Raw genomic sequence first — 143,447 nt, 5'->3', positions numbered from 1 at the left:
CAGGAGGGATTCCTGCAGCTTGCCCTTTAACCTCAGTTCCCTGCGCTTCAGAAACTGAGAACTGGGAGAAAATATGGATTGGAAAATGGGTTCTGTAATGATGGTTTAGGAATATCCCCATGTCGGGCTATCAAGAAGAGACTTTTTGACAGAGAGTTTCAACAGATGCTAGAGGAAGCTAATAAAACCTGTTCCCCGGTCTCTCTGGGAATACCTGTGGATAGATTAATTGTAGCCCGGTACCTTTATCTCCTGGTTGAGGCCCGGTGGCGTACAGCAATCACCTTAGCTAGGTGTAATGCCCTGCCTTCTTCCTTTAGCCTTGGACGCCACCTTGGAATCCCACATAAAGAAAGGAAATGCCCGTGTGGCATGGGTTCTGTGGAAACAGTATCTCATATGCTGTTGAATTGTCCTTTTTATGAGATAGATAGGAAGAAGCACATAATCCCCTTCCTGCATGGAAGTGAAGGCATTACAGATAAACAGAAGGTTATATATCTTTTAAACAGCCACAACTACGAGCTGTTGGAAGCGGTGGCTAAATTTTTTAATGGTGTTATTTTAACTCATCAGAAGTTGTAAAGGCTGTTATTATCTTGCAATGTTAATGTTAAACTATTTATATGCCATTAAAGGTATTCGAAATCGAATATCCCCATGTCTCTATGGTCTTTATCACAGAGCTTAAGGGAAATTTCCTGTAGCAACCCCCAAATGTGACATCACATCCTCCCCAAAGCCCACTCTTCCCAGGCACTGCCCTTAAAATCTTCTGGCATTTGCCAAGGCAGGGCTGGCAACCATATATGTCAATCAATCAATCAATCAATCAATCAACCAATCAATCAATCAATCAATCAATCGGCCTTTACTGGCATAACAAAATAGGGTGTAATGGGATTCAAATAGAGGGTACAGGATTTAAATAAAATTATGTTTACCATCTATAAATAGTTGTACAATCCAACATTCCTGATCGTTTACAAACGCAGTTTGATAACACAATAATGTTACCATCCGGCAGACGATACAGGTCTATGAAAACTAGGACAAAGAGGCTTAGAGACAGCTTCTACTCTAGAGCTGTGGCTATGATGGACTCCGTGGCTTCGTGTTGATGTGTTTGGGGCTGTGTAGGGATGGGTGGAGGAAGGGGAAAGTGAGGATGGGGTATGAGTCTGAAATTGTGTGCATCAAGGAATGCTGCTGTAAATTTCGTTGTGCGTGCACAATGACAATAAATGCTTATGCTTATGCTTATAATATAGAAATTTGGCAACCAATTCAGTTATGGCACAAGAAGTATAATTCAATAAAAAGAAAATTTTCTGTTGACCAGAATGACCCTCCCGATTAGCCATTAAGGAGAACAACATATTTATCCTAATTGCATTGAAGAAGGGGCAATAAAACAATATATGGCAAACAGAGTCAACACATTTCATGTTGCATAGTCTCTCCTGGTAGGGAATTTTGAAATATCTCCCAGATGTTATTGCCAGGGGGAGCACATTGCATGGTGCAAGTGTTGGCTAGGAGAAATTAATTGGTGAAGATGTTTAGCTCCACTACCTATATTAAGGAGGGCTCCAAGGAAAAGAGGGGAACGGGACACATTAGTTTTCCTGATTAAATACTGGTATCCATGATCAACCTTACATGTGATGCAGAGAGCACCTTCCCTGATGCAGGTCGAATCCCCACTTGAAATTTGCACACAGATCCAAACCTGTTTGTTGTGAAACCATGTCCTCTTCATCGGAGTTTCTCCCTCCCCACCGCAGTGAGCACACAGCAGACACACCCGGTTGCAGAACTCTTAGCAATTCCCACTACCAGGCGAGCTCGCTTTGCCGGTCTCCCCTGATTGGCTGGCGTGCCTTGATGGGGTGGGACCTTTTCCCACTGCAGAAACATACATTGTAGGGGCATGATCAATAAAACCAGTGTGTAAAAGTTTAACGTTTAACTGTGTAAACAGTTAATCGTTACCTGTGTGAACCAATAACGATTCAAAGTTACACGTTGGACTGTTTAACGTTTGCATCCCCTTCTGCTGGCCGATCGCAAAAGCGGAAACGAAACCAAGGAAAGGCTGCGTGTGCATTGCAGTGCTGATTGGTTGCCCGAATTCCACGTCACACTCCAGGGCGGGAAACGAGTCAGGGTTTCAACCCTCATCCCTCCCCTCAGATCAGCTCTGAACCGTGTTAATGGGGTCTATGCCACTTGCAACCAGGTCCTGCTGGAACGCGGATTAACGGGGAGAACAAGCGCCAGAAACGGAATCTGCCACCCAAGCAGTGGGGAGGTCGTCCCTCAAACCTGGTTAGTTCGTGTTCTGAAACCTGGCTAAGACGGTAGTGGGGATTCGACCGCAGAGAGCACTTACTTCATGAAGGTGCTGGGAAGGATCCTTCATCTATGGGCACTTACAGAAAATCCAGGGGAGGGGTGGCTGTGTCTCTGCTAGAGTTCCTGGCCATACTCTTTGAATTTCTGACTGTTTGCTTAGTTCATTTACAGTTCAGATTTCTGTTTCTGTTTCCAGCAGTGCCTGTGGGTGGCATCCGAGGGACTGAAGGAATAAAAACCGTAAGTATTGTAATAAGCAAAAGGTGGCTTATTATTTTGGATTTAGGAACTGTTTTTCAAGGATTAAGGATTAACAACATGTTTGGATACTGAGGGAAAACATACCCAGAAAACGCTTAACTCTGCATGAGCAAAGATGGCAGCCTCCATACATTGCAGTCTGAGCTGTGAGGGTCATCTGTCTCTGCACCTCATAAGCATTCGCTTGGAATAGAAATCATAATAATTCCACTATGTCTGATTCCTGTACTTTCAGGTAAGAAATAATGACTAACATAAATAACAGCAATTCAAGATTATCAGCGGTAATGCTCAGGTTTTTAATTTGAGTCGCTGGAAAAGTTTTTTCTCTCTCCAGAGTATGTAAATAGTTTCTTTCAAAGGAGGTTGTGTTGAATAATGCTTTCCCTTGCATGCCATCCCTCCCTCCCCTCCCTCTTCCTCTGCTAGGGTGGGTGGGCCATGTCCAGATGCCGGGCCCCCTCCCCCTCCCTTGCATGCCACCCCTCCCCCCCTCCCTCTTCCTCTGCTAGGGTGGGTGGGCCATGTCCAGATGCCGGGCCCCCTCCGTCCCCTCCCTTGCATGCCACCCCTCACTCCCTCCCATGCACAAATCATGTAGAATGATTCTAGAATGTTTCAATGCCGCCCTTTACCATGATGTTTGTCCACATGCACATCCTCCAAACGTTTAATGGGGAGGGGGGCGGGGAGGGGGGTTGAATTGCATATGTAAATACCTCCATTTGAAAAGATTATTTAACTTTTGCCTCAGTGTCCTCTACCAATACCAGTATTACAGAAAACGGCTTTTAAAATGTTACATTGTTGACCCATGACATTTCCGTCCCATCACTGACTCACAGTACAATCCTGAGGGGGGTACCAACACCACTGAGGCCGTGGTATGACCCCAGCACCAGCGTAAATTAGGCTTGCACCAGTGTAAGGGGCATTTACCCCAGAGTAAATGCCCCGCAGCAGCATGATGCCCATGTTGTATTATTGTTATATTATGTTATGATGTCATAATGTGTTGTTATATGACAGTGGTGGCGAACCTATGGCACGGGTGCCAGAGGTGGCACTCAGAGCCCTCTCTGTGGGCACACGCAAATAGAATGCCTCCCTCCCCCAAATCTAGGCTGGCCTGGGCCGCTGAACTCGATTATTAGCATTAAGACCTAGTTTTGGGGAAGCAGTGTAGGTAACCCTGTTAAGCGCTGTTAAACCCCACTGATTTTCATGCAAAGAACAAAAGCGCGATTCTTTACCTGGGTGTAAGCTCGGTTGCTGGCAATGGGGCTTGCTTCTGAGTAAACCCTCTTAGGGTCATGATTCACCCGTTGGAAGAGTTGCACGGTTGCTTCAGAGAAAAGCCACCAACTACCACCAAGCTTACTCCTGAGTAATGCACACCTTGGAGCCAACCGTTTTTTCTAAACTAAAACCTCAGTATTCAGGTTAAATTGCCGCATTGGCACTTTGCGATAAATAAGTGGGTTTTGGGTTGCCATTTGGGCACTCGGTCTCGAAAAGGTTCACCATCACTGTTACATGACGTCTGTTGACACTTCCTGTTGTTAAGATGCCATTGATGTTTTGCTATTATGTCATGAAATATTGTTTACTGTTGATACGTTATGATCTATGATGTTTGACTTGTTTGTTGTTAAGCTGCCCTGAGCCCTTCGGGGGAGGGCAAGATATAAACCGAATGAATGAATGAATGAATGAATGAATGAATGAATGAATGAATGAATGAATGAATGAATGAATGAATGGGTGGGTGGGTGGATGGGTGGGTGGGTGGGTGGGTGGGTGGGTGGGTGGGTGGGTGGGTGGGTGGGTGGGTGGGTGGATGGGTGGATGGATGGATGGATGGATGGATGGATGGATGGATGGATGGATGGATGGATGGATGGATGGATGGATGGATGGATGGATGGATGGATGGATGGATGGATGGATGGATGGATGGATGGATGGATGGATGGATGGATGGATGGATGGATGGATGGATGGATGGATGGATGGATGGATGGATGGATGGATGGATGGATGGATGGATGGATGGATGGATGGATGTGCCAGCCCAGCCTCAGCAGCAGTGCTCCTCCAATGGAGAAGCCCACACCAGGACCAAAGGGAGTGTTCCTGCAGGCAGGGTCAGCTTTAGTCTGATTCCGTAGCCCATTCAGCCTAGGAATGCCCCCACTTGCTGGTGCAAACTTACACTGGCAAAATCAGTGCATACCTGGCTGTGGTGCAACTTCCCCCCTCAGGCTTGTGCTGCCCACAATATTTACCATAGATAGATAGTGCTGGTAGAAACTGCTGTCAAATCATAGCCAACTTTACTGCCACCCCACCGGGTTTTCAAGCTAAGACACTTTCAGAGGTGGTTTGCCATTGCCTGACTCTGTTCAGCAGCACAGGAAATCCACCAGTGCAATAAATCCACCAGTGCAACCACAGCAAGCTCCCAGATTAGATTTGGCCCTCCCCTTTTGGATTGGGCTGTTAGACTCCTCCCATTTCACCCCCTCATTGTAACTGTTTGAAATTGTGCCTTCCATATCTCACTTCTAAGAAACTTCCATCCATCATGCACTCCTTTCTGTTTTAGTATCTTAACCACTGGATCACACCCTGTAGTTTCCTAAGTTTACTGAAATCAGCTTCTTAAAGTCCAGAATGCTTGTCTGACTATGCTTGGCATCCCCTTCCCACTGTGTAACAAACTCCGGAAGAACATGGCCACTCCCACCTAAGGATCTTGCTACTTCAACCCCATTAAGAAGGTTAAGAAGGCCCAGCAAAGACTGTACTATCTGAGACTTTTAGGGAAACAACAACTGAATGGAAAACTCCTGGTCTTAACCTACTGCATCTGTGTATGGTTCTCCAGTTGCACAGTGGCAGATAGGAAGGCACTCCAAAGGGTGATCACTACTGCACAGAGGATTATCGGCTGCCCTCTCCCCTCCTTGGAAGAACTCTATAATTCCCGAAGCCTAAAGAAAGCCCAAAATATTCTGAGAGACCCGTCTCATCCAGCACACTCTCTTTTTGAACTGTGACCATCTGGCAGACAATACAGGTCTATAAAAACTAGGACAAAGAGGCTTAGAGACAGCTTCTACTCTAGAGCTGTGGCTATGCTGAACTCCGTGGCTTCGTGTTGATGTGTTTGGGGCTGTGTAGGGATGGGTGGAGGAAGGGGAAAGTGAGGATGGGGTATGAGTCTGAAATTGTGTGCATCGAGGAATAATACTGTAAATTTCGTTGTGCGTGCACAATGACAATAAAAAATGCTTATGCTTATGCTTATTTACCAGGTCATCATCTAAAATAGCCAATCCCCTTGTTGCCTCTTTCATGAAATTGTCTGCAAGGCAAGTGAGAAATTTGTTGGACCTTATAGTCTTGACAGAGTTTGACTTCCAACAAACATCTCCCAATACTACTACTTCTCGCTTTTCTGAAAGTTTGGCCCTTTGTTCCAGGAAGGCATCATCCAACTCTTCAGTCTGGCTTGGGGGGTCTGTAATAGACTTTCACAATGAGATCATTGTTGTTTCCTTCCCCTTTAATCTTTACCCAGATGCTCTCAATCTGGCTTCCAGAATTTAAATCATGGACCTATTAATCATCTCTGACATATAATGCTACTATTCCTTTCCAAGTTGGTCTGTTTCTCTGAAGTAGGTTATACCCAGTGGTGGAATTCAAACAGTTTAACAACCAGTTCCGGTGGTGGGATTCAAATAATTTGACAACTGGTTGTTTACAAGCGCCATTTTAACAACTGGTTCTGCCAAAGTGGTGCGAACCTGCTGAATCCCACCACTGGTTATACCCCTCAAATATTACATTGCGATCATGAGATTCATCCCACCAGGTTTCAGTGATGCCTATTGTATCATATTTGCTTTGCCATGTTAAGAGTTCAAGTTTGTCTTGTTTATTTCCCATGTTCTGCACATTAGTGTAGAGGCATCTAAAACTATGGTTCATTCCCCTGGCTGCTTATTTAAGGTATTTTCCCTCCCTCTGTTGGGTTCTTGAACTATTTGCTCAGTTCTTTCTATAACCTTTGGACTACTATCTCTTGCACTTGATGAACTCCTGCCCTCTTGAATACTGTCCCCCACCCCCACAGTTTAAAGTCTTCCTGATCAGGTGTTTCTACGGCCATGAGGTGGAATCCATCCCTTGCTCATTGTCCATCTTCATGAAACCACAGACTATGGTCCAAGAAGCCAAAACATTCCGGGTGGTACCACCTGCAGTTGTTCACCTCCACTATTTTTCTCTCATAGAATCATAGGGCGATTCCGCACATGAGTAAAATAGGTTCGGCCCAGTTCCCTGAGAAGGGTACTGACCTAGGTCGAAGCCATTGTTGTTCCCCACTGCAACCAGCTTGATCCCAGCTCGGAGGGCGGAATCATCCTTTGCCTCTTCGCCGCTCCATTCCGATCGGCTACTGTTCTACGGCCATGTTCCGTCTATCCCCACAGTTATTAAAAAAACTGCCACAGGAATGGAGGGACGAAGGTGGCGTTTTTTTATTGGCCAGCTGTACGCATGCCCGAAACACTCAGCTGTGATTGGCTGAATGGGGGACTCCTGGCACTCAGAGATTCCGCACTTTACTGGAATCGAGCTGAGTTTGAGCGTGGGTCCCTGAAAAAGTAGCAGTTCCCAACTGGAGTCGTGCGAAGCTAGTACAAAACCACATCGATCCCAGTGGTTGTGCAGAGCACTTAGGTCGAACGCAGCTCGAACTTAGGTCGATAACGCAAGTGCGGAATCAACCATAGAATAGAATCATAGAGTTGGACAAGACCACAAGGGCCATCAAGTCCAACCCCCTGCCATGCAGGAACACCCAATCGAAGCACTTTCCCTCCCTGGCCTGTGCCCTTTAACCGGAAGTAGAGATGAAATGACAACCTGTGCATCCACATCTTCCAACTTTATTCCCAGAGCCTAAACATCCCTTGTGATGTCCCAAAAGTTACATCTTGCCATGTCATTTGTTTCCGTGTGGATCAAAAGGAAGTGTTAACGGTCAGTTGGTTTGACAAGTCTTGTCAGCTTCTCTGTGACATCATGGATTTTTGTCCCAAGGAGACAGCACGCCTCTTGAGACATCCTGTCAGGCCTGCAAATCACTGCTTCTGTTCCCCTCAGCAGGGAGTCCTCTGCCACCACTGCATGTCTCCTCTGGGATTTGACAGAGGCCATTCTCCAAGGACTGACTCTGTTGATCCTGTGCCTGCACCTTATCATCACCGACAAGGGAGAGAACTTCAAATCGATGATGTGGCTTCAAAATGCTCCCTGGTCCCTCTACTTCTATGAGTTATATTCCTCCAAATGTCCACCTCCTGGGTTGGAGAACAGCCCCTCCTCCTCTGAGAAATCTCCAGTGGTTGATTCCGCACGGTCCAAATATCCCAGGTTGAGCATGGGAAATAACCCAGTTTGGTCAAGAAGTTTGCAAGGTTCCCGGTCCCGAAGCGGGTTTATCCCGCAATATTTCCCTCATCCCGGCTTTTTCAAAAACTGCTAAAATTGCAATCTTATTCCGAAATCCTTTGTCGAATGAGGCTTTCGTGAGAATGCCATGGGAGCAAAAAAGATTTATTTCTCCAGCCCCCCGCCTGGTCACGCTGCCTTACATCGTGTCAGTTTCATTTCTGCTGAGTTGCAGCCCATCTTTTCCAAAACATTTCCCAAGCAAGTTTTCTGCTCTTTTACAGGTCTCCCAGGAGCCAACACAAGTGAGTCCGTGCAGGAAAGCATGAGCGTTCACCCCATTCCCACTCAATCTTGCCAAGCACAGCTTGCTAGCTGAGCTGGAGCCCGACCGGCCCAGTCCTGAAGCTCTAGGCTCACGTTCCCAACAGGATCCTGGGAGGGGCCGGGAAGCTCATCTAGGAGTCAGGCAAGCGAACTCACGTTGGAAAGCACAAGCCCTCGCCCTGTTCCTACTTGCTCTCGCCAAGCGCCACTCGCTAGCCAAGCCACAACCCAGACAGCCCAGCCCCACAAAAACACATATACCTTTATGCACCCTACATCAACAGTTACATTAATATGAAATAGAAATAAAGATAACAAAAACTACAGAAAAGGAGGGGATGCATTTCTTCTTAGTTTTTTAAAAAGAATCTTCTATGTTCTTAATTTTTTTTCATAAAGAATATGTTTGGAATATCCCATCATCTCTGTAACATAAGGACTACCCCTAACCCTATGCCTATAATATAGATGGCTACTAAAAAAGGGGAGGACATGGTGGTGTAGGAGGTTAAGAGCTCGTGTATCTAATCTGGAGGAACCGAGTTTGATTCCCAGCTCTGCCGCCTGAGCTGTGGAAGCTTATCTGGGGAATTCAGATTAGCCTGTGCACTCCCACACATGCCAGCTGGGTGACCTTGGGCTAGTCACAGCTTCTCAGAGCTCTCTCAGCCCCACCCACCTCACAGGGTGTTTGTTGTGAGGGGGGAAGGGCAAGGAGATTGTAAGCCCCTTTGAGTCTCCTGCAGGAGAGAAAGGGGGGATATAAATCCAGACTCTTCTTCTTCTTCTTCTTCTTCTTCTTCTTCTTCTTCTTCTTCTTCTTCTTCTTCTTCTTCTTCTTCTTCTTCTTCTTCTTCTTCTTCTTCTTCTTCTTCTTTGCATTCCTGCATTTGACAGAGGTGAAGCAGGCTGCTGTGTGGGATGGACCTATAATTCTGTTTTGGTCCTGTGCCTATGGAACTGTCTGCCACTGGAGATTCACAAGGTCCCCTCATTGCTAGTGATCTGGAAACTTTGGAAAATCACTCAGTTCCAGAAAAGCTTTGGTGTTTTTACCCCCTGATTCATTTTTATCTGTTTCGCGGTCTGTTGTTTTACCAGTTCTAATTTCACTGCTGTTTCACTATTTTTGAAATTTGTTTGTTTTATGTGATTTGTTCCCTTGCGGTTTTTATGCTACTGGCTGTTTCTTTTCTGTGATGACCATTTTACCAGTTAAATTTCAACTACTGCTGTAAGCTTCCAAGAGTGACTTTAGTATAGAAAGGCATAGTGGTTCTGAAAAAGTAAATCTCTTTCCTAATGATGGAAGAGGCAGCAAATGGACTAGGGGACCAAAAGCCACCGGCAATCTCTCTCATCCTCTTTCCATTACTCACATTTTCATTCAATGTGTCAGAGTAATATTGCTAAACGCATTCCTTAAGAAGGCAGACATGGTATTGATAAAGCAAGCTATAGAGATGGAAAAAAGAGAGGCAGAGGTGTGTGACTGCAAGAGTGTCTAAGAAATAGCATCAGAACTAAAAGGGAACAAAACAAATTCCACCTGACATGTGATAATACCCATCAGCAGAGGTTAATAATGTCATAATCCCACCCTGAGTCTGTGTGTTCTCAAGTTTGTTGCATGTTTGCCTGTATGTAAAAGCACTTTTCCTCTTTGTCGCCATGCCCCTCCCCAAAGAAGAGTGTGGATTTATAACCGGCTTTTCTCTCCATAAGGAACCTCAGAGCAGCTTACAAACAACATCCTTTCCTTTCCCCACCGCAGACAACTTGTAAGGTAGGGGAGACTGATGCCCCTTCCACACATGCAGAATAATGCACTTTCAATCCACTTTCAATGCACTTTGCGGCTGGATTTTATACAGTGCGGAATAGCAAAATCCACTTGCAAACAACTGTGAAAGTGGATTGAAAGTGGGAGAGCAGAACTTCTTTGCATGAACCATCAACTCCTGATGTTCTCATTCAAAAAGTCTAGATTTTATAGTGGAGAACATCTCATCGGGAGGGAGCATGGCTATAACATCAGGAGTTAGGCCCAAGGCATTGAGCTTTGCTTCTATGTGGGCCCACCATTCAGTAGCAGAAAGGCCTGGGTAGTGAGGCTCATGTCCTCATGCCTGAAGTAAACCTGAACCCAGTGCTTGAACGTTATTCACCAATAGAGTTGGTCAATACCAACCAGATTCGGGCTGATTCGGATTCGGACCAGATTCGGGGCAATGGGCTCAGAATGGCCAAATTCCGAACCTTGCAGATTCGGACCGCCCCAAATCTGTGGGAACATCCGAGAATTCTAGATGCTTTTTCATTTTTTAGGTGTTTTTTCACGTTTTGGCCTGCAGGGAACGCATTTTAAGAGGAGCGGCACCAAAATTTCAGGGTATCATCAGGAGACTGTCTTGATAATACCCCCCAAGTTTGGTGCAGTTTGGTTCAGGGGGCAAGTTATGGACCCTCGAAGGAGTTGCCCCCATCACCTTAGCTGTCATTGGAAACAATGGGGGATGTTTGTTTCTCTAAGCAGTCTGCTGGTAGACATCTGGCATGTGAGCTCACAAAGGGACTTGGTGGGCCACTGTGAGTAGCAGAGTGCTGGACTAGATGGACTCTGGTCTGATCCAGCTGGCTCTTTCTTATGTTCTTATGTTCTTGTGCTTTTTGGTTGAAAGACCTCAAGGAGGTTTGTGAAATTTATCACCAAATACAATAAAATCATATTTGGGGAAAATATTAATAAGTCCATATGAAAATGCATGCATCCATTTATTGATTCAACTGTCTATCTATAGGCCACCTTCTCAGACTCAGTTCTTGAATGCTAAAGTGAAATACATGTGTTGAGGCATCTGTTTCAAGGGACTTTGCTACTGAGAGCCAGCATGGTGTAGTGGTCAAGAGCAGGTGGACACTAATCTGGAGAACTGGGTTTGAGTCCCCGTTCCTTCACATGAAGCCTGCTGGGTGACCTTCGGCCAGTCACAGTTCTTTGAACTCTTCTTTTCTTTTCCTGCACATGAAGCCTGCTGAGTAACTTTTGGCTAGTCACAGGAGTTTGTAAACCTCTTTGAATCTCCTTATAGGAGAGAAAGGGGAGATATAAATCCAAACTCCTCTTCCTCCTCCTCCTCCTCGTCTTCTTTTTCTTAGTACCTTAGCTGTTCCCTTTCTGAGCCTATTTAAAATGGTGACACAGCCAGGCATTTTTAATTAAGCCATTGAACTTAAACTTGGTCTCATTATTGGTTTCTAATGATTGAATCTATTTTTCACGGGGCTCAAACACTGTCTCTTTGATTGTTCCTTTAATGAGTTTTAACAGATACATCCCTTGTTGTAATGGAAGTGTTACTTGCCTATATAAGTTGCAAGGCAGCCGCAAAGCTCCCGGTCAAAAGCCAAGCTGCTCCCGTGGGAGTGTGCATGCACGAGAGAGGAAACAGAGAAACTGGTAATGGAGATGAATTGCGAAAGGCAGTTCTGAGGTGCAGTTTTGCAAATCAGAGGCCCCTTCCGCACGTGCAGAATAATACATTTTCAATCCACTTTCGCAATTGTTTGCAAGTGGATTTTGCTATGTTGCACGGTAAGTGCATTATTCTGCATGTGAGGAAGAGGTCAAAGCCACACAGCTCCAGTGACTGCAGAGTTCTGCTGGAAAGAAGGAAAGAACGATAACCGTACAACTCTCATTCTCTTAGCCATTGCATATGTGCTTTGCACCAGAACACGTAGTTGCAGGTACCTTAATTCCACAGCTGCTACACAGAATGCGAGGACAAAGCACTTCACGCAGGTAACCTTTCTTCGTTCTGTCACAAATACAGGTATATGGGGGGCATGCCTCATACATATATCCTTTCTGAACTCTGTATGATGTTCTATATTGTTTACTAATACTATCTTATTATTTAATATAATCACTTAAATAAAGTATTTTAAAAAATAGCCGTCCACATCTAAAATGTGAAGTACGAAGGGTATTCTAAACAAAAACAGAGCCCACCAAAGATGAAGATCATTTATCCCTTCACATTGAGCATATAGTCCCTTGGGGTCAGATTCCTGGTTACACACACATTTCCTCCTCTTCAAAACACTGTGCATTCAGATCAGGTTCTCCTCATGGTTTCCGAAACCAGTTAAAGTGCAACTTTTTGACTCCCTTCACAGGGACAGTGAAGGAGATCAGCGTGCATTGAGCTTTCTTCAGGTTTTCTTGCTCCTCTCCACCTTCCCCCACCCACTCTTCCCCCACCCACTTTTTGGGCCAGCAATTCCACCCACTCTTTGGCCCAGCTTTTCAGAAGGATTAGAGGGGCTTCTTTTTATTATTTTAGCACTGTAAGTCTATCACAGGAGCAACAGACTACATAAAACTCTGTTGAGGCAGCAGGCAATCCCCCTAAATGAACATTGCAGAAACAAGAAGGAGGAGGGTTGGGAGCAAAATGGCGGCTTGGCTCAGCCGCCCATGACACTTCGCAGAGTAAACTGAAAAACTGGCAAAAGCCTCACTGCAAAGCAAACAGCTTTACGGCTCTGGCCCCTGCCTGGTGGAATGCTCTACGTCCAGCTGTCCGGGCCCTCCGGGACCTTGGTGAGTTCCGCAGGGCCTGTAAGACGCAGCTATTCCACTGGGCTGTTGGAGGGGCCGGCCGCAGTTCTACCGCCCCCCACTGAAACTGAAACTAAGGCTGCCTGTTTTTTCCATCTTGGTTGGGCCCTGACTCCATCTTGGGCCCCGGCTATTCCCTCCCCTTTCTTTTGGCCTTTAGATCGGGCGCCTGTGTGTGTACACATGTACACATTTTTACACAACTTTTGTTGTTTTAATCTATATTTATTGTTACTAATTGCTGCTTGAGTTTTAATGGGTTTAGGTTTTATGTTGTATTGATTTGCTGTTCTGGAAAACAGCCGTGTTGTGAGCCGCCTCGAGCCCTTCGAGGATGAGGTGGCCTATAAATTTAACAAATAAAATAAATAAATAAATAAATGACCAAAGCTTACCTCTTTCCCATGTTTAACCTCTCTGCACCATGGTGCAAGGCACGCTTTTCTCCTAACCACACTTAGCAGAAAAATGCTCCATGCCCCAGAGAAAGGTGTAGGTGGCAGCAAAGGTTGGATCCTCTTGCCCATGTGTTCTATGTTTGCTTTTTTTAAAAAAAAATCCTCCCCCCCCCCAACTCCTTCCTTCTTTACCCAGCAGCATGAAGTTGTCTGTCTCTCCCCCACCCCTCTTACAAAGATTAGTAACAACTGTGGGAGGGGAGGTATTTAAGTATTTTGCAGGGTTGCCAAATACCAAGCGGGAGCTGGAGTTTCCCCAGAATTACAATTGCAGACTCCAGTTCCTCTGGAAAAAATGGCAGCTCGGGAGGGCAGACTTCATGGCATTGTTTCCCTGCCCTCAACTCTGCCCTCACCAGGCTCCGCCCTAAGATCTCCAGAAATCTCTCAAGCCAGAGGCGGCCATCTTGTTTTCGTCTCACTTGCTTCTCCCAGACCCAATTGGCCGTAATTGCTGCATTCCCACCTAATTCATGGCTGTTTGTGGTGGCAGAATAAAATGCGACGGGGGAGTGTTTACGCGACATATTAGGGAAAGTTGATGGTTCCACTTTTTTGGGGTGTGACATGAACTTTAATACCCATTAGTTATACATGCCAAAAATGTAATTAAATGGTGCTCCGAGGTAATGCAACTGAGGAGTACTAGAGAAGGCAGAAGTGAGAATAAATCAAACCTATGACAATTCAATTCATCAAACATTTAGCGGGGAGTTAAAGAAAGACAATTATCACGTTGCAGTATGACACTTACCCTTCGCCCTAACTTTGGAATATCAGGGGGTTTAAATTTCTGTTCCATTTAGTTTCTCATTATCAACCTGTCGAGAAACAAGAAACTGTCATCTTTGAAGCGTTCACATTTTAGGGATAACTAATGAATGGTTTTGCCTCACAAAGATATTTTCACCCTCTCTCTCTCTGTCTCTCTCTCTCTCTCTCTCTCTCGCTTTTCTTTCCACAGGTATCTGAATAAATATTTTCCCTCACTTGCTCAACCCTACTGGGTCACCTACCTGAAATGATAAAACTTTTTTTTAATAGGTAACGCTCTTCCTGTTTCCAGAGCAACCGACTGGAAACCCACATACTAAAATTATCGCTGCATGAAGGGAATCACTGGTGAGTGCGGACCAGCCGTTCATATGCAGATGTTCCTATTCATTAAAGATGAACCGTGGTAAAATGCAGAAAATTCCGTTTTTCATCATCGCTCCTTCTCAGACTGAAGAGGTTGGCGCCTGCTATGACTTTTCAAATTAACCAAACGAAATAGACTCCCCCCCAAAAAGCCCTCGTGTGAATTTAGAATTGCCATTGACTGAGTTGGGAAATACCTGGAGATGTTGGGGGGGGGGGGAGTTTGAGAATGGGGGACATGGAAAGGGAAGAATTTTCTCCAGGGAAAGCTAGCATGGTGTGTTGCAGTGTAGTGTACTGGTTAAGAGAGGCGGACTCTAATCTGGAGATCTAGGTTTGATTCCCTACTCCTCCACATGAACAGTAGACTCTTATCTGGTGAATTGGATGTGTTTCCCTTCTCCTCCACATGAAGCCTGCTGGGCTAGTCACAGTGCTCTCAGAACTCTCTCAGGCTCACTTATCTCACAAGGTATCTGTTGTGGGGAGAGCAAGGGAAAGGAGTTCATAAGCCACTTTGAGACTCCTTAGGGTTGAGAGACATGAGGTATAAATCTTCTCTGTTGTCTAGAGATCAACACTGGGCGTTTCCCCACTTACCTTTGCTGCCCTTTGCTGTGCGCTACTCTCAGCGTGCGGCATCTCTGGCGCCCGCCCGGGCGTCCCCAGGCCCCCGCGCTCTTCGCAGGGTCATCAAAAGGCGCTGTTTTCTCCAGCGCCAGGGATGCCGCGGGCTGAGGGAGCGCGAGAGCGGCAGCGTCCGGGCAGCTTTCGGTGTTAAAGGTTGCCGACCCCTGCTCTAAAGGCAGAGGATGGTGTTAGGGCTGTTGTGAGCCTATTGGAAGAAGGAGATCTGCACACACACACACACACACACACACACACACACACTGTGGATATTTCCCTCTAGAATTCCTGAAGCTGGTGAGAGATAAAATATTAAAAACTTCGTTGGCAAAAGCATAATGTCACTTCTGGGGAAACGACGGATATGACCAGTCCAGGTTTTCCCAGAAATGAGGACACATCACTGTCAACAGCTGCCCCTATGACCCCCGTGCTCCTGGTTTCCCCCTGGTTATCAGGCCTATAAGAGGTTCTACATATAATTTGAGAAATCCATGGACATTTGGTGGTGGAAGACAAAGTCAGGGGAAGGAAAGATATTCAGCAACGTATAAAGCCATAGAATTCACCCTCCAATGCAGCCACCTCTGTCATTCGGAACAACCATAATTCTGAGAGATCTTCAGACTCTCTGGCCGAATTCCCACTGAAAATTTAATCTAGATACAACCAAGTTTCAAAAGAATCGGCCCCTTTTCATCCAGGTTCCAACATCCTCACTGCAGCATGTTTCTAGTGAAGACGTCTAGGCCTGCCCCTTGTGGGGGTGCCTGCTGTCAGGGGTGCAATCATTAAGCTAGCAGCACCAAAATTTCAGAGTATCTTTAGGAGACCCTCCTGATGATACCACCCAGGTTTGGTGAAGTTTGGTTCATGGGGGCCAAAGTTATGGACCCTCAAATGTGTAGCCCCCATCTCCTATTAGCTCCCATTGGAAACAATGGGGGATGGGGCACCCCCTTTGGGAGCCCATAGCTTGGGACCCCCTGGACAAAACTTCACAAAACCTGGGTGGTATCAGTAGGAGACTCGGCTGATGAGACCACCAAGTATGGTGAAGTTTGGTTCATGGGGGCCAAAGTTAATGACCCTCAAATGTGTAGCCTCCATCTCCTATTAGCTCCCATTGAAAACAATGGGGGACAGGGGCACCCCATTTGGGAGTCCACAGCTTTGGACCCCCTAGACCAAACTTCACAAAACCTGGGTGGCATCAGTATTAGACTCTCCAGAGGATACCACCCAGGTTTGTTATGGACTCTCAAATGTGTAGCCCCCATCTCCTATTAGCTCCCATTGAAGTGTTTTTTTTCTCTCAAAAAGGTGCATATACAAGCAGGTCTAGGAAAATCCCGTGATAAGGGGAGGGGGGGCGCCAGAAATGGGACTGATCTGTGTTCCGCGGTTCAGCAGTGGGGAGATCGCGAGGAAACCTGGATATTTCGGGTGACTATCCCAGGATTAATCGCCAGTGGGAAATCGCCCTCTGCCAGGCCTACGCCTGACCGTTGGAGGGTGGCGGGCATTTCCAAGGGAGCTGTGAGACTTTCTTCTCTGCGGGTGTCTGGTTATCAGGCTCCCACTGTCTGTATCCTTGGAGCCAGGAAGAGCAGCCGCTTATCAAGTGAGAAACGTTCCCAGCTCTCTTATGGTTTGTCCTAGGGGTAGAGTGAACCGCTTGGGCTACAGGGGGGCGGGGTGCTGTGGGGGATATCGGTGAGGGATTTGCATGGGATTGTTCAGAGTTGTCTATGCTGATGTTTACCTTTTCACTCAAAATAAAGACTTTAGAGCAAATCTACAATTTCTATTACTTTTGGACCCGGGGTCGGACACTCTCGCTGGTGGGTGGCAATCCCAAAGTAATCTAATGGAATCTAATTTTCATGGTCTGGCTGTATATACTATGCCTTTAGTAGACACAGTTTACTTCAGTTCTCTTACGACTAAAATATCAAGTGAGACTTTACCACTTTATATTGGGCAATCCCAGTTACCTTCTCAGTGAAAACTTGTCCCCTCAAGTCAGTGGTGGGATCCAAAAATTTTAGTAACGGGTTCCCTCGCCAGCCCCCCCGCCCCTCAGCAAAGGGGGCAGAGGCATACCTAGGCAAACCTGAGCCCTGGGCAAAACCTGAGTTGGATGCCCCCCTCCATGGGCAGCCACCCCACCCAGATCCCCCCCCAAAAAAAGTTTTTTTGCACCAGGTCATTTCTAAATCATCATCACATTATAGAAAATGTCCCAACTCAAAATCTGAACACAGCAATGGTGAAACACACAGGTTCTCTGATAGAGACTGGTGAGATAAAAGGTACGAAAGGCTGAGAATCCATGAATTGCAGTACCTGAAAGGGATTAACCCAGTTCAGGGAGTTACATTATTAGCCGCAATTGCTATATGGAACCTTCACGTTCAAAGGCAGGATGCCTCTCGGGGAGGCGAGGGCGTGGAGATGGAAAAGCGGACCCAATTAGTAACCCCCTCTCAGGACACACAAATAATTAGTAACCCACTCTCGGGAACTGGTGAGAACCTGCTGGATCCCACCTCTGCCTCAAGTCCTGTGGACACCATGCATTACAGTATCTTGAAAATGAAGGGTCAGGAGGCCAAACGAATCATTAACCCATCAAGTTAGATGCATCTTCATTTTCTTTTATTCACTCCCAACCTCCTGCCCCTCATCTCTGCATTACAGGACAATTTGATTTTCAAATGATATTTAGGCATCATTAAACCCAATTACATCCTAAGAAGATCAGCCTATTAAAATGCATTCTTCTTGCTCATCTGTATTTCTGTTCTAGCCTTCTGTTGTTTGTACCATACCTCCTAAATATGTATTTTACCAACTGAACCTTCTGTACATAGAGAACTAAGTATTTTGGCTTTCCAGAATACATGGTCACATCAATATCATTAATACTTAAAACAGCGTTTACATTTGTAAACATGCTGAATAATTAAAAATGCAAATCTAGCTAACTTTGCAGCAATAACTTGACATGTAACTTTTATGAGAAACACTTCCATTATTTATTTTGAGCATAGCGACAATTATACAGAAAAAAAAATTAGTAACCAACAAGTAAAGAGCCTGCCCAAAGTCATTTATGGTAAGAGAAATTAAATTTGGGGACATTATGTGTTGCAGAAGGGGGGGGTACAAAGTGCACCTGAAAACTGTGGGGGGCGGAAGCTAACCTGAGCTTGCTTCACCGTTGAACATAAGGGGTTAATTTTCCAGCCATCCCCCCGTGGAGGAAGAGGCAGCTTCAAAGGGTGGTCTGCTGAATCCCCTCCCCTCCCCCCATTCTGCCCTCCCCAAGCTCCACCCCCAAATGTCAATAATTTCATTCATCACACAGACATGCTGGGAGAACCCTCTGATGATCACCCCAATAAAGTAGGTCACCTTGGCCCATAGGGACTTGACTACCCTTCTGGAACAAATGAAACGTGAGTCTGGCTTCTATTCATAAGCTCTTTATTTCCCTTAGGCAGTTAAAACAGCCCTTCTAAACTTGAGCTCCTGCAACACACCAACCTCCTCCCTCCTGCCCTGCCTCCCTTTTGTCCCTCTCAGGACGTTGCCTCCCTTCTGGGAGCTCCCTGCTTCAACCTCCTAGTGGCTGGCAAGCTGTCTGCCTTGCCCTGCCAGCCTGAGACTGGCTCTTCAGCCTTCCTGGCCCTCCTCCTTAATTGCAGCCCAGCTGGGGCTGTGCCAGCCTCACTCTGCAAGGCTGCTGAGGGCTGCTGATTGCAGCTCGGTTAGAGCTGTGCTGCCTCCACCCTGTTCCCTGGAACTGCTGAGGCTTGCTCTTGCTGCTCAGGTTCTCCTGCCATTTCACTGCTGTTCCTTCTTGCTGCTGACTTCCTAGAGGTCCCTGTTCCTTGTGGTAAGTCCAGGAACAGGGATCTGGGTTGTGGGGTGCTCCAGGGTCCCTGGGTGGGCATTTGGGGGCAAGGAGGGAGTCAAACAGACTGCAAGGTGCTGGGAGGCAGCCCCATCTTTGGACACATACTTTATTAGCATGGTATCTTGGGATACACACTTGAATACACATGAAGCTGATTTAAACTGTACTAGACCATTAGTCCATCAAAGTCAGTGCTGTCTGGTTTTAAACAGTCTTTCATTTTTCCTGTTACCTAATTCTTTTAAGGGGAGATGGCAAGACTTGAACCTGGGACCTTCTGCTTTCAAAATAGATGCTCTGCCACTACGCCATGGACAGTCCCTATCACTGAGCCACAGATAACATGTTATTGTAATACCAACCCTCTTACTGAGCGATTGTGCCTTTCCGTGTTCTTGGACATATGATAGAGAGGCAGAAGCAGCCAACTCATGTGAAGTGATATCCTTGGCATAGCAATACTTTCTTTCCCCTGCCTTCCATGCATTCTGCTATGCCCCAGGATGCAATGGAATCTGCCATCCTATAGACTTCCTCCGTGGCACACAATGCCTTTTATGCACACCAGCCAGTGGTGGGATCCAAAAATTTTAGTAACAGGTTCCCATGGTGGTGGGATTCAAACAGTGGCGTAGCGCCAGTGAGGCTGGGCGGGGCACGATGGAGGCGTGGCCGGGCATTCCGGGGGCAGGGCATTAATAATTTCTCTGTTACTGAAAAAAACTCTTACTGTAAAAAAAAAGTTCTTAATTTCCAGCTGGTATCTTTCTGTCCATACATCGATTTTAAAACTCATTTATAGCAAGAATTGATCCCTATGTCGTCTACTGCCAACAAGCGAAACAAGCTACTGCTTCCTCCTCTCATTGACTGCCTGTCAAATACTTAATACTTTCAAATACTTAATTTTGTTTCTAGATATCAAAAGAAGGATACTTTCCTTAAACAAGGAACATCACCATATATCTAAAACATGTTTTTAAAACAGCCCAACAGGGAGAATTATCCCGTTTTCTACCTTCGCTAACCAGCCACATAGGAAACAACAGAACTTTATGATTTTTGGACCGAATGGAATTTCTAACGGAAAAGCGGATCCAATGAGTAACCCCCTCTCGGCACACACAAATAATTAGTAACCCACTCTTGGGAACTGGTGAGAACCTGCTGGATCCCACCTCTAGCTACAGCCAGTGCTTGACAAGAGTGATCTGGCCATTCTCCGATCACATCCAAATTGGATTACTGTAATGCTGCCTTTGAAAATGGTTCAGAAACTTCCACGGTCCCAAATGTGATGGCCAGGTATTGCCACAGATTGGTTACAAGGATCAGTATCACTGCTCAAAGATCCATGTTGGTTGTCTGTTTCTGGGCACAATTCAAATTGCTGGTTGTTACCTTTAAGACTCTAAGTTGCTTGGAGCTAGCAGGGGTGGCCAACTTATGGGGCTCCAGATGTTCATGGGCTACAATTCCCATCTGCTAATTGGCCATGCTGGCAGAGGCTGATAGGAACTGTAGTCCATGAACATCTGGAGCACCATAAGTTGGCCACCCCTAGGCTATGGCATCTGAAGGACCATTTCCTCCCATTCTCTCCAGCTTGCCAGGTAAGCTGTGCCTCTGAAGCCTTGTTCCCAATGGCTCTTCTGTGTTGTGGACATTGACTATTGGGAGGTTGGGAGTTTCCCGGAGTTTTTGGGCCTCAGTGAGGTATAAAGTCATAGAGTCCACCCTCCAAAACAGCCATTTTCTCCAGTGGGACTGATCTCTGTAGTATAGGGGGTTTGTTGTAATTCCAGGAGACCAGGAGGTGAGCAACCCTAGTGGCAATTAGAGATGGGACATTTGCTGTTGTGACACCTCACCTGTGGAACACCCTTCCACTTGAGGGTTGCCTGGAACCTCCTTTGCAGTCCTTTGAGCACCAAGACAAAAAAAATTCTTTTTCACTAGACTTTTAATTAAGAGTTTTGACTTCTCAGCTGTCTTATGAGCTGTTTCTAGACTGGGGTGTGTTTTATGGATGGTTCTATGCTGTTTCATGTTCCTGGTCTTGTTTTTAACGGCTTGCTTGGGTTTCATATTGAAACTTTGTTTGAATTTGTTTGAATAGCAGAACGCTTGATAAACCAGCCTGGACACAGAATATTATTTGAAAACACAGAAATTCTGGACCACTCTGACAACCATTATGTCAGACTACACAGAGAAGCCATTGAAATTCACAAGCACATGGACAACTTCAACAGGAAGGAAGAAACCATGAAAATGAACAGAATTTGGCTGCCAGTGTTGAAAAACTCTAGAATCAAGACAGTGACTGATCAGCTCCACACAAACACAGGACAACTATAGACTATAGCACTCAAAGGGAACAAAGACCAGGATACTTCTATTCAGATCCATTCAACTATTGACCTTGCTAGTTTCATTGTTACTCCCATGCTACAGACTTCTCTGTGACTCACATGCCAGGCTACTCTATCCAGATGGCCTCACAGTATATATACTCCACTTGCTTTCCATTCCTATCATCAGATCCTCTGAAGATGCCAGCCACAGATGCAGGCGAAACGTCAGGAGAGAATGCTGCTAGAACATGGCCATACACCCCGGAAACCACACAGCACCCCTGTGATTCCAGCTGTGAAAGCCTTCGACAATACTTTGTTTGAATTGCTAGCTGCCTTGAGAAGAACCCCAAAGAGGTCCAATAAAGAGGGCTTGGATCAATAAAGAGGGCTCTGACTGGCTTCTCTCCTTCCCCTACCACAAAATGCTCCTGTTTTACACTCTCTGTAGGTACTAGTTGCACGGCACAAATGCCCTCACCCTTCCTGCTGTTCCTCAAGATATCTGTCTGGCTTTTCTGAAACATAACGAAAGAGATGAACCTGCATCCGATCCAATCAGGCGTGCTTTTATAGACAGGCAGCTGGTATGAATGTCACAGCCAGACTGATTTAATGGAGACGGAACTATTATTAATGTCAAGTGAGGATGAAAGAAGTCAAAAGCCCATCAGCTAATTGTAGGGAAGATGAAGTCAAGTAGGCAATATCTTAAGAGATTTAAGGCCAATGTCCTATTTTTTTAATTCTTTTGAGCTCTTCTCTATTGATTCTTAAACAATGCCCTCCCAATTTTTAACGTCCTCGTCAGCATAACGTTTTCAATCTTAGATGTAAGGGACATAAAGATTATAAAGACAGGGTTAGTGCCATTTCGGAGACAGAAATCCGTGATTTATCAAAGTGTGGCGCGGGTGGGGAGAATGTCCACTTGTAGATAGTAACCTAAAAGCTCTTTCTTTGAACAGGAAACAAAAAAGGGTGCTCGCTTTTAAAGAAATTTCTAAATGGACTAAGTGTTACTTTCGACAAAAGGGACACATTTATGCGAAGATTAAAGCACATCTTGACTTGAAAATTGTTCAGCCTTTGTGCATAGAAATTCCTGTGAAAATGGATGTGCTAATTCAAGCAAAGTGTCGCCCTGGGGGATATTGAAAGGGTTGATATAAGAAATGTCCTCAGCTGTGCCTCTTCTGATCTAGCGACCCCGTCTAAAATCGCTTATGCCAGTTTTCCGGAGGTCTACAAATCTTGGTTGATGGAGATAGCAAGCCAAGATAGTTACTCACCACCAAACATGTCTGGCCTGCAAAATCACACTAAGCTTTGGAGGTTTTGGAGGACCTCCAAAAGATAGGGTCACCAGATCTCGATTGGGAAATACCTGGATAATTTGAGAGTGGATCTTGAGGAAGGCAGGTTTGGTGATGACAGAGAGTTTAGCAGCATACAATCTGATAGCACTTTTATGCACTTGTGGTCTCCTTCGCATTGAGCATACATTCCTTTCAGGTTGGATTCTCAGTTATGCACATAAGAACATAAGAACATAAGAACAAGCCAGCTGGATCAGACCAGAGTCCATCTAGTCCAGCTCTCTGCTATTCGCAGTGGCCCACCAGGTGCCTTTGGGAGCTCACATGCAGGATGTGAAAGCAATGGCCTTCTGTGGCTGTTGCTCCTGAGCACCTGGACTGTTAAGGCATTTGCAATCTGAGATCAAGGAGGATCAAGATTGGTAGCCATAAATTGACTTCTCCTCCATAAATCTGTCCAAGCCCCTTTTAAAGCTATCCAGGTTAGTGGCCATCACCACCTCCTGTGGCAGCATATTCCAAACACCAATCACACGTTGCGTGAAGAAGTGTTTCCTTTTATTAGTCCTAATTCTTCCCCCCAGCATTTTCAATGTATGCCCCCTGGTTCTAGTATTGTGAGAACAATGTATGCCCCCTGGTTCTATTATTGTCAACATTTTCTACCCCATGCATAATTTTATAGACTTCAATCATATCACATGTTTCCCCTTCTCCGGAACTCACCACTCTCTCAGATCTGAGAATGTCCACACTTTCCAAAAGCTCTCAAGTGTGATTTTTCAGGGAAAGTGAAGGGAATCAACATGTGTTTCCCTTCAGGTTTTGGGGGTTTTTTGCTCCTCCCAACTTCCCTGCCCACACAAGAGCAATTCCTTCTCCACGAATTGAACAAGGAAGTGGGAGGGGGTGGGCTAAATGGCAGCTCAGCTCAGCTGTGGATGCTTCACGGTGGGTTTCCCCCATTTAAACAAAAAAACCCACTACAAAGAACACAGCTGCAAAGTAAGCACTGCATGCATAAAGGGCCACAGGGACCCCCCCCCCCCCTCTAAAGCAGCAGTTTTCTCCAAGGGAACTGATCTCTGTAGTTTGGAGATCAATTGTAATATCAGGATAATATCTCCAGACTCCACCTGCAGGTTAGCAACCTTGTGGACCAAAACCATGATGATAATGGAGGAGGAGGAGGAGGAGGAGGAGGAGGAGGAGGAAGAGCTGTATTCGAAGATAAATAGACACGCATGGATGAATCTTAGCTGCTCAGAGGACTCCCAATGAAAATAATGGAAATGCCTACCCCCCGTTGAGAAGCACAATGCAGTTGTAGTTTGAACTTTGCACTTGTTCCCCTTCTATTGTAACTATGCCCCCTTCCTGTTTGGTTCCATCATGGGGCAGAGGGGGCACGATGGGATGCTACAGTTCTATTCAGGAACGATTTGGTGAGATTAGAAAAACATGGAGGAGCACTTCACTGAGCATTTCCTTCCCAACCCCTCCGAAGGCTCTACCCTCACATTTCCAGGAATTTCACATTTCCAGGAATTTCGCAACCTGGATTGGTATGCTCAGGCCATGAGTACTGTAGATCTACAGTGACTGATGGATTTGCCTCCTGCTTCAAAATTACTAGGAAGCACACACACACACAAAAACCACCTGGAAATGTTTTGGGGTTTTTTAAGCCTCTGAAAATTAACATATACAATTAACAGGGCAAGCGACAGCGAAAGGTGGTGGCTACTCTAACTGGCAGCTGATGCAAGAGTTTTGGAACAGGTGAAAATGTGTTAAAATCATCTTTGATTGAACAAAGAATCTGGCAACCGCTCTGCGTAGCGGTCGCACAATCCTTTATCAGACCAGGCAGCAGAAGGGAATTGGACTAATCTAATCTTGAAGGAGCAGAAGCATGAAAAAGCACTTTAAGGCTTGACAGAGACACAAAACTGGTCGCAACCCAGCAGTCACCTGTACCTTGCAAAAAAAAAAAGGGAACGGCGAGCCACAGAACCGAGATGTTTCTCCAAAGATAAGGCGGTGCTAAATCCCTCCCTTTCCTTCATCTGCGCACAGCACAGCGGAGGCCATTTAATTGACATTCGACAGGGTTGGTGGGGAGTTAACATAACCCAACTTGCATTTGGGGCTACTGGGGGGGGGGAGAAATATTTTATCAAGAGCACTTCCTGGTATCAAATGGGCTTTTTGGAAGCAGCGTTCAGGGGGGTGGCATACATTCGTTTCACAGACAGCATTGGTTTCTCACAGTGTGTTTCAGCTATCTCAGGTTTCGTTGCTTTGCCTTCGACTGATATCAAGGCAATTCAAGGACGCTTTTATTACACCATGCAGGCCTACTCCTTCTGTTCATATCTCTCCTCGTTGAAAGCATTCCTGCTGTGTTTCTTCCTACTATGTGCCTTCTGCTGACGTCTAGCTGATCTTACATTTGGTCTTCTGATGGCTGGAAAGTAGCACCGTCATAATTTGTTTCGTATCTGAAGAAGAGATGGATTTATACCCCACTTTTCTCTACCACAAGGAAGCTCAAAGCAGCTGATACATTCTTTTCCCTTTTCTCCCCACAACAGATACCTTGAGGCTGAGAGAGTTTGGAAAATACTGTGACAACCCCTATGTCACCCAGCAGGCTTCATATGGACAAGTGGGAAACCAACCTGGTTCACCAGAAAAGCTGGCTGCTCATGTGGAGGAGTGGGGAATCTTACCTGGTTCTCCAGATTAGATCACCGCTCTTAACTACACCACCATGCAGCAGTGGCGTACCTAGGCAAACTGGAGCCCTGGGCAAAACCTGAGTTTGATGCCCCCCCCGGGTAGCCACCCTCTCCCACCCTGACCAAACAATGATTTTTTCCATCAGGTTCTTTCAAAGTCACCATCACATTATAGAACATGCCCCAACTCACAAATCTGAACACAGCAATGGGCCATGCCACACAGCAGAATTTTTTTTGGAATTTTTTTTCAAAATGATTCAAAATGTTTTATTACTGCTATGAAAACATTTTATGGTGTTGTATCCAGTCCCCCCAATTGGGGGAAACAGCATCACTTTCAATGTTATTTAAACTTGGGACCGCAGATTCTCCGTTTAAGGTGGATTTAAAAGGAGAATCTGGGTTCCCTAGTTTAAACAAGTATGCTGGAATCCACCCCCTAACAGCATCATTTTCAATGGTGTTTTAAACTAGGAAGCCCAGATTCTCCTTTTAAATCCACCTGAAAGGGAGAATCTGGGGCCCCCAGTTTAAACAACATTGGAAGTGATGCTATTTTGGGGGGTGGTTTCTCCCCCACCCTGAAACAGCATCACTTTCAATGTTTAAACTGGAGACCTCAGATTCTCCCTTTAAATCCATGGCAAAGGGGGGGGATTTAATAATAGTACTATCTCTCGACTCGCTTTTCCCGCTATCTAGTTCAGAATCCTACAACTTGTTAAAACAAAAATTGTTGGAAAGCGAATGGATTAATTTATTTAGGGCTGCTATGAAAACTTGTTCACCCTTACATCTTTCAATACCCCTATATCAAAACAGGATGGCTCCCTATTTGTATTTTTTGACTAATCCAATGCAGAGAAGAGCCCTCCCACTTGCTCGCTTCAATGTTTTCCCCTCCGCTTTATTGCGTGGTAGATTTAACAACTTGGAAATGAGCGAAAGGGTATGCTCTTGTGGTGAACAACAAATTGAAACATTGGCACATCAACTGCTTTGCTGCCCTAAATCTGCTAATATCAGGTCAAAATATTCCAACATTCTTTCTAGGATACCTAGTGAAATGGAAGAATCAAGTAGACTTCCTTTTCTTCTGGACAATTCTGACAATGAAACTTGTGAATTGGTTGCACAATTTTTACTGGAGGTGATGCACAATCAATAATTTATATTTTATCTTAAACCTTTGTATTTGTATACCTTTTATCTTAAACCTTTGTATTTGTATACCTTTTATCTCAGGTTTTTTATTGTGTTATGATTATTGTTATGCCAAATAAAGGCTTATTAAAAAAAATAATAGTACTAGTAATAGTAATAGTAATAGTAATAAATTAACATCTGTCAAATTCAGAAGGCAGCCCTGCTGGGATCTGCACGAATACTACGCTGATACATTACAGCTTCCTAGGCCTCTGGGTGAGGCTCGAATTGTAAGGAAGGCCAACAACCAGCTAAAGATCTTGCAGCTGTAAAATCTACAATAATAATGATCATCATCATCATCATCATCATCATCAACCTTTATTAGGCATTGAGAGAATAAAAGAAAGAAAGAAAACAAGCATTGGCAGGTAGGGGGTGGATTTAAAGGGACAATCTGGGGAAATTTAGGGGGTGCCTGCTGTCAGGGGTGCAATTATTAAGATAGCACCAAAATTTCAGAGTATCCCCGTGAGCCCGTACTGATGATACCACCCAGGTTTGGTGAAGTTTGGTTCAGGGAGTCCAAAGTTATGGACCCTCAAAGGTGTAGCCCCCATCTCCTATTAGCTCCCATTGGAAACAATGGGGATGGGGGCACTCCCTTTGGGAGTCCATAACTTTGAACTCCAAACCAAACTTCTCCTGAAAAATTCCTGAAATTTTGGTGCTTCAAGCCCAAAAACTGCACCCCTGCAGGCCAAAAATGGAAAAAACACTGAAAATACAAAAAAATCCCACAAACAAACCTGCATTTTTGTGCCCCCGACAAGGGGGCGCCCTGGGCAACTGCCCACTTTGCCCAGTGGGAGGAACGCCTCTGCCATGCAGGCACCCTGCTGACTCATGTATGGCTAATTAAAAACAACTATAATCCAGAATGGAAAGTTTATTATTTATTTATTAGTTATTTATTTACAAAACCTATACCCCACTTTTCTCACCTCATCAGGTCACCAAGGCAATTAACTGTCAGAGCTGAGAACCCTTGTAGAATTGTGGTTAGGTTCAAATTCTCACTCAGCCTGTGAAGGTCTGCTTGATCGTCTATTTTAGGCTGTTTGTCCATTTGTCCAGGTGAGAATAGAGGAGCCTCAGTAAGGAAAGATACAGGAGATTTATTGTCTGCACAGAGAACAATCCAACAGAGACCAAAGCTCGTGCCCTCAAGGTATTCCAAGAATCAAAAGACTGTTTAGGCAATTGCGGAAAGTCTGACATCACAGTAGAGAACAGTGTACTTGCATATGACCAATATCGATCAGTCAAGATAAGCAGAACCTATAGGCTCTGCCTTCTCCCATCAGAATGTGGCATGCCCTACAGTCGCTCAGCTGACTGGAAAGTAAAGAAGGAGTCGGCTAAGCCACTGTACCCAAAACAAGGGAAACCAGGGAGATAAAACAAAACAAAAGATGAAGACCAATGCCCCCAGAAACTACGTGAAACATTCATTAGAGCAGGTTGTAGGAATTTCCGGGCTGGTCATAGTATTCTAGCATTGACCTCCTGGGTAAGCCTGCATCTGTGGCTGGCATCTTCAGACGATCTGATGTTGGGAAAGCAAGTGGAGTATATATATCTGTTGGAGTGTCCAGGGTGGGTGGAGAAACCTATCTTTGAGTAACAAAGAAGGCAGCCAGGTCAATAGTTGAGGGCCTATCTGTGTTACTCACAGATAGGTTTCTCCACCCACCCTGGACACTCCAACAGATATATATACTCCACTTGCTTTCCCAACATCAGATCCTCTGAAGATGCCAGCCACAGATGCAGGCGAAACGTCAGGAGAGAATGCTGCTAGAACACGGCCATACAGCCCGGAAACCACACAGCACCCAAGTGATTCCGGCCGTGAAAGCCTTCGACAATACATCTCACAGGGCTGTCGCATTCCATGCTTTCCCAATAAAAAGACTCAGACAGAATTGAAATCGATGTATTGACAGGAGGTCAAACAGGTTACGCTTGAGGAATTCATTGCCAAGACAAAAGCTGTCCTACCGAACTATCCCAAGATTACTGGGTGACAACTAATGGTGTATCGGGGGGGGGGGGGGGACAGAGACAACCCAGCCACCATTTGCCTGAGTCTCATGGGGGGATGCATTTTGGCCACTCATCCCTGCCTCCTCCCTTTACCCCCCACCCCCACCACATTGAGACTCTAACCAAACTCCTTCACCATGCCCCCACACCCCTCCGCTTTCCTCTGTCCCTCTGAGCTGTGCTGCATCAGAAGGAAGCCCGGGGGAGTTTGGAAGCGGGGCTTGGTACCAGAGGTGGGATCCAGCAGGTTCTCACAGGTTCCCGAGAGTAGGTTACTAATTATTTGTGTGTGCCAAGAGGGGGTCACTAATTGGTGATTTTGCCACGTGACTTTTGCCTTAGTTACGCCCCTCCTCTCAGCAGTAGCCCCCAGAACTTGAAGCAGTCTAGCAGGAGGTGCACCGGCGTGCGTGGCAGCCTGCGCCTGCGTGCACTCCTTTCCTGCCCAAGGACTGGTGCAGTGGCTGCATCCTTGCCACAGCCCCGCCCAGGAATGCCCCACCCCGGAATGCCTGGCCACACCCCCGTCATGCCCTGCCCAGCCCCATTGGCACTACACCACAGTTTGAATCCCACCACCATGGGAACCTGTTACTAAAATTTTTGGATCCCACCACTGCTTAGTGCTCCAAGCAAGTCCAGGGCACCATTTTCTAACAGTATACCACTGGCAACAGCTTCCCTTCTGCTTTCACAAGCTTGCTACATCTCCCAAGGCCACGCTCCTAGATAACAGTCCTAGATAACACGCTCCTAGATAACAGATGTGCCCAGTCTGGAAAAGGCATTGCTGAAAGCCCCACACATTCCTACATAGCAAAGCTCCAACACAAACTACAAGCAAGAACAGTCATAGTGCTACATCCTCCCACTTTCCACTGGAGACATGGCAAGAGCGATTGATGTACAAAAACATCTTGACGTGGGCCACAGGGATGCCGACATTCGGTTGAGGGTTAACTCAAATGGTGAACGACAAATCCAAGTATTACCTGCTGAGGTCAATAATTTCTGTGGCTTTTAATTTGGTTTCATTTACCACATTCCATCAGAGGGGAGATTTCCAGGTGGCAGTGAATTCTTCCTCTGCAGTGAAGAACTTTTTTTTTCCAATCTGGAATTCCAGTGGGGGGATTCTAGTCTGGAATCTCAGACGTTGGGAAATTCCTAAAGATTTGGGGGGGGGTGGAGCCTGGAGAGGGTCAGGTTTGGAGCGGGGTGGGATCTCCCCCCACAACCCCCCACTTACCTTTTCCAGCCAGCAGTAAAAACAGCTTTCTGCTGGCTGAAAATGGGCCAGGCTGGTGTGGCGGGACAGGACACGGGGGCAGGGTGGCGTGGCGTAGGAAGCTAAGAGCTCGTGTATCTAATCTGGAGGAACTGGGTTTGATTCCCCGCTCTGCCACCTGAGCTGTGGAGGCTTATCTGGGGAATTCAGATTAGCCTGTACGCTCCCACACACGCCAGCTGGGTGACCTTGGGCTAGTCACAGCTTCTCGGAGCTCTCTCAGCCCCACCTGCCTCACAGGGTGTTTGTTGTGAGGGGGGAAGGGCAAGGAGATTGTCAGCCCCTTTGAGTCTCCTGCAGGAGAGAAAGGGGGGATATAAATCCAAACTCTTCTTCTTCAGGGTGATTTTTGCGTACCCCCCACGTACGCGCCCGGTGCAACGTACACACACCGTCTCCTTGTAGCTACACCACTGGCAGGGTATAATGCCATCAGTTCTCCAAAGCAGCCATTTTCTCAAGTGCAACCGAGGAGGGGCCATGGTAGAGTAGTAGAGCTTGAGATGCAGACGGTTCATCTGCTGCTAGTTCAATCCCCATCATCTCCAATTAAAAGGATCAGGCAGCAGGTGGTCATGGGAAAGACCTACCTAAGACCCTGGAGTGCCACTGCCAGTCTGAGTAGACAATTCTGACCTTGATAGACCAATGATTGGATTCAGTGTAAGGCAGCTTCATGTTCTCATCTATGTCCATCTGGAGGTTAGTTATAATCTCATGAGAGCTTCAGCCCCCACGTGGACATTGGCAACCACGGCTGCACTCCCAAGATCCATTTTCTTCCCGCAAGTGGGAATCGTCTGCATGCAGATTTCCCTTGTTAGGTGGACCTGGTGGTCTAAAAACGCAGTGGTTAAAAGCTGTGGACTCTAATCTGGAGTACCAGGTTTGATTCCCCACTCCTCCACATGAACAGTGGACTCTTATCTGGTGAACCGGATTTGTTTCCTCACTCCTCCACAAGAACCCTGCTGGGCGATCTTGGGCTAGTCCACAGGTCTGCAACCTGTGACTCTCCAGATGTTCATGGACTACAACTCCCATCGGCCCCTGCCAGCATGGCCAATTGTTAGTAGGTTAGTAGGGGCTGATGGGAATTGTAGTCCATGAACATCTGGAGAGCCGCAGGTTGCAGACCCCTGGGCTAGTCACAGTTCTCTCAGAACTCTCTCAGCCCTACCTTCCTCACAAAGAACCTGTTGTGGGGGAGAGGAAGGAAAAGGAGTTTGTAAGCCGCCTCGAGTCTCCCTACAGGTGAGAAAGGTGGGGGATACATTCAAACTCTTCTGTCACAAATATCACCTTTCTTCAGCTCATCAAACCATTGTTTTACACCTTTGGGCTCCAGTGCCGCAGGAGAAAAATGAAACTAAATCCAAACCTGCTCAGTCACGTATACAAGCAGAGATACCTCCTGTGGAGCTCATATATTATAGCGAGCATTTGAAAAACAGCACCAGAGGCTATTTTCCTCCACTCGTAGATTTTTTTTTAAATCCATCCTTCTCTTTAGTCCCTCCATAAACGTTCAATTTATTGTAGCAATATTTCGTACTTCAGTTTGTCTCTTCCCTAGGCCGTTCCTTTTTTATTATTAATATTAGTAATTTCGAGGAAAGATAAACAATCATTATAACACTGAAAAAGCAAGCAATGACGGACGTTATCTCGGAATTTATCATTCCGCTGCGTTACAGACAATATCCACTTGCATAAACATGTTTGTCTGTGAACCCTAAACGCAAAATAAATAAATTCACTTTGACATGACATGGATGCAAGAGTCCACATCCATCTAAAACATTTTGCTGTTGATGGTGCCTCAGCGGGTGTGTGCTTTTCCCCAATAAGGAGCCGCACACATTTTTGCTGCTGTAAGTAGATTCTCCCCAAGTTCTACATCATTATTGTCAATAACTGCCTTCAACCAGGGTAATAAAACTGTCTTTGTGTCAAATGGAATTGTGTGGCCAGTTACTTCGCTGATTTGTCTAAGGATTTCTCTTCGGTTTTTCTGTTTAAGCAGACATCCAAAATGCATTTTTTTAAAAATCAGCGAGGACAGTCTGACATGGCCAACAATCATCTCGTGTTAGATGCAGCTAAAACCGAATTTCGGGGGGGGGGGAATGATTCCTTCAGATTTGCCACTTTTATGAGAAACCACCTGCTTAGGTTTAACGATGACGACTGGGAAACTTTCACACCTCAGGTGTTTGCTACTTAGTGGAAAGCTAGTTCAAAAACTGCTCACTACATGTAAGGAGGTGAAGGATTGTATATGAACATTTGATGTACGGTTTTAAGCATTCTTTTAATGGCTTTTTTACTCAACATTCGACATCCAGCTGGAATTGATCAATGGTTCATTTAGGGGAGAGAAAGAATTCATTTTTTGTTCCTAAGGAAAGAGCAATGTTTCCCAAGTACTTTAAGCTGCAGCCTGTTCTAATCCAGGGGTGGGCAATTATTTTTTTCCATGGGGCTGCATAAGAAACAGAAAATATTGTGGAGGGCCAGGTCAAAAGGTAGGGGGGCGAGGTGCTTTTGAAAGCCCCGCAGAAGCCGGCAGCCAAAGCAACCGGCTTCTGCGGGGCTTTCAAAGACGCCTCGCTCCCCAGCATGGCAGGGGGGCCAGTCAGGGTCATCCGGCGGGCCGGATGTGGCCCGCGGGCCGTATAATGCCCAGGTCTGTTCTAATCTATGCAGGGAGACTTATTATTTTTTTATTTATTTATTTATTATATTTGTATACCGCCCTCCCCGAAGGCTCAGGGCGGTTTCCAACAACATAAAAATTTAAAACATCATAAATATAAATATAAATTAGTTAAAATACATAAAATTTTAAACTAGAGATGGCTTCAGCTATTCTATTCCCCCTTTTATGAACCCACGGGAGGCCAGATGTTTACTTATTATTGCGGTTGATATCATCCTGGCTGGCCAAACGCCTGGCGGAACAGGTCCGTTTTACAGGCCCTGCGGAAACTTTGTAAATCCCGCAGGGCCCTGATCTCACCTGGAAGCCTGTTCCACCAGGTAGGGGCCAGAGCCGTAAAAGCCCTGGCCCTTGTAGAGAGTACAGCCGGATGCGCTTCTTTGGGGCCAGGGATCACCAGCAGGTCCGCCTCCGATGAACGGAGGGGCCTAGAAGGGCGATATAGGGAGAAACGGTCCCTTAGATATGCAGGGCCAAGGCCGCGAATGGCTTTAAAGGTCAAAACCAGAACTTTAAACATGACCCGGTACTCGATCGGCAGCCAGTGCAGTTGGTATAGGACCGGAGTAATCCGGTCCCTTGCTGTTGCTCCGGAAAGGAGTCTGGCTGCCGCATTCTGTACGAGTTTCAGTTTCCGGATCATGGCCAAAGGTAAGCCCGCGTAGAGCGAGTTACAGTAGTCTAATCTAGAGGTGACCGTGGCATGGATCACAGTGGCCAGATCAGAACGGGAGAGATACGGGGCCAGTTGCCGTGCCTGCCGCAGATGGTAAAAAGCTGCCTGGGCTGTCTGGGTGACCTGGACCACCAATGATAGAGATGGATCCAGAGTCACCCCCAGGCTCTTGGCGGACGAAGTTAATTTTAACGTCTCGCCAAGAAGGGTAGGCAGGCCAAAGGCCACCAGACACTCCCCCCGGCCCAGCCACAGGACCTCCGTCTTAGTGGGATTCAACTTCAGCCGACTTGCACTCAACCAACCAGCCACAGCATCAAGACAACGCTGGAGAGCATCAGGGGCCGAGGTCGGGCTGCCCTCCATTGTGAACAAGAGCTTCCAAATACAACAATGTTTTTATCACTGCATTTTCTTCTACTTCGTTTATTCCCCGCCTTTCTCCCCAGTGAGGCCCCGAAGTGGCTCAGATCATTCTCTTCCCCTCCATTTTGTTTTTGAAACAACCCTGTGAGGTTGGGTAGGCTGAGAGTGGCCCTTTCCAAACAAACCCCCGAAAACGTTTGCAAAATGTTTTTAATCCTCCCCCTGTCCGCACTCACACCCTTGAAACGATTTCTGGCTGCCATTTTGTGACCATTCTGGGTTTTAAAAAAATCTCCATGGATTCAATGCTACGTTGCTTCAAAACCTCTTGCTACAATTCTCCTAGGGCAGTGGTGGCGAACCTTTTTGAGACCGAGTGCCCAAACTGCAACCCAAAACCCACTTATTTATTGCAAAGTGCCAACCCGGCAATTTAACCTGAATGCTGAGGTTTTAGTTAAGAAAAAATGGTTGGCTCTGAGGCGTGCGTTACTCGGGAATAAGCTTGGTGGTAGTTGGTGGCTTTGCTTTGAAGCAACCGTGCAACTCTTCCCACGGGTAAATCACGACCCTAGGAGGGTTTACTCAGAAGCAAGCCACATTGCCAGCAACCAAGCGTATTCCCAGGTAAAGGATCACACTTTAGTTCTTTGCATGAAAATCAGTGGGGTTTAACAGTGCTTAACAGGGTTACCTATACTGCTTCCCCAAAACTAGGTCTTAGGTTTAATGCTAATAATTGAGCCCAGCCTATATGTAAGGATTTCCACATGATGAACTCTGTTTGTGTGTGCCCACAGATAGGGCTCTGAGTGCCACCTCTGGCACCCGTGCCATAGGTTCGCCATCACTGTCCTAGGGCAGTGGTGGCGAACCTATGGCACGGGTGCCAGAGGTGGCACTCAGAGCCCTCTCTGTGGGCACGCACAGAGTCACGCCCCGCCCCCCACACACACATCTAGGCTGGTCTGGACTGCTGGGCTCAATTATTAGCATTAAACCTAAGACCTAGTTTTAGGGAAGCAGTGTAGGTAACCCTGTTAAGCGCTGTTAAACCCCACTGATTTTCATGCGAAGAACTAAAGTGTGATCCTTTACTTGGGAGTAAGCTTGGTTGCTGGCAATGGGGTTTGTTCTGAGTAACCGCTCCTAGGGTTGTGATTCACCCCATTGGAAGAGTTGCACGGTTGCTTCAAAGCAAAGCCACCAACTACCACCAAGCTTACTCCCGAGTAACACACGCCTCGGAGCCAACCATTTTTTCTAAACAAAAACCTAAAAAAAAATGCAGGTTAAATTGCCGTGTTGGCACTTGGCAATAAATAAGTGGGTTTGGGGTTGCAATTTGGGCACTCGGTCTCAAAAAGGTTCGCCATCACTGTCCTAGGGTGTTCACACAAGACTTTGAAGATTCGACCCCCTAAAAGATTTTTTTAATGATGAAAATAAACAGATGATCCAATGGAGGGAGTTCAGAAAACCATGTCAAGAAGGAATTTTGGCCTTGATCTTCTTCTATTTCTTTTCCTATGTGTGTTGTCTAAATGTGTAAAATGAACAAAACTTTTCAGAAAAAAAAATGAGGAATTCTGGAGAGTGCAGAGAGGTGTGGGGAACGTTTTAAATAGATACACACAGCAAGTCAAAAAAATTTGAAAACCTTTCAACAAAAGAATTACTAAAATAGAGGATGCAAATAAAATATTTTGAGACTGGAAATAAAACATTTTGAGGGGGAAGCTGTATGGAACTCCTTACAGGAAACATTTTATTTCCTGTCTCAAAATGTTTTATTTTGATTGTGCGGAAAGGGCCAGTGTGTGGCTGGCATCTGGCAAAGCAGGGATTCCAACTTCCAGATCCTCGTCTGATACTATACCTACTACACCACTGGCTGGAAGAATCCCTTTTGATGGTAGTTCAGATTTTAATTTTAACTGCCGTCCCCTAACAATTAGCATCATGCTTGATTTTTCTCAAATTTGCACTCTTTGCTCTGCCTGACAACTTTCAGATCTCACATTTTATTTTCAAACAAACAAACAAACAACCTAGTTGTGGTGGGTTTTCCGGGCTGTGTGGCCGTGGTCTGGTAGATCTTATTCCTAACGTTTTGCCTGCATCTGTGGCTGGCATCTTCAGAGCTGTATCACAGAGGGAAGTCTGTAGTGTGTAACAGACTTCCCACTGTGATACACCTCTATGGTCGAAGTCATTTTACCATTGAATTTTTGCCCAAATACCAAAGCAACCCTCACATCGCCAGTGACGTGATGACATCACTTCCAGGACACAATAAAAGGGACATCACTATTTTGCCAGCAATGCCAACCTAGGTCTCTGTTTTCTACCACTATGCCCCTCACTGGCCAGCTAATTAGTGGCAGGGTGAGGGACCCTAGGGTGGGAGATTCCCCACTCCCAGTGGGAAGCGGGTAATCCTGAATTGACTCAAGGTCACCCAGCAAGATTCCATGGCAGAGTGAAGATTCAAGCCTGGGTTGTCTTAGTCCCAATTGGCCATGCTGGCCGGGGCTGATGGGAATTGTAGTCCATAACATCTGGAGTGCCAAAGGTTCACCACCACTGTCCTAGCCTGACAGTCAAACCACCAAACCACGCTGGAAGATGTTTCAGAAGATGTTGAAAATGTTAAAAGAAAGATTTTTCTGTCACGTGCGTATCAAGGTAAACAATAAATCAGGTAGGAGTTATGTGTCCACATCTCTTTCTCTATCACTAAAGGATGGGGACCCCCGGCTAACACCTCTGATGAGAGAAAAGGTACAAGAGGATGTCCCTTTGCCATCTCGGGACCATTTGCTCTGTGGGAACCATCTTGCTTTCTCCTGAGGCCTTTAGTGGCTTGTCTGGTGCACTATAGAGGCCATCTTTTAATCAGCTTGAACACTTTTTTGCCTTTAGACATCTGAGATTTTTCTTTTGTCTGTGACCTTTTTCATTTTCCTCTTGGGGAGTGATTTTGCTTTTTATGGCTTTTTTTTAAAAAAAGGGGATAAGGAATTCTGGGTCTCGTAGAACCTGTTCAATAATTCCAACCGTTAAGCAATGGCTGCCAGCCTCCAGGTGGGACCAGGAGATCCCCTTATCTCCTGACCAGTGGCGTACCACCCATTGGGCAAAGTGGGCAGTTGCCCAAGGCGCAGAAATTTTTTGTCACATGGGGCACCTGATTTCTAAGCCCCGCCCACTCTGGCTAAGCCCCGGCCACTCTGTACGGTGGCCCACAAGCCACCAGAGGCAGAGCAGGCGGACGGGAAGCTCCGCCTCCAGTGAACTTGGGCTGCTGGGGCCGTCTGGGAAGGGTGAGTGTGTGGCCGGGCTGCTCCGCCAATGGGGGGGGGGGATCAAACTTAGGTTTTGCCCAGGGCGCCAGTTTGCCTAGGTATGCCACTGTTCCTGACTATAGAGATCAGTTCCCTTGGAGAAAATTGATGCTTTGGATGGTGGACTGTAAGAACATAAGAACAAGCCAGCTGGATCAGACCAGAGTCCATCTAGTCCAGCTCTCTGCTACTCGCAGTGGCCCACCAGGTGCCTTGGGGAGTTCACATGCAGGAGGTGAAAGCAATGGCCATCTGCGGCTGTTGCTCCCAAGCACCTGGTCTGTTAATGCATTTGCAACCTCAGATCAAAGAGGATCAAGATTGGTAGCCATAGATCGACTTCTCCTCCATAAATCTGTCCAAGCCCCTTTTAAAGCTATCCAGGTGAGTGGCCATCACCACCTCCTGTGGCAGCATATTCCAAACACCAATCACACCTTGCATGAAGAAGTGTTTCCTTTTATTAGTCCTAATTCTTCCCCCCAGCATTTCCAATGAATGCCCCCTGGTTCTAGTATTGTGAAAAAGAGAGAAACATTTCTCTCTGTCAACATTTTCTACCCCATGCATAATTTTATAGACTTCAATCATATCCCCCCTCAGACGTCTCCTCTCCAAACTAAAGAGTCCAAAACGCTGCAGCCTTTCCTCATAGGGAAGGTGCTCCAGTCCCTCAATCATCCTCGTTGCCCTTCTCTGCACTTTTTCTATGTCCTCAATATCCTTTTTGAGATGCGGCGACCAGAACTGGACACAGTACTCCAAGTGCGGTCGCACCACTGCTTTATATAAGGGCATGACAATCTTTGCAGTTTTATTATCAATTCCTTTCCTAATGATCCCCAGCATAGAGTTTGCCTTTTTCACAGCTGCCATGCATTGAGTTGACATTCCCATGGAACTATCAACTAAGACGCCCAAATCCCTTTCCTGGTCTGTGACTGATAGCACTGACCCTTGTAGCTTGTATGTGAAGTTTGGATTTTTTGCCCCTATGTGCATCACTTTGCATTTTGCTACATTGAACTGCATTTGCCATTTCTTAGCCCACTCACCTAATTGATCAAGGTCCGCTTGGAGCTCTTCGCAATCCTTTGTGGTTTTCACCACCCTACGTAATTTAGTATCATCTGCAAACTTGGCCACCACGCTACCCATCCCTACTTCCAGGTCATTTATGAATAGGTTAAAGAGCACTGGTCCCAATACGGATCCCTGGGGGACACCGCTCCCTACATCTCTCCATTGTGAGAACTTCCCATTTACACCCACTCTTTGCTTCCTGTTTCTCAACCAGTTTTTAATTCATAGGAGGACTTCCCCTCTTATTCCTTCATTGCTGAGTTTTCTCAACAGTCTCTGGTGAAAATGCCATTGTACCCCACTGAGGTCCCTGTCCTCCTCAGACTTCATCCCCAAATCTCCTGGAATTTCCCAACCTGGATCATGCGATCTGAACTGGCAGATGGGATAGACCTGGGGACTCATGCTTCCCCCCCACTCCCTTTAGTTCTCAGGAATAGAATCTGAGAGTTCAGAGGTCCACATGTCTGTGCAGATCCTGTCTCTTCACTCTTCCTGGATCCTTGGCCAGGTAGCTATGAAACTGCATAAGCTTGCTTGCAAGGGGACTGAACAGTACTTAGAAAGGCAGGAAGGTGATAAGGTAGCCAATAACTGCTTATGCCTGAAAACTTGTTGTTAACGGCTTGTGTTCTAATATTGCGTTTTTTAAAATTGGAAGCCGCCTTGAGCAGAACTCTGAAGAAGCGACATAGAAGCGTTCCAAACCAATCAATCAACAGCCGTTTAGCATTCAGAGTGGCTAACATGTGTTATGCTTGCTTTCTAATTTCGCAACCTTTTGCTTCAAGAATAAATCGCAATGCCCAGTGGATTTATGGTTCATCTCTCCACTAGCTAGTGTGTTCTCTGCTGGGGACTGGTTTAAAACTGCACTGCAGATTCATATTTTATTTACTGTGCCACGGAGGGAAACACATCTCCCTGTGACGTAGCTCTGAAGATGCCAGCCGTAGATGCGGGTGATACGTTAGGAGCAAAAACTACCAGACCGTGGGAAACCAACAACAGCCGTATTTTATTTGCTTAGGTTTGTTCGCTGCCTGTTTATGCATCCCATACTGTAAACATATTTCTGGAGTTTCTGTCATTCATGGCTTTTACCATTTATTCGTATATTGCAGAGTTTGCTTTTGTGTGCTAGAACTAGGCAAGGACAGGAATTATTGGAATAAGAGAAAAGGGAGTCTTGCATATCAGGATAAATGACTTTTTCTGCCCTTTATACAGTTTTCGAAGAGAATCTGGAAGCGATCTATCCAATTTAGAGCCAGAAACGCTATTCAAATCTCCTCCCAAAACATTACCAAGGGCAGAATTCTCCAAATTCTCTTGCTGCAGTTGATAAAACCCTCCTCGCTTTTGATGTGAACTGTAGGTACAAATTAAATGGCATCTTGTCTTGACGTTTGTATCTGCTATGTTCATCTTACGTTCACATTTTGGGGGCAGAACAAATGTTTACTTCTGTTCATAATGATTTGTTTTGCTTTGTTTGAAATGGTACCAACTGCGGGTGCAGAAGTGTATAAATCTGCCAAGTGATACGCTGTCATTATTTCCTGTCTGTAGTGTTCAGTATGTGTTTCAGACCTGGAGAGAAACACATCTGACTGTGACGTACCTCTGAAGATGCCAGCCATAGATGTGGGTGATACGCTAGGAGCAAAAACTACCAGACCGTGGGAAACCAGCAACATATTTTATTTGCTTAGGTTTGTTCACTGCCTGTTTATGCAGCCCATATTGTAAACATCTTTCTAAGGTTTCTGTCATTCATGGCTTTGACCATTTAGAAGAAGAAGAAGAGTTTGGATTTATATCCCCCCTTTCTCTCCTATAGGAGACTCAAAGGGGCTTACAATCTCCTTGCCCTTCCCCCCTCACAACAAACACCCTGTGAGGTAGGTGGGGCTGAGAGAGCTCCGAGAAGCTGTGACTAGCCCAAGGTCACCCAGCTGGTGTGTGTGGGAGTGCCCAGGCTAATCTGAATTCCTCAGATAAGCCTCCACAGCTCAGGAGGCAGAGCAGGGAATCAAACCCGGTTCCTCCAGATTAGATACACGAGCTCTTAACCTCCTACGCCACTGCTGCTCCTATATATTTATTCATATATTGCAGAGTGCATAAGACCCAAGGCAGCAATGCTGACACCGTTATTTAATATCCTGTTATAAGTGGAGATGGAGACTGGGAAGAAAAAGAGTAGAAGAGTTTGGATTTATACACCAATTTTCTCAACCATAAGGAGTCTCAAAGTGGCTTACAAACTCCTTTCCGTCCTCTCCCCACAACCAACTCCTCGTGGGGTAGGTGAGGCTGAGAGAGTGGGGAATCAAACCCAGTTGTCCAGACTGGAGTCTGCTGCTCTTAACCACCTCACCAAGCTGACAGCCATGAAGGAGCCACAAAAGATTCTCAAGTGTAAGGATGTGTTGCTGGTGACCAAGGCTCCTTCCGCACATGCAGAATAACGCACTTTCAAACTGCTTTCAGTGCTCTTTGAAGCTGTGCGGAATAGAAGCAAGCCTTTATTGGCATAGACAGCAGTACAATAATAATAAAAAACAGATTAAAAAGCATATACAATACAGGATATACATGTGAGGTCGAAGGAAATCTACTGGCATTTAGTAATTTCCAGGAGAAAGTCTGCCACTATCATACAGAGAGAAGGATCAGGGTTGTCCAACAAGTAGTGTAATCTAAATAAATCGGGGAAATCGGGGAAATGTAAAGGAGTGAGATTCACATACTTGGATCTGATTTCCTTGAATCTGAAGATCGGATTTCCTTGAATCTGACTGTGCGGAATAGCAAAATCCACTTGCAAACAGTTGTGAAAGTGGTTTGAAAACGCATTATTCTGCGTGTGCGGACGGGGCCCAAGATAATGCAGACCTATTCCCACTACAATGGATGGGTTTGAAAATTGGACAGTGAAAAAAGCTGAGAGGAAGAAAACGGACCCATTTGAAATGTGGGGTTGGATGAGAGACGAGCCAGGGGGCACTCCTTCTCCAGTCTTAACCCTGTGAGCCGCAAAATAAAAATAAAACTTTTTTTTAATTTTATGATTAAAGGGATATGTCTTTTATTTAGTTAGGAAAACAAGCCAAATTGTGTGTAACGTATATGACAGAGGAACAAAACAGCGCGTCACACACTGAAGACGGAGGATCAATGTGTACAATAAATGTATTTATGTATATTTTATAATTGTCCAGTTACTGAATCCAATGATTGTACATCCAGTTTTTTCAACAATAAAAGTTCATTTTTGAGCTATATAATCCATATCTTCAATATCTACTGAACAAAAAAAGTTCATTTTTTCAATATCTTTAGGATAATTATATTCCGTATAGAAAGTACTTCCCAAACGACTCATGCATTTATAAGTACGTTTTCACTGTAGTCTTCCTCAGGAGAAGCAATTCTTTCAGGAAAAATTATTCATTCATTTGCCATGCACAGGTCTTTTTGTCTCTCAACAGAGCTGACACACAAACCCAAATGGCTGCTGTTGTCACTCAACAGAGCTGACACACAAACCCAAATGGTTGCTGTGCATAAGGGCTCAAATTTCTTTTTCAAACACATACCCTTTGACAGGTGGAGGAAGCATTTTGCAATTCCCCTATAGTTAATTTAAAAAAAAAAGCTGCTGCAGAAAAAAGACAGGGTAGAAATTATATTCACTGGACGTGATCCAGCACAAAAGTTCCACTTGTACTAGCTGTTACACAAGTGGAAACACAAAAAGACTGCAGTAGATGTTTGTGCTAAATCAGACCTACTGCGTTCCCACTTGTGTGTCGGTTTGTGCAAGACAGGTGCAGCCAATTTATGGGCACTGTAATATATAGGGCAGAAAGTGGAAGGTGCTATGCAAGATCTTGTTCAGGCAGAAGTGCACAAAGTCTGTTGTAGAGTGTTTGGTTTTACACAACTCGTGCCCGGGGGGCACTGCCTGAAATAGATTTATAGCATGTAAAATTCAGCCCTCTGTTGCAACTAAGTCTCAGCTAAGATCCAGCAAACCCTGTTGTCATTCTGTAACAGCTCAGTTACCCACACAGGAGAACTTCAACAAAGATCTGCTATCTTTAATTCACCCTCCTGTCAAAATGACCCTTCTCTCTCCCTTGCAAAAGAAGCAGCAGTGGCGTAGTTAAGAGCTTGTGTATCTAATCTGGAGGAACCGGGTTTGATTCCCCGCTCTGCCGCTTGAGCTGTGGAGGCTTACTTGGGGAATTCAGATTAGCCTGTGCACTACCACACACGCCAGCTGGGTGACCTTGGGCTAGTCACAGTTCTTCTGAGCTCTCTCAGCCCCACCTACCTCACAGGGTGTTGGTTGTGAGGGGGGAAGGGAAAGGAGATTGTCAGCCCCTTTGAGTCTCCTACAGGAGAGAAAGGGGGGATATAAATCCAAACTCCTCCTCCTCCTCCTCCTCCTCCTCCTCCTCCTCTTCTTCTTCTTCTTCTTCTTCTTCTTCTTCTTCTTCTTCTAGTGTCCACTTCTCAACCCTCAAAATGAGGCTGAATTTTCCCCTGTCTGATCTTCATCTGCCCCCTGGCCCCTTCCACACGTGCAGAATAATGCACTTTCAATCCAATTTCACAATGGTTTGAAAGTGAATTTTGCTATTCCGCACAGTAAAATCCAGCTGCAGAGTGCATTGAAAGTGGATTGAACGTGCATTATTCTCCACGTGCCAAAGAATCCACGGATTCTGAGCACTGTGGGGTTTAGGAGCTGTCCATTGCTGCGCTCTGCCCCACAAGCCTTTTCTGAGTCTTTCAAGAATAGCTGTCCCTCACCGTTGCATTTCTTTTAATGCAACAGTGGAGCAGCAGTGGCATAGGAGGTTAAGAGCTCGTGTATCTAATCTGGAGGAACCGGGTTTGATTCCCAGCTCTGCCGCCTGAGCTGTGGAGGCTTATCTGGGGAATTCAGATTAGCCTGTGCACTCCCACACACCCCAGCTGGGTGACCTCGGGCTAGTCACAGCTTCTCGGAGCTCTCTCAGCCCCACCCACCTCACAGGGTGTTTGTTGTGAGGGGGGGAAGGGCAAGGAGATTGTCAGCCCCTTTGAGTCTCCTGCAGGAGGGAGAGGGGGGATATAAATCCAAACTCTTCTTCTTCTAAATGGGATGTCCCAAAGACATTGTCTTTTTCTTCTACTGCCAGTTGAAATGCTTGCCTTTACCAATATCTGAGCCCAAAGGCACTGAAGATGAATTGCCCAAATGCGAAGAGCCATTCTTCTGGACATGATAACTTTGTGCCAGACCAGGGAATGCCTTCCGTCCTCTTCTTGCAAGTCCTCTTGCCCTGCCAACTATAGTTTTTTTCATACATCCTTGTTTTCAAAAGCAGTTTGTTTTGTAGAATGGGGGTGTATTTGGAGGGGGGAAATGAGAGTAAATGCCCCCCCCCCCCGGGGCTCACAGAGCTAATTTCACAGTTCTTAGCACTTCATTATTTCCACTCCCTAGTTTGTGTTCCCCCTAAAATTACATCTTTAATCCTTAAAGTAAGGAATGTGACAAGAATATCCACGGGCTCATTTAACTCTTCACCCAGAATAACTTTGATTTGGAATGCTGTCTTGATTTCTATGGCTCTGCCGTTTCTCTGGGTTTTAAGCATGTTTTATTAATGTCGTGCTAAGAGCCAAATGAGGAACAGCGGTGGGAAATTCATGAAGTGAATTCCCACACTTTTTAAAGCATTATTAGCAGCCGTGGCCAAATACAGATCGCACAGGCTAGGCATTTTTAACCCCCTCCTCCAGTCCATTTTCCCAACACAAATAATCCTCCTCCTTGCTGCGATTCGATATGTGAAGACAAAACACACAAGCACCATCTACAGGATCTCCCGATATCGCAACTCAGCCACAAACTTCCATTTTATCCATATTATAGGATTTACTTTAAATTTTAAATTGTGCCTATAGTTTTCAATCTTTGTTTTCTCTAATTGCGCTTTGTTATTCATTTTCAGTCAGATATTTTATCTTACTGAGGAGTGATACTCACAGCTAAGCTATATAAGAGATAGAAAAAGAGATAGGAAAAGAGATAGGAAAAGTGCAAAAAGTGCAGAGAAGGGCAACGAGGATGATTGAAGGATTGGAGCACCTTCCCTATGAGGAGAGGCTGCAGCGTTTGGGACTCTTTAGTTTGGAGAGGAGACGTCTGAGGGGGGATATGATTGAAGTCTATAAAATTATGCATGGGGTAGAAAATGTTGACAGAGAGAAATTTCTCTCTCTTTCTCACAATACTAGAACCAGGGGGCATTCATTGAAAATGCTGGGGGGAAGAATTAGGACTAATAAAAGGAAACACTTCTTCACGCAACGTGTGATTGGTGTTTGGAATATGCTGCCACAGGAGGTGGTGATGGCCACTAACCTGGATAGCTTTAAAAAGGGCTTGGGCAGATTTATGGAGGAGAAGTCGATCTATGGCTACCAGTCTTGATCCTCCTTGATCTCAGATTGCAAATGCCTTAGCAGACCAGGTGCTCAGGAGCAGCAGCAGCAGAAGGCCGTTGCTTTCACATCCTGCACGTGAGCTCCCAAAGGCACCTGGTGGGCCACTGCGAGTAGCAGAGTGCTGGACTAGATGGACTCTGGTCTGATCCAGCAGGCTAGTTCTTCTGTTCTTATATGTTTCTGGAAATCTGAGGTAAAGTTTAAAAACTGAGGAGCTTAAGAAACCCCCAAGAGATGCCTGCAGTGTTTGCGATTGGCTTAAAGTCAGCCAGCAGGCTTCATGTGGAAGAGTGGGGAATCAAACCCTGTTCTCCAGATTAGACTCCACTACTCTTAACCATTATCCCATGCTGGCTTTCCCTGTAAGTCAAAATCCAAGCAAATAGTGATTTATTCCATCACCCCTCTGACTGCATTCCTACCGTGCAGGACAAAATGCCAGAAAAAGAGTATGACTTGTAACATTTTCCTTCACATGTCTATCTGCCGAAGTGAGCCATGACTCACAAAATCTCATATTTAAATACATGTTGTTAGCCTTTACGGTGCTACTGGGGTTTTATTAAGCTACAACAGATGAACACACCTCATGGATGGCTCCTGTGAACCATCGGGTTCTCAGCGAGCCTGTCAGAAATGTTTTGCTTGGAGCCTTCACTTTACGGTTGAAGTTATAATTTTTCTCTCATGCACTGCAGTTCATGTCATGAATAAAGTAGTTTACACCTCAGACCTTCCCCCTGCCCTGCTTTCTTGCACCAGTGCTACTAATAAATATTTCCCAAATGATTTCCCGATTACAAAATTAGTCCAGGACGGTGACTTACGAAAACGAATGCAGCCTCAGTACAGAAAGCAAATGTGGTGTTTGTCCTTGAATCTTAAAAGATTGCTGGAAGGTACACTTGCTAAATGTTCTGCGAGCCTTCAGGTTCAGATGAGCCATGAGACACATAACTATTAAGCTAAGAGATCTGTCTCCCGTTCCTGCGCCTTCTTTCCACCTCTCTAATAAAACTGTTCTGCTTTGTCTTAAAAATATATCAGCCGTTTGACTTACGGCAGCACTGAATACATCGGCAGGACGCACTATGCTCAAACCGTTTGTTTCTGAAAACAGTTCTGACATTCTCTATTGATCTCGCGGATGAAATTATGAACTTGATGTGTGTTCCGGTTTCTAACGCAAAGCGAACCCAGGGCTTGGCTCTAGTAGAGATATAGTTAAAGCATATCTGCTTGAATGACATTACCACAGGACACAACAATATCCAGTTCTCCTTCACCTCTACTTCCTTTAACAGGATATATATTATCATGTGCCAGTAATGTTCTTGTGCACTTTTAATACATTCAGTTATATGAGCCTCAAATTTTGACTTCCTGCTTCTTTGAGATGTAAGGTCAGGATCAGTAGACTTTTGCTTACCCTGTTTCCCCGAAAATAAGACATCCCCTGAAAATAAGACAAAGTAGAGGTTTTGCTGAAGTGCTAAATATAAAACATCCCCCGAAAATAAGACGCAGCAAAGTTTTTGTTTGGAAGCATGCCCGTCGAACAGAACGCCAAGGCATGCAGCTGTGGAGTGGAAAAAATAAGACATCCCCTGAAAATAAGACATAGCGCATCTTTGGGAGCAAAGATTAACATAAGACACTGTCTTATTTTCGGGGAAACACAGTAGCAATAGGAAACATCATGAGGTAATCCAGGAGCGTTTCACGGTCCTTGCATCTTTTACGACAACATGCAAGTTGAAGGAAGGAAAAGTTTTTGAATTTATGCTCTGCCTTTCTCTCCTGTAAGGAGTCTCAAAGCAGCTTACAGACTCCTTTCCCTTCCTTTCCCTACCACAGACATTGAGAGAGTTCTGAGAGAACTATGAATGGTGACAGGCCCAAGGCTTCATGTGGAGGGGTGGGGAATCAAACCTGGTTCTACGGATCAAGGTTCACCACTCTTAACCACTACACCATGCTGGCAAGGAAAACTAAAACATTGGCTCATTCTGCACATGCAGAATAATGCACTTTCAAACTGCTTTCAGTGCTCTTTGAAGCTGTGCGGAATGGCAAAATCCACTTGCAAACAGTTGTGAAAGTGGTTTGAAAACGCATTATTTTGTGTGTGCGGAAGGGGCTATTGAGATGTTGTTTGGGGGTGGAGCTATGAGGTCCCGCCATGTCATTTTGCAATATTATTTATTTACTTATTGGCCTTATTTTCCTACCTTCATCACCCAAATCCATACCAATGGCAAGCTTAGCCACTAGAAAATATTTCTTGGCTCTCCACAGGTGGTTGGCTGGGAGAAAGTTATTTTTATTTGTTTGTTTGTGTTATTTATAGCCAGCCTTTCTCACTCGGACTCAAGGCAGATCACACAGAGTGAGTCTACACAATTGATGGACGGGAAGGCAAATAAACAATGCAATCGGATTAGGATTGTAGAACCAACCAGAAGTCTAAAGACAGAACTGAAGCAAAGCATCACAATTAATAGGACACACAGGCAGCCGTATCCAGAGTCCTGGGACTGCCAGGGACGGCACCACTGCAGCGCCACCTTGCCACCTCCAGAGGGCTTTTTGGGGACTCGGGAAGGCAAAATACCAAAACACACCTCCCCCCCCGCCCAAAAGCCCTCCATGGGCTCCAGCAGTGGCGTAGTGGCAGCAGTGACGTAGTGGCTAAGAGCAGTGGCTAAGACCAGGTGCACTCTGATCTGGAGGAACCGGGTTTGATTCCCCGCTCTGCCGCTTGAGCTGTGGAGGCTTATCTGAGGAATTCAGATTAGCCTGTACACTCCCACACACGCCAGCTGGGTGACCTTGGGCTAGTCACAGCTTCTCGGAGCTCTCTCAGCCCCACCCACCTCACAGGGTGTTTGTCGTGAGGGGGGAAGGGCAAGGAGATTGTAAGCCCCTTTGAGCCTCCTGCAGGAGAGAAAGGGGGGGATATAAATCCAAACTCCTCCTCTTCCTCTTCCTCTTCTTCTTCTTCTTCCTCCTCCTTCTCCACGGGCTTATGCTACCCAAAGAGATGGCGTACATGCTCCGAGCTGCCAAATATCCTCAAGCAATGCCAGAACGGAAGCCGACAGAGGTCGACTCCACTCCCAACCACCCTTCTGGAATGCCCTTGCTACACCAGCAGTAGTTCAGGCCTGAGTCTGACCATTGGGGGTGATGGGCATGTGCAATGGAACTGTAAGGCTTTCTTCTCTGCAGGTGTCCAGCTATCATGCTCCCACTGTCTGAGGCCTTGGATCCAAAAACAGCAACCCCTTATCAAGTGTGAATGTTCCCAGCTCTTTTATGCTTTGTTCTAGGGATAGGAAAAACTGTTTGGTTGCAGGGGCCAGGGAGCTTTGGAGGATTTGCGCGGGATCTTCAGACTCCTGTGACAGGGCGGGAAACCGGGGAGCGCCCCAGAAGGCAGTGCGCTCCTGCGGCCGCGTGCGAGGTAGGCTGCCGCACTGCCTTCTGGGGGATGTCCCAGAAGGCAATGCGGCAGCCTTCCAAAAATCGGGACGGTTCAAAAAACCACGGGACGCGGGACAAATTGTTTTAAGGCGGGACTGTCCCGCCAAAAGCAGGACGTCTGGTCACCATATTCTTGGCCCCTCTCCATAGGGTCACATCACATCCCAATAGTGATTCAAGCCCCCTTCCCCCTGGATTGGGCCGTAAATGATGAAAAATTCCACAGTAGAATCCTATTTTCAGCACATTGCACAAGACAGTATAGACCGCAGTCCTGAATAATTTTTTCTAAGTAACTTTGTGGATCATTTAAGACAGCACAGCTCTTGCCTGTGTCAAAAAGCCCACTTGAATAATTCAGTTTTGTATAGTTTATGGAAAGTCAGGTGGATGGAAGCCAGCATGGTGCAGTCAGTGGTTAAGAGCAGATGGATTCTAATCTGGAGAACCAGATTTGAGTCCCCATTCCCGCAGCTAAATGGCAGACTGTAATCCAGGGACTTGTTTTCCCGCTCCTACATTCCTGCTGGGTGACCTTGGACCAGCTGCAGTCCTCTCAGAACTCTCTCAGCCCCACCTACCTCTCAAGGTGTTTGTTGTGGGGGGAAGAAGGAAAAACAGTTTGTAAGCCCGTTTGAGTCTCCTTACAGCAGAGAAATGGGGGGGGGGGTATAAATCCAAATTCTTCTTCTTCTTCCTGATCCCCTTGGCTAAGTGTTAATTATCCCCAGGAGTAAATGTAAAAGAAACAAACAACAAATACAAATACAAATACAATACCTTTAATGGCATATAAAAAGTGGTAAAATGCAAATTATGTTAAAACCAATTGACTAAAATTTACACAAAGGTTTCACCCTTGATCCAAGTGCCTTTGTTAAAAACCTGGCAACTGATTCAGTAGTGTTGGGATGATGGTCACTAAGCAAGTATGAAACTATTTCCTTAGGATTTTACAAGCCCCAGCTTCCTTCAATCAAGTAAGAATTAACTGTTGAGTATGTTGATAGAATACTGAAGACACATGTGTAGAATCTCATAAGATCCTGGAAAGATTTTTCCTTTCTTCTTCCAGAAAAAGATGCAGACACACAAGAGCAGACAGACTGCACAGACACCCAGACTGAGTGCTTGCATAGAGAGAGTTTGCTGTTCCTACATTTAGTGTAACTTGTTATCTAGTAAAGTTTTACCAAGCAACTCACTTGCATCTCTGCTCTATTATGTCCTCTGCTAATTCATTGCAATATAACACAGTGAAATGAAATAGTGGAAATGTAATATATATAGAAAGAATTATTTGTATGTGTAGGTGTTAGTATTGTGATATTTGCATGGCAGGCAGGAGTTCATAACTTGATAGTTTCTGTAATTTTTTTTTAAAATTAGAATACGATAATAATTGTGATTGGACATCAGTTGGACATTATATGACCTTATAGATTACCATTTGTATAATTTTATTGGTTCTTTATATTTAAAATTGTAATTAAGCTAAGGTCTGTTCTCAGTTTTTAATTCTTGTGTTTATTTAATTGGTTTTATAATGTTATAATGAATATATTTATGAATATAAAATTATCACTAGGAGTAATTTATTGCATGGATCAGATAAATTGATGGGGTGTGTGTAGGGAGGGGGGGGAATTCTATATTAGGTAGATCTGCAAATAGCAGCAAACTTGCTGCTTACACATCACATAAAAATGACAACCCCTGTGTGCTAAATGCCAGTGACTCCTTGTTTCTTACACCACAATTTCTTGGTGGGACAGAAAAAAATCTGCAATTGTTGCTACACCAATTCAACATGTGCTGATATGTTTTTGCTATTTGTTATTCCGTTAAGAAATGTTAATATTGTTGATATGCTATGTTCAATGATGTTTGATGATTGATAAGCATGGGGGGAGAGCAGGGTACAAGTCCAATAAATGAAATGAAATGAAACATATCCTGTCTCTGGCTGATGCTAGTTAACTTAGCACACAAAACACTCTTATGTTCATACATCTCTATTAGAAAGATTTCTGACACTCATGCGTGCTAGCATACTACTGTGTGAAGACAAGGAGGAGGAGGAAGCAGAGGAGGAGGAGTCTGGATTTATACCAAGCTTTTCTCAACCATAAGGGGGTCTCAAAGGGGCTTACAAACTCCTTTCCCTTCCTCTCCCCACAACGGACATGCTGTGAGGCAAATGGGGCTGAGAGAGTTCTGAGAGAACTGTGACTAGCCCAAGGTCACCCAGCAGGCTTCATGTGTAGGAGTGGGGGAACAAATCCAGTTCACCAGACACGAGTCTGCTGCTCATGTGAAAGAGTGGGAATCAAATCTGGTTTTCCAGATTACAGTTCACTAATCTTAATGCTATATCATGCTGGCAATACATTATTTTTTTTAAAACCCTCAGAAGATTGCAGTCACATGTATACTTTGCTTTATTTGTTATGTTCTGTAGTTATGCACTGTTTGTTGTACACTGCCCAGAGCCCTTTGGAATTGGGCGGTTTATTAAATTAAATTTGTTGTTGTTGTTGTTGTTGTTGTTGTTGTTGTTGTTGTTGTTGTTGTTGTTGTTGTTGTTGTTGTTGTAGATTTCACAGCTGCCTGATCTTTAGCTGGTTGTTGGCCTTCATTACAATTTGAGCCTCACCCAGAGGCCTAGGAAGTTGTAATGTATCGGCGTAGTATTCGTGCAGATTCCAGCAGGGCTGCCTTCTGAATTTGACAGATGTTAATTTTGTCAATTCAAAGATGTTTCAAGTGCTGCCCTAGTGTTTTGGGGATGGCGCCCAGCGTGCCGATTACCACTGGGACGACCTCAGCTGGTTTGTGCCATAGATGCTGAAGCTCGATTTTCAAGTCGCAGTATCTAGTGACCTTCTCCTGTTCTTTTTCAATGACCCTGCTGTCACCGGGGACTGCTATGTCGATGATGCTCACTTTCTTGTCCTCGATCGTGGTGATGTCTGGTGTATTGTGTTTCAACACTTTGTCCATTTGGATTCGAAAGTCCCACAGGATCTTGACCTTCTCATTTTCCATTACTTTCTCTGGACAATGTTCCCACCAGTTCTTAGCTGTTCTTATGTTGTAATTCTTGCATAAATTCCAGTGAATCATCTTGGCCACTGAGTTGTGTCTCTGTACTCAGTCTGGGCAATCTTTTTGCAGCAGCTGAGGACATGATCTACAGTTTCATCAGATTATTGTTGTTGTTGTTGTGTGGCATTAGAAATAGCTGCACTGAATATATTTCAGAACTCTGTAACACTCTTACCCTCCCACCAAATGTGCAAAAAATTGGAATTGGTAGCCCTAAATAACCAACAATCCCCATTAACCCCCTGATAAATTTTTGCTAATTTATAGGGTGACAGGTGCCACTGATAGCTTTTTTATTAAATTTTCTTTAGCAAAGAGGTTTAGTGTGAAGCTCAGATTGCTTCTTAACACTGATGTCCAGACATCACGTCTTATTGGGGCTTTCAGATCTTTCATCCAGAGTTTTACAAATGTTTTCTGCCATTTACTATCTGCATCTATTAGAAGGTTGTATATCTTAGAGTCAGGTGATTCTTTTCTACACACCAAACTACAGCTCGACTTGCTGTTACAGGACGAGTTGCAAGCAGCAGGTTCAAAAAATGGACACTAATCAACAGTTTATTTTATAATTTAAAGTGAACAGACTGAAAACAACAAAGTAAACATGGGAAGCAATTATTTAAAAAAGCTTTGTCGAAGGCTTTCACGGCCAGATTCAACTGGTTCTGGTGGGTTTTCCGGGCTGTGTGGCCGTGGTTTGGACACAGTGTGTAACAGTCTTCCCTCTGCGATATACCTCTGAAGATGCCAGCCACAGATGCAGGCGAAACATTAGGAACAAGATCCACCAGACCACGGCCAAAAAGCCCGGAAAACCCACCAGAACCAATAAAAAAGCTTTCTTGAACTAAAGAAAAATAGTTAACCCTTCAAATTTAAGTCAGAACAGCTGCAATCATACAGACCACCTCTAGATGTCACTGTACATTCAACAATGCAACATCTTCAGTCCAGAGCTGAAGCCAAAAAAGCAATTAGCTAAAATTTTTAATATGGTGCCAGTTAGCATGTCAGATGAAAACCGGTGATAGATGATGACCACTTAACAAACGTGCAATTAGTGAATGAAGTTTAAGGTTAGGCTAACCTGAAATTAAACAAACAAACAAAAAACCCCCCAAGTGTTCTCAACTCCAAAATTAAACGCAACTTTGCAACAGCCTACAAGCAAATGGAATGTATGAGCCTGAATTAAATTTTAAAAAATACATTGTTGAGTGGTAGAAAAGGAGAAATGTTTTAATCACTAAGAATGAACCAGCAAACTAATATGCAGGCAACGTGTGTGTGTGTGTGTTGTGTTTATTGGGCACGTGGTATGTCACCATGGCAGCAAAAGCAGAACATCAATCACACGGCTATTTTTATCTTGAAATGTTTTTTCTTTGAAATGTGGTGTTAGAAGAGAGTAAATAAATAAATAAAAGAAGTGGGTTCGGCATCAAATTAAGCCTGAACTGTCCCTGGAAACTGAGGCTGTCATGCTTTGGTCCCATAATGAGAAGACAAAACTCACTGGAAAAGACAATAACACTAGGAAAAGTTGAAAACAGTAGGAAAAAAGGGAAGACCTAACATGAGATGAATTGATTCGGTCAAGGAAGCTACGACGACCCTCAGTTTGCAGGACCTGAATAAGGCTATTCGGAGCAAAACTTTCAGAAGACTTTGATTCATAGGGTCACCATGAGTTGGAAGCAATTTGACAGCACATAACTCACAGACACGAAGACGAAGGCGGTGGCAAATCACCTGTGACTGTTAGATAAATAAGTCTATTTAAACAAATAGTTGGTCTCGTTTAGCAGCTTTATTGCAATAAAGGGGGACACGTAAATAAACATTACGTGTCCCAGAAGAAAAAAAACCCAAAGACATTCCTTGATACATTTCCTCTACTACTTAGAAGCTGTGGCTAATACTGATTGAGTTGCGCCATAGAAGGTAAAAGTTTCTAGCTAGAACAGGGGTGGCCAACCTATGGTGCTCCAGATGTTAATGGACTACAATTCCCAACTGGCCATGCTGGCAGGGGCTGATGAGAATTGTAGTCCATTAACATCTGGAGCACCATAAGTTGGCCACCCTTGAGCTAGAAAGACGAAAAGTGGCAGCGAACCTTTGGCACTCCAGATGTTATGGACTACAATTCCCATCAGCCCTTGCCAGCATGGCCAATTGGTCATGCTGGAAGAGGCTGATGGGAATTGTAGTCCATAACATCTGGAGTGCCAAAAGTTCGCCACCATGGGAAGAACAGACTTATTCAAAGGTGAACACCAGGCATCTGTTATGTATACATGGTAGCTTTTTACAGCTGTCAACTCTGGCCTTTGACCTGTGGCTTTCTGCCTCACAATCTGAAACAGAAAGCGCAATTTGTTCCACGTGTCCATATCTCGTCTACAGAGTGGCCATAAACTGGTGTGGCTTGACAGCGCCTGACCCCACTCCGTATCCCATGGACTTGGCTTCAAGCCAGTCCCTTATTGAGCCTGTGCGACAAACACAGCCCTAGCATGATGCTTGTGTAACCTCTATCTGTGGGTTCTGTGGGGCAGAACTTGGAATGAGTTTGCAACAACAAATTAAAAAACAAAACAAAATGGTTTACTTTCTTAACATATAACATCAACATTTAACATCACACTTCAAGGTCCTGTTCAGGTTGCATTTTCAAGTCCTTATATTTACAGTCTACTGATACTGCCAAGTCCAATTCTTCTTTGCAAGTGGGTTGGCTCCTGAAGACTCCAAGGGCTTGATGAACAGGATTCAACATGATGAAGGTTTCCAGGAGAACTCTCACCCATTTACAAACATAAAAAAAAAAACCCCAAGGTCCGAGTCTGGTAGCCTTGTCTCCTCCAAACTAAGAACATAAGAACAAGCCAGCTGGATCAGACCAGAGTCCATCTAGTCCAGCTCTCTGCTACTCGCAGTGGCCCACCAGGTCTACATGCGCTCTGCAGCCTCTTGCTGCTTTGAGTCTCCACCCCTTTCTGGGTCAGCCCATTCTGAGCACTTGCACTGCTGCTGGCGTTGGGGGAAGAAAGTGCACGTGATCCCCCGTTTCATTTCACACGTTCACCCTTCCCAACCCGACCCCCCCCCCCCCCCGCCCCACATCCAGGGTCAATTCACAGCCTTTTTCCATAGGCTAGAAGGACGCTTCCGGTCTCGTGACGTCAGAACGGGCCAGGGCAACAGGGAACGCGACGTTTGCCATAGAGCCTCCTACCGGAAGTTCGCCCTCGGCGGTTTGTCCCTTTCCCCGCGGTTCTCCGGGAGCTCCTCCGGGGCTGTCGCGGGGTCCCTAAGCGGGTCGCGGGATCATGGCCCTCAACAAGTCCATGCACGCCCGCAACAGGTACAAGGACAAGCCGCCCGACTTCGCCTCCCTGGCCGCCAAGTACCCGGAGTTCCAGCGGCACGTGCAGGTCAGCTTGTCCGGGAGAGTCAGGTAGGACGACGTCCGGGCAGGGAAGCAGATGCTTTTCCCCGGCCTCCTTGCAAATTAAGCCGTGGGCATAATGGGAAGTGCGGGGGTGGGGGGGGGTGGGCAATAGGTTGGCATGTTGCATATTTGCCATAGGAGATCAGCTGTCTCAGGTCTCCTTTTCCATAGCTGCGTGTGCAAGTGGGTCGGGACAGGATAGTGACGGAGCTTGTCATCCGAGGCATGCACGAGCTGTCAGTCCTGGAAATTTGTAAATTGCAGCTCTGGGCGAATCCCAAGTCTTTTGTTTTAAATCTCTTCTGCAGCAGAGGTTTTGGCCTGCAAGACTCGATGCAGCTCGTCCCTTTCTGACGTGACCCCTTTTCAGCGTAAACTTCCAGGATCCTTGCAGCTGTGGGCACAATGTGTCCGGACAGGATAGTAAGGAAGCTTGCCATCCGATGCATGGAGGAGCTGTCAGTCCTGAAAATTTGTAAATTGCAAAGCTGGTCATATCACAAGTCTGCAGGGTTCTTGTTTTAAAGTCCGATCTATACAAGAGGTTTGGGATGCAGTTCTCCCCTTTCTGACTTGAACATAAGAACATAAGAACTAGCCTGCTGGATCAGACCAGAGTCCATCTAGTCCAGCACTCTGCTACTCGCAGCGGCCCACCAGGTGCCTTTGGGAGCTCACATGCAGGATTTGAAAGCAGTGGCCTTCTGCTGCTGCTGCTCCTGATCACCTGGTCTGCTAAGGCATTTGCAATCTGAGATCAAGGAGGATCAAGATTGGTAGCCATAGATCGACTTCTCCTCCATCAATCTGTCCAAGCCCCTTTTCCTCCATAAATCTTTCCAAGACTTCATCCATTTTCAGTGTAAACTTCAAGGATCCTTGCAGCTGTGGGCACAATGGCAGGCCTGTCCTGGGAAATTTGGGGTACTGGGTCTTGGGAAATAGGTTGGCGTGTTGCATATTTGCCATAGGAGCTCAGCAATCTCAGATCTCCTTTTCCATAGCTGTGTGTCAGGACAGGATAGTAAGGAAGCTTGCCATCCGATGCATGGAGGAGCTGTCAGTCCTGAAAATTTGTAAATTGCAAAGCTGGTCATATCACAAGTCTGCAGGGTTCTTGTTTTAAAGTCCGATCTAGACAAGAGGTTTGGGATGCAGTTCTCCCCTTTCTGACTTGAACATAAGAACATAAGAACTAGCCTGCTGGATCAGACCAGAGTCCATCTAGTCCAGCACTCTGCTACTCGCAGCGGCCCACCAGGTGCCTTTGGGAGCTCACATGCAGGATTTGAAAGCAGTGGCCTTCTGCTGCTGCTGCTCCTGATCACCTGGTCTGCTAAGGCATTTGCAATCTGAGAGCAAGGAGGATCAAGATTGGTAGCCATAGATCGACTTCTCCTCCATGAATCTGTCCAAACCCTTTTCCTCCATAAATCTTTCCAAGACTTCATCCCTTTTCAGTGTAAACTTCAAGGATCCTTGCAGCTGTGGGCACAATGGCAGGTCTATCCTGGGAAATTTGCGGCATGGGGTCTTGGGAAATAGGTTGGCACGTTGCACATTTGCCATAGGAGATCAGCTATCTCAAGTCTCCTTTTCCATAGCTGTGTGTGCAACCGTGTCAAAACAGGATAGTATGGAAGCTTGTTGTGCGATGCATGGAAGAGCTGTCAGTCCTGAAAATGTGTAAATGGCAAAGTTGAGCGAATCTCGAGTCTTTTGTTTTAAATCTTTTCTGCGCCAGAGGTTTGGGCTGCGAGACTCAGTGCAGCTCTTCCCTTTCTGACTTGATGCCTTTTCAGTGTGAACTTCAAGGATCCTGAAGCGGTGAGAGCCCTGACGTGCACCCTGCTCAAAGAAGACTTCGGACTACAGATTGACATTCCCCTGGAGAGGCTGATCCCAACGGTTCCCTTGAGGCTCAACTATATCCACTGGGTGGAAGATCTGATGGCTATGCAGGATTCTGCTGGGAAAGGTTCGGTCGTATGGGGGATAGATATAGGTACGTGTTTCTGAAGGCTTTCCCAGCCAATATTTGCTGTCTGGTTTGGTTTTTCTGGGCTGTGTGGCAGTGGTCTGGTAGTTTTTGTCCGAATGTTTCATCTACGGGGTGCTATGTGGTTTCCGGGCTGTATGGCCATGTTCTAGCAGCATTCTCTCCTGACGTTTCGCCTGCATCTGTGGCTGGCATCTTCAGAGGATCTGATAGTAGGAATGGAAAGCAAGTGGAGTGTATATACTGTGAGCTCAAAAGGTGAGGCCCTCTGAATAGAGTAGCCTGGTATGTGAGTCACAAAGAAGTCTGTAGCATGGGAGTAACAATGAAGATAGCAAGGTCAATAGGTGAATGGATCTGAATAGAAGTATCTTGGTCTTTGTTTCCTTTGATTGATATTGTCTATAGTTGTCCTGTGTTTGTGTGGAGCTGATTTGTCACTGTCTTGATTCTACGGCTGGCATCTTCGGAGGCATGTTGTGGGAAGATACGTTTCTCTCTGTGGTGCACGCTTCTGAAGATGCCAGCCAAAGGTGCGGGTCAAACATTAGGAGCAAAAACTGGTCGCCACATCTCAAAAAGGATATCGAAGAGATAGAAAAAGTGCAGAGAAGGGCAACGAGGATGATTGAAGGATTGGAGGACCTTCCTTATTATTGTTATTATTATTATTATTATTATTATTATTATTATTATTATTATTATTATTATTATTTATTTGAGAAAGCAATATACCGTAATCCCGAAGATCTAGGCGATTGTGCATCATAAAATCACATAAAACATCATAAACATCCATAAGTTATAATAAAACAGCAATTATAATATATCAAGATGGCGTCCTATCTAGACCTAATCCCTTTAACAAGAGGGGGTAATGGTCCCGGTGGTATAAGGGAACCATAGATCTTAATAATGGATCCCGTTGGCATTGGGATTCCAACCTAGGGGAAGGAAAGGGGCTGCAGTGTTTGGGGCTCTTTAGTTTGGAGAGGAGACGTCTGAGTGGGGGATATGATTGAAGTCATTGAAAATGCTGCGGGGGGGAGAGAGAATTAGGACTAATAAAAGGAAACACTTCTTCACACAACGTGTGATTGGTGTTTGGAATATGCTGCCACAGGAGGTGGTGATGGTCACTAACCTGGATAGCTTTAAAAAGGGCTTGGACAGATTTATAGAGGAGAAATTGATCTATGACTACCAATCTTGATCCTCCTTGATCTCAGATTGCAAATGCCTTAGCAGACCAGGTGCTCGGAAGCAGCAGCAGCAGCAGCAGAAGGCCCTTGCTTTCACCTCCTGCATGTGAACTCCCAAAGGCACCTGGTGGGCCACTGCGAGTAGCAGAGTGCTAGACTAGATGGACTCTGGTCTGATCCAGCAGGCTCGTTCTTATGTTCTTATGAAACCCACAACAGCTAGGTATAGGTATATTTCTCACTTGCCTGATATATCTTAGTTTTGTGAAGAAGTTTCTTGAGGGGAATCTTTTGGGTTTTTTTGTACAGTATAACTCTTTTGTTACTTTTCTTAGTAAATGGGTTCCATAAATATATTCTCGAATGAATACATAACTACCTTTCTCTCGCTTAAGCTAAAATCCTGTGGACACTTAATATAGGAGGCAGCCCCACTGAACACAGTGGAATGTGCTTCATGGGCAGCCTTGCTAAGATTGGACTGTTAATGTTCTAAGAACTGGATTTTTTTATGTTTAAAACATTTTATGCCACCTTTCCACCCAAACATGGTCCCCAAGGTGGCAAACATGAAAATGTTTCAGCGTTAAAACAGTCCCTTCCATACTTATACCTGGCCTTATTCAGAGAAAATCTTGCGGATACTTTAGACGTTGAATGCTGCAAGAATTTAATGGAATAGACTAGATTCTTCAGAGACTATGCTAAGTGGATTATCTAGGGGTGATCGTTGTGTAACTGGGAAATATTTTGTTATACATATAGGAGCAGTGGCGTAGTGGTTAAGAGCAGGTGTACTCTAATCTGGAGGAACTGGGTTTGATTCCCTGCTCTGCCGCTTGAGCTGTGGAGGCTTATCTGGGGAATTCAGATTAGTCTGTGCACTCCCACACACACCAGCTGGGTGACCTTGGGCTAGTCACAGCTCTTCGGAGCTCTCTCAGCCCCACCCACCTCACAGGGTATTTGTTGTGAGGGGGGAAGGGCAAGGAGATTGTAAACTCCCTTGAGTCTCCTTACAGGAGAGAAAGGGGTTATATAAATCCAAACTACTACTCCTACTACTCTTCTTCTTCTTCTTCTTCTTCTTCTTCTTCGTAATGACAGGAAAAGGCTATGGCAAACCACCCTGTAAATAAAGTTGCCTGGTAAATATGATAATGTGATGTTACCCCATGGGTTAGTAATGACCCACTTCTTTGCCTAACTTGTGTAACAGCTTATAGAATGAGCTGTTGTGTCTGCTGCCTGTTTTTTGTCCCCTACTAACACAAGCTTGTTCTTGGTTCTGCGGCAGGAACTGGCGCGTCTTGCATTTATCCGTTACTTGGAGCAACTTTGAATGGGTGGCACTTCATTGCCACAGAAGTGGACGACGTGTGTTTCAGCTATGCCAAAAAAAACGTGGAGCAGAACAATTTGTCTGATCTCATCAAAGGTATCCTTCTGTCTCTCTTTTCCCACTCCGGTTCTTTGGGATAGTTTGTTGGCAGTTTTACAGGCAAAACCCGCACCAGCTTCTCAGCCTAGCATCAGTAGCAGAGCGAGAATGTCACATTTTTGTTTGTTTTGTTGAGGGCGTGAGAATCTATAGCAAAGGAAATCCAAAACACCCTTCCCCCAGCTGCCATGATCCAGTAACTTGGGGTGGGGAAGAACAGTTCTCTTCTAGTCAGGGGAGACAAAGATGGAAGCAAAGTGCAAACTATATACACAGGTGCAGTAGAGAGGGTTTATCCTGGAGGCTGTTAAAGGACTGTAATTGAGAGAACAAGCGTGGTGTAGTAGTTAAGAGCTGGTGGACTAATCTGGAGAACCAGGTTTCATTCCCCAACTCCTTCATATGAGCAGTGGACTCTTGCCTGGTTAGCTGGAGTTGTTTCCTTGCTCCTTTACATGAAGCCTGCTTGCTGACCTTAGGCTAATCCCAGTTCTCTCCGGACTCTCTCAGCCCCACCTACCCCACAAGGTGTCTGTTGGGGGAGAGGAAGGGAAAAGGAGTTTGTAAGCCTCTTTGAGTCTCCTTACAGGAGAGAAAGACGTATTCATACAAACTCTTCTTCTTCATCATCTCTTTTTGATCGTCCTTCAAATGTCTGTCGTTTTTATTGTTTGCGTAAGAAATTTCCGGATCTTGACAATGAGTCCGTTTCTGGTTTCCTTTTCTGATAGTGGTCAAAGTGCCACAAAAGACACTCCTGTTGGATGCTCTGGAACAAGAGTCTGAAGTTATCTATGACTTCTGCATGTGCAACCCTCCCTTTTTCGCCAACCAACTGGAAGCAAAGGTAGGTTGACTTCTGCTCATCTGACTGGAACCTTTTCTGGTGGGCATTTGTTTATTTATTCACTTCGTTTATATCCTGCTTTTCTCCCCAGCGGTGTCCCAAAGCAGCTTGTTCTCCTCTCCGTTTTATCTTCACAACAACCCTGTGAGGCAGGTTAGGCTGGCAGTGACCCAAAGTCCCCCAGTCAGCTCTTGCGGCAGAATGGAGATTTGAACTGGGATCTCCTAGATCCGTGGTGGCGAACCTTTGGCACTCCAGATGTTATGGACTACAATTCCCATCAGCCCCAGCCAATTGGCTATGCTGGCAGGGGCTGATGGGAATTGTAGTCCACAGCATCTGGAGTGCCAAAGGTTCGCCACCACTGTCCTAAATCCTAGTCCAGGGGTGGCCAACCTATGGCGCTCCAGATGTTCATAGACTACAATTCCTATCAGCCCCTGCCAGCATGGCCAATTGGCTAGACCAGGGGTGGCCAACCTATGGGTGCTCCAGATGTTAATGGACTACAAACCCCAATTGGCCATGCTGGCAGGGGCTGATGGAAATTGTAGTCCATGAACATCTGGAGCACCATAGATTGGCCACCCCTATCCTAGTCCAACACTTTAACCACTGCACCACTCTGGCTTTTGAACTAGGGTAGTAGAAGGTCATTTTAGTTGTCATCATGTTGCTGGTGCCATGGTGATGCTCTGGTTTTTGGGGCAAAAACTCTATGCCATTTGTACCATAGAGTTTTTGCCCAAATACCAGAGTATTGCCACATCACAGATGATGTGATGACACTACGTCTGGCGTGGTCAAAGTAATGTTGATGCATCACCTGCGACAGAAACCTAGGTCTCAGTTTTCTGCCAGTAAGTCTCCTCACACCCTAGCTGAACAGTGCCAGGGGGAAGGCCCCAAAGCTGGAGATCACATAAATGTAGCCAAAGCCAGTATTTTGAAGGAGAATCATAGACGCACAGGTGGCTAGATAGCATCCATTCCTTTAGCTGGTGTAGAATTAGAACTCGATGGCCTGCAGATGCGAACAGCTTTGCCCCTGTGTCAGGTCATCATGAAGCTACATCACGAATGTCAGGTCATCATGAAGCAACTGAGATAGCAAATGAACAAATGACACATCTCAGGTACTTGATGATTTTTGTCATCACATGAAAAACGAACTCCCTGTGGTGAATTTAGACCAAACTTAAGAGGGTAATGCAAAAGATAAGTTTATGAGAAGGTATTTAGGGGAAGAGAGTGGGCATCACCACATATTCCTGGAAGGGGAAACACACGGAAAAGCACAAGGAGTGTAGAGCAAGTGTCAACGGAGTTCTACGTAAAGTTGTTCCTTTCTGAATCCATTGATTCCAACATCTCTGCATACATTTCTGGTGCAAGTGAGGTAGAAATGGAGGAGCAAAGGCAGAGATCATCAGAGGTCTGCAACCTGCGGCTCTCCAGATGTTCATGAACTACAATTCCCATCAGTCCCATCATGGCTAATTGGCTATGCTGGCAGGGGCTGATGGGATTTGTAGTTCATGAACATCTGGAGAGCCGCAGGTTGCAGACCCCTTTAAGGAAATACGATGCTGCAGAGTCACGGTGAGTTCTGAACATAAGCTGAAGGAGATTGCCCTGGAAGTCCACCAAGGGACTTCAGAATGAACATTCATGGCTCTTCCAAGGGAATGATTTGTGCAGTTTCACTCGCTCGCTTCAATGTTTTCCCTTCTGCCATACTACGAGGTAGATATAACCATCTAGAAATGTGCAAAAGGGTGTATTCATGTGATGCAAATCAATTAGAAACATTAACTCACCAATTATTCTGTTGTCCTAAATCGGCAAGTATCAGAGTCAAATGCTCTAGGTTGCTTTCTATGATACCTAGCGAGCTGGATGAACTAAGCAGACTATTGTTTTTATTAAATAACTCTGATGCTACATTCTGTAAAATGGCTGCGAACTTTCTGCTGGAAATATCCCATAAGCAACAGTATGTATGAATCAGCTTCATTTGTGATATGTTGCAAGCTTGTATTTTGATGCGATTTTGATGCGATTTTATACTGTTTATGCCAAATAAAGGCTAAATGAATGAATGATTTGTGCAGTTGTGTGTAAGGATTGGCAAGGGAGGACCGAAAGGAAGAAGTCTCCTGTACTCAATCCAGGAGCAGAAAGGCTGCATCTTTCAGAAAGTTATACACAGTGTGTCAGAAAGCAGAGGAGGAGGGAAACAGCACGGCGTAGTAGAAGAAGAAGAGGAGGAGGAGGAGGAGGAGTTTGGATTTATATCCCCCCTTTCTCTCCTGCAGGAGACTCAAAGGGGCTTACAATCTCCTTGCCCTTCCCCCCTCACAACAGACACCCTGTGAGGTAGGTGGGGCTGAGAGAACTCCGAGAAGCTGTGACTAGCCCGAGGTCACCCAGCTGGCGTGTGTGGGAGTGCACAGGCTAATCTGAATTCCCCAGATAAGCCTCCACAGCTCAAGCGGCAGAGCGGGGAATCAAACCCAGTTCCTCCAGATTAGATACACGAGCTCTTAACCTCCTATGCCACTGCTGCTCCAGTAGTGGTTAAGAGTGGTGGACTCTAATCTGGAGTGCTGGGTTTGATTCCCCACTCCTCCACATGAGCAGTGGACTAACCTGGAGAATGGGTTTTTTTTCTTTTCCCCACTCTGCATGACCGGCAGACTCTAACCTGGAGAACTGAGTTTGATTCCCTGCTCTTCCACATAAAGTCTGCTGGGTGACCATGGGCCAGTCACAGTTCTCTCCGAACTCTCTCTGCTCCACCTACCTCTCAAGGTGTCTGTTATGGGGAGGGAAGGGAAGGTGGATATAAGCCAATTTGAATCTCCTTAAAAGTGAAGAAAACAGGGCATTAAAACCAACTCTTCCTCTTCTGTACCCTCCGGCCAAAAGCAGATGGGTCACACGCAGAGGTGGGATCCAGCAGGTTCTCACAGGTTCCCGAGAGTAGGTTACTAATTATTTGTGTGTGCCGAGAGGGGGTTACTCCTCTCAGCAGTAGCGCACAAAACTTGAAGCAGTTTCCCACCCAAGGACCGGTGCAGCGGCTGCCACAGCCCCCCCAGGAATGCCCCACCCTTGGAATGCCCGGCCACGCCCCTGTCGTGTCCCACCCAGCCCCATTGGCGCTACACCACAGTTTGAATTCCACCACCATGGGAACCTGTTACTAAAATTTTTGGATCCCACCACTGGTTACACAGGTAGCTTCACGCAAACCTGTTGCTTGCATTAGATGTCTCAATGGAAGGGGTTTGTATTATTTTATAGGGAGTCAATTCCCGCAACCCCAGAAGACCTCCTCCCAGCTCGGTCAACACAGGAGGAATCACCGAGATCATGGCTGAAGGGGGAGAACTTGAATTTGTCAAGAGGATCATCCACGACAGCCTGCAGCTGAAGAAAAGGCTCAGGTGAGAATTTAGCCAATCACGCCCTGGACCAGATCCAGTGCTGTTTCTTTGAGACAAAACTGCCTTTCTGGATCCAACTCAACTGGCTCTTTCCAAGACCAGACCTTTGGCGCTGGGGAAATCGATTGGGGCAGTGAAAGGTACAAATACTTAAGACAGTGGGGGCGAACCTTTGGCACTCCAGATGTTATAGACTACAATTCCCATCAGCCCCTGCCAGCATGACCAATTGGAGTACATCTGCATGGCCAATTGGAGTACACCAGCATGGCCAATTGGAGCACACCAGCATGGCCAATTGGAGTACATCAGCATGGCCAATTGGAGTACATAACATCTGGAGTGCCAAAGGTTCACCACCACTGACTTAAGATAAAATAAATGGGTTTAATTCAAGCTGGGCGCATCAGGACTTCCACACCTCCTCCCTGATTCCAGTCTTGGGGAAGGCATGAGAATTTGCAGTTAGAGGGGTGGGGGTATGCTTTCTCCCTTGTCCTGGAAAAGGATGCCCCCTTCTCGGTCCCTACCCCTCCGTTCAACTTCATCCTTTTCTCCTCCATCTTCTTTCTCTTTCACTCCCTTGTCCCCTCCATTCTCTCTTTCACTCCCTTGTCCCCTCCATTCCTGTTGGCCTTCCATTCCCACCCTTGTCCTCTTTCTCAGCTTTCCGGTTGATTTTCCCTTAGAGCAGGGGTCTTCAAACTATGGCCCCCCAGATGTTCATGAACTACAATTCCCATCAGCCCTGCCACTTGGCCATGCTGGCAGGGGCTGATGGGAATTGTAGTCCATGAACATCTGGAGGGCCATAGTTTGAAGACCCTTGCCTTAGAGAAAGAGAGGAGACTGGCTGTCCCTGGCCGGAGGGAGGGACATGACCTTGTTGCTTCCTTTGAGCAACTTCCTTTGCACAACTTCCATTTTGTTATCTGATGGGTGAGAGCCCTGCCTGTGGAAACTGATGCCAGGGCTAAGCTTTAACTCCCTCCCTCCCTGCCGCCCAGTGGTGGGATCCAGAAATTTTAGTAACAGGTTCCCATGGTGGTGGGATTCAAACAGTGGCGTAGCGCCAATGGAGCTGGGCGGGGCACAACGGGGGCTTGGCCGGGCATTCCAGGGGCGGGGCATTCCTGGTGGGGTTGTGGCAAGGATGCAGCCGCTGCGCCGGTCCTTGGGCGGGAAACGAATGCACGCAGGCGCAGGCTGCCACTCTCGCCGGTGCACCTCCTGCTGGACTGCTTCAAGTTCTGCGCTGCTACACAGCTGAGAGGGAGGAGGGCTGAATTCAAGGCAAAAAATCACGCAAAGGGCAAAACTCATTACCAACTAGTAAACTCCCTCTCGGGCAATAAATACAAATAATTAGTAACCTACTCTCGGGAACCTGTGAGAACCTGCTGGATCCCACCTCTGCTGCCGCCCCCACCCCCCATCCTTTCTGGTCCTGCCTCTCCAATTTCCTGTTCCTTTGACACCCACCATTACTCTTGTTCCAATCCATTCCCTTTCTCCAGCCCTCTGCCTCTCTTGCGCGGCTTCCCCACCTGTGTATCTCCACCCTCTCTTTTTTCAGTGCCGCTTTTATCTTGGGGGGGCGGGGGGGAGTAGAACAGCATAATTAAAATATAGGTATATATATATGTTAACAGGTGGTACAGTTGTATGTTGGGAAAGAAATGCAGCTTGGCACCCCTGAAAGAGGAGCTTCGAGTCCACGGAGTGAGTATGTCTCTCATTGTTCTCTCCCATTTGGTAACTCACCTTGAGTCTCGACAGGGAAAGGCAAGGTACAAAGGAAGGAATTTTATAAATCAGCACACAAGAGCTGTCTAAGACACAGGTGGCAAACTCGTGGCCCTCCAGATGTTATGGACTACAATCCCCATCATCCCCTGCCAGCATCATGCTGGCAGGGGATGATGGGAACTGTAGTCCATAACATCTGGAGGGCCGCGAGTTTGACACCTATGGTCTAGGAAGTTCAGGGGCTTTGAAAGTAAGCCGCATCAAAGAACTGCAACAGGGCCTAGTTTGCGTGTGTGTTGACTCGTGCATCTGGGTTGGGTCTAACATCAGCATCCGCAGGAGCTGACGTATTGGTGCCGGGGGATATAACGCTTTGCCTGTTTTCATGTACTCGGTTCTGACGATATAAGTCACCAGCTTTCCTGTGCTTGCCACTGATTAATAAGAAATTTGCTTTCAGTGTATTGACTCCTTGGTTGAGCAAGTCTGAGGTTGTGACAAGTATGCTCTCCCACACACCCACACAGTTGTTTTCTAGATGGTGTAGATGTCTAGTTAACCTAACATAGCTGCCCACTGTGATGAATCTGGCTGCTGTTTCCAGTGGTGTAGCGCCAAGGGGGGCAGGACAGGGTGCGATGCTCCAGGCACAGTGCCCCCTCGCTCCACCCCTGGCTGTTTCCCTGCAAACGTGAGAAAGGATGTACAGTTCCGAATTGCTGCATCTGCGCTGGCAAGCAATGAAGGAGCTACAACCAGTAGGCCCTGCACCGCTGGGATAAGTGCTCAGACCAGACCAGGCTCTTCAATCCAGCCTTGGTGCGGCTGCTGAACTCTCATGCCATTAAGCCAGCGTGGCTTAATGATTAATAGCGCTGTACTGGTCCCCAGGAGGCCCATCTTCCAATCCCCACTTGTGCAGAGGGAGCTTGCTGGTTGACCTTGGACCACCAGACCCTGTCAGCCTACACCCGTGGTGGTGAACCTTTGGCACTCCAGATGTTATGGACTTCAATTCCCATCAGCCCCTGCCAGCATGGCCAATTGTAGGGCTGGTGGGCATTGTAGTCCATAACATCTGGAGTGCCAAAGGTTCGCCACCACTGGCCTACACTACCTCCCAGGGTTGGAGTAAGGATAAAATGGAGGACAGGAGAATGACATAAGTGGCTGTGGGACCCCACTAGAAGAAAAGGCAGGGTATAGATGGCTACCAATCTTGATCCTCCTTGATCTGAGGTTGCAAATGCCTTAGCAGACCAGGTGCTCAGGAGCAGCAGCAGCAGCAGAAGGCCGTTGCTTTCACATCCTGCGTGTGAGCTCCCAAAGGCACCTGGTGGGCTACTGTGAGTAGCAGAGTGCTGGACTAGATGGACTCTGGTCTGATACAGCAGGCTCTTTCTTATGTTCTATAAGAAATCAGTGGTGGTGAACCTTTGGCACTTCAGATGTTATGGACTACAATTCCCATCAGCCCCTGCCAGCCTGGCCAATTGGCCAAGCTGTCAGGGGCTGATGGGAATTGTAGTCCATGACATCTGGAGTGCCAAAGGTTCGCCCCCACGGTTATAGATGAATGACTGTGTCGTTGAAGGGCCCTTGGTGGCCGCAGCTTGCTTTCAAGTCTGTCCAGGCGGTGTCCGGAACAGGGCCTGGTGGAGATAGGATGGCAGAGGCAAATCTGTTTCCCTGTGCTATTTATTTTGCACCTCCTTCTGTCGTAGAAGACCCAAAACCTGGTCTGTAGATGTGGTGAAGGCATGAGATGACAGAGAGTGGACTCTGTTACTTCAGACTGCAGGTGGGAAGCCCTTTTTTATTCTCCGCACCCCACCCCGCCCCAGTGCTTCCTGTAAGTGCGAAACCTCCACGCTGGAAGAAAGCCAGCATGCCAGGCAGCCAAGGTTCTAATCCGGCCTTTTCCCTGTTGGGCTGGATTTCTGCCAGTAGGGTGGGCACATCTGTGGGGGAGCACTCAGTATTGCAATCCCTTCCTTGCAGTCTGGAGTAATGCAGCCCACTGTTCCCACCCTCTGCACACATGGGGTTATTCTACTGTATCTGTACACCCAGCCAGCGTGTATTTCAGTGATGGCGAACCTTTTCGAGACCGAGTGCCCAAATTGCAACCCAAAACCCACTTATTTATCGCAAAGTGCCAACACGGCAATTTAACCTGAATACTGAGGTTTTAGTTTAGAAAAAAAGGTTGGCTCCCTCTTCCTCCGCCCCACCCGCTCGAGCAGGGGCCAGCCTGCTGTAGCCTCCAGCAAGTTCCACACGAACCGCTCTGCGCCTCTCTAGCCTCTCTGCCTCCTCTGCCCCCCCTTTTCAGGCAGCAGCCACCCAGAGCACAGGCACCAGGCCCGCCAGCTGAGTCCTCCCTGCTCACCGTGGTGCGTGCACGTTGTGCTCAGTGGCCCAGGTCAGTCTAGATGTGTGTGTGTGGTGTGTGTGTGTGTGATTTTCTGCCCCCCACATGATGAACTCTGTGTGCGTGTGCCCACAGAGAGGGCTCCGAGTGCCACCTCTGGCACCCGTGCCATAGGTTCGCCATCACTGGTGTATTTCATAGGGATGGGCTACAGTGGAAGCCTCTTGTCCTGCCGTTCAGCCCAGCAAGCAGTTTGAAGAGAGGGCCTACGTAATCGTTACGTTTCGGTTCTTCTTTGTAAGGATCAAGTCAGTGGCGTAAGCCCAGAATACCTCTGCCTATGATTGCGCTTGGTCCTGATGAACGTTGTTCTGTGCCCCTGTCCAGTATCTCTTGATAACCGGGAGCACTAAATAAAACAATTTCCCAAACACTAAGGAAAGGTTCTCGACTTAGATACTTTTGTCTGGTGCAGGTTTCCAAAGTTACCCACACAGAATTCTGCCAAGGGCGCACGATGAGGTGGGCGCTGGCGTGGAGCTTCTATGAAAATGTCAAAGTGCCGGTAAGTACCTGTCTTTGCCCTCTTGTTGTGTTTGCATCTGGATTCTGCTTCAGACCCCGTCTTCCTCCCTGGGGATATTCTCCCTCTAATGTGGGGTTGTTTTTCTCCAGTATTAGTTGCTGTTGCCATGTAAGATACCAGCTATTCCTAGGATTCGTATAAAAATAATTACAAGATTTTTGGAACCCCTCGCTCAGTACTCACTACGCAGCCCTGTGTTTGGAAGCCGGCCAGCATTTGCTGAAAACTAAAGCCTGGTGTCGCACTTTTAGGTTCTGGCTACGCATATGTTTCTCCAATGGTCAGCCGAGCTTTACTTCCAACGCGCTCACCTTCCTGTATTCAACGGAGTGGTGGTCTCATATAAATACTAAATTGCAAGATCTAGCACTGTCACTGGACGATCTATTTCTTATGACTGCCCACGAAATATACCAGCTTATAAAGCAAAGATTCCTTGAACAGGAATCTCAAAAATTGATGACACAGGCAAAGAAAGTTTGTTCTCCCATCCATCTGAACATCTTGCCTCCATTCCAGCTGACTATTTACATCTCCTACACATGATCCCAACCTGAGACGTGCTGTTACCTCGGCCAGATGCAATGTTCTCCCCTCTATTAGACGATATAATAGAGAGTGTCACATTTCATCTACTGATAGAACTTGCAGCTGTAACCTTGGTCTCGAGGAAACTGTTCACCATGTTCTCCATCATTGTCCTCTATATGAAGCCGAGCAGAAAAATCTCCTCAATCCTTTTATGGCTGGATTGGGCAAGTCTGCAGATGCTGCCAAAACTCTGTTCCTGCTAGACAGCAACTCTATTGCCACTCTTGAACCAACTGCCAGATTTCTGTGCGCTGTCATTACGATACGTTCTCAAATGCTTGCCAATTTTAATTCAACGGTGTAATATTTTAGTTTCTTCATGCTGCATGTCTCAACAGATTTTTAAAATTAATTTAATTCCCGTTGTATAACAGATATGCCATTAAAGGTTTCGTTTCATTTCATAAAAATAATTAATGCACATCCTCTGGTAACGGGAAGACACTGAAGAGTTAATGTGGTCCTTTTCGTTTTTTGCGTTATGCCAGGTGGAATAGAATAACAGCGTGTGGCTTTTTTCTTCTTTCCAGTCACCCCCTTCCAAGAAAAGAAAACTTGAAAAAGCCCGGAAGCCGATTACTTTCCTAGTTTTGGCATCAACAATGAAAGAATTAGTCACTAAAGCTTCGTCCGCGGGACTAGATGCTTCTGAAGGGACGAAAGCAGTTGCGGCATGGATTAAAAAAATTCTCAGTGATCTCAAGGTATCATTACTGTTACGGGGTCAAATTTTTGGAAGGACTGTGCACAGGTTTTTTTGGAAGGGATGTTCACAAGTCTAAAGCTCTTGTTTGCTCCAAAACAGGTTCAGCACAAAAGCATCCCTTGCGGAAAAGACGAAGTCAGCCTGTTTCTAACCGCTTTGGAAAACTCCTGGATTCATTTAAGGAGGAAGAAAAGAGAACGGGTCAGACAGCTGCGTGAACTTCCTCGAGCTTCCGTAGATTTCCTGCTTGTCCCGGAAGAGAAAGAGAACCCCCAGAAAATTGCTAGTGAAACCATAGAGTGTGAAGAAACCGAGGCTGGAAATACTGAAGGAGGCTCCCTAGAACTTGAATCCTTAGAGGGTGATAGTCTAAGTAATTCCACTCCTGTTAAGGAGGGTGATAGCCAAGCAGGTACCGAGGAAAGCGGCCACGCAGGACAGCCAGCGGTTGACGTAGCAGGCTCCAAAGAATCTAATGACTCAAAGGCCAAAGCTTTTGGCCTGGCTAGCCAAGCTGCTGAAATTGGGCAGCGTTCCAGCCTCTCGAACGAATGGTTCCTTTTCAAGTGCGTCTTGAACGTGAAAAGAGAAGGGGAAGATTCCTTGGTGGAAATGCATTGGGTCGAAGGACAAAACAGGGATTTGATGAACCAGTTATGCACCTACTTAAAGAACCAGATCTTTCGACTGGTTGCGACTTGAGTGTTTCCGTTAAGGGAGCAAAAGAAATGACATTGGTCTTATTTTTGTAATCCTGCTTTAGTGTCAATACGTTTAATGACATCTGTGCTGACTATTTTTAAGCTTCCCTTTTAAAGTGTGAAATCTGGGGACTCTCTAATGGCACAAGTAGAAGCTTAGATTGATTAAAGTAGAGAGCTACCAAGCGGCATTGAAAAAGTGTCATTGTGCCTGTTTTTAACAGACATGGTGGTATATTCATCTGCAGAGTGGTTTTTCTTGATTGTCTTATACCAGCTTTTGTTGAAAAGTTCCTTCAAATACGCCTGCCTCTTCGAATGCTGTTGCTCGTTGAAGTCATTCTAGCTTCTCAGCGTAATAGAGCTGTGGCAATCATTCTGCTTGTGATATTTGGATGTAACCTGAAAGCATGCACAAGCACCAAGAGGATTCTAAGTGGAAGCCATCCGATGGTCCTTTTAACAGCTGACAAACTAAAATTGCGTTCTTAGACATAACTGTTGAGCTTAGTGCATGCTTTTCACAGCACTGCGCTGGAAATGACTCATAGTATGCGAAATGTCCATCAAAGCCATTCCCATTTGCTGGCAGCACAGAGGCATTTTCTGGGAGTTCTTGGAGCAGGTTACACCCCCCAACCCAAGCTATTTATTGCAGAATATTACATTCAGTATTATTCAGTAATACAGCAAGGCTTGGGGCAAAGCTGGGAAAAGTTTCTGTACTTAACCATTCCATTAAACTGTGTGCAGGCAGTTTCAAAATTAAGCTGGGAGTTGAATTCCATTCAAATGTAGCTGTTCATATGTGGCCAGGTTTGTTCTGTTGAGAGCTGGTAAAGTTATGGCGTCACATATCCCTGCTAAAATGCTGCAAAAAACCTTCAAGCTGTACCCAACCCTTTCCTCCAAATAGATGATGATCTATTTCCTCCAAATAGATGCTGGATGATCGTAATCACCATATTTCTGTACTGCTTTTCCCTGCCACCTAAAGCTGTCTATAGTAAAACAATGCAATATAATATAGGACTATGTTCCCCGAAAATGCACACCACCTCTCACTGGAAGACCAAGTTCTTCCAACCAAGTGCCACTTCTAATTAAATTTTCAAGACACAGTGGGCACCAAGCGAGGGCAAGAATTCGATACCTGAAAACTTACTTTGCACGCATCACATTTTGGACTCGGGTGGCTGCTTGCTCTAGGACTGGGTCCCCAGCCTTTTGGAGCTTGCCCAGAATTCTGGCACTGTGGTAGGCACAGCCACAATGTGGCCACCACTTAACCTTCAGTCATACGGTGAAGATGACAGCGGCTGCCAAACCAATATTTCCAAAAGTGTGCACAGCCAATCAAGTCTCCAGTGGCCAATCAGAAGCCACGCTGGGAGAAATCCCCACCAACTTTCCAAAAACACTTGGTGGTGCAGGGAAGGTCTCGGCAGGCATCGTGGCTTCTGTGGGCACCATGATGGGAAACTCCCGCTCTAGGAAAACGGTGCTTTTCTACTGCTCTAATCTTCCTCAAATTGGGTGCCACCTTTTTTAATTAGACTAGTAAACATTTTAATATGAAAAAAGAAATAATTTATTTTACAGCCTGAGTGCATCGGTCGCATACTTCAGTAAGCAGAGAACAAAACAGTCCTCCTCTCTTGATTGCATTACTTTGAACTGTAAGTAGAGGCTTTACTACTTAGATGCTCCTCTGTGCAAAATCGCTTGCACCAGATGACGTGTGCTAGCCTAGCCTTTTCTCCACTAATTTTCTACGCAAATGGAGTTTTGTTGTGACACAACACACAATCATATACAACTCCACCTATATTCTTAGGTCCGTGGTGGCGAACCTTTGGCACTCCAGATATTATGGGCTGCAATTCCCATCAGCCCCTGCCAGCATGGCCAATTATGGGCTACAATTCCCATCAGCCCCTGCCAGAATCCAATTGGCCATGCTGGCAGGGGCTGATGGGAATTGTAGTCCATAACATCTGGAGTGCCAAAGGTTCGCCACCACTATCTTAGGTGGTACAACCCAGACACAACCATTTCTGAGAGATCTAGGTACACGGCATCTTCCTCTGGACCCAATTCATCTCCATACAACGGTTCTCAATACAAACTCCAGCAGTGGATCATTTGTAAGACACACAGAAGCAACAGAAATGTCCTCTTCTGAAGCAGGCCAAGAGAGAAGGCGCTGGCTGTCCGATACAAGGTAGAGTGCTTTTCCTTTCGTTCCCCACAGCTCAGGTGGTTTCCCCAATGCTCAGGCATATCAAGTTCAGTGGAGTCTTCATTTTGCATAGGAACTCTACTTCATTGGAAAAAAACCTCCTCGTCTGCCCTGAACCTAGGAAGAACAAACAATAAGATGGGCATCCACAACATTCAACATTTCCAAGCAAGAGACCCCTGACCTGGAAGGGTCCACACTAGTCCAATCTTGGCACATCTGAGAAGTTAAGCAGGATCGGCCCTGGTTAGCACTTAGACAGGAGGCCTCCCAGGAATACCAAAGTGGAGGGGGTGGGGGATGCATCCACGTACCTGCTTCTGAGGGCTTTCTATCCAGTCTGGCAGCTAACACCAGCGGCCGGCAGACGAGGGGGCTTCTGCACAGACTTCTCAAATACCATGTCAGCAAGTCTTTGGGCTCCTCCATGCACTGTGGAAAAAAAACAGCATCCTCCGGATCTGGATGGCCCCAGCGAGCTTGAGGTCACCAGATCCTGGCAGCTAAGTTGGTCCAGGTTAGCGTTCCGATGGGAGACCACCAAGGGTTGCTACGCAAAGGCAGGCAATGAATGGCAAACTGTTTCTCTCACCCTGAAAACCCTACAGGATAGCCAAACGTCGGCGTGACCTGAAAGCACATTCTGAAAATCATCATCGATCATAAAGAAATGAACGACACCAGCTGGAGTTTACAGTTTAAGAACATAAGAACAAGCCAGCTGGATCAGACCAGAGTCCATCTAGTCCAGCTCTCTGCTACTCGCAGTGGCCCACCAGGTGCCTTTGAGAGCTCACATGCAGGATGTGAAAGCAATGGCCTGCTGCTGCTGCTGCTCCTGAGCACCTGGTCTGCTAAGGCATTTGCAACCTCAGATCAAGGAGGATCAAGATTGGTAGCCATAGATCGACTTCTCCTCCATAAATCTGTCCAAGCCCTTTTTAAAGCTATCCAGAGGCTTTGGATCTGGGGTCAACCCTTTGACCTCAAGAGAAAAAAGAAGAGTTTGGACTTATGCCCAGCCTTTCTTTCCTGTAAGGAGTCTCCTTACAGGACTCCTTCCCTTCCTCTCCGTACAAGCGACACCTTGTGAGGTAGGTGGGGCTGAGAGAGTTTGGAGAGAACTGTGACTAGCCTAAGGCCACCCAGCAGGATTCACGTGGAGGAGCAGGGAATCGAACCCGGTTCTCCAGAGTAGAGTTCGCTGGCTCTTAACCACTATGCCACTTACCCCGGGTCTGATGCCGCCGTCGTTATGCTGGATGCTGACACAGCCTTTGCTCCGAACGTGGGCCTGCACCAGATCCCACTCCTTGGGGCTCAGAGCCAGCACTTCGCGCACCTGCTGGTTCCTACACAGCACAGCCGCCTCACCGGTCCCATCTTCCACTAGAATCCTGCAGGCATTTTAATTAAAGAGGGAAATGCAAGCTCATAAAATCAGTCTTATCCTTTCAAACTCAGCTGCTTGCTCTATCCTGCAGCGAGAACATGAACGACAAAACGGGTCAAGGTTTCACTTTTTAAATTTCTGAATTCCTTTGTGGTCTAACTAGAGGTGTGTGTTCAGCAAAGTCAAACCAAAAAAACATCCAAAGATATCTTATTGTGGTAGGGCTCATGGGAGCCCTGATCTGGAGGAACCGGGTTTGATTCCCCGCTCTACCGCTTGAGCTGTGGAGGTTTATCTGGGGAGTTCAGATTAGCCTGTGCACTCCCACACACGCCAGCTGGGTGACCTTGGGCTAGTCACAGCTTTTCAGAGCTCTCTCAGCCCCACCCACCTCACAGGGTGTTTGCTGTGAGGGGGGAAGGGCAAGGAGATTGTAAGCCCCTTTGAGTCTCCTACAGGAGAGAAAGGGGGGATATAAATCCAAAGTCGTCATTGTCTTCTTGGTATTTTTCGGATTTTTTCCCCTTCCACTGCTGCAATGGCAGCAATTTAAAAGGGAGCCAAAAAGCCGATCTTGAATCGTGTCAAATGCTAACGACAGCTCAGAGCTAGACACTGCAGCCCTGGAATCAAGGTATGCGGGGGGGAGGGGGGGAATGGGGAAGGGGACATGGGGGCAGTAAAATTCAGATTCAGGCCTAAGAGACCCAAGTTTGGGGGGTAGGAATTCAGATATTCCTCATATAGGGGTTTTGCGAATATTCAAATCCAAACTTTATTGAATTTTTTCAAACTCCTCTTAATTTAACCATCAGATTTCTTTTAACCCCTCCACTGGCTTATCCAGGGGGATTTCTTCTGGTCACTACTCATTCCCTGTTCTCACATCATCCAACCCCCTATCTCTTTTTTAAAGGAAAGCAATAGTGCTAGGTTCTGCTCCTTGCAGATTATTTAAAATCTGTCATTTATTTATGGGCTTTGTAACACACCACAGTGATGAACGATACACACTTCCCTCTTTTCCACGTGGCTTGCAGACGTACTTCTCAGTTTTCAGACTGAGTAACTGAACGCAAACTGATATAGCAAATACCTGTGGACACAGGCAGATGCTCAACCCCTCCCTCTTTCCCCTTCGTGTTCCCTAATAATCTCTAAACATGAGATAAATAGTTTCTTTCTCACTGTATCTGAGGAAGTGAGCTCTGCCCCATGAAAGCCCATGCTACAATAAGTGTTGATAAGCCATTCCAGTGTCCCTGGACTCCTGGCTGTTGTGGGTGTTCCAGGCTGTGTGGCCGTGGTCTGGTAGCTTTTGCTCCTAACATTTCACCCCCATCTTCAGAGGCATGTCACGGTAACGTATGTTTCTCTCCACGGCACGATTGGCGGTGACGTGCCTCTGAAGATGTCTGTCAAGGATGTGGGCGAAACATTAGGAGCAAAAACTACTGGGGCACGACCACACAGCCTTAAAAATCCACCACAGCCAGTTGATTCCAGCTGTGAAAACCTTTGACAATTCACTGGACTGCCTTTTCTGTAAATGCCAAGTAGCCGTTGCATCAAAAGAGTGATAGTTCATGTTCAAAAGGGTCTAACCACAGAAGCTATTTCAAGGTGGTGAATTCCCATACATCCACAGTTCTCACCTGGCACTAGCTTTAATCACTCCAGTATGTGACAAGCAAGGTGGGTTATGTTGGGTGCATCTTCCCTGGATAGGAAAAAAACAGAACAAAAGAAAGGAGGATAGCAAACTGCAGCCTAATTCTCACCAGGGCGAGAAAGCCCGTGCCTTGGCTACACCCCTGCCAGATGTCAGCAAGGGCTTGCAAGAATGAATGCTCCTCCATACTGGCAAGAAGGACACTCAATCCCAGCCCAGGCAGGTGCTGAGCCTTTCAGAGAAAACAACCCATGTAATTTCATAAGCTTTGGATCACAGATGGGAGCACATCTTGAGCTTGGCCCAGCAGCCATGAAGCAAGAAAAATCTGTAGGTCTCGGACCTCGAGCAAACATTCTGGTTGTGGCAGAAAGTGCCTTAAAGTCATAGCCAACTTGTAGGCGCAGAACAAGTATTGAAAAATCTTTTAAGTTTCCATACTGGTATTTTCTCTAGTTGCATTGCCTTTATGATTTTATGCTTTAATTATGATTAATTAAAGATGAACCAAAGTAGGCCTTTTGCTTTCTGGCTTTTGTTACTAGCCAGATCAGCAAAAAGCCTGGATGAAATACCCTTTGTTCTCAATTCTACATGGGAATGTATGCGATTATGAACTAAGTTGTTTTCGAGGTCTTCTTGCCCCGGCCCGGCACCTTGAGTCTACTCTTTTCTGATACAAAGCAAGAACATGGCTAAATGTTTAGGCGCTTTGTCTAGAAAAGTAGGACAGTAGAAAACAATAACTGATAAGGGGAAGTTGGGCCTAAGTTCATAAGATGTCAAAGGCAGAGTACTGACATCTTCCAATAAGGGCACTAGTTTGCCCCATCCCCACCCTTTCAAATGATTGATTGATGATGATGAGCTTTGGGGTGTATTCTTTTTACTGCTATTCTGATGTAACCTATAAAAGTAAGAGACAGCAGCCATTTAAAAGTGGCTCCCCTGATGCTGTTTTGCCCGTCTGTTGGCGTGAATAAAATATTTATATTATTTTATTCCTTTGTCGGCTTAAGCTTTTTGGCTTAAATATTTTGAACCCGTTACCATGCTGTAACAAACTTACGGTGACCCTGTAAGGTTTTCAAGGCAAAAGATGGTTTGTTATCGCCTACCTCCATGTAGCTACTCTGGTCTACACACCTGTTATACTGCTTTAGACACTTAACCCATACACCTGATACAGATGTATTTTTGACCAGAATTTTGCTTGAGGGTAAGGAGTCTGTGACATGCTGTGGCAGATTTTGTTCTTCTGTACGTGAAAACCTTCGTCTCACATTAAGTAAGTGTGCAAGTTCCTCACTTTGAAAAGGGGTAATGCCTATTTGCATTTGTATTCCTTTTAATGCTGCTGTCCTTGCAATCCTTTCGTTTTTATTGTTGACTGTTTGACCTTTTGGCATCATTTATCATTTTCATATTGCTGGTCTATGACCGTAATTCAAGTTGAAGCTACTCCTGTCTTCCTTGGCACTTTCCCAAGTATTCACCGTGGCTGATCCTACTTAGTCCCCAAACCCTGACGAGCTCAAGCCAAATTTGTCTACGGGGTCTGCAACCTGCAGCTCTCCAGAAGTTCATGGACAACAAATCCCATCAGCCCCTGCCAGCAATTGCAGACCCCACTCTACAGAAACACAAACTTATCTTTCTTAGCCTTGTTCTTTCCTGAAAACCTGATCCCCTGCAAAAAGGGATTCAAGAGAAAAACAGCACTGAAAAGGAGAAGCAAGCTCCAAATATGCTGGACGTCTTTCTTTAAAACAAACCAAAACAAAGCCAGGACGTTCCCTCTGGTTTCAGACCCAGATTGGGGCAGCTGTTGTTTCTGGGATGTGCTAAACAGACACTGATGGCCACCAGGGTTAGCCCAATCTCATCAGATCTCTGCAACTAAGCAGGGTTCGCCCTGGTTAGCACTCCGGTGGGAGACCACCGAGGAAGAAGTCCAGGGCTGCTGTGCAGAGACAGTCAATGGCAAACCACATCTGAATATCTTGTGCAGAGGTGGTATCCAGCAGGTTCTCACAGGTTCCTGAGAGTAGGTTACTAATTATTTGTGTGTGCCGAGAGGGGTTACTAATTGGTGATTTTGCCACGTGATTTTTGCCTGAGTTACGCCCCTCCTCTCAGCAGTAGCACGCAGAACTTGAAGCAGTCTAGCAGGAGGTGCACTGGCGTGCGTGGCAGCCTGCGCCTGCGTGCATTCGTTTCCCGCCCAAGGACCGGCACAGCGGCTGCGTCCTTGCCACAGCCCCGCCCATGAATGCCCCGGCCCCGGAATGCCCGGCCACGCCCCTGTCGTGCCCCGCCCAGCCCCATTGGTGCTACGCCCCCGTTTGAATCCCACCACCGTGGGAACCTGTTACTAAAATTTTTGGATCCCACCACTGATCTTGTGTCTTGAAACCCCTACAGGATCACCATAAGTCAGTTGGACAGAAGGACAGACTCATGTCCTTCATGTCCTGTTTTATCACACATCAAGGCACATGTGTGCTTTGGTGTCTACTGAGCAAATTCCTGGTGGTGCACTGCCATGTTATTAACCCAACAGGACAGCCATTCGAGAATGGCTTCACTTTGATACTTGATTGGAGCCGCCTTCAACTCAAATGCTGGTTCACGCCTGCGGTGGGAAAGATCAGAGGAGGGTAATGCCCCAAAGCCCATCTTCAAATATGGCTGAAGGCCGGCCAGATACCTCTTGGAAGATGCTGCCGCAGAGGGAGCAAGTCCAGCGCAGGGACAAAGTCAGCACACAGGTTAAGTGACAGGTGAGTTGCATTTGGCAAAGACCGGGGGCCCGAAGCCACATATGGGACAGGTACGTTGCTGGGAGTTGAGGGGTGCCATCAAATGGCCTGGAAAGGTAAAAAGAAAACATGAACCAACCAGCAGAACCTGATGGTAGGGGATGAGGTGAGCAAAAGGCGCAGAAGGACGTCTGTGGGGTGCAGGACTCACCCGGAAGGAGATCCAGGAGGCGGGGGGCTCAAAACACACATGCAGCTGGAGGCTGTGTATGTGCAATAGACATTTTTGAACCTGTAATAAGAGATAGATGTTGGTTTCAAGAGACATCCCTCCCACTTGGGCCCCCAGCAAGTTGCCAATCTACCACCACCACCACCACCCCCCCGCCGTCGCCGCCTCCATTTTGTCCCTGCAATAACCCTGCTTTGTCTGAGAGTTGTCAGACTCGGTCCAAAATCGTGCACCAAACTTCCATGGCCCAAGTGGGGATTTGAACGAGGGTTTCCCAAGTCCTGTTCCTCACATATAGTCTCTAGTTTTCTGCTTCAGTCAACTGGCTTTTCCCCAGCCATCCCACTCAGCAACCTTCCTCCAGCCTCAGGAGTCTTCCCCCCAACAGAAGTGGTCCTTCCACCAGTGGAAAACCCAGTGGTCCTTCCACCAGTGGAAGACCCAGTGGTCCTTCCACCAGTGGAAGCGCCACTTCCATCAAAGGAAAGTCTTGAGTTTTGCAGAGCAGAGTGGTAAGACGCAAACCACCGCAATGACCTCTTGGGTGAAAACCTACCTGGAAATTTTGCGCTGCAAGTTGCTGAGGAGAACCTTGGCTCCAGGGAGCATGCCCCAAAGGTATGGCAGAAAAGTGGCCTCAAAGTACACATGCAGCCTGACAGGGGAGTCACAAGCAGGCAATATGCTTAGTTTCACGCTGTAATCCCAGGGCAAGAGATTTCCTAGCAAGACAGAAAAGTCACACTTTAAAGGCATCAGTAGACACCCTCATGTTCTTAGAACATAAGACGAGTCCTGCTGGATCATACCAGCGGATCCATCCGAGATCCTGTTCCACGTAACAGCCAACCAGTTCCTCCGGAGGACCAAAAAGGGCTGAGGCCTTCTCCTGATGCATTCTCCAATCATGGGTATTCAGAGATTTGCTGCCTCTGCATATGAAGACTCCCTTCAGTCACCTGACTAACCCCCTCTGGTGCACCTCTTCTCCCTGAATCTAGCTCCCTTTTGAAGTCATCCAGACTGAAAGGCCATCACTATGTCCAGTGGTAGTGAGTTCTACAGCTTAATTACTCCTTGAGTAGCAGTAAAATTTATTGTGTTATGGTCACAGGCCATTACAACCTAAAGCATATATAAATTATGCAACATATACAATGTGACTGCAGATTTTCAGATTTACCAATATGAGCATCTAGATAACAGAAAACCAAAGAAACTAATTGTCATGGAATGATGCTATCACTACAGCAAAGGGAAGTCACATATGACTGTGGAAAGCATCTTTGCCTTTTGATCTCCTGGAGGGAGGACAGGAAATTATGCAGAGGTGCTAGGATGCAACTTCAAAAGGCCTAAATTACCTCGTGGCCTGCACAGAGTTTTCCTGAGGGGGAAAACACAGGATTTTAGATTCCATCTTGAGACGTGGTCAGAGAAGGATCTCTGGACCATGGGTTCCCGGAATGGGGACAAAGAACTTCCAAATAAGACTGTATTCAGCTGAGCAATCTCTAACTGCATTTATGTTTTATTTCTTTGGGGTGCTGTGTGGTTTCCGGGCTGTATGGCCGTGTTCTAGCAGCATTCTCTCCTGACATTTCGCCTGCATCTGTGGCTGGCATCTTCAGAGGATCTCTGAAGATGCCAGCCACAGATGCAGGCAAAACATCAGGAGAGAATGCTGCTAGAACACGGCCATACAGCCCGGAAACCACACAGCACCCCAGTGATTCCGGCCGTGAAAGCCTTCGACAATACATTTTATTTCTTTGTTTTGAACTTTTACAATAAATCGTTGAGAACTCAGCTAGGAGTTATTGGAGAAAAGGACCCAGGCCTTTACTGAAACAAGCGTGGCTCTCCCAGGCTTGCTTTCATTATACTAATTAATAGAGGTATTTGTCTCTTTGTATGTAAGTCTGGTCTGTCTCTTCCTGGCCACCAAAACAAAAAGCGGCACCCCGCAGGTAACGGCTGGATCAGCTTCAGAAAGGAGAAAGGACAATTTTTTCTGAGCCTGAGAAATGGTTTGAGTCCATAGCAACCTTGCAAGAAAGTTGGCTCCAGGTTTTAAATAAAAAGAACAAGACCCAACATGCTGCAGTACGTCCTCAGATATGGATGTTTCCCATATACAGTGAGACAGCATTTGGAAGTAACACCAAGCAAGTAATGCTATTGGCATAGTCTAGCAGCAAACCAAAGTGAAAGCCATTCTGAGATTTTGTGACATAATACTGACCAAATAAGTAGTTCTACTCAGTTTCCTGAACCTGTTCCTCGACAACTTCACTTGGCAGACCCCGCCCCAAGTTCTAGTATTATACCAGGGGGATGGGAAGTCCCTCTTCATCCATTTTCTTCACCGCATACATAATTTTATAAGCCCCTATCATAGTGATGGCGAACCTTTGGCACTCCAGATGTTATGGACTACAATTCACATCAGCCCCTACAATTGGCCATGCTGGCAGGGGCTGATGGGAATTGTAGTCCATAACATCTGGAGTGCCAAAGGTTCGCCACCACGGCCCTATCATGTCCCCCATTGGGCCTTCTCTTTTCTCAACCAAGAAAGCCACCCAACTCTTCAGCCTTTCCTCAGGGGCTCTATCCCTGAATCATCTCGGCTGCCCTCTTCTGTTCTTTTCCCAACTCTGTGAGGTCCTTTTGGAGATACAGCAACCCAAACTGCACACATTATTCCAAATGAGGCCACACTATGGCCTCCATACAAGGGTGGTTTACTCCAGATGATGTGGGTCAACCTACAGAAGCCTCAGCTGCCTTGCAGAAGCATTTACCCCCAACAAGGCAGGCTACTTCATCTCTAGATATACACTCATGTCCCAGAGCAGAAGGCATCGATCCTGATCAAGTGCCAAGTGTGGAAGCAGCCACATCTGAAATTCAGCCACCGACAAACACACACACACACACCCTTGGACAGACACACACCAAGTTAGAGACAATGCCTCTAAAACCACCGATACTCTTCCCACTGTCTGTTGGGTTCTCACCTTTCTTCTGCTTGGTAGACCAAGATGCAGCTGGCTTTTTTCCAGTAAGGGATTCGCATAAAGTCCTTTTGGCTATTAGTCCAGAGAATGAGACCAGGGATCCTGTGAAACTGACGGGAGGGAAGGAATAAGGAGGGTCAGGATGTCCTGAGAGTCACCAGTTGACTGGCTAGAGATCTGTTTTTGTGGCAGACAGCACCATCAAGTCGCAGCCAATTTATGGTGACCCCCATAGGGTTTTCGAGGAAAGCGATGAACAGAGGTGGTTTACTGCTGTCTGCCTCTCTGTAGCAATTCTGGACTCCCGTGTTGGCCTCCCGTCTAAGAACTGAGCAGGGCCTACCTTGCTTAGCTTCTGAGATCTGACAAGATCAGGCTAGCCCAGGGGTAGGGAACCTGCGGCTCTCCAGATGTTCAGGAACTACAATTCCCATCAGCCCCTACCAGCATGGCCAATTGGCCATGCTGACAGAGGCTGATGGGAATTGTAGTTCCTGAACATCTGGAGAGCCGCAGGTTCCCTACCCCTGGGCTAGCCAATGTCTTTACTTATAGATTAAATGTGGCTTAGTTTCAATTAACATAATTGTTCAGTTGCATACTGGACCGTTGCCTGGGTTTATCACAGGGAGCGAATGGTCTTTCCAACATCCTTGAGAAGTGATAGGGTAGTTCATGTCAGGACCATGCCTGTCAGTACCTAGATCAGTGGTAGCGAACCTTTGGCACTCCAGATGTTATGGACTACAATTCCCATCAGCCCCTGCCAGCATCGCCAATTGGCCATGCTGGAAGGGGCTGATGGGAATTGTAGTCCATAACATCTGGAGTGCCAAAGGTTCGCCACCACTGACCTAGATGTCTTGCTGTGTATGAATTGCAAAAGTTTTCCTGTAAATACTTTCCTGCTTCCCTCTTCCCTTCCTGGCAACCTCCTGGCGCCAGCTCATCTACAAAGAGGTGCGAAAGGTTCCCAGGTTATTTGAAGCTCTGTAGTGCAAATGTTGTAGAAACTGTAGTGGACATTTGGTGTGGGGCGAAACGGGGGGGGGGGGGGGTTTGAAGGATATAGGTCCTGGATCTGAGCTCTCTAGCTATTCTATACAGCCAATTCAGTCTCCATTGGCCTATCACCCCACCTGGCCCCACCGACTTTCTAAAAACCAGAAAGGGGGACCCCTGCTCTAGTGACTTCATGCACACTTTTTATTTTTTTTAACAACAAAGACTTCTAAATGCATGCACAGATTTGGGAATAAGCCCAACTGAATTCAGGGAGACTTAACAGCCCGATTCTATCATATTTATGTGGAAGTAGGTCGACTTTTCCAGTCACGGCCTCTACTCTTCCAGACTTCCTCAGGAATATTGGGCTTATGAACAAAATTAAGCATTCTTGACCATCTTTACCTGCTTCCCATTGATCTTTTTAAAAAGGCAACTCTACATCAGGATATGACTCCATTCACTATGGGCCCAACAGTGTGGTATAGTGGTTAAGAGAAGGTGCATTCTAATCTGGAGAACCAGGTTTGATTCCCCACTCTGACTGAGCTGTAGAGGCTTATCTGGTGAACTAGATTAGCTTGTGCACACCAACACATGCCAGCTGGGTGACCTTGGGCTAGTCACAGATCTTCGGAGCTCTCTCAGCCCCATCTACCTCACAGGGTGTTTGTTATGAGGGGGAAAGGGAAAGGATATTGCAAGCCCCTCTGAGTCTTTTACAGGAGAGAAAGAGAGGATATAAATCCAACTCTTCTTCTTCTTCTTCCACAGGATTTGACAGGGTTCATTTCCCCTGTCTGCAGGTCATTTTTTTGCTCACGTCGGTCTCTAATTCCATAATCATAGTTCTACTGAATGTTCATCGTGCATCATGGGTTGTCTGAGCTGCATAGGGGTCTGACAGGGTTCATTTTCCCTGCACAGGCAGTGCAAACCTGCTGGTTAAACAAGAAGTTCCTGTGTATGCCTCATTCCCACTCAGCTCTGGCTTCACTACAAGTCGCTTGCCTGTGTCTCTCAAATACACAGCCAGATACACAGGCATCAAAAGCCAAATTTATCACAGTTCAGGGTTTTTTTCCAGATGGCTAGCAGTTCTGTGCCTGTTATTGACATGGCTATTGCAAGGACAGAGGCACTGGATGGCATTCCGCCACGTGAACCATCCTTGAATGTTTTCCACAGATGCTTTGGCAATCCTCTCAATAACGAAGAAGAAAGGTCAGCATACCTAGGGCTGAGTATCTCTGCGATGGAGAATAAGTTCTTGTCCATCTCTGACACTTCCGAAACCATCTGAAAATGACAGCGGAAAGAAAACAATTTTTCCTTTTTAAAAAAAACACTCCACGACGTGCCCTGCCAGAAAGCTTACTTGACCCTGCCCCAGTATCACTGGATTGATTGGCCTAGCTGAATTGGTAGGAAACTGCAAACTTCTGGATGTATTAGTGCAGTTCGCTCATTCTGGGGGATCCTGTTATGAGAAATGTAAGGCGCTTGAGACAAATCTAATGACAATCCCCGACAACACAGGTGTGTGAGCCAATACAGCTTAATGAAGTGAATATCAGCTAATCAACTAACCAAATAAATAAACCGTTTAATTCATATCATTTAAACTTTTGGAATTTCTGTCTTCCTGCAGACAACAACCCTTCCTGACCAGGAGGATAAGAATCCTAACTGATAGAGGTTGTCAGTGGTAATTAAACACCACTCAGAACCGCCACCATTTACATTAAACACTACTGCTGCTGAAGAGAGTATTTACGAACATGGAAAAAACCCTAGGCCTGGTGGAATGCTCTCCCTCCAGCTGTGCCGGCCCTGCGGGATCTTAATGAGTTCCGCAGGGCCTGTAAGACTGAGCTGTTCCACCGGGCCTTTGGGGAGACTAGCCGCTGATGGCCCCCCCCCCCTCCATATAACATCAAGTGGATCCTACCGCCCCTTCCTTTTGGGTTTTTAAGGGAATTGATAGTAGGTGCCATCTTTTATGTTGATCTTAATAATGCTGCATTTTAATGGGGAAGGGTTTATATATATTTATTAGAGCCTGTATTAATTGATATTTAACGGATTTTAATCTGATATATGTGCTCTATTTTACATGTTGTTCACCGCCCTGAGCCCTCCGGGGGAGGGCGGTATATAAACCTAATCAATAAATAAAAATAAAATAAATAAATAAGGTACAAAGTACGGCCTACCTGGGAAATCCAGCTCACGTGGTGCAGGTAGGCAGTATCTGGGACAGGCAGGAACGAGGAACAATTCCTCATGTTTGAGAGGTTTCCAGAACCTTCCGGGAGGCACAATTTGTCAAAAACTTCTAGGTCCTGCAAAAGCAGCAGTGTTACAAATAGGTCATGGAAGGTCATGGACAAATAATACTAATCAATAAAAGATGTTAGGTACAAAAGGGAAGAAAGAAAAGCAGAAAGTAAATTAGGGACAAACCAAAGTAATTGGGATGCTGTATTCTGAGTAGAGAGACCTGGGGGGAGGGAAAGCCAAAATAAAGTTGAGGGCAAAGATATTCCTGTCCTGCGTTCAAATCCCAATCAGCCATGATGCTCACTGGGCAACACCTGGCGACAATTGCTCATTTTCAACTTTGCCTGATTGACAAAGTATTTGGGAGGTTATAAGGAGACGGCAGCACTGAATGGAAGGAAGATACAAATTGAGACACGGAAGAATATACTTTCGTGATTGACCCACCAATAAAACATTCCACAAACATGACAAGAAAGTTAGAAAGACAAGGGGACCAAAGACCAAAGAGGGTTACATTCTGAGGACAAAGAGGGCAAGCAGAAAAGGGGCGGGGGGAGTATAGACAAGTAAGAGGCAAGCGTAAGTTATAGTGAAGAAACCGTCAGAATGAGATTTGTGCCAAAGCCTCTCAGCTACCCTGATGCAAGAATGAAGAGTGAAACTTGTGGCTGATGAGGACAATAACATAGAGTAGTGGATTAAAGCAGCTGTTCTCCCTTACCAGACACTGGGGAATGATAAGCTGGTACAGTCCACCCGGGTGCAGGAACGGGAACCATTGGAGTGATTTCCCCAGGAAGATGAGCAATACCTGAAATGTCAATGATATGAGGCCTGAAGCAGAAATGCCATTACAGAAGAAGTGTATGGTACAGCGTGCTCAAGATGTCCCTGCCACTATTAACTTTTTTGCAAAGACAAAAGAAGAGAAGAAGAGTTTGGATCTGTACGCTGCCTTTCTCTCCTGTAAAGAGTCTCAAAGCGGCTTGCAAACGCCTTTCCTTCCTCTCCCTACAACAGGCACCTTGTGAGGTAGGTGAGGCTGAGAGAGTTTAGAGAGAACTATGATTGGCCTAAGGTCCAGGAGTGCTTTGATTGTGCGTTCCTGCATTGCAGGGGATTGGACTTGTTGGCCCTTGGGGTCTCTTCCAACTCTATGATTCACCTACCAGGCTTCATGTGGAGGAGCGGAGGAACAAATCCAGTTCACAAGATAGAAATCCACCACTCATCTAGGAGCAGGGAATCAAACCTGGTTCTCCAGTTACATTTCACCACTAGACGCCACAGGAACAGGAGACTAGGAACGCATGAAAGTACAATGCCTGTCCCCTTCCCTTTAAATCAACTCCTGGCTAAGATTCTGTCTACAACTTGCCAACTCTCCTCTCTTTTTGTGCCCCTCCTCCTTACTTTTGGCTGGGCTCTGTTGTGTTCTCCAAGCGCAGAGGCACCAAGTTCCTTCTGGCCTTTGGCTTCTCCCTTGCACTGCTCAGATTTCCCCATCCATAACACTGTGGCTTGAAAACAGAGCTGCGGTCCTGCATCATCTTTGCCTTGTGGATAGTTACGCCACATGAGACCCTCTTTCTGGGTCACCAAAAACAGACGGGACATGCCCCCGGCATCGCCAGCAACGCTCTCAGAAGGTCTGGGAGCGTGAGGTGCAGCTTTATCCTCTTCTGTGTTTGCGGGGGATCTTGGCTCAGCTACGGAGCTCCTGGGGTCCTTTGCCACAGAAGAGAACTCTTTGCGGACATTGGGAAGCTCAGGGGCTCCTTTGTCAGGAGAATGAAGAACTGTCACATCCTCCACACAGAACTGCACGCAAAGCCTGGAATAAGGAACGGGAGAGAAGGAATGGAGCTGAAGAGTGGAACTGCCAGGTTAATCGGCTATTGGGGGTTTTCTAGGATGTGCAGCTGTGGTCTGGTGATTTTAACTCTTTAATGTTTTGCCTGCATCTGCGGCTAGCATCTTCAGAGGCATGTCATAATAAAATATGTTTCTCTCTGTGGCTTAGTTGTGCCAGCCACAGCTGCCTCAAAAATATTGCTGGTCACTTGGTTGGTCACATACTGGATTCACATCTTGGTCTTCTTCTGCAGGCCAACGGAGTCATCACTTGAAAGTTTCTCTTTCTGTTTTCTTATGGATAGTATTTTGGGGTGTGTGGCTTTTCCCAGTCCTACTATCATGGCAGCCATTTCCCTTGCCCCAGTCCCCACTGCAGCTATTCCTGGGAGCTCCTTTGTTCAAAAGAACATTATTGTAACATTACAACACTGTCTATATTCCCAGCTTTCATTTAAAAAAAAACCCAAAACACTTTCTGGTTCCTTTTGTTGCAGAGATATGCCTTTCTCCTTGTATCTCCACAACAAAAAGGGCTAGTGTCAGGCATGGCTCCTGCTCTGCCTGGCATCAAACCAGTCACAGCCCAAGGCCACACCTGGGCCTCCCTGCATACTTGACTATCTTTATGTTAATAGACCTTTTGTTTTTAATCACTGCGCTTGGAAACTAGTACCATATATACTCGTGTATAAGCCGACCCGTGTATAAGCCGAGGCACCTAATTTTACTGCCCAAACCTGGGAAAACTTACTGACTCGCGTATAAGCCGAGGGTGGGAAGCCGGGAGGCAGAGGGAGCTCCTTATTTGGGCAGTGACATCAGGGGGAGTCACTGCCCAAATAAGGAGCTCCCTCTGCCTGCCGGCTGGGTTTGACAAAACCCCAGCCAGCCAGCGTGCCTCGGGGTTCCCCCTTCACCCTCGGAGGAGGGCAGCAACAAGCAGCTCGTGCAGCCGCTGGGAGGTTGTCCTGGCCATGCCCCCAGCCTTGACAGAGGCCTGAAGAGCCGGCTGGTAAGCGGTGACTCGTGTATAAGCCGAGGGGGCATTTTTCAGCCTTAAAATGGGGCTGAAAAACTCGGCTTATACACGAGTATATACGGTAAGCAGGTGATCTCGCCCGAGGCCTCCTTAAAGGGGGGGGGGGGTGAAGAGGCTCCCTGGTGAAGACTATCTCTTGAACTTGAGACATTCTGTACTCCATGACAATGCTCTTCACACCTTGTTCCACTAATTTGTTGTTCCATTAATCTGTGGGAAGATGGGCGGGGGGGGGGGGCAATGAGCGGGAAACTGAAAGGAATAAAGTTGCTTGCAAGGAGCCAGGACTTAAGAACTGGCTTCTTGCCCTTTGAGCCTCTGCTGACATTTCATTGTAGGCTTCTGATTCATATCCAGAGTCTGAATTATTGACCGCTGTACCAGGGCCTAACAGCTACAGACTTACTGTTTAAGAAACACAACTTATCATGACATCATGCCTCTGAAGATGCCAGCCAAAGGTGCAGGCAAAAAGGTAGGAGTTTAAACCACTAGATCACGACCTCACAGCCAGGAAAACCCACAACAGCCAGCTGATTCTGCCCATGAAAGTCTTCGACAACACACTGCAGGGCTTGTTTCTTTTAGTTACTGAAGCCACAACCCACGCCGAACACAAACAGAATATACAGGCCCTGGAGCGTTCAGAAGGTAGGTATTAAAAAACACAACAAATAGCCCCGGGTGCTCACAGAGCTTTCTTGCCAGCAACAGAAAAAAATCCTATGGGCTGGTTCCATTGTCAGAAGAAATAAATCTCTTTTTGGCACATGTAGTGGGGAAGAAAATTAAGGCAACTCAGGAGTGCATGAAGGCACTTATGTAACATGGGCAAGCAAACCATGATTCACAGCTGGCTACCCTGGTTCTCCACTTGGATTTCCAGTAGTGGCACACAGTCCCCGCCACCACCTGAGTGAAATCAGTTTGTTTCATCAAATAACGCATCACACACATTTTAAAAACTGGACTTGTCCGTTACGTACATCTTGCAGTGCTGTCCAGCCCTAAGCTGGCGGATCAGAATCCGACGCAATGGCGCTTATTACCAAAACAGTGTCTTTGATACTGCACCGTGTGTGTGCGTGTATGTGAATGCTCCAAATGACAAATATCACATTCACAACACTCAAGCAAGTAATGCTCCAAATACCTCATTTTAGATATCACACAACAACTTTATTGGGCACTGTTTTACCACCTTGTTAAAAATGGGTATGGAGTTGAGCTGAAGCAAGTGTGAAGGATACAATTTATCAACAGTGAACACACCAAATTTCACTGCAGTCTCTCAAGCAGAGTCTCTGTTATTTACATTAGTAGTCTTCACCACAGGAATGTCAACTTCCTGTTTTGGGGGACAATTTCCAAGGGAAAGCCCCCCCCCCCCCACACACACACACGCCTTTGTGTTTTGGGCCAGCAGGAAAACCGGGGCGGGAGAAAGACAAAAAGTATGTCAGGCTCTATGCTGAGTTCAAGCCCGGGGAAAAACTCAGATATAACATGAGCTGATGCTTTATAAATGCTAAGATAACAGTATGGTAATACCACATTTCTGACAGAGCTCTTGCAAGGGTTATGAAGACATAATGTATGTGCACCACAGCAGGGCTGTCCAACTCTGGCCCTCCAGATGTTCATGGATTACAATTCCCCTCTGAGGGGAATCGTAATCCATGAACATCTGAAGGGCCAGAGTTGGACATCTCTGTGCTGCAGCATTCCAAAGCTCTGTATAGATGTGACAAAAATTAGGATGAAGTCCTCAATAGGTTCTTTGAAAGAAGACAGACAGTCACACAGACAACCAATCCTGCTGGGCAGGTGTGAAAACTGAAAACTGCAAAGACAGCTGGCATCAACAGCTGCGCGGGGGGGGGGGGGGGGCTAAAGCTAGAATGAGCTGCTAGTTTTGTAAAGCTACAATTAGGTGAGTGGGACACAGATGCTGGTTTCGTGAGAGCATCTTTAGAGAAAACTGTGTGCTATGGGCTATCAGGCCCCTTCTGGCTTAAGGCAGCCCTATGAATTAATGACCTCTGAAACGTCTTGTTGCTAACAGCCTTGTTTGGGTCTCGCAAAGTAGCGCTATAAAAACCAAGCAAACCTGACAGTGGCTTTGAAAACAGACCCCAAGAACCTGCCACTCTAGGACCATTGTGGTGAACCTTTGGCACTCCAGATGTTATGGACTACAATTCCCATCAGCCCCTGCCAGTACGGCCAATTGGCCATGCTGGCAGGGGCTGATGGGAATTGTCGTCCATACCATCTGGAGTGCCAAAGGTTTGCCACCACTGCTCTAGGATGATGGCCAGAGGATAACACTGTACCAAATGTGGCACAAGTTCCCTGATGAACAGCAGGATAACAAACAGGATGTGTGACAAAAGAAAACTGCAAGAAAAAAAAAATCACCTGTAAGGCTGCTTTTTCACACACGGAGGCCTAAACACTTTAGGACAGTGTCTGCCTTTCTTCCTTCCAGCAAAGATCTAAAAGGCCTTCCGTGTTAGGGGTTCCTGGATCTCCGTATCCCACTACACGGGCCTTGACCCATCCTCTCAGGGGCTCTGCGACTGTCACACTCACGAACCCAAAACAGAAAGGACTCACCTTGTTTTCTTCTCCTTTATGTACTTCGCCGACTTCAGCTCCTGCCAGGACGGAAAATCACTTTGAAGAAACTGCTCCACCCCAAGCTGGAACTTCTTTATCTGCAGAAGACACCCTACAGTCCAAAAGAAGAAGAAAGGCCAAGCCAATAATCAAGCCAAGCTAACGGATAGTCTCTGTTATATGTATATCATTCGGACAGAGGGAACAGCTCCTCTGGACTCACCTGAGCCAAATCATCTCTGAGCTATCCTAATTTCAGTTTACACTATTTTTCTCCCTTCCAGCCAGTACTGGAATCTTTGCCTCCGTGGCCCCAATCCTGCAGGCCATGCCTGGTCTGAACAATTCTGGGTTCCTGGGCAAAATTTGAGGATGGGGCCCAGAGTTACGCGCCTTCACCATTCTTACCTGCTCTGGGAGGCTCACAGTGGGGTAGAGAGCTCCCAAACAGAGCAGGCTGTGGTTAGGGATTCCCCAACACAGGGCCAAAGACAGGGCTTGCGCTGGGCACGCAGTGGCTAAAACGGCTACCGAATGTAGACATTAAGATTTGGGGGGATTTAATTCTCTCTGTTGTACTGTTTGTAAGCCTCCTTCAGGTGGAGAAAAATTATCTGCATGAACAAATTTAAATTCTCCAGACAGAGAGAAAAAATTTTTTGTCTACAAAGGGGTATAAAACTGTGAATGCTTTTTATCTCTAGCCTGAGATTATTTATCACACAGTGGAAAGGAAAGAGGTGAAATAGAAGCCAGAGATTTTTCTGAAAGCAAAAGAGGAGTTATAATTTGATCAATCGTCTTAGTCAGAGCATTAAACAAAAGATTGTATTTATTTTATAAATTTATACACACGCACACACAAGTGTATATACATAAGATTATGCAAGACAGCAAAGAGACTACTAGTTTTTCCTTTCCCCCAGTTCTAATGGTTTCAAACCACTACCAAAGTCTCCAGATAAAATAATTTTAAGCGAGTAAACCAGGGGTGGGCAATTATTTTTTCCATGGGGCCGCAAAAGAAACAGAAAATATTGTGGAGGGGCGGGCCAAAAGGCAGGGGGGCGAGGCGCTTTTGAAAGCCCCGCAGAAGCTGGCAGCCAAGGCAACCGGCTTCTGTGGGGCTTTCAAAGACGCCTCGCTCCCCAGCACAGCAGGGAGGCCAGTCAGGGTAATCCGGCGGGCCGAATGTGGCCCGCGGGCCATATAATGCCCAGGTCTGGAGTAAACCATCTCTGATTTTTTTTTTCACATGTATGTTCTCTTGTGGAAATTCACACGTCTTTATTTTTAAAATTCGTCCTCCCAAATTTGGAATTTCTCCTTCAGAGAAACTGAGAAGTCTGAGAAGAAGCAAAGCTCGCCAACTGCTAGGGCACGCTTGTGTCTAATATTACACAGAGGCAGTCATAGCAAGAGTCAGTAATGCTATTGATTTAGTGCTCACCTATCAGAGAAGTGTCCACAAAAGGACTTTCGTCCCTGTGGAATATTATACAAGGAAGTGCTTTTGTGCTGTCTTGTAGCTGCAGGGAGCCTCTGCTGGGAGAGGACCTCAGTACTCCAAGCAACACCTGCAAAATGAAACAAAGTAATAAAAGCAATAAACATCCAACAGCCTTCTGTGCAAATGAAGAAGAAGAGTTAGATTTATATCCCCCCCTTTTTCTCCTGTAAGGAGACTCAAAGGGGCTTACAAATTCCTTTCCCTTCCCCCACCCCACCACAAACACCCTGTGAGGTAGGTGGGGCTGAGGGAGCTCCGAAGAACTGTCACTAGCCCAAGGTCACTCAGCTGGTGTGTGTTGGAGTGCACAGGCTAATTTGGTTCCCCAGATTCCACAGCTCAAGTGGCAGAGCGGGGAATCAAACCCGGTTCTCCAGATTAGTGTGCACCTGCTCTGAACCACTATGCCACGCCACCGTTTACATCCACGCTTCTCTCTTTCCCTGGAGAAAGCAAGAGCATTTCTGGCGTGGCTTTTCCCACCAGGGAGGGGCGAGGCCAAGGAACATTGGTAGTGGGTACTCTTCCTTGCCACCTGTTAGAAGGCAAGATTGAACACTTACCACTGGGGGGTTAAAGCTCTCAGCCGATAACGTGCAGTAGGACCAGGCGAGCTTACGATTCAACTCCTGGGCGCCTATGTGCTGGATCTCTGGGGTGGAGCTCATCTGTTGCGAAGGGCTGAAACTTTCCAGACATCTCTTTTCAATGACAGGAAACAGCGAAGAGAAAGATGGAATCTGGCACGGAGTTTCCAGAATGTGGCACTAGAAAGGGAGATTAAACAAATCAAACTCTCTCCTCACTTGAAGATCCAAGAGCAGAGCAAAAGGAGGACCCCTCTACCTTCTGTAAGGGACAGCAGTGCCTCTCTGCGAGGATCTCCCGATGTATGTCTCTTGCCTGTTTGCCAGGTGGCACCAACGAGTTCAGAATAGGAACCATAAATTTCTCAGCTGCCCCTGTAGCATCACGACCAGAGGAGAGCAAAAGTTCTTGCCGTCGAACGAAACAACAGAACCTAAGAGTCAAAAAGGACTTTTTGAAATGCAATAATCTTCCATTACCCCTTCTGGGAAGAATTTCAGTGATGAAGAAGAATGTCTGACTGAGATTTATTATTTTTATTTCGAACAATACGAGTACTATTCAATGACACTTTGTTTAAGCAATGGCAGAAGAATATATCAAATTTTGTCTAGCAAAGGGGCAAAAAACCCAAAGAGTTAAACAAAATATTACAGGATGCAAAAAAACCCGGGGGGTTAAACTTACCGGATATGAGAATGTATTTTGCATCATGCTGTTTAGTCTGGTTAAAATACAGTGGAACCTCGGTTTTCATTGTCTTCAGTTTTCATCTATTTTTTCAGTGAAAAATTTGTCTCCGTTTTCATCGATTTGCCTCGGTTTTCATCGATTTGCAGTAAGGTGCAGGGGTTTGTGGAGAAAAATCACCCGGACAAAGCTGTGGCAGGCCGTGTCTGCAACTTGTTTAATGACAATGTCTTTCCCCATTTCAGACAAATCTTAAAGAGGCATCAGAAACAGACCTCTTTGGACAGCTTTCTGGTGCAACATTGGTCCACTGGTTCTGAAGCTGCTCCTAGTGTTATGGTTTGTTACTGTTTTCAGCATTAAACACTATGTTTAATCACCAAAAATGTGTTTTTGGTATGTTTTTTGGAGTGCCTAGAAAGGATTAATTGGATTTACATTGATTCCTATGGAAAAGTTTGCCTCAGTTTTCATCGGTTTCGGTTTTCATCGATTCTTTTCGGACAGATCACCAACGAAAACCGAGGTTCCACTGTAATGAATTACATTGAGAAACAGAAGGCTGATTGGCACAGAAGGGCATGATTTAAAGTTTGGATGGAATGTGTGTCTTTGGTATGACTAAGCTAAAGCCAACAAGGACTTCAATAATCATAATTAGACATGACGTTCTGAGATTAAAGCAAACCCTGCCAGAAAACACTGAGGTGCCTTTTTACCACATGAGGCATTTTATAGACATGGAATGAGCTTTGAAAAGCAATGGGTTGTGTATCATGACATTTGAGATTTTATACAAAGAGAATGGAAAACGAAAACAAGAACATGAAACCCGAGGGTTGGGGGTGAGGGGTAAGGGGGCTTATGGATGGGACCTTGGAAAGAAAACATGGATCTTTATTTTTATATCGAACAACAGCAGCAAGAATACTATATGTGCAAAACTGGAAAATGCCAGCTATTCCATCAACTGAAGAATGGTGAGAGCAGCAGTGGCGTAGTGGTTAAGAGCAGGTGCATTCTGATCTGGAGGAACTGGGCTTGATTCCCCGCTCTGCCGCCTGAGCTGTGGAGGTTTATCTGGGGAATTCAGGTTAGCCTGTGCACTCCCACACACGCCAGCTGGGTGACCTTGGGCTAGTCACAGCTTTCCAGAGCTCTCTCAGCCCCACCCACCTCACAGGGTGTTTGTTGTGAGGAGGGAAGGGAAAGGAAATTGTAAGCCTCTTTGAGTCTCCTACAGGAGAGAAAGGGGGGATATAAATCCAAACTCTCTTCTTCTTCTAAAAGTATTAGGATTAGTGGAAATAGCCAAGCTTACATTATTGCTTAAAGAAAGAAATCTGAATAAATTTCTGGACAATTGGAAGCTTACAATAAAATATACAGATAAAAAAGAAAAAAAATGAATTGATGACTTAGGCTGATTCCGCATGGGCCAAAAACAGCGGTGTGAAAACAGTATAAACCCTTTTATACCGTTTTAAACCCTTTACACCATTTTCACACTGTTTTCACGCTGCTGTTTTTGGCCCATGCGGAATCAGCCTAAGTCAGTGGTGGCGAACCTTTGGCACTCCAGATGTTATGGACTACAATTCCCATCAGCCCCTGCCAGCATGGCCAATTTGGCCATGCTGGCAGGGGCTGATGGGAATTGTAGTCCATAACATCTGGAGTGCCAAAGGTTCGCCACCATGGGCCCTAAATTTTAGAACTTTGAAAAGATTGAACTCATTAATAATGTAGTCCCAAGCATATTAAAGCTATTAACTTTTGCAAAAAACAAACCTGAACTTGAAAATGTGCTGTATATGTATGCTGCAGATTCTCCTGTGTAAAACATTTTCATACTCATGTTTTGAGAAAAACCTAAAAACCTTAGAGCATTTTTACTCATTCCCAAAAGAGGGTGGGGTTCAAGAGTTATTTTTTTAGTGTTCCTCAAAATCTCCAGGTTTTTTTCCATCGGAATTTTTTTTCAAGTTGTGGGGAGGGAGGGGAACTAGGCCTTTAGATCTGAAAAAGATAAAAGCTGCCCAACCTTCCACACTAGTATTTCAGCCACTCACCTCTGCTCCAACGTCTGTAGCAAGCTGACCAGAAACAAATACTGTGGCAAGGTTAAGTTGTAACGCAAGAGCAGCTGGACGTAAAGATTCCCGGAAGAGGCTACTGGCTGGTGTAATATGCTCTGCTTGGAAAAACTCTTGAGCGTGAGAGTAGTGTGCAGGCAGGCGCCAAGGACGAACGGGAAGGCAGCCAGGGGCTTCTGCAGAAGGTGGACGTCTCTGAGCTGAGATACAAGCACATAGGTTAGCACAGTGGTGGCAAACCTATGGCACGGGTGCCAGAGGTGGCACTCAGAGCCCTCTCTGTGGGCACGCGCAAACAGAGTGCCCCCCCCCCACACACATCTAGGCTGGCCTGGGCCACTAGGCTCGATTATTAGCATTAAACCTAAGACCTAATTTTGGGGAAGCAGTGTAGGTAACCCTGTTAAGCGCCGTTAAACCCCACTGATTTTCATGCGAAAAACTAAAGTGCGATCCTTTACCTGGAAGTAAGCTCGGCAATAGAACTTGCTTCTGAGTAAATCCTCCTTGGATCGTGATTCACCCATTGGAAGAGTTGCTTCAAAGCAAAGCCACCGACTACCACCAAGCTTACTCCTGAGTAACACACGCCTTGGAGCCAACTGTTTTTTCTAAACTCAAACCTCAGTATTCGGGTTAAATTGCCGTGTTGGCACTTTGCAATAAATAAGTGGGTTTTGGGTTGCAGTTTGGGCACTCGACCTCAAAAAGGTTTGCTATCACTGGGTTATGCAAAATCCAGAACCACACTGCTATTATATCCCCCAGTCAACATGGATTATTTTAGGCTTTAGGGTCCAGGCAAGAGAAGCTCTCCTCCCTTTTTGAATGCCACCCCCCACCTCCCAAATCTAATGCCCTTTTGTAAAGATCAAACGCAGTCCCTTTCCTTGGCCAAGCTGCGTTCACGGAAAGTCGCTTACGATAGCCCCACTATTCCCACAAGCCCCAGCTCTGCTTCACACAGCGTGCACCCAGAGAGAGCGGGAAGGTGACCACACCGGGCCTCCTGCCCTGCACCTCACCTCCACGCACGCTCCTGGTCGCAGCGCGCGGCCAGCATTCAACTGCTGCTGGTAAGCAAGACACAGGGTGAATTTGTTATCCAGTTCATAGAGGCCGGCTTGAGCATTCAGAACCTGGGTGATAGTGCCCTGAGGAATGAACGGGTAAATACAACGTTTGGTAAGGAATCTGATATAGATAGATATTTATTACGGCCTTTAGGCCAGCCAATAGTTTAAGAACAGAATACATGTGAATACATAGCATTCCATTTATACAAAAATATAATATAAATTGTAAATCCATTATAAAATCTATTAATAAACAACATTAACTTCAGGCATTATTACAGTCCTCGTCACACAGTACAGCTCTTTGTCTTAATAAGGAATTACGCTTGTTGTGTACCAGTATACAAAATTTAGCTACCTTCTGTGAAATGGCGGAAACACGATCTTCTAATAGCATTCTTACAGCATTTGTATCTGAATTATCTATGAATGGATATACATGACGAGTTAACAATGGTTGGATTAACAACTCCCTTTCACCTTCGTGTAACTTGCAATGCAGTAAGATATGTGACACTGAGTCTACTTCCCCTGAGCCGCACACACAAGTTCTCCTGTGCCTTGGAATATTTTGGAATCGTCCCATCAGGTTAGCTGACGGGAAGGCATGGAATCTGATATAACACACAGTGCTGCTGGGTTTTGTGAAGCAGCAGTTGAAGTACGTCGCAGGATGCTCCCAAAGGCACCTGGTGGGCCACTGCAAGTAGCAGAGTGCTGGACTAGATGGACTCTGGTCTGATCCAGAAGGCTTTCTTATGTTCGTATGATGGTCTGTGCTGTAGAACAGGCTTAATTAATACTAAGGTTTTCTTATTGATGTAGTGGTTAAGAGCAGGTGGATTCTAATCTGGAAAACCAGGTATGATTCCCCACCCCTCCACCTGAGTGGCAGAGGCTTATCTGGTGAACTAGATGTGTTTCTGCACTCCTACATTCCTGCTGGGTGACCTTGGGCTAGTCACAGTTCTTCAGAACACTCTCAGCCTCACCTACCTCACAAAATGTCTGTTGTGGGGAGAGGAAGGGAAAGGAGCGTGTAAGCCACCTTGAGTCTCCTTACAAAAAAGAAGAATGGGGTATATATTCAAACTCTTCTTCTTCTTTTATCTGCAAACTTTATTGTCCCCTTAGATCTTTTTTCCCCTTTCAATATTTACACCTATCCCATTCCTTTTATGTTCCCATACCATTTTTGTGTTCCCAGTTTTTTTTTTCTGTTAGTAGAATCATTTAGAAACATATTTACAGCTTAAATCTATTTTATCCTTTCAATTGTGAGTATCGTATCTACCTTATGCTGGTCTATAACCGTAATATAGACTGATTGATTAACTGAGTGATTGACAGCATTTGGGAAGGAATCTGAGTCGGGCCGTTAAGAGTAGTCTTAGAGCAACATCATACAAAATATTCTGACAGTCTAAGCCTCATTGGGTTTGTTTACATAATTTTTAAATCACCTGAAAAACATAAACCCTGGAAGTTTTACTCAGTTGGAGCTTTCCAGTGTTATGGAGTAGATAAAAGCCTTAGAGGACGCATTATAGATTTCTTTTCAGCAAGTTAATTGCTGTTCATTTTCTTGTGTTTTATTTTTTCTGTTAGCTGAGAAACATCTGTGATACCTTTGCCTTAAAAGGAGATGAGACAGTTTCATGAAGGAGAGGTCTATCTGCGGCTAAGAGCTATGGTGACTAAAGGGAACCTCTCCATTCAGTGGCAGTCAACCTCTAAATACCAGTGCCAAGAGGCAATATCAGGAGAAGGCCTCAGCCTCTGTGCCCTGTTACTGGACCTCCAGAGGAACTGGGTAGCCACTGTTTGAGACAGGATGCTGGGCTAGATGGACCGTTTGGTCTGATACAGCAGGGCTCTTCTTAATAAAAGGTGAAATAAATAGTTATTTGAAAAATTAAAATGACAATATTTAAATATGCTGAGCAGCTTTAGGGAAATCCAAGAACTCTTCTCAAAACGTCTGGAATCTCACAGTGCAGGGATAAAGTTCGAGGCAGAACTCTTTCTACACAGGATGCTTGTGTACCTACCACGTAAGAGATCACCTTGGACTTCTTAACTGGAACCACTGGCTTGCCTTCTTCTCCCAGCTCCAAGGAACTGCTCAGCAGCGTACTGGTGACCGGCGAAGCAGACAAAACTGAACTTCCCTCAGAAATACTGTCCTCAAACGGCTCCATCACGTTCTCCAGACAATATGGTAAAAGGTGCGAGGAAGAGCTGGTGACGAACACTCTCAATCCCGATGCTTTGAGGGAAGATATTTTTAGAGCGGTCACCACATACCTGTGCCCCAGCTGTAGAACATGATGCCAAACCAAGTGGGGAGACTTGTGGAGTAAAAAAAGGGGGAACACATTAGATTCGCATCCTATATTTCCTCCAAGAAGCTCAGACTGGTGTACATTAGATAGACAATGAATTCTCCCCAGTCCTAGTCTAATTCAAACTCCAACACTGGCATGTCTCTACTGATGTTTTAATTGACTTCATTTACCATCTACTTTTCTACATTCTCCAGGAATAGTATAGAACCATTTTTTAAAAATACAAGGGAGATCAGTATAATGGCTATGATAAACAATGCAATAAAAGCGAATTAAACTTTACGCTATTAAGCGATGGACAATACAGAAAAATTGGCCCCTGGGGTCATCCAGCAATCGAGATCGAGCATTCTGGGGTGCTGTGTGGTTTCCGGGCTGTTTGGCCGTGTTCTAGCAGCATTCTCTCCTGACGTTTCGCCTGCATCTGTGGCTGGCATCTTCAGATCCTCTGAAGATGCCAGCCACAGATGCAGGTGAAACGTCAGGAGAGAATGCTGCTAGAACACGGCCATACAGCCCGGAAACCACACAGCATCCCAGTGATTCCGGCCGTGAAAGCCTTCGACAACACATTGAGCATTCTGTTACAACGTAACTGTGCAGCGTGGGGAAGCAATCTGACATGAAAAGAAAGCGAAGCACTAACTTACAAAATACATTTTCTTGAGCTGCTGCCCGAATCCGGCCAGACACCCAACCAACTCACCTGCACCAGGACTGGAACGTAGGGATCGGAGCCAAAGTTATTTAAGAAGAGGAAGAAGAAGACTTTGCGGTGGATGGAGAGGACTGTGCTGAGTCTGGACAGCTCCCCTGCCACATTCAGCTCTTCCTCCTTCTTACACTGAGCCCTTGAGAAGGAAATTACTTATTACTTTTATATCTAGCTTTCCCTCTGTCATGATCATCGAATGAAAACTTGCTTGTGGTCCTGACCCGAGGGAAGTCCAGCTGGCCCCAGCCTGGTGCAACGCTCTGTCCAATGTCACCAGAGCCCTGTGGGATTTGATGCAATTCCGCAGGAGCTTTATGACAGAGCTGTTCCACCAAGTACACGGTTGAGGCAGCTACTGTTATCATCTGGCCTCCTAACTCTGGCCTCTATCCCCCCCACTGACCACCTGTGTTAGACAACAGGTTCATTTTATCTGCCCCTCCTTGAAAATTTGGGGATTAATGGAAGGGGATATTTTCTCTATCTTGCTTTTAGTAGATGTTTGCAGTTTTTAAAAAAATGTTTAAATCGTTAGTAATTTAATTATAATCCAATTATTTACTGTGTGTATACAATGTTGGAAACCACTCTGAGCAGGGAGGGACGGTATAGAAATCTAATAAAATAAATAAATGCAAAACCTTCTCAGTACGGCTGCAAGTCAAGTTTGCAGCCTTTAGAACTACAGTCCAGTTGTTCAGGAGATCCATTCTTAGATCTCTCAAATGACATGCACTAAGAACACTGAATAACAATTTTGGGGCCACCTTCTTTGGAAAGGCCAGTGACTCATCTGCTATGGGAAGTGATTTGGGACGGGTTGTGGGTTGTTGAACAAGAAGAAGAAGAGTTTGCATTTATATCCCCCCCTTTCTCTCCTGCAGGAGACTCAATGGGGCTTGCGATCTCCTTGCCCTTCCCCCCTCACAACAAATACCCTGTGAGGTAGGTGGGGCTGAGAGTGCTCCGGGAAGCTGTGACTAGCCCAAGGTCACCCAGCTGGCGTGTGTGGGAGTGCACAGGCTAATCTGAATTCCCCAGATAAGCCTCCACAGATCAGGCGGCAGAGCTGGGAATCAAACCCAGTTCCTCCAGATTAGATACACAAGCTCTTAACCTCCTACGCCACTGCTGCTCCACATGCACTAATAACACTGAATAACAATTTTGGGGCCACCTTCTTTGGAAAGGCCAGCAACTCACCTGCTTTGGGAAGCGATTTGGGACGGGTTGTGGAATTGAACAAGGGATACCTTGTTTGCTTAATATTTCTCTATAAGCTTTGCTGCTTTGCTTCTTGAAACAAACATCTTACATTATCTATGAAAAGCCCAGATTTCTATCAGATAAGCTCAGTAAGCTCAGCTGCTGGCAATGGGGCTTACTTCTGAGTAAACCATTACTTATCCAAGTAAACCACCACAGAGTTTGGGCACTTACGCTCTCAAATGATGTCATCGATTCTTTTGCTCCATTTGCAGAAGACAGGTAGCCAATGGAGCAGCAACTTCTATTCGTTTCAAGGGAACAAGTTTTTACCTGAGGAGCTTTGCAGCTTGCCCCAAGTCAAGGACAGGCGGGATATCGATCCTCTTCTCCAGACCAGGCATTACTTCAACAGGATCTGCTAAGATCTCCAAGTATCCAGCTCTGCTCGGGTTCTTGGGAGGGATGTACGTCCAACTGGGGAACAGCAGAAGATTTTCTAGCCATTCAAGTTCAAAATGTAAGACCTAAACAAACAAAAAACCAACATCTTCACTAAGTCATGTTGATACATCACAGTCCTTCAAGAACAATACTTTTTGGGCACTGCAATTCCTGTGGGTGGGGGGAGAGAGAGGGTAGCTGGACCAGGGACATCACAGAAATACTGCCTTCAAAGAGGCTTGCTGTGCCATGGATAGCAAGCTGAAAGTAATGCTGCCCTCTCCCCATGTATGTCCCTCTCTCCAAGTCTAAATTAAAGTCTAAATAAATGTGGCACAACCATGTATAAATAAATATGGCCATTGCTGTCATGGTTGCCAAAACGGCTACTAGGAAGCAGTTGTTTTATCCTTAGTTTGTGATAGTCCATCACACAGTACGTTCTCCACACAGGTAGCTTCTCAGGTTGTACATCAAATGAGAAGGATTTTGAAGACCCACCATCCTCATTCTACAGGCTGTCTCATCACTAGAAACAAGGCAGCTCCGTAAAGGATAAAAACAGTACATCTTCCCACCCTACCTCACAGGGCAGTGTGCCTGTGTTGTCTCGAACATACAAGCTACCATCTGTGACTTCATCCTTCCCATCTGTTAGGTAACCAACAAGGATCAAGTGCGCTCGTTGCAAAATTCTCTGGTCAGGAAAGAGGCCTTTGGTGTCGCAAGCCCACTTCCTGAATTCATCACTGCTCCAGCTCAGATGGCTACAACAAGGTTGATGTTGCTGGGACTGAAGTTCTGAGACAGAGATGAGGCTGAAAAACAAAAGTAAGCGATTACAGAATTAGATATACAACCACAACATGTTCATTAGTATGATTATTACCGTTAACGGCACAATTTAAAATGAGTTTTTAAAAAACAGACCATAAATGTAGATATCAATAATTAAAATTACGCAAGTTTGATAAAACTGCTGTTAGAAATATAGCCACGTCTTCAGTTCAGCTGGGATAATAGTCGTTTAAGAGCAGACAAGTCTTATCGGAATCTGAAGATAGTTTTCATTACTACAGCAGCTTATACCCTCCAGGGCACAGGAAACAGACCCAGGAAAAAGTGATACTATTTTATATCTGTTTGCTCCATTACGTCATAAGGTCCTTGTTCCAAAACATATTCAGATGAAGTTCTTGTCATGACATGTAGATCATGGTGATCATATCCTAATCAGCAGAATCATGAGTCAGCAAAAAGGGAGTGTTGTGACAACTGGCAACAGCAGCTGGTTCAAACTAGATCCGGGTGACCTTTACAGTGATTGGCTCAACAATGTATATAACAGTGGTGGCGAACCTATGGCACGGGTGCCAGGGGTGGCACTCAGAACCCTCTCTGTGGGCACGCACAAACAGAGTACCCCCACACATACATCTAGGCTGGCCTGGGCCGCTGGGCTCAATTATTAGCATTAAACCTAAGACCTAGTTTTGGGGAAGCAGTGTAGGTAACCCTGTTAAGTGCTGTTAAACCCCACTGATTTTCATGCAAAGAACTAAAGTGCGATCCTTTACCTGGGAGTAAGCTCAGTTGCTGGCAATGGGGCTTACTTCTGAGTCAACCCTCCTAGGGTCGTGATTCATCCATTGGAAGAATTGTACGGTTGCTTCAAAGCAAAGTCACCGACTACCACCAAACGTACTCCTAAGTAACGCATGCCTCGGAGCCAACCGTTTTTTCTAAACTAATACCTCAGTATTCAGGTTAAATTGCGATGTTGGCACTTTGCGATAAATAAGTGGGTTTTGGGTTGCAGTTTGGGCACTAAGTCTCGAAAAGGTTCGCTATCATTGGTATATAAGCAACTGTATTGTACTGTACTGTTGTTCCTTTGGGAAGCCAGTGTCTGGCGAAGCACTTTGGTTGACTGTTTCAGAACTCTGTATATATTATCCTGTACATATAGCAACTCTGTGGTAAAAGCCTTCTTTGGAAAGAGCCTACTGTGTGGAGTATTTCTTCTATCTGGAGGTGGGAGATTGCAGTGCATGTCAGATATATACAGGTGGACTACTGTCTATACTTGCCTACTCTGAGTAGTACCGCTCTACGTCTGCTGGCAGTTCTCCTTCCAACACAGCATTCAGAATTTAGGGAAGTTAATTAACTGTGTGTGCCGTAAGCTCATCTCAGAGTTTTAGCTACTCGATAAATGAAGTTCAAAATTAGTATTTAATATTCAGGAAATAAATCAGTGTGTCAGAGAGGCTGATTTCAGAGAGAGTCTCCACATCCAGGTAATACCATTACAAAAACTTGAAGGTTTCACAGTACTCCTTTTTGCTTCACCAAAATAGTACAATTCTCCCTCTGGAGGTAACTAACCAAGTAAAACAGCAGTTTCCCAAACTGGGAGGTTGGGGGGACAGGTCAGAACCAATAGCCAGAAGACACAGAACAGCACTATAGTTGTAGATAGAGGCCTAAAGACAAATGGATTAATATTTGTTTTATTTAAATTGTGTCCCACTTTCCCTCCCCCACATCAACAAGACTCAAAGCAATTCACATAATTTAATTGTTTTAAGAAGGATAGCAGAAAAAAGCAACTAAAATTTGAACCATGCCTCTGCAAAACACGCTAAATGGCCACGAAATATGACCTAGTACTCATGAATGCACCATATAAATACTAAAGCAGTGATGGCAAACCTTTTCGAGACCGAGTGCCCAAACTGCAACCCAAAACCCACTTATTTATCGCAAAGTGCCAACATGGCAATTTAACCTGAATATTGAGGTTTTAGTATAGAAAAAATGGTTGGCGCAGAGGCGTGCGTTACTAGGGAGTAAGCTTGGTGGTAGAAGGTGGCTTTGCTTTGAAGCAACCATGCAACTCTTCGAACGGGAGAATCATGACCCTAGAGGGTTTACTCAGAAGCAAGCCACATTGCCAGCAACCGAGCTTACTCCCAGATAAAGGATCATGCTTTAGTTCTTTGTATGAAAATCAGTGGGGTTTAACAGTGCTTATCAGGGTTACCCACACTGCTTCCCCAAAACTAGGTCTTAGGTTTAATGCTAACAATCGAGCCCAGCAACCCAGGCCAGCCTAGATGTGGGGGGGGGGAGGGCACTCTGTTTGTGCGTGCCCGCAGAGAGCGCTCTGAGTGCCACCTCTGGCACCCGTGCCATAGGTTCGCCATCACAGTACTAAAGGAAGTCAAGAAAGCTCTCACATCCCTGGCATTTTGAAAACTATGTAAAACAGAATTGCTCGGGATTTTTTTAAATGAAAGAAATACTGCTACATCATAACAGATGAAAAAGGCACTGTGTTTCTACTCATGACATCCCATGTTATGCACTGATTAACATGGCACGTTTAATACTCATTCAGATGACTACTCTGCTTTAAAATTCTGTAGTTCCTAGTCCTATTGCATTGCTTATTAGATGCCTCTTCCTATTGACTGCACTGACTCAGCAAGAAAAGCAAACTACAAACATAAATGAAATGCAAAATGTGTGCAACGTTAACCAACGCAAAAACCTTGTGTAAATCGTGTGCATACAACTGTTCCCAAAGGCAGAGTTTAGAAGCTGCTACTGCTTCATAAATATTTAAGAACCGCTACAATAAAACCCAGCCATAAACAATGGCGACAGGATTTAAGAACGCAAAAGCCCTGCAAAATCAAACCGGTGCTCCATCTTTTAAAAACTGAGGCGCTAATTATATAGACGTCTTTCTGAACGGCGTCCTTCTTAATTCAGCGTTTCAAATGTCAATCTCAAAGTTCGCAAAACAAACATGAGCAGCGAAAGCGCCGGCATGCTCTGAGCATGCGCAGAACGCTTCCGAGCCAGCTGCCGACCAATGACCGCGCGTCTCCCTCACCGGTAGCCCAGCGGCGGTTCTGGGCTGCCTCTGCACTGGCAAAGCGCGCGGTTCAAGCGCGGCCAGGTAGGGACGGTGGGGTCATTCTCTTCCGCTGCCGGGCCGCGGGGGAGGAGCGCCCGGCGGACGAAGTCCCGCGCTTCCCGCAGCCATTGGCGCTCCAGGGCCGAACGAGGGGATCCGCCATCGCCGTCCGTGGGAGAAAGAAACGAGGGCGGCTCCATTTGCCTCAGCGCCAAAAAAGCGCGGGAAAGGAGGCTGCCTCCTAGTGCCAGAAGCGGCCCATAGACACGTCAAGGGTAGAGCGGCCATACTATTAACGTCTCTATGGCGCCCACACAGGCTTTCGGACGGATTTCGGAAATTCCTAGAGTGGCGGGGTTTGTTTGTTTTTTAGCCTGGAGAAGGGACTTTCAGGATTCAGCGCCGGGAAGCCGCGCATTGAGCGATCGCGGGGGGTTGATTGGCAGTTGCGCCCCACCCCTTCCCCAACGATCCGATAATAACTCTAGTGCTAGAAGCGGACCATGAACATGTCAAGGGATAGAGCGGCCATACCGCCATTAACGTCTCTATGGCACCCACACAGGCTTTCGGACGGATTACGGAAATTCCTAGAGAGGCAGTTGTTTTTTTAGCCTGGAGACGGGACTTTCCGAATTCACCGCCGGGAACCTACTCATTGGAGCGATCTCGGGGTTTTGATTGGCAGCTGCGCCCCACCCCTTCCCCAACAAGCAGGATATGATATAATAACTCTCAAAAAGGCAGTGAGCCTACATAAGGGATATGACTTTAAAACTGTTCACCATAAGAAAGCCTGAACAGAGGGAGCGATTTCTCAAACTGAAACTGCATCGCGGGGCCACCACTGAAAAGGCCTTGCTGACCTCCCTCACAGGACGCATGAAGCACTGGGGTGTCAGTGAATCTCTCAAATTTTGACAGGTGCTCTCAAATTTTGACAGATGATTTGGGAAGAAGTGGTTTTTAAAGTACCTGCAGTGGCACAGGGAGCCATGGCCAGGTCTTACGTTGAAATGGTGTCCAGCGTTGTTATCCAATGAATGCACTGGAAAGAGTGGAAGGAGAATGGTTTACAGCAGTTTTGTGATATAATCAACACATTGCACCGGATAATCACATCCACCCTGTACTGTGATCATCACATTTCAGGGGGAATTGAGGCTAGGTGAGGACAGTAGGTTACGGCAATTGCCTAACAAAGGATTTTAGAGCTATAATGGCAAAAATCACCCTAGTGTCCTGTCTTGGAGTCTGAGTCAGTAGAATTTTGGGTACCGAAATATTTTAAATAACTCTAATGCAGAACACCACACAAATACCCACATTGTTGTCAAAGCAAGCAGATGGCAAAACATTTATTTGACTTCCTCTGTGTATACTCAAAGTAATGTACAACCAAATAATCTATACAATAAGTTATGCTATAAATAACATCGTATGCTATCTATACAATAAGTTATGCTATAAATAACTCGTATCTAATAATATATACAGTAGCGGCTGTTCGGAATACGATAATAATAATGAAAATTCCAGTTAAGCCATGCTGACACCACAGGTACCTAAAAAGTTAAAACAGCAATGCGGTTTAATGCAGTTTAAAAAAAAAGGCAAACAGCAGGCAACAAACCAGCAACAGAGCTAAAAGACACAAGGAAAATAGCAGAAAGTTCAGAAGATCCAATTTACACGGGACCGCCCAACCAATGGGGTGGGGTGGGCTGATCAAATGCTATCTAGGCTTGTGCTAGAACATAGAAAATACAGCAGCAAGGGGAAGAAAAAGTCCCAACTGAAAATGCACTATCCGACATGGCTGCTATTCCTAAACAGCCAGACTGGAACTGGGACCTATGATGATTAAAGCAGTTCTCTGGTAGGTTTGTACAAGTAGAAACAGTTTTTAAAATAGATAGACAGACCAGAGTACTTTTGACAACTGTTTAACCATAGACTTTGGGGGAAATCTTAAGAGCATGGCCCCAATGCGATGGCACCATTTCTGGTTTTGCACTGGAAGTGACACTGCCCATTGGTTCACTGCCAGTACATCTGTTTCTGCCCATTTCCCTTGGATTAAACCGATCTCTTCGGTCTGGAGATCAGCTGTAATTCTGGCAGAACTCTAGACCCTGTCTGTTTAGGACCCTATCATTATATTTAGCCCCTATCTACATCTGACGCCGATCTTCTGTGTTCTGGACTGTCTGTACATGCAGACAAACAGTCTGTACATGCAGCGCATTATAGTCATCTTCTCTGGAAACAACAAGGGAATGATGGATCACGGTGTCTGGGTCTCACCTCATCAGCAGAAGCTGATGAGCCATGGGAAACTGTGCATACTTGGGATAGTAGCACGGGACCGCATTGCAGACTTGTTGTAAGACCTGAGTGTATTCATGCGCCAAGATTATAGATATGTGAGCCACCTCTTCCCATTCTAACTTGCCATAATTTGAGAGCATCGCCTGACATTAAAGTCAGAGTCTCACCACTAATACTGTGTGCAATGGCATAGCGGTTAAGAGCAGGTGTACTCTAATCTGGAGGAGCCGGGTTTGATTCCCTGCTGTGCCACTTGAGCTGTGGAGGCTTATCTGGGGAATTCAAATTAGCCTGTGCACTCCAACACATGCCAGCTGGGTGACCTTGGGCTAGTCACAGTTCTTCTGAGCTCTCAGCCCCACCTACCTCACAGGGTGTTTGCTGTGAGGAGGGAAAGGGAAAGGAGTTTGTAAGCCCCTTTGAGTCTCCTTACAGGAGAGAAAAGAGGGATATAAATCCAAGAATTCTTCTCTTTGTCCAAGAGAATGACTCTCTGTTCTTCCCTGTGAAGGGTTCCGGCAAATTTTTAGGGTGCCAGAACACTCTGTGCTTTTTTACTGCGATAAGCAGGTTGCCAACTCCCGATTGGGAATTCCCTGAAGATTTTGAGGACAGTGCCTTAGGACGGTGGGATTTGGGAAGCGAGCAGGGCAGGTTATAACGCCCTCGAATCCATCCTCCAAAGCAGCCAACTTATCCAAGGAAACCGATCCCTGTTGTCTGGAGCTCAGTTGCAGTTCCAGATCTCCAGCCCGTACCTGGAAGATGGCACCCCTAAGCATGGGATATATATATATTGAGGCCACTGGAGCTAATGTGAAGGGTTGGTGGCTCTCTCTCCCCCCCCCCCCCTTTTGTATGTATGAATACTGGGCTGGAAGGGCACTTTCTCTGTGGTGCCTGACCCTGAATAAAGCAATCCTTTTGGGAGGGAAGGAAATCTGGATGGATGAAAAGCCAGCTTGTCCTTTAGCCTTCTTAGTGCAGTTTTGGAGGAGTAAATGGATGAGAGGGAATGGATGAATGGCTCCGTTTGTGTGATAAGCCGGGATCCTTTCTGGGCACTGAAGCTGGGAAAGGCTCTGGACTGTCTGTGGGCGGGAGTTCGTGTCTCCACACCCTTCCCTCTGATTTTTTTTTTTTTTGGTTGGTTGGTTTCCTGTTGCAATAAGGAACTTGGATTTGCCAGCCACGCAAGTTTCTCCCCCTTCCCTTTTCGGAGCCTCTCGCCTGGGAGAGAGGCCTCTCGGCCCAGGAGCCCGGCTTGCAAATGTGAAGACCAATCTGGCTGAACTATGGTCCAGGTGGGGCTGTTCCCAGTCTTAGCAGCCACGGTAAGTGGGAACGACAGAAGTTAGGCAGGAGTTGAGGCTTGGACTGAATCGTCTTCCTGGCTGTGGCTGCCCTCTCGTCCCTGGTCTGGCCTGAAGACTGGTAACAACAGAGGTGACCGGAAGTCTCTTTCTGGGTGATCTCTTAGGGCTCTCAGCCACCAGTGGGGTCCTGGACTCTCCCTGAATGACAACAGGTCTTGAAACGACATCTTCCCTGAAGCTTGGGAGGGCAAACTCTATGGTATACCATCGATGTCTGGTGAAATCCTTCCCCAGATTACCCCCTCTGCAGCTGCTTCCCTGGGGACCCAACTTCCAAGCAGGGCCCAGAGATCTCTAGGAATCACAATTCATCTCTTCATAGTAGAAATCAGTTCCCCTGGGGACAATGGGAATTTCAGAGGGTGGGCTCATACCTCCTTTCCCCAGGAATCCCCCCCCCACCCAAATTCCAGGAATTTTTCAATCTGAAGTTGACCACCCTAACTAAAGCCCGCTTCATCATACTCAATGCAGTGTCTTCTCACTGGGCATTTAAATCACAGTTTACAAGTTAAAGTGAACCCCCATAAAATCTCTATACAGCATAAGACATATTGTTTTTTATTTGCGCGCCCATCAATTCTCACATGGCAGTCCGTGCATGGGCAGTGGAACGTGCGATACAAACCCCACATATATCCAGGCGCTGGTCACCAGTTTTATTTGTAAATGAACCCGTGTTGACAGTTTCTTACAAACAGATGTGTGCGTGTACAGACAGAATGTAGATGTGTTCGGTGTAACGTGTGAACCGGGCTTTTTTTTTTAATGAAGGAGGTGTAAGCAAAAAAACCCACCAAGCCAAGATGCTGTGAAATGGAGGGAGAACAGCGTAAAACATAATTATGTAAAAATGCAGCCGATTCAGAGGCAATTCATTAGTTGTGATGTGCTATGCTAGTTAACACCTGGATGGAAGTACTGGATGGAAGTAGCTGCTGGTTTTGTTAGAATAGTGCTCTGTTGCACTTGATAGAGCAGTGATGGCAAACCTATGGCACAGGTGCCAGAGGTGGCACTCAGAGCCCTCTCTGTGGGCACTCGCGCACAGAGTTCATCATGTGGGAGGGAGGTGGAAAATCACCCCCCACACACACACACACATTTAGGCTGGTCTGGGCATGATCCTTTACCTGCTCGGTTGCTGGCAATGGGGCTTGCTTCTGAGTAAACCCTCCTAGGATCGTGATTCACCCATTTGAAGCATTGCATGGTTGCTTCACTAAGCTTACTCCTGAGTAACGCATGCCTTGGAGCCAACAATTTTTTTTCTAAACTGAAAACTCAGAATTCAAGTGAAATTGCCGGGTTGGCACTTTGCGATAAATAAGTTGGTTTTAGGTTGCAATTTGGGCACTCGGTCTCGAAAAGGTTCGCCATCACTGTGATAGAGCACAGGCCCCGTTTTAATGGAGGGGGGATGTGAAACCTGCCAGTTAAAGTCTTCCTTTAAAAGCCCTATGCCTTGCAGTCTGGACCCCCAGCGATGAGAGGATTGGTGGCAAGAGACAGGGTCTTTTCAGGGCTGGCTCCTTGCCTTTGCAGAGTCCATCCTGTTGAGGGTCGTCCAGTACCTGCCATTAGGCATTTCATTTTACCAAGCTGGAGTTCCTGGAGTTGCCAACTCCAACTTGGGGAATTCCTGGAGATTTGGGGTAAAGCTTGTGGAAGGTAGAGTTTTGGGAGAGGGGAAAACTCAGCTGAGATTCGATGAAGTGGCCTTCTCCACCTGGGGAACTGATTTCGGCAGTCTGAAGATGTAACTCAGGACGGTCTCCGGGGGGCCCCTGGAGATTGTCAATTCTAGGTTCCATTTATTTTTTATGGTCTATTTCTAGCACAGGTGCTGCTTTACGTTCTTAATTTTAGGCTTTGCTAGATGTTGTTTTATGGTATCTTTATGGCCTGGTTTGTTGTTAAGACTTGTTTGTCATGGAAATATTTGATGCTGTTTCTTTTTATGATTTTATTGTTCTGTCTTTAAGTTAAGAGCTGCTAAGAGCAAGTCTCTAGAGAGGCAGTAGAAACATTTTCTAAATAAAATTGAGTCAGCTTTTTCACTCTGAAGTTCAGCATGAAATTCCTATGAGAAACCACTGAACTGGGATTTATTCAAAGATTTTACACACTTTCTGCCCCCTATGCCACCCTCCCCTTCCCTCCCCTACCTTGCCCTCCTCTAGGGTTGTACCAATACTTGGTAGGGGTTTTTTTTAAAAAAAATCTCACCATGACTGTGACTATCTCAACAAAACCTAACACTCTACACCCATTACTAGTGGTTAAGGTTAGCATCACTAGTAAATAAGCTCTGGGTTTCTCCTAAGTAGATTTTACATAATTACGTTTGTACTTCTGGCATTTTGTGACCCATTCACCCTGCCTTTTTTTTGCCAGCCTTCCATAAGTTGAATATAAATTGAGGACCAACTCGTAGCATCTGAAGAAAGTGGACTCCAGTCCACAGGAGTTTACGCTGGCTGGAATAAAAAGTCTTTTGTCTTTATGGTGCTAACAAGGTTTATTTTTGAAAATAGCATAGAGACCATTCCCAGTAGCAGCCATTGGTGACAAGGCTCTTATCCAGCTTTGCTAAGCGATCTCAAATCCTTGTCAAGCCGTTAGGATATTTGGGTGCTGTGTGGTTTCCAGGCTGTATGGCCGTGTTCTAGCAGCATTCTCTCCTGACGGGACAGATGAAAGATGCTTGCCAGCAATCTCGTGGCTGGCATCTTCGAGGATGCCAGCCACAGATGCAGGCTAAACGCCAGGAGAGAATGTTAAATTGCTAGAACACGGCCATACAGCCCTCAGAGGCTCGAAAACCACACAGCACCTGCAAGGATCTCCGCCGTGGAAAGCCTTCGACCATCGCTAGGGATATTTTTGGGATGAATTCTGATGCAATGTGGCTGGAAAAGTAGCCTTCCCACTATGATCTGCGTAACAAGGCTTCATTCTCATTACATGCAGAATAATGCACTTTCAAACTGCTTTCCAGTGCTCTTTTTTGAAGCTGTGCGGGAATGGCAAAAATCCAATTTTGCAAACAGTTGTAGAAAGTGGTTTGAAAACGACATTATTTTGGCGTGCGGTGCGTGAAAGGGCCAGGAGATTTTGTCTGAGTGTTCTTGTGCAAGTGCAAAACAATATTGTGGTTTGAAAACGCATTATTTTGCGTGTGCAGAAAGGGCCAAGGGGTCCCACAAGACTTGCAGGGGAGGGCAAAGTGAATTCTTCCCATCCCCTGCTCTCCTCTGCCCCCAGCTCTGCTTCCCCTCTCATGCTGGCTCTGGCTACCGTTATCAGTAGCCAGCTAACCCATCCATTCCTTCTCGAATCCTCTGTGATTTTTTAAAAAATGGGTAGGGTTATTTCCCCATCTTTTCCTTTTCCCCCCTTCATGGAAGGGTTAGTTTGTGTCTGGGGAAGCTGGTATGTAATTCTTATGAGAGACTGTGCCCCTGGACTGAAAAAAACACAAGTCCCTACTGTCGCAAGCTGTCCTTCTTCCTTTCCCTATGGCATGCGCCAATATTGTTTTGCACTTGCACAGAACACTCAGACAAATCTCTGGCCCTTTCCGCACACGCAAAATAATGCGTTTTCAAACCACTTTCACAACTGTTTGCTAGTGGATTTTGCCATTCCGCACAGCTTCAAAGAGCACTGAAAGTGCATTATTCTGCATATGCGGAATGAGCCTCTGTGAGGAACAGGTTATTCCAGATGTTAATTTTGCTCCCAGGAATCCCTCTGATCTGACAAACAACCTATGAATCAGATGCTTGGATTTGTACACCTCTGTTGTTCAAAATTAATTTTGAGTGCCCTGCAGGGTTGTCAGCTCGATATTGGGAAATACCTGCAGATGTTGGGAGTGGATCTTGAGGGGTTTGGGGAAGGAGGGACTTCCGCTGGGTATAATACCATAGAGTCCCCCTTCCAAGCTGTCATTCTGTCTAGCAGAACTGATTTCTGTAGTCGAGACATCAGTTGCAATTCCAGGAGATGTAAGTTCTGAGCAGACATCTTGCCAGTGTACACTGTGAGTAGTACTAACAAGGGCCGAATACGTCCATTGAGTTTTGGTGCACTGTCAGCCTAGACTGGCAGGGTCAGGAACTGTGTTGTTTCTCATGAGTGATGTCTCAGGCACTATCCAGTAAGTGCTCCACAGCACTTGGACAGTAACATGGTAGAAGACAGCAAGGCCTTTTTAATGGGGCAGAAGCATTCAGTTTTTTTTCCCAAGATTTTTTTTCATTTCAAGAAGATTTTAAAAAATCAGAAGGTCCTTTTTAAAAACAGGAAAGCGGGTGTAGGTTTTAAGGATCAAGCCAGACATTTATTTAATGTAGAGTTCTTAATGCCACACACTAGACATGAAAGGGGAATCTGTGCATGTATTAATATATTCTCCCTCTCAGATATAAGAGAGGAAGGGTCTATTATTATACAACATGAAAGGGGAATCTGTACATGTATTAATATATTCTCCCTCTCAGATATAAGAGAGGAAGGGTCTATTATTATACAACATGAAAGGGGAATCTGTGCATGTATTAATATATTCTCCCTCTCAGATATAAGAGAGGAAGGGTCTATTATTATACAACATGAAAGGGGAATCTGTGCATGTATTAATATATTTTCCCTCTCAGATATAAGAGAGGAAGGATCTATTATTATACAACATGAAAGGGGAATCTGTGCATGTATTAATATATTCTCCCTCTCAGATATAAGAGAGGAAGGGTCTATTATTATACAACATGAAAGGGGAATCTGTACATGTATTAATATATTCTCCCTCTCAGATATAAGAGAGGAAGGATCTATTATTATACAAAAAGCAGAATATGTCAATGAAGGAAACTAACCTTTACCTCCAAATCCACTTTTATAGCGGTATATTGTTCCATTGTCTGAAACCTTTTTTTCTCCTGGCCTAAGATTGGGGGCAAAATTGCTTCCAAAAGCAGAATCCAGCATGATGAAGTGGGGAAAGGTCATGTTCCAGCTTCCCTTGTCTATATGCTCTATTTCTAGTAAAATAAATGCTGCACCCCACATTTTACTGATGAAGAGGAGGGCCCCATTCCTCCTGCTTCCCTAGTTTGCTTAGATGGAGATATCCCAAAATTACACCTGATCTCCAAACAGAGAACAGATTAGAGAAAATAGCTGTTCTGATGCCCTCTCCAGAAGCAGCAGTTGAGGCACGGTATCTCCTTTGCAGAGGGGGATGATACAAAAACATTGATTTATTTTCCCAGAAAATTACTGGATTCCTTTGGTATTCCTTAGTTAATTCCATTGCTTCTCTTGCCTCTGCCCCTCGATGGGCTTAGTTCCAGGGCAGAGAACTCTCTTGCCTCTCAGATACCAGGAACTACAATTCCTAATTTAATCAGCCCCTACCAGCATGGCCAATTGGCCATGCTGACAGAGGCTGATGGGAATTGTAGTTCCTGAACATCTGGAGAGCCGCAGGTTCCCTACCCCTGATTTAAATAGAGGCCGTATCTTAGTGGGAGAGCATCTGCTTGGCATGCAGAACGTCCCAAGTTCAATTCCTGGCATCTCCAGCCAAAAGGTTGTAGGTGATGGGGAAAACCTCCGAGAACCACTGACCTTGATGAACTGAGGGTGTGATTCAATGAGCCTTTTCGCACAAATCCCCTAAAGCACAGGTGTCAAACTCGGGGCCCTCCAGATGTGATGGACTACAGTTCCCATCATCCCCTGCCAGCATCATGCTGCCAGCATTTCAGTCTATTGCATGTAAACCTGGCGTTATGCTGTTACCTTCGACGTGAGATTAGGAAGTTGCCCCATAAGAGCTCAACAGTCAGCAAAATTCCTGAACTGGTTGGCTGGATATGGTCCAGGAGCTGCAAATGCGTTGCTTGTAGCAGGCATTGTGACTCACCAGAATAGAGCGTTGGATTTACTGAAAGGGCAGCTGCTTCCTGGAACTAAGGTCTGCAGTATGGGATATGGTAAACAGCAGAGAAGGTCACAATAATATGAAGTTCGGCATTACATAAGTGGAAGGTTGCTTCGAAAGTCCAACGCAGCCGATTTGAGAAGATGAGACCTCAAATTCGAGAGAACTAAGTCAAAAGGAATCTGAAAGATAGGATAAAAGAAGGTCAGATCTCTCCAGGGTGCTTAGGTATTATTTAAACCCACAATTAGCAGTTCAGATGGAATTTATACCTTAGGGCAGGCAAGGTGCTCGCAAATCTAAGAAGATGCCAGCATGGTTAATATGTAAAGTCAAGGAAACCGAGGTATTGGTCTTCTCTAGGCGCTTTAAGAAGCTCACATGGGCAATGAAAAGCACCCAAATTGAACAGGTTAAGTGCTATAAATACCTTGGCCTCTCATTCTCCTTTAACCTTTCATGGGCAACCCAGAGGAAGGCCGCTCTCCTAGCTACATCTAACAGTATGTCAGCATTACTACGTTTCTTTTACAGCAGTGGCCACTCCTTTATCCCTCCTGCCCTCAAATTTTTCAAATGCCAAAGTTAAGCCTCCGAGATTGTTTTAATGGAGTCCCAGTAATTTGGATTCAAGCTATTAACCACTTCCCTTTGAATCTCCTCTTCAATCCAAATTTTTCATCAGATAACTGGACTCCCAAATTGCATGCCCCATGCAGCCCTCTCTCTGTCTGGAGTTAGGGTCAAAATCCTCCTTGGAATCAGCCACTTGGCTGAGGGGCTTTTAGATTCTGGCTTCAAATTCATCTTCTCTCCGACTGTAATTCCCCGCTCCACCATCGGCTCTCTGCCACCCATTGCAACCCATGGTTGTCCATACTGGAAGAAAAAATGGCCTCCTATTGGATCAAGGTCAAGGGTGGATTCACTTTGCCCTTTGTCCCATTCAGAAGCTTATAGAAAATTAAAGTGTTATCAACTATTGGATAGAGAAAGTTCTCTACCCTAATCACCAAGCGACTCCAAGAAAACGTGCCTCCACTCTGTATTTTTTTCTCTCCCATTTGAACGGGGCCACGTTGCACACTACCATTTATTGCTTTAATAAACCTCTTGCTCAAAGCGAGAGCGCATAATGCTCAGCCAGGTTTAATGTTATGCCTTCTGCCTTGTTACTAAGCATGGCAGATTCAATAAGCAAGAAAAGTGCTACAAAAGATTGTGCCCATGTAACGATGGCTCAGTTGAATCTCTGGCCCACCAATTACTACACTGTCTCAGATTCAAGGAAATCAGATCCAAGTATGTGAATCTTACTTCTTTACATTTACCGCATCTCCCCGATTTAATTAGATTACACTACTTGTTGGGCAACCCTGATCCTTCTCTCTGTATGATAGTGGCAGACTTTCTCCTAGAAATTACTAAACGCCAGTAGATTTCCTTCGACCTAACATTTATGTCCTGTATTGTATATGCTTTTTAATCCGTTTTTTATTATTGTTGTACTATTGTCTATGCCAATAAAGGCTTGCTAGTCCAAGTCAAGGAAACCGGAAAAGTTAGCAAGGGGGAAAAAAACAAGAAGAAACACGTGTTCTGGCAGAACAAATGGAAGTCGACAATCAGACAGGCAAAAAAACAATATTAGGAATCACAACTGTGAAAATGTTAAGACAATAGTTTTTTAAAAAAAAACATGCATTGGAAACTGGCCAGATAAACAAGGGCTTGGATGAGGGTAAAATGATTCCTGAAGATAAACCCTGGGAGGCTGCAGGGAAAACTGGATTCTGCCTCAGTTGTCTCTCCAGATAATCAGTTGTCTCCCCTGCCAGCATGACGGCTGATGGGAATTGTAGTCCAGGAACATCTGGAGCACCACAGGTTGGCCACCCCTGAATTGTAGGGTATTCATTCACATCCCACGCCATCCTTTTCAGAAGGCTATGCAATGGGAGTCAAAGAACGGAAATGACAGATACAAATTTAGGGCCAAAACTGATGATCTGTAGGCACAAATATGTCTCGTGCCTCTAAATCCAGACCCCATTCCGTAAGATTGGAAGGCAGTAAATGGAACACTGACGTTTCAAAAAAAGATCTAAAGGAAATCTAGAAAATTACAAGCCAAGTGTTTTGTTCTGGCTAAATTTGTGGAAACGCTTAGTGAAAGACAGAATTATGAGCTAAGTGTGTGAACAAGCTGTACTGAGAATGTATCAGCATGGATTCCAGACAACAAAGTCCAGTTTCACCAATGACTTGGAATTAATATCTGCATGGATCAGAGGGGTCCAAGAAACATTGTATTCATCTTCCTAAAAGTTATTTTTTTTACAAATTCCCTTATTAAAGGCCCCTGAGTAAACTTAGTAGTTATCAGATAAGAAGATGGTACTTCTCGTGGATCAAAAACCTGTTAAATGAGCAGGAAGTAGGACAAATGGAATAGACTCGCTATGGAGAGAATTAAGCAGAGCATCAGGAATTCTGCTGTTTAAATTGTCCATAAATGATTTTGAACCGGGAGTGAGCAGGGTAGTGGCAAAGTGGCAATTCAGAATTCTTCAAGATGGTAAGGTGGCTGGTGTAGATTATGAAGAGCTCTTAAAGCAGTGGCGTAGTGGCTAAGAGCAGTAGTGGCGTAGTGGCTAAGAGCAGTGGCTAAGAGCAGGTGCACTCTGATCTGGAGGAACCGGGTTTGATTCCCAGCTCTGCCACTTGAGTTGTGGAGGCTTATCTGGGGAATTCAGATTAGCCTGTACACTCCCACACATGCCAGCTGGGTGACTTTGGGCTAGTCACAGCTTCTCGGAGCTCTCTCAGCCCCACCCAACTCACAGGGTGTTTGTTGTGAGGGGGGAAGGGCAAGGAGATTGTCAGCCCCTTTAGGAGTCTCCTGCAGGAGAGAAAGGGGGGATATAAATCCAAACTCTTCTTCTTCTTCTAAAGGCTGTCTCCTAATTGGGCAATGGTGCAGCAAATTAGGTTCCATGTGAACAAGTGGAAAGTGGAGGAAAAAACCTGGGGTGGGATCTTCTCTTTAAATATTCAACTGCAGTGACTGAATAAACAGTGAAAAAGTCAACATAGAGAGGAACAGCCTTGAAAAAGGCATGTCCGGGGGAAGTGACTGGAAACAAAGCGAGCAGGTCTGTAACGCTGTTCAGTATCTTCTGCAAAGGTTCATGGTGGAGCCCATTTGCGATAGCGTTTCAGTCACTGCATCTTAAGAAGGATATGGCCTTGTTGGGAAAGATGCATAAAAGGGCAAATGAAAGAATCGAGGGGTTGGAACATCTTTCCTTATAGGCGCTGGAGGACTTTTTGGTTCAAAGGAAAGATGCCTCTGTGTGTGTGGGGTGCGGCATGTTAGAGTTCATGAAGTGAAACATAGGATTGAGAAAATGGTCAAAATGTTTTTCTTCCTCACCAGTGATAGTAGATCTTCAGGCACTCGTTTAAGTTGATGGACAGTAACTTCAGGTCAGACGAGAGGCACTCAAAAAGTAACAGATTTGTGAAGTGTATTGCCACAGGAAGTAGTGAGGACAATCAATGTGTTTATTTGTTTGGTTTATGATGGGTTTCATTACTGTCAGGATCCCCAGTGGATCTTGCTCAGAACCTGGCTTGCATCTGCAGCTGGCATCTTCAGAGGAGTATCACAGAGAGAAGTCTGTTTCATGTGTGTAACAGACTTCTCTCTGTGATACACCTCCAAAGATGCCCGCTGCAGATGCAGGCGAAACGTTAGGAACAAGATCCACCGGACCACGGCCACACAGCACGGAAAACCCACCAGAACCAGTTGAATCCATGAAAGCCTTCAACAATATATTTATGTGTTTGTTTTATTTACATTATTTATAGTCCTGCCTTTTTACTGCAACTCAAGGCAGATTACACAGAGCGAATGGCTACAATCGACAGAATGAGACCTTCAGTAAGCAGTGAAATGGAATTTGGGTTGTAGAACCTCACCAAAACTCTCAAAAACAAAACTGAAGCAAAGCCGAGCCAGTGTAGTATTAGTGGCTAAGAGCAGCTGACTCAAATCTGGAGAACTGGGTTCAAGTCCCCACACCTCCACATGAGCAGCGGACTCTAATCTGGAGAACTGGGTTTGTTTCCCTGCTCCTCCACATGAAGCCTGCTGGGTGACCTTGGGCCAGTCCCAGTTCTCTCCGAATCCTCTCAGTCCCACCTACCCCACAAGGTGTCGTGGGGAGGGGAAGGGAAGGAATTTGTATGCCGCTTTGAGTCTCCTTGAAGGTAGAGAAAAGCGGGATATAACAACCAAATCTTCTTAACATGATATGTTAAATGATGCAACATTTCATGGTAAGATCGACTTTACAGCAAACTATTCACCGCAGTACAAGCAGTGCTGAAGAATCAACTTCAGCCCTGCTTGCAGGCCTTCCTGGGGTTATCTTATTGGCTACTATAGAAAACCAAATGCTGGACTCGATGGGTTGTTGGTCTGTTCTAGTACAGCTGGCCTTAATTCTTAATTAAAGAGTCCTCTTGTCAATAGCCTAGCCCATAGGTGTCAAACTCGCGGCCCTCCAGATGTTATGGACTACAGTTCCCATCATCCCTGATGCTGGCAGGGGATGATGGGAACTGTAGTCCATAACATCTGGAGGGCCACGAGTTTGACACCTGTGGCCTAGCCCATGTCCACTTTCACCTTGGTTTGCCAGGTGTCCCCTGCCCACCAGTGGCGGATGGTGGGTTAAGGTTTCCAGGCTGGGGAAGTCCTGGAGATTTGGGGGCGGAGCCTGGGGAGGACAGGGACCTCAGTGGGGTACAAGTCCACAGAGGCTGACCCCTGCCCCCCCACAAAAGCAGCCATTTTCCCCAACGGGAACTGATCTCAAGTATAGAGATGTGCTGTAATTCCTGGGATTCTCAGGTCCCGCATGGAGGCTGCCATCCCTACTATCACTCCACACAGAGCTTAGGCAGGATCCCCTGGTGCCCCACTTGCAGCTTCTGACTGACTCCTGGGATTATGGCGGGGCTTGATAAATCCCAGGCGCCAGCACACCATGGCACCTAGAAATTTCATTGTGGTGCCTGGTATTTTCAGCAGTGATTTCATTGCAGTGTCTGGCAACGATCCTCCAGAGAAGTGTGAACCTATCATTTCATCTCAGAAGATGCTTTGCTGTATGACATAGAAATACTTGTGGGTGAAGTTCTTGTCACTGCTTGTGTATGTTGTCATTACACCATTCAGTGGTGGTGGGTTAATTCACTGCTTAGCTAGTTGCTGCCTAGACTGGCTCTGCTAATCCATAGCCCATTGAGCAGAGCTTTCTAAAGCAGTAATGGAATTAAGGGAAACTGGGGATAAATTAGAATGGGGTAGATATTAGGTTTTCTTTGCAGTGATGATAAACTTGCAGCCCTATTGTGGGGGAGAAGGGCTTAGAGGAGTCGCCTCCTCCTCTTCCTCCTCCTCCTCCTTCCACCACCACCACCACTACTACTACTACTACTATGACTTTTAAACTGCAGTTAAACCATCAATTGAAGTCTGAGAACAAAGAATCAAAACAAACTTTGTAGGCCTTACAGTGGGCGGATGCTCTTTTTGTGACTGATGGGCAAATGAACGCAAGGTACACTAAAAACAGTATATATTGGGATGGATGGTGAGGTAGCTGGGGGAGCGCTGGTATTCCTGCTGGAAAGATGCAGAAACAAACAGCGGCAAACAAATCAAATTTTCAAAGCGACGACTGACTATTGGCCACTCCCCACTCACCATAAGCCGCGGGGTCACCTCTTTAAAAGACACGAGGAGGATGGACGTTCCCCACGTCACCAGCGCCCACTGTGCAGCTGCCCTTAATTTGCCGCTCTCCCACCTCCTTGTCGCGCGGCAAATTAGGTCCTCTGAAAAGAGCAACATTTTCAAAAACCCCGCAGGTGCCGCAGGGGGGTGGGGAACCTCGGCTGTTTACACGCGGCTGATTCGCTCTGACGTGCAGCTTCCGGCCAATCAGGAAACAGGAACCACCATTTTGTTTAGGGAGGGTATTCCCGTCAGAAAGTGCTCGGAAATTGAGACGTGTGCACAACAAGACGTGCCAACATTGCTCTTTTTTTGCTCTTTTTTGCTCGAGCTCCACTGTTTTGCAGCTTGGCAAAGTGCTTCTGAGCACAGGGTTGTCAGCAGTGTAAACCGAAACCGATATTTACTTTCATTTTTCTGCCCAAGCAATTTACAACAGGTAGTGACGTCAGCATGTGCAGACATCTTAAAACAATGCATTCAGCTTATCCAAACGAACTTTTCGGGTCAGCCAATCAAAATGGAGCCCCGCCTTCGGCTGGCTGCAACTCCCACGTGTAAATGATGCACACGCGTGCCAGCCAATCAGAACGCTCGATTGCCTCTTTGACTCTTGATGTGGAACCCCGCGCTATTTCCTGAATGGAAAATGAGTGGGGAACAAATGTCTCCGTTGTCAAAAGCCACGGAGGCTTTTCTACGAGGGGTCGCTGCGGGGTTGCACTCAGACGAGGTAAGTGGGGAGTGGCCCAATATCGCCAGTCCGTTTCTCGTGTTCTGTCCTGCAGGCGGACGGCACAGCCACCATCGGTCGGAATTTCCAGCCATTTGACAGGGGTGGTGTAAGATCGTCCATTCCAGGGGTCTGCAACCTGCGGCTCTCCAGATGTTCATGGACTACAAATCCCATCAGCCCCCCCCCAGTGTTCAGGCTTGTACATGTTGACACTGATAGTACTTTAAATACATAGCCAGCACAGAAACAATTCCTTGGATACTAGTAATCATGATTGCAGCAGAGTTCCCAGAAAGGAACACTGGCATGTCACCCTGGAGTCCTCAAAGAGCCCCTCATGAGAGTGTGAGGATCCTTGAGAATTGTTAGGGATACAGGAAGGGGAATGTAGTTAGATGTGAGAATGTCCAGAAATAAACACAAACAAATGTACACACACGCTTGCACAAACTCTGGTAAGAGCAGGGGCAGAACAAGAGTTGACAGTCCAGCTACAGCCACCACCCCTGAATGTCATCCCACCGTACGTTTCCTAAAAATTCCTTATCTCTTGGGCCAGTTTTTTAGGATGTTTGCAGGCTTCATTGGGAAGGAGGAAGCAGCAAAGAGCCACTCACTGTTCTTGGGCTTCCAGTCTATGTGATTTCCCCCCCCCCCCCCGCCACAATTGGCCATGCTGGCAGGGGCTGATGGGAATTGTAGTCCGTGAACACCTGGAGAGCCGCAGGTTGCAGACCCTTGGTCCATTCCATCAAATGATGCGTCCGTCTGGAAAGCAGAGAACGGGTCCTCCTGTTAAGACGTAAAGACCAGCATTGCCAGCTTTGAGTTCACCTTGATGAAGAACCGCTCCTTTTGTTTTTGTAGGTCATGTCCATCCTGATTCAGATGAATATGGTGGAATGCCTGGGAATAGCCCCCAACCACAGTAATGTACGTAGCCGTGGTGTTCTTACCTACAAACAGCCCTTGGTCCGCAGAGACAAGAGGAACGAGCCATGTCGGCCGGGTTACTACCGCCATCCAAACCGAACTCATTGCTGCATTCTGTGTCACGAAGGTATGAATGAACGAGAAACAGAAAAACCTTCAGTACTGTTGCATGTTCCCTACCTCTCTTTATTGACAAATCGTGTTTTGAAATGCGAAAAGGTTCAAATAGTGGCCACGCAGAGAGTGAAAGTTGCTATGTTGAATCCAGAGATCTGTCAGCAAGAAAGCGTTGGTGGCCCTAGATCACAGGTGTCAAACTCGTGGCCCTCCAGATGTTATGGACGACAGTTCCCATCATCTGTCATCCATAACATCTGGAGGGCTGCGAGTTTGACACCTATGCAGATCTTTCCCCGTGTGTTAGTGCTCTGGTCTAACCGTGGGAAAGTTTGTAATTTTCCGATCTTACTGTTCTTCTGACTCAAAGGTCTTAAACAAACGGAAATCTAGCCTTCTTAGAGGCAAATATTCAGTGTCGGCTAGTTTTCCAGTTCTCATCTACGAGGAAAAACTGGACATTTTATTTGAGATAATAAATTCCCATAGCCTATTAAGAGGGAGGACAAATACCTTTCTCCCGGATGAGACTACATTTCACACATCAGTTCTAAAGACTCAAGCTGACCAGATCCACATTTACAAACGCTGCCCCTGGAGGAACTGATTTGTGGGATTGTGGGTACAGTTGCCAATTTCCAGGTGAGGCCTGGATTTCTCCCAGAGTTGCTATTGATCCCTACACTATAGAGATAAGTTTTCCCAGAGAAAACAGCAGCACTGGAGAGCAGACTGTATGGTGAGGTGCCTCCGCACCCCAAACCCAAAGCCAGTGTAGTGCTATGGTTAAGAGCAGTGGACTCTAATGTGGACAACTGGATTTCATTCCCCTCTCCTGTGCATGAGCAGCGGAAACTTACCTGGTAAGCCAGATTTGTTTCCCCGCTCCTCCATATGAAGCTTATTAGGTGACCTTGGGCTAGTAGTCACAGTTCTCTCAGAACTCTCTTGGCCCCATCTAGAAGAAGAAGAAGAAGAAGAGTTTGGATTTATATCCTCCCTTTCCTGCAGGAGACTCAAAGGGGCTGACAATCTCCTTGCCCTTCCCCCCTCACAACAAACACCCTGTGAGGTAGGTGGGGCTAAGAGAGCTCCGAGAAGCTGTGACTAGCCCAAGGTCACCCAGCTGGCATGTGTGGGAGTGTACAGGCTAATCTGAATTTCCCAGATAAGCCTCCACAGCTCAGGCGGCAGAGCGGGGAATCAAACCTGGTTCCTCCAGATTAGATACACGAGCTCTTAACCTCCTACGCCACTGCTGCTCCTACCCTACAAAATGCCTGTTGGGAAGAGAAGGAGTTGTGGCAGGTCAGCCTACATCCTCCTCCTTTCCTTTGCCATGAGCAGAACTTCATCACAGGGCAAGTCTGTACAATCCGTTTAAACTATTGCCTGCTGCCTTGTGGGTCCTGGAATTCTCCGGAATTACTACTGATCTCCAGATGACAGAAATTAGTTCTCGGGGGTGGGGTGGCAGGTATGGAGAACAGGCTGCATGACGTAATGCCCCTGCTCAGCTCCCTCCCCTTCCCAAACTCTGGCCATTTATGCACTAACGACTCCCCACAGGTTTGTAGTATTTTGTCAGCCCCTTTGAGTCTCCTTACAGGAGAGAAAGGGGTGATATAAATCCAATTCCTCTTCGTCTTCAGCATCACTTCGCCATCACAGTTCCTGGGATTCTTGGAGGGGGGAATTGCATCGTTTGAAGTATTTTCCCAATGAGTGTTAAATCTGGGGCGTAGCCTTTTCCATGGTATATAGGCTGACACCTTTTAACTGTGGCCCTTTCCCCACTTACCTTAAGCCCCGCGCTACTCTCCGCAAGTAGCGTGGGGTCCCACTGCACTCCCCACGTCAGGTGGGGTACGTGCAACAAGCGCGGCAGCCTCGACCTTTCTGCCGCTTCATGGCGTCCTGGGCTCAGCGCAGCAAGCATCCCTGGCGCTGGCAAAACGGGCGCCTTTGGTTATTGACCCCTGCTGGCTCTGTGCGCGGGTCGTGGAACTCCTGGACGCCAGCTAGGAGATGCCACATGGCTCAGAGCAGCGCGCAGCGACGGCGGCAGCAGGAGAAGTGGGGAAAGGCCCTGTGTCCTGGAAGTATTTGGGAAAGATTAACTGGAATGGATTCAGAAGCTGGGCCCCGTTTGCTGAATGGTTTGCTCCTGGCCCCTTCGACCTCAGGCCAGACGGAGAATCCCATGCTATGCCCACTTTTTGGCTCTTTTGTTTAGCCCTGATTCCACTCCCTTTCCCTTTCCCTTTCCCTGCCAGTCACTTCCTGTTGGGCAATTCCTTTGCAGGCACTTACGTTTCTCAACATTGTGTGAGTGAAGATAAGACACCCGCCTGCACGCCGTGCCCGGAGAACTCCTTCATGAACTCGGCAAATTCTGCAGGATCCTGTCGCGGGTGCCAGTTCTGCCGTTCAAGTAAGTCTGTCTGAGGAGAGAGCAGATGAGGAACAGCATTGGGAAGTTTGCCAGTCAACTGAGAAGAAGAGTCAAGCAGGGGTAGAGCTGTCTCTGGGAACACAGGAGAGGAATGTAAAGAGCTCAAACGAGCCGTGATATTAACATAATGAGCTTATTTTTTTATTTATCTCCCACTTTTTATTATTATTATTATTTATTTAACTTAATATATCGGCCCATCCCGAAGGGGCTCTGGGTGGTGTACAACATAAAACATCATACATAAAACATCATAATATATTAGCTAGAGGAGCAAATCAAAATTATAATTAACATCTACGCTCCATCACTATAAAATCTCATTTAAAATAGCAGTTATTTCTTAGTATAGGCATCCCACGAAACCCTTACTTAAAACCTAAACCCTCCCAGAGAAGAGGGTTTTACCTTGGTTGGGGACCCAAAGCTACTTTTCACATTATTCCTCCTTCCTCCACTCAGTCTTTACAACAATCTTGCGAGGTAGGCTGAGAGGCTGCGAGAGGCCCAAGATCACCTGGCAGGTTGATCAGCAGTTTCGAACCTGGTCACCCCAGGTCCTCACCCAACACTCTAACGTCATGTCGCATCAGCCCTGCAGCCTAAGAGTTCTCTTACAATATATCTCGGCCAATGTGATTATTATATAGAGCAGGGGTGGCCAACCTATGGTGCTCCAGATGTTCATGGACTACAATTCCCATCAACCAATTGGCCATGCTGGCAGGGGCTGATGGGAATTGTAGTCCATGAACATCTGGAGCACCATAGGTTGGCCACCCCTAATATAGAGAAAGCTGTTGAAGCAGTGGATTTACTCGGAGTAGACCACCTTGCAGGACGCAATGTAGACAAGAACTGATAGACACACAGTCACTAGTGCAGTTCTATTTTATTGCTATCTACTACCCTGTTTCCCCGAATATAAGACATCCCCTGAAAATAAGACGTAGTAGAGGTTTTGCTAAAGTGCAAAATATAAGGCATCCCCCGAAAGTAAGACTTAGCAAAGTTTTTGTTTGGAAGCATGCCCGACGAACAGAACACAGAAAAATAAGACATCCCCTGAAAATAAGACATAGCACATATTTGGGAGCAAAAATTAATATAAGACACTGTCTTATATTCGGGGAAACACGGTAACAAAGTGCTTCGCCAGACCACAGGTGTTTGCAGGCACACCTCACTCTGCTGTCTGTGCTAACTATATACAAAAGTGGTACCAATCAGGTGCCCTCACCTTATCAGGTTTTGCACACGGTTCCAGCTGTGCACTCAGTCCTGATCTGCACACGGCACCTGCTAGAAGGAGGGTCCAGCTGTCATTTAGATTTTGCTCACCTAAACACATGTTCTGACAAAAGCTACTATTTACACTATGCCCAATGGCTTAAAACAGAAACATATACACAGTCCGTGCTCTATTAATGTGCAATAAATGCAATTCATGACCAATTAATGCTGTCAGTAAAGAGATACAGAGGGCATAATACCAAGATAAATATCCCCTTGAATGACTCCCGAGAAGCCAGATTTAGAACTTCCAGTACCATTGAAAAAGAACTGAAAACCCCACACAACCACGGATAGGGTTCTGGTCTGGAACATGTATAATTTTGGTCTGGAACATGTATAAATTATCTACAAGTTGTAGACATTCAAGATATAGGGTGAAAATCCATATTCTTTTCATGGACTTTGGTGTTTTTAAAGGACTTAAATGTTTTCCTAAAAAATTTGAAATGAAATGTGTACCTGTATTAGGCAGTTAGTATATCTGTAGATGTTTATATGTTTTAAGCACTTTATTGCGCATTAATAAAGCGCTTTGACCATTCTTCTCTGTGTATATGTTTGTGTTTTAAGCCATTGGGCATAGTGTCAATAGTAGGTCTCTCTATATATGCCTAAGAGTTCACAACATAAGATTTCTTTCTGGTGGAAGACATTTCAGACTTTTATGTTCCATTTTTCCAAAACTCAGGGATAAGTCCAAAGCAGTATTTTAAATGGCATAAAATAAAAACGCACACCAATATTTTATTACTTGAAAAACTACCCAGATGAACACTGTTTTAATCCACAGCCTATCAATGAAGCCATTTGAAGGGATCCGTTTAAGGATCAGATGGCTCTTTTGTCTGCTGGGGACACCACTGGTACGATCCATTCACAAGGAATCCTCTTTCCCTTTCTGTATAGGCTTTAAGCAGGTCGTATCAACCGAGTGCAGCAGCACCCATGACACAGTCTGCGGCTGTCCCAGAAACCACTATCGGACTGACGACAGCTCTGAGTTCTTTTGCAAGCCCTGTAGCACCTGTCCTAATGGAACCGTCGTGAAACCATGTGAGTATGGCCAGGGTGGGGCCAACATGCAATAGTTCCTGCACCCACCACGCCACGTCAGAATTCCAAACGTGCCCTTGGGCTCTTGAAGTTTGGGGAGCTGACACAGTCTATAGCTGGGACTTACGACAGCTCTGGAGATGTGAATTTGGAGCTTTATGCATACGGAAAGTTATATATTCCATTTCGTGTTCTCAGCGTGCAAAAGGCTGGTGAACCTTATGTGGGTCTGATATCAGGTGTTCCCTTTATATCAGTGGTGGCGAACCTGTGGCACGGGTGCCAGAGGTGGCACTCAGAGCTCTCTCTGTGGGCATGTGCAAACAGAGTCCCCCCCCCCCCCACACACACACACATCTAGCCTGGCCTGGGCCGCTGGGCTTGATTATTAGCATTAAACCTAAGACCTAGTTTTGGGGAAGCAGTGTAGGTAACCCTGTTAAGTGCTGTTAAACCCCACTGATTTTCATGCGAAGAACTACAGCACGATCCATTACCTGGGAGTAAGCTCGGTTGCTGGCAATGGGACTTGCTTCTGAGTAAACCCTCCTAGGGTCCTGATTCACCTGTTGGAAGAGTTGCACGGTTGCGTCAAAGCAAAGCCACCAACTACCACCAAGCTTACTTCTGAGTAATGCATGCCTCTGAGCCAACTGTTTTTTCTAAACTAAAACCTCAGTATTCAGGTTAAATTGCCGTGTTGGCACTTTGCGATAAATCAGTGAGTTTTGAGTTGCAATTTGGGCACTCAGTCTTGAAAAGGTTCACCATCGCTGCTTTATGTGGACAGGTGAGGCTTAGACATAGGTTCTTTTTAATCTTCTGAGGTGGGGATTTGGTCTCACCGTAGATGAGCCCTAGTAGGTTCCTGAAAGCCCTCAAAGTTTCTCACTGACATAGGTGGTATTTCTGTCAAAGCCCTGGCTGATCTCTAGAATACAGAGGTAATGCAGATCATGGCAAACAGATTTAATGACTCAAATATATGGCATGGTTTTAGGAAGGACCCATGGAGCCCAAGGAACGGGGTAATTTCTTCCACCACCACAGTTTCCTCTGGCAAAAAGCATCTTTCTGACTGGAACACTAACCGTTTTGATTGTTCCCTCCATAACTCATTGTAGATTGAATATTTACCTCACATGTGTCACTGTTCTTGAATGAATCCTTCCCCTTCAATCATCCTACAGGGCTCAGTCGTTCCTTTCCCCCTTAATAACCAGAGAGTGTCCTTTCTCCAACTGGGCAAACTCTGCTATAGTAGCCAAATATACCCAATAGGGTGTATTTGGTTAATAGAGCACCATTTGCCCAGTCATGGCTGTGTGACATGCAGTGCACCCAAGAGGCAAACTTCAAAAAGTGAAGCAAGTGGATTCTGCACACATTTAAGCTCCAGTTGATAGAAAGATAGCGAGCCTAATCTAAAGAGCAGATTTCCCTAACGCAAGTGGCCGGCTAGTCCAGTGTCACGTGAGTGCGAGTATGGATGTTATCTCTACCGAAGAGACCTGCAGAGACATCTGTCCCCCTTTGCAATCCAGGTGGAAAGTGAACAGAGAAACCGTAGAGGAGGAAGAGGGGTCAGAGGGCAACCCCCAGGGTTCAGACACAGAAAGGCACATACCATTCAAGAGATAACCCTTATACACATTTAGATTGATTTACCACCACCCCCAATGTCCAGGCATGCTGAGTCGCATTCTCCAGCAGTTCTGACTCTGAGGACAGATCTGTGACCGCTTTCCTCACCACCGTTCTTTCTTCTGCCCAGGTTCTACGCACAGTGACACGGTCTGCAGGTGTCTCAAGGGGTTTTTTCCCCAGACCAAGGACAACATCTGTTCCCTATGCAGCAGGTGAGGAATGATGTCCTCTGGGTGGGGCTCTGTTCATGCAGAGAAGCAACTCCCTTGAGTGCTTTGTAGGAGGAATGGCATAATTTAAGTATATATGTTTTAATTGTGTAATTTTAATTGTATATGCACAGATGTTCACCACCCTGAGCTCTGCTTGAGGGTGAAGAACAGTTTATAAATATAATGATGATGATGATGATGATGATGATGATGATGATGATGATGATGATGATGATGATGATGATGATGATGATGATGACATCACAGCGATCAAGGATAAGAAAGTGATGATCATTAACATAGATCAATACTTGGGGACAGCAGAATTGATGATGAAGAACATGAGACAGTCACATTTGAAAATCAAGATTCACAACTATGACACAAATCAGTTGAGGTCATCTCAGGGATAATGGGAACCCTTGGCACCATTCCATACACTCTAGGGCGGCACTTGAAACATCGATAGTGGAATTCACTGCCTCAGAGAGTGGTGGAGTCTCCTTCTTTGACAGTTTTTAAACAGAGGCTGGATGAACAAATGTCGGGAGTGCTTTGATTGTGTGTTCCTGCATGGCAGGGGGTTGGACTTGATGGCACTTGTGGTCTCTTCAAACTGTGATTCCATCTTCAAATTGACAAAATCAACATCTGTCAGATTCCTGCTGGGATCCACACGAATACTACGCCTATACATTACAATGTCCCAGGCCTCTGGGTGGGGCTCGAATTGTAATGAAGGCCAACAACCAGCTAAAGAATTGGCAGCTGGGATATCAAACACAATTAAAATAATACCACAAGAGAAACTCATGCTGTCCAAAACAAAGTTTTCCTTTGGTAGGCAAGTGCAGAGGCAGGCAGAGTTCCTGTAGGGAGTACTCCGCGTTTGACCCCAGATTGACAAGCCTTTCTCTGCTTGCCTCGTCTCTGCCGCAAGTACTTACCATTTCCCAGCTAGTTTAAATACCTCCACTGCAGCTGTTCTCTAAAACCAGAAATAAGTTCGGGGAAGAAACTTTGGGAGCATCTACTGAAGAAAATCAGTAGAAATGAGAAAAGCCCCCCTCCAGTCCGCCTGATGATCCGATTTGGGGCAACAGTTGTTATTAATTTATAGCCACTCTGATTGTTCCACAGTGCCACGTGGAACTTCCTGGGAGAGCTCCCCCTGCTGGGCAGCCCCTTATCTGCATGGCACCAATATGGTGGCTGTGTGGCTTACAGGAGACATTGCTGGGGACCCAAGGCCAGAGGCGCAGGGAGGAAAAATGGCACCTATCTGCAGAATAAAGTATCTGCAGAAAAGGGGTGATAAGCAGATTCCACCCGGCACCCAACAGGAGGCGGGCCACAGCATTCTGTACCTGGTGAAGTTTCTGAGTTGCCTTTCAGGGCTGACCCATGCGAGTGCATTACAGTAGTCTAGCCTCAAGTTAAACTGTAGTGTTGATTCACGTAGCCAGGTCAGCAGAGTCAAGGTTTTCGAGCAGAATGGATTTGGGGATGTGTTTTTGCTGAGATAACGGGTATTATTTCTGCCTTCTGGGGACTCATGCCGGGAGATAGATGGATATCTTCATTTAGGTCATTTCATACAGCCATGATGCTACCTTATCATCATTGTTACCTTTTTTGGCATTAAAAAAGTTAAATACAAAACTTTAAAATCAGCTTAACCAGCTCTGTTGTTCTCTTAACATTATAGCCGAGGGCAGACTTTTAGCTTCTGTATCAATAACAATAGGGTTAAAATCAGCTAATAAATAGATCACAATTATCTCACCAGATGAGGTGCTATATGAATATATCCCGGTCTTTTGGCTAAGAGCAAGTGTAGTGCTGACTTATCCCACGTTGGACCAGTACCGTCTCCAGGTCTTCACTAACCAGGTTTATTCTTAGTGAGTAAATGATTCAAGCAGTGGTGAAATGTTATAAGGAACCACATTGCTTCCCGAGCAACAACAAGTTTGCTTTTCCTTCTTTTAGCTGCCAAGAGGGAGAGTGCAAAGAGCAGTGTGAGGACACGAAACCAAGCATATCATCCCCGAATTCCTCACGTGAGTTCTGGCGCTGGATCGTACTCAATTGACTACTCCCCCACTTCCAGGGTGCAACTGTGAAAAGTTCTTATTTAAGAAATGTCACAATGCTAACGGTTGCAATGTATTACAGTATAATGTACTTCTTTAAGCACGGTAGCGATGCTAAGAGCTCTAAACAATGCTCTGACCTGGCTGGCCCACTTTAGCTTGACCTCACCACAACCCAGAAGATGAACAGGGCCAGCCCCAGTGGCGTATTTGTCTAGGGACAGGGGTATCCTCTGTCCCTGGGCGCCACTGATCTGGTCACATGGGGGGTGCAAAATCGCGCGTGCCCCCCCACACACACACACACGTGACCAGGAAGACGGCAAGGCAGCAGGAAGTCCTGCTGCCTTGTTGTCTTCTGGCACCCTCGGCCCTGCCCATTTCATCATCAACTTGGGCAGGGCCAAGGAAGCCAGAGGACCCCGCCAAGCCTCGCCCCCCTCCTGGCTGCCAGCTCTCCCCCCCCCACAAATCCCAGCTGCTGGCTCCAAGCCAGCAGTCCCTTTAGAAGCAACTGGAATGCCCCGTGCTAGGGCCTTTGCTTTTATAAGCTTGGGGGACATGCCCCTGCCACTCTGAGGCATGGCCCCACCCCCAAGCTTATAAAAGCAAAGGCCCTAGCACGGAGCCTTCCAGTTGCTTCTGAAGGGACTGCTGGCTCAGAGCCAGTAGCCAGGATTGTGGGGGGGAGCTGGCAGCTAGGAGGGGGGCGAGGCTTGGGGGGGTCCTCCCCCAGAGGGGAGGGCAGAAGGGACTGCTGGCTGCCAACTTGGAGCCGGCAGGCGGGAGGGAGCAGGGCTCGGGGGTGGGGCCGAGGGTGGGCCCCGCCCCAGGCATAGCGGGGGGGGGGGTGCCCGGAGAACAGATGTCTCTGGGTGCCATTTCTTCCCGGTACGCCTCCGGTCAGTCCTGTTTAGTATTTGGATGGAAGACCACTAAGGAAGTCCAGGCTTGCTCAAGTATCAGTACCACTGAGAGTCAAATTACCTTTTAGAGCTGAAACCTTTCTTCCAAATAATGTAAAAAATGGCCCCTAGATTTACACACAAGTGGGATCGTCAAATATCTTTTAAAAAAAGTAATGCATCCCTAAGCAGTTTGAATGGCCCCGACTAGCCCAAGTTTGTCAGAGCTTCGAAGCTAAGTAGGGTTGGCCGTGCTTAGTACTTGGATGGGAGCAGTGGCGTAGCGCCAAGGGGACAGGGGACGTGGCAGGGGCACAGGGCATAGTTTCTGGCCCTGGATGGGAGACCACCAAGGAACACCAGGGTTGCTATGCAGAGGAAAGCAATGACAAACCACCTGTGCTCATTTCTTGCCTTGAAACCCTACAGGGTCTCCATACGTTCGTTGTAACTTGACAGCACTTAATTATGGCTATTCTTTTTGTCGATACAGACATGAATCTGATCCTTGGCTGCGTGGTCGCCGGCTTGGCAGCTGTTGTTGTGTTCCTGGTAGCAAAGTCGCTCGTTAAGCAGCCTTTGCGAAAGAAACTGCTCTCTGCTTTCAGCGTGTGCCGTGAGTGTCAGTCTTTGCTGCATGGCGAAATGGGATAAATAACTGATAGTAGTGACCTAAATCACAGGCCTCCCCTTTACAGCCCCCCCCACCCCGTTGGAGCAGGGCACCCCCCACCCCCTGATCATGTTGCCCACTGCCACACCAAGTTGCAGCAGGATTGATTGATTGATTGATTGATTGATTGATTGATTGATTGATTGATTGATTGATTGATTGATATCTATATACCGCCCTCCCCCGAAGGGCTCAGGGCGGTGAACAATACACATAGGTAGAGCACAATAAAACCAAAAACTAAGTCAATGAAATATTAATTAATTAGGCTCTATATAAAAATACACCCCCCCCCCATTAAAACGCAGCATACTAATCAGCGTAACAGATGGCGCCTACTAATAAATCCCCTAAAAGAAAGAAAAGAAGGGGGGGACGGCAGGGTCCACTGATGTTATAAAAAGAGGAGGGAGGCCATCAGCAGCCAACCTCCCCAAAGGCCTGGCGGAACAGCTCAGTCTTACAGGCCCTGCGGAACTCACCAAGATCCCGCAGGGCCCTGACAGCTGGAGGGAGAGCTATAAAGGCCCTGGCCCGGGTGGAGGCTAGCCGCATCATTGAGGGGCCAGGGATCACCAGTAGATTGGCCTCTACCGAACGCAGAGACCGATTCGGGACATAAGGGGTAAGGCAGTCCCGCAGGTACGGAGGTCCCAGGCCGCGCAAGGCCTTAAAGGTTAACACCAGCAACTTGAAGGTGATTCGGAATTCAATCGGTAGCCAGTGCAAGCGGCGTAACACAGGTGTGATGTGGTCTCTAGTGGCACCCCCTGTGAGCACACGAGCCGCTGCATTCTGGACCAATTTCAGTTTCCGGATCAGATGCAAGGGAAGACCCGCATAGAGCGAGTTGCAATAGTCTAGCCTGGAGGTGATGAAAGTAAAAACGTCAGCGTTGTGTGTATTTTAACATTGGGGCACCGACTTGGTGTAGTGGTTAAGAGCGACAGACTCTAATCTGGAGAATTGGGTTTGATTCCCCACTCCTTCACATGAAGCCTGCCAGGTGATCTTGGGTCAGTCACGGTTCCCTCCAAATTCTCTCCGCCACACCTACCTCACAAGGTGTCAGTTGCGGGGAGCGGAAAAGAAAAGGAGTTTGTGAGCTGCTTTGAGGCTCCTCATTGTTGAGAAAAGCAGGGTATAAATCCAAACCCCTCTTCTGCATTGTGATGGAGAGCAGCTCTAAGCGTCACCAGATCCACAGAGTTTCTGGTGATTCCTTGAGCACTCCTCTGTGTTTTCCCCAAAAGTAGCGTGACCGCACATGTGAAGTTGCACCCCGTGCCCTCACCCAAACCTCCCACCCGTTGCCAAGCATGGCCTGCCGTGGAGGGCTCCGTGGCAGCACGCAAGACGCCCATTTCCGATCCCCAGCATCTCAGGTGAAGAGGATCAGGTAGCTGGTAAAATACCTTTTCCTGCGTTCCTGGAGAGCTCCTGCCAGCCTGAGTAGACAATACCGACCGTGACGGGCAAGTGCTCTGATTCAGTATGACAGCCTCGTTTAGGGAGAGGCCACGGCTCAGGGCTTGAGCATCTTCCTGGTCAGGCAGACAGTTCCAGGTCCAGAACCTGACATTTCCCGTGAGAAGGACTCAGGTAGAAGGTGACGTGAAAGACCTCTGCCTGAGACCCTGTAGAGCATAGTGGTTAAGAGCAGGTGCACTCTAACCTGGAGGAACCGGGTTTGATTCCCCGTTCTTCTGCTTGAGCTGTGGAGGCTTATCTGGTTCCCCAGATTAACTTGTGTACTCCAACACACGCCAGCTGGGTGACCTTGGGCTAGTCACAGTTCTTTGGAGCTCTCTCAGCCCCACCTGTTTCAAGGGTGTTTGTTGTGAGGGGGGAAAGGAAAGGAGTTTGTCAGCCCCTTTGAGTCTCCTTACAGGAGAGAAGGGGGGGGATATAAATCCAACTCTTCTTCTTCAGTCTGAGTAGACAATACCGACCATGATGGATCAAGATTCTGATTTAAAATATATATGTATATATATTTATTTGTTTGTGTTCTGGGTATGGATGGCCTTTTTCGAGTGTGACCTGTCTATCTCTGTTAAAGGGGATTTTGCTTCCTCCTCTTCTCACAGTCATTCTTCAGGGGCCTTAGGGCAGTGCTGGGATTCAAATAATTTAACAACCGGTTCCAGTGGTAAGATTCAAATAATTTAACAACTGGTTGTTCACAAGCACCATTGTAACAACCGGTTCTGCCAAAGTGGTGTGAACCTGCTGAATCTCACCACTGGCCGGGGGGCAGAGGGGCAGAGACTCCTTGGAACTCATATTCTTCAGGACAGGAAAGGATGACATAACAGCCCAGGAATTTCCACAACCTCTATTGTAAAACCAAATAGATTTTTTAAATTTCTAGAGTGTCGTGACATCACTTCCTGTTCTGAAACAGGAAGTGATGTTCCCACACTGTTTTTCTTTCCCATTTGCCTCCCACTGCTCCACTGAGCAAGAGTGGGGGTCAGGGAGTTCTCCCACCCTTACCAAGAAAGCAGCAGCCCTAGTTATTTGTCTCCAGCCCAACATCCAGTGAATGGGTAGTGACCATTAGTGCTTACTGAAGCAAGAACGCCCATTGAAGAGATAATGTTGGCCACTGAGATAAAAGCTCATCTGCTCTTTCTGTTCTTCTTTTCTTCCAGCCCCAAGGCAGCTGTCCTCGCCAGCTGATCCTCAGGTAAGCCTTTGCAGCTTTTGCGAATGACCGAATGAGAGGTTACATATGATGCGATTGCCATAAGAACTGACAGCAGGGGAGCAGCTGTGGGATCCCCATGGGAACTCAGTTCTGAAGAACTGCAGGGGCCCTGATCCCAATCAATACCACGGCATGGGCTCCCTCCTCCCGACCAATGCCATTCCCCCCTCCAGCCCAAAACAGTCTTGTTAGAACATTATTTGCTCGGGGGGGGGGGGGGTGCTGCATGTGGAAGTATCCAGTACACATATAGCCCACTGCTGGAGTAAATAACATCCCCCTGGTGGAAAAATGGCACGGGAAGAAGGCCGAAGCCTCTCCTCCCCCAATAGCACAGTCCTGATTCCAACCAGGCCTCTGCAACACTTTAGAATTGAGTACCTGCAGAGAACACAACAGTTGTTGTCCTACTGCAAGTCCCAATGACAGTCGCCTGCTAACATAACATCTTGCTTGGGTCTTGGAGCCCCTGGTGAATCAACTGCCATCCATCAGGGCACCACCTACTTTTCCCAGCATGGTGCAGTGGTTAAGAGCTGTTGGACTCTAATCTGGAGAACCAGATTAGATTCCCCGCTCCTCCACCTGAGCGGCAGACTCTTATCTGGTGAACCGGATTTGTTTCCCTGCTCCTATATTCCAGCTGGGTGACCTCGGGACAATCACAGTCCTCTCAGAATTCACTCAGGCTCACCTACCTCGGAAGGTGCCTGATGGCAGTGGGGTGAAGGCGATCGTAAGCCATTTTGAGACTCCTTAAAGGTAGAGTTAGATGGCTATAAAAAACAACTACTTCTGCTACCTTAATATTGGTGCACTAGGGAGGGGGCTGGTGCCTTTCCTTACTGGGAAGCTCTCTCATACCAGCTCCCTTTTACCAATCACGGTATATATCTGGGCACCATTTGGTATCTGGGCTAAGAGGCAGCAACCTTGAGCAGCGTTCAGGGAGATCTTCTAGGGCAGAAATGTGATGTGAAAATGAACTTCACGCCAGTGGTGGGATCCAAAAATTTTAGTAAGAGGTTCCCATGGTGGTGGGATTCAAACTGTGGCATAGCGCCAATGGGGCTGGGCAGGGCATAGCGGGGGCGTGACCGGGCATTCCAGGGGCGGGGCATTCCTGGGCGGGGCTGTGGCAAGGACGCAGCCGCTGCGCCGGTCCTTGGGCGGGAAACGAATGCACGCAGGCGCAGGCTGCCACACACGCCGGTGCACCTCCTGCTAGACTGCTTCAAGTTCTGCCCGCTACTGCTGAGAGGAGGGGCGTAACTAAGGCAAAAATCACGTGGCAAAATCACTAATTAGTATTCCCCTCTCGGCACACACAAATAATTAGTAACCTACTCTCGGGAACCTGTGAGAACCTGCTGGATCCCACCTCTGACTTCACCGCTCCCAAACTTGGTATAACAAGAATCCGACTGCATTCCTGCCATCAGTCCAATTGTCAATCTTTCTCTCTTCTCAGCTACCACAGCCTGAGGTACAAGTGACAGGTGTCCTTCAGGTATCCAGCCAGGAAGACAAGCTGTTGCTCTCTGCAGCTGTACCTGTAGAACCAAACCCACAAGGACCGCCAGACTGTATACAAGCTGCAAGAGAGAGACAGGTTCCAGACTGTAAGTGGAAATCCCATTTTAGATATAGACTCAGGCAGTCTCAATTTAGTGGGGCAGAAACCAGCCGGAATTTTATTTATTTGTTACTGTATTGTGCATCATTCTCCTTTCCCCCATTTTATCCACACAACAGCCCTGTCAAGCAGATTAGGTTGGGGGTGTGTGACAGTTGGAGGTCACTCAGTAAGCTTCCACAGCAGGTTGAGGATTCGAATCTGGGTCTCCCAGATCCTTCTTTGACCACTAAGTCACATGTCTCTCACCTGGAGATACATCAAAAGACAGAGGCGATGGGAGAGCCCGAATGTTGGATGTTTTAAAGGAAGGCAGAAGAATTGAGTTAAGAAGTGGAAGTTATTTGCACTTCCTGTTCGATTGGCCCCCGTCCTCCCCTCGGTTTGAGTGCCGAATGCTGCTCCGTACATACGAACTTTGCATATTAACAACAACAACCTTTATTTGGCATTCAAAAATAGGTTCTAGAGCGTTGCCAGACATTTTTGAAATACAAATCAAGAGTACATTCAAAGCGCAGACAGGAAGACTGTATATAGCAGTATACATTACTTAGAAAGTTCTGTTACTTGTAAAAGAAATTTTGCTACTTTTTCCAAGAGCATGACATCTGTGTTGTTTAACAGAAACTCCACAACAGAACAGTCAGAGTCACTTTCAGATTTGTCTAGGGCCAGCCTGGGAGAGAAATTCCTAATGCCCACATATCTCGGACAAGAATAATGTGAGCAAGAGTCTCCACTTGATTTTTACAGTGTGGACAAACCCGATCCTGCAGAGGGATGGATAAGTAACGACCCTTTGTAATGGCCGATGGGAAGATATTGGATCTAGCCCTTGTGATAATCCATCTCTGTTGGGGTTCAGTTAATAATTCAAGATATTTGGCTATGTGCCCCTGTTGACTTTGCATATTATTCAGGTGGTATCCGTGACAGTGTGTGACGTGAACTGCTGCAAGGAACCCAAGGTGGCTCAAGATTTGAAGATTTTTTTTTTCTGGTGGTACTCATTGGTACTATGTACTGGCATCTTTAAGAGGGCCTCTCAAATCCCGATGGGGGATTTGATGCAAATCAGTGTAACCAGTGGTGGGATTCATCCGGTTCGCACCACTTCAGCAGAACCGGTTGTTAAAATGGTGCTTGTGAACAACCAGTTGTTAAATTATTTGAATCCCACCACTGAGTGTAACCTTATATATGAGTACTCGCTTTTTTTTTTCTTATTTACAAAAAAGAAAACACTGACTAATGATCTGGTGTAACAGTATATACTAATTCTCTGCTTTCGTTTTAAAAACTGTTGCACCAGATCATTAGTCAGTGCTTTTTTTTTGTAAATAAGAAAAACAAGTGAGTACTCATATATAAGGTTACACTAATTTGCATCAAATCCCCCATTAGGATTTGACACACTGTTAAAAACAGGAATTCTGTAGCCCTTTTTTTGTGAAGTTACAAGAGGAAAGGTATAGGCTGCCTATTGCTGTCTTACAACCGCACCTGTGCTACCACCTACACAGGAAACTACCATACTGTCTGTGGAAAAAGAAATTGTTCCCTTTTAAAAAAAACTAAAGCTGCAAACTTTTATGCTGCAGCTACAATGCTACAGTGACCTTGCAGTTCCGAGTTGTTTTGTAAAAACCTCCTCTGCTGGAAGAAATGGTGGCTGCGGGAGATGATGCAAGAAAAATGCAGGGGAAATTGCCACGCGGATGCTCCGCTGCCACTATGAACTCAAAGGACTGCCCAGAGAATCACCTCTGTAAGGAAGCCGCTTTTGTCGCATCAAGGGCTGTGCTGCTGGCTGTCTTTTGGTTTCTGAGCCAAGCTGAGAAGAGAAATGCCTGAGGTGCCAGACTGCAGATATTTGGGGGGGGGGGGGTAGTTACACCTAGCTTGCAGCTTCCATTGTAAAATGTCTGACAGCCCCAACACCTCCTGGTTTTATTTGCGGACAAGAAATCTGTCTAGCTTGTTCCTGGATGTACCAGTGACAAGATCCCCCTTGCTCGTTTGTGCCTGGCCATATCTTCCTCCCTCAGCCCAGAAAGCTGTCAGGTTGAAACATCAGAATCCAGAGCCTCTTGTATTTATGTGTTGTCCCTTTTGCTGGCATTTAGGAGCCAGACAAAGCCGTGGCTTTCCCTCACCCAATTGGCTATGCCAGCAGGGGCTGATGGGAATTGTAGTCCATGAACATCTGAAGTGCCAGAGTTGGACACCCCTGCAGTAAAGCTTCCTCACCGACAGCTTGCCTTTGTATTGATTGATTGGTTGGTTGGTTTTGTATACCGCCTTATCCCCGAAGGGCTCTGGGCGGTGTACAACAAAATTAAATCATAACATAGCTAAACAACAAATCAAAGCTAAACAAATTCCAATACAAATATATTACTAAATCCCTTTTAAAAACAGCGATTAGTACAAAATCTTAGTTGGTGTGTTTTTTATACCCTCCTCCCCACACGATGGATCACATTCATATCATCCCTTAAGTTCTCCTTTATTGCCCCCCTCAAGGTCCTGCGGTTTTGTATGCTGTGGTGGATCACGTACCGTTTTTCCAGTGGAAAGAATTTGTGCGCCGCCTGGGACTGAGCGACAACGACATCGGCAGGATTCAGGTGGAGGAGTGGAACATGCGAGACGCACAGTATAAGATGCTCAGGTTTTGGCGGCTACAGTTGGGCCAACACGCCACGGTAGAACGGATGAGTAGCGTCCTCAAAGAAATGGAGCTGAGTGGCTGCAGCGAAGCAATTCAGGACGTACTGTCGACGCAGGCCTAGCAAGGCCATGGGAGCGGGAGGAGAACATGGTTCAACCATGCATCCTTTCCCGGCTTGATGACTGTGGCGTCTCATACATGAATGAGCCATCTCACAACTTTCCGTTTGTGTTGTGGCACCTTCAGCACAGTGCTGCGTGGTTCCCGTCTCTGGAGTTCTGATCAATCACACCATGGACGTGCATCTATGTGGGAAACAGCCGTCGTCACCACCTGTCCGCTTTCCCGACTTGGATATTTTATATGTCAAATCTGAAAAGTGATTATTTCCGTAAGTGCCCTGCCTTATGGGACGCCTCTTGAAATAGCTGTTTTTATTCCTTATACACTAATCTGTGCCTCAATCCCAGACTCCCCTTCCTCTCCCATTCCCTTTCCATCTGCTTTTATCAGGGTATATCCACACACCAGACACAATAGCCATTCCCCCTTTACAGTGACCCTGTGGCATTACAGTCTGTAGACAAGAGGGCATTTCTAACCAAAAATTTCAAGAATCCACACCAAAAAATACTTTTGCCTTGTGGGGGTTATGCGGGGACGTGGGGGGGGGGGGGGGAGTCTGGCACTTCTGTTTATATAGAAGTACGGATTCTCAACTTTCATTTTAAAAAGAAGTAGGACTCTAATCTTTTCATTGTAAAGCTATAAAAGGAAGGTTCCAGCTTGCTGCTATCACTGAAAACCGCACCAGGTCCACCAACTTCTTCCCAATCCCCCTCTTTTGCTTAACTTTGTAAAAAAAAAAATGCAGGTCCGTTGGTATGATTGCCGCATGGGTCTCAAGCCACCTACCGAAGACCAATGCCTTAAAGAATGAGCCAGTATCAAATGCTTGAGTTGGCCGGATCAGAACAAAAGTCACTGGAAGGGATTAGAGCAGTGGTGGTGAACCTATGGCACGGGTGCCAGAGGTGCCACTCAGAGCCCTCTCTGTGGGCACGTGCAAACAGAGTGCCCCCTCCCCCGGTCTAGGCTCGATTATTAGCATTAAACCTAAGACCTCGTTTTGGGGAAGCAGTGTAGGTTACTCTGTTAAGGGCTGCTAAACCTCACTGATTTTCATGCGAAGAACTAAAGCACAATCCTTTACCTGGGAGTAAACTCAGTTGCTGGCAATGGGGCTTGCTTCTGAGTAAACCCTCCTAGGGTCGTGATTCACCCGTTCGAAGTGTTGCACAGTTGCTTCAAAGCAAAGCCACCGACTACCACCAAGCTTACTCCCGAGTAACGCGTGCCTCGGAGCCAACCGTTTTTTCTAAACTAAAACCTCAGTATTCAGGTTAAATTGCCGTGTTGGCACTTTGCAATAAATAAGTGGGTTTTGGGTTGCAGTTTGGGCACTCGGTCTCGAAAAGGTTCGCCATCACTGGATTAGAGTCTAGATCACTGAGATTTTATTTGGCCGGTAGCAAAATGCATTCTAATCACGCAAAAGCTTGCATTCGGGCGTTGGCATCTCGATCCGGAAGAATGAGAGCAGACCCAACCAGGCCAGGTGGACCAACGAGCTGACGTGGGACAAGAACACGAGAAGTTGACTCGGCGCTCTCAGATGGGGCTGCTCAGTATTTTGAATATAAAAATCCAGGGAAATAACCTGCCTTGTTCATTGTGTTATTATAGTTGTGCATTTGTAGTCTGCCTTGTTGGCTTAGATTCCAGGCAGATTATATTGTGTCCAGTACAATCAGCAATTTGTAAATCTTCTTCCTAGCGTTGTCCCACCAATGCAGGGTCCGCTGCTCGGATTTTTAAACGCCACTTCTCTCGATCGAGTGCATTGTCTGGTTGCGGGCCTGTAATTTTCAGATCCGCATTGATGGTATCTTGCCATAGTTGCTTTGGCTGTCTGTGTGGCCGCCAACCAGTAAATATGTGTGTAAAACAGTTGTAAATATGTGCGTTAATTGTGAAAAAAAATAGTATTGCATTTTGAATGGGGACTTCGTTTTTGTTCTTGGCGGGTGTTTTTTACTTGTAAAATATTTTGTCTGAAATCATTATACCTGTCAAAATAAATGTTTCCTTTTGTGCAAAGGGGGACAGATGTCTCTGCAGGTCTCTTCGGTAGAGATAACATCCATACTTGCACTCACGTGATGCTGGACTAGCCGGCCACTTGTGTTAGGGAAATCTGCTCTTTAGATTAGGCTCGCTATCTTTCTATCAACTGGAGCTTAAATGTGTGCAGAATCCACTTGTTTCCCTTTTTGCCGTTTGCCTCTTGGGTGGACTGATTCCCTGCACTGCATGTCACCAGTGGCGAAGCTCCCACGGGGACATCCGGGGCGCTTTGTCCCGGGCGCCACCAAAAGAAGTCACGTGGGGGGCGCAAAATAGCCAGACCACTCTCCCTCCTTGCCTGGCGCGCCCTAATCATCTCTGTCTCTCCTGGGGCTTTTTTTTTTAAGCTGAGAAAACTCAATACTCGCCCCGGGAGAGGCAGAGGTAATGAGGGCGCGCCAGGCAAGGAGGAGGGGGCGTGGTCTGGCTATTTTGCACCCCCATGCCCAGAATGGAGGCTGCAGCGCTCCTCTTGGCACTATGGGCTTGCTCTTTTTTTTAAACGGAGAAAGGTCCCTGCAGCGCCCCTCTCTCCCTCTCAGGAAGTCCCTCTGGGAGAGAAAGGGGCGCTGAAGCCTCTAAGCTCCGCGCTATGGGCTTGCTCTTTTTTTTAAACGGAGAAAGGTCCCTTTCTCAGCTTAAAAAAAAGAGCAAGCCCATAGCGCCGAGCTTAGAGGCTGCTGCGTCCCTCTCTCCCTCTCAGGAAGTCCCTCTGGGAGATAAAAGGGCGCTGAAGCCTCTAAGCTCGGCACTCTCCTGCCACAGGAGCCGGGAGCGCCAAGGACCCCCTCTGCCCCACAGAGAAGAAGGCTCAGCTCCCTGCTCCATGGGGCAGAGAGGGGAATGGCGGTGGTGGCCTGCTCGGTGCCACTTGCTCTCCTGCCGTGGGAGCTTCTGCCCCAGCAGGGAAAACTGCCCCACTCCATGGGGCAGCCTCCACATTTTTTCACACACACACACACACCCCATCCCTGTGCCAAGGCCACCCCAAAGCACCATCGTAACTGGTGGATTAGGTAAGTGGTAGCACGCGGGGGGGCGGAAAACTCCGAGGCCGCCCCGGGCGCAGCTTTGCCCAGCTACGCCTCTGCATGTCACACAGCCATGACTGGGCAAATGGTGCTCTATTAACCACATACACCCTATTGGGTATATTTGGTTACTATAGCAGAGTTTGCCCAGTTGGAGAAAGGACACTCTCTGGTTATTAAGGGGGAAAGGAACGACTGAGCCCTGGAGGATGATTGAAGGGGAAGGATTCATTCAAGAACAGTGACGCATGTGAGGCAAATATTCTACAATGAATTATGGAGGGAACAATCAAAACGGTGAGTGTTC

At 46.3% G+C, this 143,447-nt stretch overlaps 3 protein-coding genes across 6 annotated transcripts; 2 read left to right on the top strand and 1 right to left on the bottom strand.

Annotated features, from left to right (window-relative positions):
- Positions 1-54,686: 54,686 nt before the first annotated feature.
- Positions 54,687-70,766, top strand: METTL16 (methyltransferase 16, N6-methyladenosine). Its single transcript, XM_048503799.1, has 9 exons — positions 54,687-54,925; positions 56,722-56,924; positions 59,418-59,558; positions 60,293-60,408; positions 63,718-63,860; positions 65,513-65,582; positions 68,459-68,548; positions 69,691-69,864; positions 69,966-70,766. The coding sequence occupies exons 1-9, from the start codon at positions 54,798-54,800 to the stop codon at positions 70,566-70,568; spliced, it is 1,668 nt and encodes a 555-aa protein (XP_048359756.1). The 5' UTR covers positions 54,687-54,797; the 3' UTR covers positions 70,569-70,766.
- CTC1 (CST telomere replication complex component 1) lies at positions 60,757-105,534 on the bottom strand. 4 transcript variants are annotated; one of them, XR_007245095.1, is made up of 24 exons: positions 105,278-105,534; positions 101,957-102,191; positions 101,263-101,456; positions 99,715-99,859; positions 98,712-99,011; positions 96,610-96,738; positions 95,561-95,784; positions 93,057-93,231; positions 92,774-92,977; positions 92,151-92,277; positions 90,698-90,812; positions 86,596-87,016; positions 85,904-85,993; positions 85,113-85,241; positions 84,131-84,195; positions 81,892-82,001; positions 79,425-79,590; positions 78,848-78,928; positions 78,585-78,744; positions 75,858-75,922; positions 74,041-74,206; positions 73,124-73,241; positions 72,267-72,926; positions 60,757-60,777 (listed from the first exon to the last, which is right to left on the bottom strand). XR_007245095.1 is itself a non-coding variant. In XM_048503798.1 (23 exons), exons 1-23 carry the CDS (start codon positions 105,499-105,501, stop codon positions 72,823-72,825), a joined length of 3,747 nt encoding a protein of 1,248 aa, XP_048359755.1. In that variant the 5' UTR covers positions 105,502-105,534; the 3' UTR covers positions 72,135-72,822. The 4 variants fall into 4 exon arrangements, 1 of the variants encoding a protein (XP_048359755.1); XR_007245094.1 differs by lacking the exon at positions 60,757-60,777 and adding an exon at positions 66,679-66,717; XR_007245096.1 differs by lacking the exon at positions 60,757-60,777 and having other exon boundaries at positions 72,135-72,420; positions 72,609-72,926.
- A 3,231-nt stretch (positions 105,535-108,765) lies between these two features.
- Positions 108,766-140,317, top strand: TNFRSF1A (TNF receptor superfamily member 1A). Its single transcript, XM_048504632.1, has 10 exons — positions 108,766-108,966; positions 122,377-122,569; positions 124,865-124,993; positions 127,217-127,363; positions 129,138-129,222; positions 131,215-131,285; positions 132,717-132,839; positions 135,554-135,588; positions 137,081-137,231; positions 139,775-140,317. The coding sequence occupies exons 1-10, from the start codon at positions 108,928-108,930 to the stop codon at positions 140,041-140,043; spliced, it is 1,242 nt and encodes a 413-aa protein (XP_048360589.1). The 5' UTR covers positions 108,766-108,927; the 3' UTR covers positions 140,044-140,317.
- Positions 140,318-143,447: the final 3,130 nt, after the last annotated feature.

The sequence above is a fragment of the Sphaerodactylus townsendi genome, linkage group LG07 (assembly GCF_021028975.2).
Source record: "Sphaerodactylus townsendi isolate TG3544 linkage group LG07, MPM_Stown_v2.3, whole genome shotgun sequence".
Taxonomy (NCBI): domain Eukaryota; kingdom Metazoa; phylum Chordata; class Lepidosauria; order Squamata; family Sphaerodactylidae; genus Sphaerodactylus; species Sphaerodactylus townsendi.
The sequence above is the reverse complement of the archived record's forward strand: the minus strand, read 5'-3'. Positions and strand labels throughout refer to the sequence as shown.

Bases quoted from the DNA above. Each gene is read 5' to 3' on its own strand.
- METTL16 (XM_048503799.1), top strand. From the start codon at position 54,798: ATGGCCCTCAACAAGTCCATGCACGCCCGCAACAGGTACAAGGACAAG. The intron at 54,926-56,721 runs GTAGGACGACGT...ATGCCTTTTCAG, and splicing joins AGCTTGTCCGGGAGAGTCAG to TGTGAACTTCAAGGATCCTG. The intron at 65,583-68,458 runs GTGAGTATGTCT...TGTCTGGTGCAG, and splicing joins AGGAGCTTCGAGTCCACGGA to GTTTCCAAAGTTACCCACAC.
- CTC1 (XM_048503798.1), bottom strand. From the start codon at position 105,501: ATGGAGCCGCCCTCGTTTCTTTCTCCCACGGACGGCGATGGCGGATCC. The intron at 82,002-84,130 runs GTATGCTGACCT...CCCTCCCGTCAG, and splicing joins GCAGAGATACTCAGCCCTAG to TTTCACAGGATCCCTGGTCT. The intron at 78,745-78,847 runs GTGAGTCCTGCA...TTACCTTTCCAG, and splicing joins CCTCCTGGATCTCCTTCCGG to GCCATTTGATGGCACCCCTC.
- TNFRSF1A (XM_048504632.1), top strand. From the start codon at position 108,928: ATGGTCCAGGTGGGGCTGTTCCCAGTCTTAGCAGCCACG. The intron at 131,286-132,716 runs GTGAGTTCTGGC...TTGTCGATACAG, and splicing joins ATCATCCCCGAATTCCTCAC to ACATGAATCTGATCCTTGGC. The intron at 132,840-135,553 runs GTGAGTGTCAGT...CTTTTCTTCCAG, and splicing joins CTCTGCTTTCAGCGTGTGCC to CCCCAAGGCAGCTGTCCTCG.